Source organism: Lepidochelys olivacea, assembly GCF_965140295.1.
Source record: "Lepidochelys olivacea isolate rLepOli2 genome assembly, chromosome: 8".
NCBI lineage: Eukaryota > Metazoa > Chordata > Testudines > Cheloniidae > Lepidochelys > Lepidochelys olivacea.
In genome coordinates, this window is record NC_140418.1 from 48,600,072 (window position 1) to 48,714,031 (window position 113,960).

The 113,960-nt window shown below is 46.9% G+C and overlaps 3 protein-coding genes across 3 annotated transcripts; 1 reads left to right on the plus strand and 2 right to left on the minus strand.

Moving 5' to 3' along the window:
• Window positions 1–1,157: 1,157 nt before the first annotated feature.
• On the minus strand, window positions 1,158–76,929 carry ADCY10 (adenylate cyclase 10; the record flags this gene model as incomplete). The annotated part of the gene is made up of 33 exons (XM_084637987.1): window positions 1,158–1,473; window positions 6,215–6,403; window positions 9,168–9,363; window positions 10,034–10,151; window positions 13,495–13,610; window positions 14,841–14,937; window positions 15,021–15,225; window positions 16,004–16,160; window positions 18,797–18,975; window positions 19,368–19,475; window positions 21,300–21,531; window positions 26,346–26,403; window positions 27,714–27,794; window positions 29,687–30,043; window positions 31,283–31,564; window positions 34,903–35,028; window positions 36,839–36,975; window positions 41,693–41,976; window positions 42,725–42,811; window positions 44,263–44,455; window positions 46,263–46,416; window positions 47,947–48,002; window positions 50,579–50,768; window positions 50,951–51,027; window positions 52,986–53,107; window positions 53,466–53,657; window positions 54,829–54,917; window positions 55,961–56,057; window positions 62,414–62,619; window positions 67,451–67,594; window positions 69,216–69,254; window positions 72,231–72,335; window positions 76,785–76,929. The coding sequence occupies 33 exons, from the start codon at window positions 76,927–76,929 to the stop codon at window positions 1,285–1,287; spliced, it is 5,007 nt and encodes a 1,668-aa protein (XP_084494113.1). The 3' UTR covers window positions 1,158–1,284.
• Window positions 76,930–89,867: 12,938 nt separating this feature from the next.
• LRRC52 (leucine rich repeat containing 52) lies at window positions 89,868–94,596 on the plus strand (the record flags this gene model as incomplete). Its single annotated transcript, XM_084637988.1, has 2 exons — window positions 89,868–90,492; window positions 94,334–94,596. The coding sequence occupies 2 exons, from the start codon at window positions 89,868–89,870 to the stop codon at window positions 94,594–94,596; spliced, it is 888 nt and encodes a 295-aa protein (XP_084494114.1).
• Window positions 94,597–107,691: 13,095 nt separating this feature from the next.
• Window positions 107,692–110,007, minus strand: LOC311525683 (uncharacterized protein; the record flags this gene model as incomplete). Its single annotated transcript, XM_084637989.1, has 2 exons — window positions 108,822–110,007; window positions 107,692–108,233 (listed from the first exon to the last, which is right to left on the minus strand). The coding sequence occupies exons 1-2, from the start codon at window positions 109,225–109,227 to the stop codon at window positions 107,692–107,694; spliced, it is 948 nt and encodes a 315-aa protein (XP_084494115.1). The 5' UTR covers window positions 109,228–110,007.
• Window positions 110,008–113,960: the final 3,953 nt, after the last annotated feature.

The window sequence follows — 113,960 nt, forward strand, 5'->3', positions numbered from 1 at the left end:
CTTGTGTCACTTTGGGCATTTGGGGGGCAGTTTTGATAATTTCTGTGCATTTTTGGTCCTCTTTTGGGGAATTTGGGAGCATTTTTGAGGGGAAGTTGTTTTCACTGCTTTTTGGTAGTTTGGAGGAAAGTTTTATTTTCTCACCAGTTATTTGGTACATTTAGTGTCTAAAAATTGCAAAACTCTGGCACCACAAATGCCCAATTGAAGTCAAGGGGCTCATTCAGGTGCATGAAGTTAAGGACATCCTTAAATGTTTTCAGGGTGGGGGCCAAAGAGAGGAAGGAGAGAGAGGGGAATATTTTGCTGTTGTGGTGACTGACACGTGCAGGGTTATTATTACTCTGGTTATTTACCTCTCATCGTCATTGCTTGGTAACGGCAGCACTTACTGAAACTCCTCAGGAGCTAGAGGATGCAGTGTTGGAGAGTTTGTATATCACCTGTGTCAGAACAGAGTTGAATGCACACTGTCCAGGATCCATTCCTCACTTTAAAATGTTTTCTCCCTCCCAGTGTGCAGACACAGATTTCTATCAGACTCCAGATTTTCAGAACTTTGATAAACATTTTTTTTTCCTGTTTTTCAATGCTTTCATCGGGTTGAACTTTTGGAACTTCAGATTTCAGTGATAATTTTTCCACCAACTCTATTTCTCAGAACACCCCAAACAAGAAGTTTTGAATGCCTTCGGCTTCTCATCTCCCGTGTCTGTTTCCTTTCAAAAGTTAAGATGGAGGCAGCAGTCCAGCTGAAGCAAAGCTGAAGGCCACGCGGATTAGCACCCTCATACACAGGATCTCTCTTACCACAAGGCATCGCACAACAGACTTCATGCCTTTTAATAAAATACAGAAACTAGCCATGAACAGCACCAGCTGGGGATGCCTAAAACATCTGTGATAGGTGGAGAGTTGTAGTGACTTTGTTGAAGAAAGTGCATTTTAGTCGTGAATGTTTAAAAAAAATTAAATTAGACTTTCCTTTTTCAGAATAGCATGAGACTCTGTTCCAGATTATAAAGGAATAAATTACTATAATAAAAGAGCTATTGCAGAGTTTAATTAACGGTGAGTAAAAATGGTCTAAGCAAGCCACAGTGAGACATTAGAACCTATATTTACCAAAGGAAGAGATGAACAAATACAGAGGGCTTTGCAGAGAGCAGGCGTTGTTATGTGCAGCATAGGAATATCATAAATGCTTACAAATTTGGGGAGTGCTGGCTAGAAAGGCTTACAAAGTGCTCCAGTTGGGTAGGTCATTTCAGAACTACATGCAGCTCAGACATTGGGGATCTCAGGTTCTGGGAAAGGATTATTAATATCCAACACTGGCACCCGCAGCAAGTACTTGGTTTTATGGATCTCTGGAAAGTCTCTCTCTGTCATTCCTATTTCCCACTTGGGAAAATCTGGCGCGGCCTTCAGCCATAAGTCTTCCATGGGGTCTTTTCCAGTGAACCACCACTCCTAGGAAGAACAAAAGAGAAATGAGAGGCCAGAATGAGACTGGTTTCAGAGTAACAGCCGTGTTAGTCTGTATTCGCAAAAAGAAAAGGAGTACTTGTGGCACCTTAGAGAGAAAGCTTATGCTCAAATAAATTGGTTAGTCTCTAAGGTGCCACAAGTACTCCTTTTCTTTTTGCAGAATGAGACTGGATCTTCAGAGACAGCATTTCCGAGATGGTCAGGAAGGGGAGAAGTCTGACAAGAGCCTCCCTATTCTTGCTGTCGATCACTATCTATCCCACACTGCCCCACAGGCAAACCAGGGAACAAACGGATTACAAAAGTTGCAATTTGATCCTGGGTTCCCAGCTGGCTTCGGGGAAGGAAGTAATCTGCACCACGCCTAAACCAGGCACAGATCTCTTCCCCCTCCATGCTGGCTCAGCACTGCTGGCTGGCATGTTGGATTCCCTGCCTGTATGTAGGAAGGGAAGTAGCACCCCATTGAAACTACTCAGCTCCCCATGCTGTGACCCATGATACAGATAACCCATACAGGAGTGTTGAGGCCCCTTAAGCCCCATTACTTACACCCTTTTAGGGTGTAAAGTGAATGGTTTTCATTTGATGATTTACTCGTGCTTCATGCTACAGAGGCGCTATACTGGAAGTGTAAATATCGTCGTGATTTATCTTTCTTACAAAAGACTTTATTAGCAATAAAGCAGGCCAGCTGCCTTTACAATGACACCAGAACAGAACCGTCAAACCACAGAACTGTCCTCCGAGATGGTAAAAATGCATCTTGACAGGGGAATTGTTCTCTCAGTTTGCCACCAGGGTGGAATTTCTCAGGCTAGGCTGGCAGAGCCTGTGGTTGGAAAGGCTGATTCCAAACTCCAGTCTTCCGCATTTTGTATGGCAGAGTACTGTAAACAAGGAGCCGGAGAAGGATCTTACTCAGGTGGTTAGAACTCTACCTGTGTCCATTTGGATCTGGAAAAAGTTCTCAGACATCCGTATTTCAAATCCCCTCTCTTCCTGGTGCATGTCCTTCTGATGAAAGTAGTTGACCATGATTTATTTGTCATCCTAGCTGTAGACTTCCCATACTTCTTTTTTCCCTTCTCCTCCAGCTGTGATTGGACTAAACATATTTCTGGCCAATGTCTTTTTAAAAGGCCAATAGCAGGTGCTTCCGGGCTCCAAAGCTGTCAGCCTGCCTATAAGTATTATTATTTATTATTTGTATTGCCTCATTGTGCTAGGTGCTAGACAAACAGAACAAAAAAACATACCTGCCCCAAGGAGCTAACAATCTAAGACAAGAGTCAATGGGTGGATACAGACAGATAGGGGAGCACAAGGAAACAGTGAGATAATATTGGTCAACATGGTAGTCTGTGGTCTCAGAGCACTTGGCATCATGGCAAAGGAGAGTTTTAACTCCAGCACCCACAATGACCTTTGTTGCCTTGGTTCAGAACAGAACTGTGCAGCTGGGGCCATGGTAGAAGGCCCTGTTAAGACAAACCAACTAGTTTTGAGTTTGCATCCATAGTAAGCTATTATACCTTTCTTAGCCTAATACTTTCAAGGGATGAGACAAATGTATCCATTTTGCTTAACTTCTAAATTCCAAACTATACATCCCAGCCATTTGCTCCAATCAGCTCCCTGGGCAGGAGAACAAAATCGGCTCTGCGAAGAAACACACAAACTACATTAGAGCACTGGCTTTGAGATATTTTCTGACATTACCTCACAAGAGTGGGTTAAAATTAGAGCAGGTACTAAATACGATCAATGGAAAACTCTTCCAGTAAGAATGCTTGCCACTGTTATATGTCCATTGCGCCTGTGGTTGCCTTCACTTGTTCCATATCCCGTACATTCAGAGTGTACCATGAAAACGTATTTTAGCGTCCACTGATTTTCATGCATTGCAGGCATGCTACCATCTGGCAGTATGTTCCAATTATACCAGCCTCTTTGCAGGTGCTTCAGGGCACATGGCCCGGCAGATATGTTGTCATGTAGGTGTCTGGGCCAGACTGCACTAGATCTTTAGTAATGCTCCTGTTTTTAAGTCTTTCTGCATTGCTGCTTGTGGGCCTTTTACATTTTTCTCTGCTTGTCTGACATCTCAGAACAGACATCTGCTGTTCATCAGGGACTGGGCATTTCTGTCCCTACTTGGAACAGTTGGCCAGGCAACAGGAAGGGGTGGGGTCAAGAAAGGGAAATTGTGGTGGGGACGTGATGTGCTGGGACTGACTGACCATGCGATGGAGGTGTAGAAAGGAAGGAGGGAAAGAGTGGCTTGTGCAGGGCTCTTACAAACACACACTCAGGAGAACCTGGGAATGCATTCCCTTCCCAACCCAAATCAGACCCCATCTGTACATTTTCACAACTAAAAAGTAGCTTACCAGATCTGAATGGCATTTCTCCTGCTCTCCAGGGTTGAACCTGCAGCTGTCTCAGGAAGCACCTCATCAGATTCCTCTTCCCCCTGGCACTCAGATGCCTTCTCCTCTATCACTCTCACAATGCAGTCTCCAGGACAGGGAATGTCCATCTCTGCCTGATGCTGGGAAATGCCATCATACCATACACCTTCCCTAGATGCTGTGGTCATGCAGTACCACAGCCTCTGGCCCTGTCCATAAGGCAGTCAGCATGCTGATGTCAGTGCTGGCCAGCTGGCAGCCTGGTCGGATGATCCAACGAGGCAGTGTAGAGATCAGATCGCAAATCAATCAGCAGAAGAAGCCTGCCTCTGTGGAAGCACTGTGCAGATAGGGGCCATCCATGTGTCCTGCACTGTTTGTACAGGTAGGTGGGTGCTGGCCAGGCTGTCTCCTGGGCAGTGGAATGCAGACAAGTGACCAGACAGGCCACCTCTGCAGTATGGGATTGCACTGGGAGGTCCATTTGCACTCTTTGGGCTAACACAACATTACCCTCTTCTCACAATGACACTGAAAACGACTGAGGCTCAATCAAGGTGGACCTCAAAAAACCTGTGACAGCACGGTCTGTAGCGTAACAGAAACCCAAGTGTGTGTGTAGATGTGGAGCATGTTACAGCCATGCTAGGGAGAACATGCTATGTTAACCATGACAAGTTTGACTAAGCCATGATGGGCAGGCAGGCGTAGACAGAAGAACGGACAACAAGAAAAGGAGATTTAATTTTGCAAATATGAAGTTTGCACTAGAGAGAAAACCACTGGCCCCTAAAAATGATGCTCCTATAGATCTTCCATCAAAATTTACTCCAGTCAAGGAGCCAAAGCACAAGTTCCAGGAGGCACAGAGCAGGAAGCAATGTTATTTTGGAATGGTTGGACTTGTACTAGAAATGGTCCTAAACCTGTTAAATGTTTTGAATGGGAATTTATGCTTCTTAAACCGTAGTCCTGAAAACCAGTCCAGTGACGTCAAGGTAAGTGCTGTGCACAAAATACTGAGTGAGACACTTGGGTTGAAATCTCAGGCTGAATCTCAATCCCCAGCTTGGCAAATGTGGGCTTGTCTACACTTAACGGGCGCTTGACGCACGGCGATCGATACATCGGTGGTCATTTTTGCAGCTCAAGACCCACTAAATCTACTGCAGATCGCTCTCCTGTCAACTCCTATACTCCACCAGATTGAGAAGAGTGCGGGGAGTTGACAGGAGAGGGTCTCCCAATAAACATCGCGTAGTGTGGACCCCGCGGTAAATAGATCTAAGCTACATCGACTTGAGTTATGCTATTCATTTAACTCAACTTACATAGCTTAGATTGACTTTTCCCTGTAGTGTAGACAAGGAGTACTGCAGAATAACCCTGGCAAGACTTGGGGGCTTATTTGTTGGGTTTTGTAAATAGTCACCACTGCAAGGTAAGCAGTAGCACAGTTAATAGAGTCCTTGAGAGATTCTATTCCATTCTGTTGGAGAAGAGTCCTGATGATGTGGGTGGGTGTGGATGTACACAGCAGGGTGAAGGATCAGGTGCTGTGCACGCTCCTCCCCCAAGCCTTGTCCCCGAATATCATGCCAGCCCCAGGCTGTCTGAGAATATACCACAAATGTTAGCAGAAGTTAGCAGTTAGGTGGGCTTGGGGTGTATGTCACAGTGGTGGGGCAGTTCCCCGCCCCTGTCAGGAAGGAGTTAAAGAGCTCCTCTGGCACAACCAGCCTCAAGCCAGCGCAGCTGTAAGGCTTGTCCAGCCTAGGTATGGGGGTGGGGGCCTTAAAAAGGAGGATCCCAACTCAGTTTGGGACAGCACTCTGAAGGAGCAGGACTGCAGTGCACTCCCAGAAGCAGGGGTTGCTGACAGGGGAAACAGCTGGAGAGCCTTGCCCGCCCAGGCCCTCACAGAAAGGAGAAGGGCAGGTACTTTTGTCTTTTTTTGCTTTCTTTTTCTTTGGCTTCCCAAACTTTTTGTTTGGGCTACTTTAATTCCCCCCACCCCTGGGCAAGGGGGCAGAGGCCTTGAACAGCACTGGACTCTGCCACAGGAACAGTGCCCACCCTCTCCCCCAAGGGGTGCTAGGGAGGTATAGCCTACTGCAGGCACCCACCAGCTCCATCCAGGATTTTGATCATTTGCCTTCACAACCTCTCCCTTGACTTTCTCTATATTGCAGCCATTGACCTGCAGCCAGCTCCACTTTCTTCTAGGGAATCCTAAATCCCTTCCCAGAGACGAGCTCATCTGGTGCTCAAAGGAAAAAGCTTTCACATTACCAGTTCTCGGGACTTACATTGCTGATCTCCAGCCAGGATTTCTCCAGGAGGTTTCCATATATGTCACAGAGTTTGAATGCTTTGGATAGGTAGATTTGGCTCTGTTCTTCATTGCCCAACACCAGGAAGGTATAGGCTTTCAGGTGGTAAACCCTAGGGTAATAGATAGGGCTCGTGGAGCATCGAGAGAGAACCTGGTCCAAGTCCTAACAAGAGAACAATTGAGATTCATGTCAGGATGACATCCCAGAGCTTTGAGATCCCTTTGCAGGAATACAGTATGCCTGAGGAGAAGAGCCAGCTAGAAAGAAACAGGAAACCTGCAGAGAGATAAAAAGTAGCAGGGGGTGAGATAAAATCCAAGAGGATTCAGACTGTATGAACTTGTCTTGATCATGCACTTAGGCAGCACGCACTAACTTGGCTATGCACTAGTCTCTTATCCAGCCTACAGGACAATTCCTCTTTGGGAACTGTGTACTCTGTGTGGCCGATTTCTCTTCTACCTCCTGTCCAGAGGCCACTCTGAGGGGATCCTAAAGATATGTTTCTTGAAAGCGAGTGGAATGGGGACAAGGGGTCATCTGTCACAGTCTTAATAGCATCTTCTTCCACATCCTCACAACATCAGAATAATCTGTCATGGTTCTCTCACCCCACAAAGTACTGGCCCTGGAAGTTGAAGGGCTATAATAATGAAATACTGCTGTTTGATCAAGGGTTGCCCCCACTTTCTGAGACCTTCCACTGGCTTCCTGCCTCTTATTGCATCAAATTCAAGTTTCTCTGTCTCCCCTACAAAGCTCTACAATGTAGACATAAACCTAGCTGCACAGTACAAAAATGTCAATGCCTTCTCCCCTCCTCCGTCGCACAGCTGGACACATACAAATATAGAACATCACTTTTGACCAGTTTCCATGTTCCATGCCAAAAATAGAAGTGTGTATGTGTGATTTTCCCTCCTCTCCATTGTAGTGTATTATGGGGAAAAAAGAGTTTTTGCAATTCTTACCATCAATTTTTGGATGAATCAACTGGAAAGAAGCAAAATTAAGATCAACCTCCCCCTCCACTTGTGATAGACTTTGCATTAGTTATTGCTCATGCTAAGCTATAGTGCAACACCGAAGGGATTTCAAAACCAAACCACCACCTGAACAGCCGTTAAAACCACAGGGGCCCGAATAGGGAACTAGGCAATTCAAGGGAGGAGACCAAGGCTAGTAGAGCTGAGTAGATACACAGGACTGGAATGCTGCAGGTGTCAGGACCCTGGTATTGAATCCAAGTCCATTGGATTCCTCAATGGTACCCCCAGCCTCCATGCCATGGCAGCTTGCTGAGCCACTACCCATGACCGGCAGTCTTAGTGCTAAAGGCCTACGACCCCACAGCAGGTAGGCTCCTGATTGGCTGGACTGACAGCATTCTCATTGGGCACCTGGACTATATAAAGACCCCGACAGGCAGAGGAATCTGTCTGAGCAGCAGGCCATTGTCTGCTGGCTGGTGCTTGGACCACCTTGCTGCCCTGCTGTTTTGCCTGACCTTGCCTTGCTGCCCTACTGTCTCACCTGACTCTGCCTTGCCTGACTGCATCTACCCTATCTTCCCAACCCACACCCTTGGATTGGATCTCCTGGCTACAGACCCCCTGCGAGAACTCTCACCATTGCCCGGGACTGCCTGTAATACCAATTGTCTTCCCAGTTACCAGACTACCCACATACCACGAGGCCATGACTCTGGACTGCCCCTAGTCTGTGTTAGGATATAGATATTCAGGCCTGTCTGTAAAGGCCTATACTCTAAGAATTTAGGTGTATTCTTATCACTTGGCTAGTTAGGGGTATAAAAGAAAGAATCAAAATCACTGTCTGCTGGTGTAAGGTCCTTCTCTTACTGTGACAGTCTGAGGCCCTGTGCTTAGGCTAAGCTCTTTGGCTAAGCAGCAGAGGCAGCCATAAGCTGGGAACCGACCGGTCACATCCTCACATTCCAAACTAGTCACACTGAAATAAGGTGCTATTGGGCTGTTAGGAATACAATCCTGTCCTGATAGTGCCTATCACCTCCAGAGAAAGGCAAACGCTTAGAAAATGTAAAAGGAAACTTAGTTTGATAGCATCCTGTCTAGCAAGAACTCACTTATCAATAGCTGGGATGTGAAATCCTCACTTTTGTATTGTTTTGTCATTATAGTTCCCACTTTGCTTTGTTTGTCTGCATAATCTCTGTCCGGTTCTGTGAGTGTTCCTGCCTGCTGTATAATTAATTTTGCTGGGTGTAAACTAATTAAGGTGGTGGGATATAATTGGTTACATAATCATATTACAATACGTTAGGATTGGTTAGTTAAATTTCAGGAAAACGATTGGTTAAGGTATAGCAAAGCAGGACTCAAGTTTTACTATATAGTCTGCAGTCAATCAGGAAGTGAGTGGGTGGGGGCGTGGGGAGGGGAAATGGGAACAGGGAATGGAGGTGGGGAAATTGGAATCATGTTTTGCTAAGGGCAGGAATGGGAACAAGGACACAAGTGTAAGGCTCTGTGGTGTCAGAGCTGGGAAGGAGGATACTAAGGAAGGAAACTGGAATCATGCTTGCTGGAAGTTCACCCCAACAAACATCGAATTGTTTGTACCTTTGGACTTTGGGTATTGGTGCTCTCTGTTCATGCAAGAAGGACCAGGGAAGGAAGTGGGTGAAGGAATAAGCCCCCTAACAGTCTGCTTCCCGTCCTGACCTACCATAATGCCCAGTGGCAGAAAGGGAGGTGTCGGGAAACTTGACAGATGGCTGCTCTCAATGGGCCTGATTCAAAGCTTGTTGAAACCTGGAAAGATTCCTACTGACATCATGGGCTTTGGATCAGGTCCTCCATGCCCAGGAGATATCAGGCCTCCAGTTGCAGAGGTATTGCATTTTACAGTCTTTCCACACAATGTGAACTTCTCCCGCTCTCACCTTTAGCGTCTTAGTACGAGTGTCCCGGACACTTTCAGGCTTTTCCTCAATGTGTTTCCGTAGCACAAGGACCTCACACTCCAAGAATCTACAGAACCCACTGATAGCAAAGAATGAGGCGCTAGTTCTCCTCAGCAACCTTCTGGCCTTTTCAAAAGGCTCCTTGAAGTTTCCCCACTGATGAAGTCTGGCAAACCTAGATCACCAAGCAAGAGATCCACATAAGATTTGCTGTAGGGGATTAGACTATTGGACTGGCCAATGGCACCAATCTAGAGGAAGATGGAAAACTCACGCTGCATCTAGCCACCTGCACAGTGTTATACAATGGGGAGAGGAATTCTTCCTAATGCATGCAGCAAAGCATGAGATATGATTACCACCAACTTAGATTGTACTTTGGGGGCAGTGACTGTCTCGTTCTGTGTTTGTACAGCGCCGAGCACAGCAGGGTCCTGGTTCATGACTAGGGCCCCTAGTCACAATGATATTGATTATAATAATTTAGTGCAAAATAAAGATGTTTTTACTGAACCTAAAATTATCCATCCAAGGTATGTGACATGATGACCAAAACTTTTCAGCCACCCACCCCACTCCCCCAGATAATGTGGCCTTAAGGTTCATCAATACCCCATTCAGTCCTCTAGTAGAACTGGCCCAATTCTGCCACCCTTACTCACATTGAGAAGTACCTGATCAGCCAAGCAGTTACTCTGATTTCAGCAGGACTCATGGACTAAGGAGCTATTCAACATGAGTACAGATGGCGGAATCCAGCCCAAAGTTTCCAAGTTCCAATATGGCTAGATAAAGACTAAACTAGTAACACAGCAAAGTAATTTTGAGGAGACTTCGTATATTACCAAATGGCCAGGGATGAATACAGCCCCAGCATGATGCTGTTCTGAGACATAAGGATGCAGTTTTTTTCATTGCGCTGTATGAATTCCAGGCACTCTTTAAATGACTTAAATGAAAATCCTGTAAAAGACATTTGCATTAGAGAAGCCGTTTCCCCTTCTGGTGGGAGTGTACTTCCCTATTCTAAAACTTCAACAGGTACAAAGATAGTCAAGAGGGATGTTGGAAGTAGCTGAATCACCTGGCAGAAAAAAATTCTCAGATCTCAATGGAAATCGAAAAGAAAAGCTGCAAGATTTGGGGTTTTAACTGAGCTCCTTAGGGCTGTCATAGGCTCTGTATCAGTGGTCTCTAGTGCAAGGGGAGAAACCCCGTACTGGCCAAAAAAAATGAAAGCATCAATAATCTTTCACCCAAGCATGCAGTCCGCTTTTAAACTGCCCATGTTTCTGTAACACCGAGACCCAGGTCATCAGCAGCTGGGATTGAACCTGGGACCTCTGGAGCTTAGTGCATGACCCTCTACTGCATAAGCTAAAAGCCAACTGGCTATTAGCTAAGGCTGTAGAGCAGACACATAATCTCTCTCTGAGGGTCTTGGTGCCACTAGATCGGACTGAACACCACACCCAGTAGATGTGTGGGTTATATACTTCCCCTAGGTGATGGGGCATGTCCTGAGCTTCAGAGACTTCCCAGTTGAAATCCCAGACAAGCCCCCACTTGTAACACTGACAGACCCCAGTCATCATTGAACCTGGGACCTCGGGAGCTTAGTGCATGAGCCTCTACTGCATGAGCTAAAAGCCAACAGGCTGTTAGCTAAGGCTGTAGAGCAGACTCATAACCTCTCTCTAAGTGGACTCACAACCTCTCTCTAAGTGGCCATTAGATGGGACAGAACACCACACTCAGGAGGTGTGTGGATTACATTTGTTCTCCACAATGGATGCAATGCAGAGATGGGCAAAGCAATTCCTATGTTGTGGAGCAGCAGCAGTCCTTCCATAAGGAAAGTTGCCACTTGGGTCCCATTATCCATCCCTCTCTTTCTAAAAGGTGTTTTTGAAAGAGGTTCTCCTTAAACTACAGAGCAGAAAAAGAGTTTCAAAATTCTTCCAACTTTTTTGCCACTTTTGTAAGGGATAAAAAACAAACAACCACAACCAAAAACCCAAAGAGAATTGGCTTCAGCAGATCACTGCCTTTGATCACGACTATAAGGTGGGTAGAAAGTTGGCTAGATTGTCGGGCTCAACGGGTAGTGATCAATGGCTCCATGTCTAGTTGGCAGCCGGTGTCAAGTGGAGTGCCCCAGGGATCGGTCCTGGGGCCGGTTTTGTTCAATATCTTCATAAATGATCTGGAGGATGATGTGGATTGCACTCTCAGCAAATTTGCGGATGATACTAAACTGGGAGGAGTGGTAGATACGCTGGAGGGCAGAGATAAGATACAGAGGGACCTAGACAAATTGGAGGATTGGGCCAAAAGAAATCTGATGAGGTTCAATAAGGATAAGTGCAGGGTCCTGCACTTAGGACGGAAGAACCCAATGCACAGCTACAGACTAGGGACCGAATGGCTAGGCAGCAGTTCTGCGGAAAAGGACCTAGGGGTGACAGTGGACGAGAAGCTGGATATGAGTCAGCAGTGTGCCCTTGTTGCCAAGAAGGCCAATGGCATTTTGGGATGTATAAGTAGGGGCATAGTGAGCAGATCGAGGGACGTGATCGTCCCCCTCTATTCAACATTGGTGAGGCCTCATCTGGAGTACTGTGTCCAGTTTTGGGCCCCACACTACAAGAAGGATGTGGATAAATTGGAAAGAGTCCAGCGGAGGGCAACAAAAATGATTAGGGATCTGGAACACATGACTTATGAGGAGAGGCTGAGGGAACTGGGATTGTTTAGTCTGTAGAAGAGAAGAATGAGGGGGGATTTGATAGCTGCTTTCAACTACCTGAGAGGTGGTTCCAGAGAGGATGGTTCTCGACTATTCTCAGTGGTAGAAGAGGACAGGACAAGGAGTAATGGTCTCAAGTTGCAGTGTGGGAGGTTTAGGTTGGATATTAGGAAAAACTTTTTCACTAGGAGGGTGGTGAAACACTGGAATGCGTTACCTAGGGAGGTGGTAGAATCTCCTTCCTTAGAAGTTTTTAAGGTCAGGCTTGACAAAGCCCTGGCTGGGATGATTTAATTGGGGATTGGTCCTGCTTTTGAGAAGGGGGTTGGACTAGATGACCTCCTGAGGTCCCTTCCAACCCTGATATTCTATGATTCTATGACTGTGAGAGTAACCTCGCCTACAATAAGTTATTGAACACGTTTAACAGATACTCCAAGGAACAGACATTCCTACACTGACTAGCTTGGTGTAGCATGTAAAAGGACTGCTGGAGCCCTAGACTTTCACTGCAAGGAAACTCTCTAGCCCTTTCCCTTGAAGAAGCAGAGCTCACAGCATAGATCAGTAGGGAGGCTAGACTTGTCAAAGAAAAAGGTTTCCCACCACCAATCAAAGGCTCACAAGGGAGTTCTCCCCTCTTGCAGACCTCAGAAACCCACTGTAAGGTGGTGTGAAGTGACCACCTGATCTCCCAGCCAAGCCCCCTGTTCTCACCCCATCCCCCACTTTGTGGGCTTTCTGAAGTGTGTACGAAGGGAGCTGTGGTCCTGGAGACCTTAGGTCTATGATTCAATGTTTTATCGGCCTAATTAAGTCAGTTAGGGAAGTGATTTTTTTAATGAGATAGCTGTGCCAGCCAAAGCCCTAGCACATAGCAGCTATACCGGGGGAAAGGGCTTTTGCCAGTACAGTTTATGTCTTTCACCAAATCGGTATAAGATGTACCATCCAAAGGATTTTTTTGCTGGTATAATTGCATCTCCATTAGCAGGGTTTTGCCAATTCAGCCACATTGAATAAATTTGTCTGCTCAGATAAATTTGTTAGTCTCTAAAGTGCCACAAGTACTCCTTTTCTTTTTGCGGATACAGACTAACATGGCTGCTACTCTGAAAACTGATAGTTATACTGGCAAAGGTTTTAAGTGTACACAAGGCTTTAGCTGTGCGGAGTGCCAGGGGCTAAAAGGAGCAGGGTGATTGGGGTAGAGATCAGGGGAATTCCTCCATGCCGGCTGAGTGAAGTCTGCAAAACCCCAGTTAGCCTTAGGAGGTTTGTTGGCCAACTTTACAACCTCCCACACTTGTATGAGAATATCCCAAAAGCTTCAACGTTCACACAGATATCAACATCCCCTCATCGGAGCTACCACCCCTTTTCTGTTAAACCTTTTAGCTCTCTTCTTTAAAAGCATGTCAATTGCAGTGTAACCACAAACGAGATGCCAGAATGGCGCCACCATTTTTTGGCAGTGTTGACATGGCGACTGTCCCTGTCCAGGAGTGTCTTTGCAAAGCACGCCATTATCTGTTGTCCTCATCACACAGTACTTACCAGCATAAAGCAAGAGTTCTAAACAGTAAGAAAAGAAATAAGCCATCCCAATGATTCTCTCCTCCTTAACGACCAACTCCTCCATCCAACTCAGCACTCGCACACAATCTTGGTACCTAGACACCATGGAGAATTATTGCATGACTCATTTTATTCTGGGGTGTTTCTCCACTATCCCTTCATTTCCTTTCCTCTTTCCATGTCTCATTCTCTATGCTCCCATCCATCATTCCACTCATGTATCTATCCTATTTTTCTCTCCAAGGATCTTCAGCAAACAAGCTTATGGAGAAGGGCTTCAAGGATGCCTGACAAGATAGCGAGTGGATAGAGATATTCCACTGTGGTCCTTCCCAGGTGCACGAAGTATCCCTATGTGCATATAAGTGTCTGCAAGGTCCACTGTGACTAGCTAGTTGCCTTTCCAGCTGGTCATTGACAAGGAAAAGCACCAGGAACGGTGCATATAGAAGCCAGGTGGCCAACCTATCACCGCAGACAAACATGCCCCAGCAGAAGGAACAGTTGTGAGAACAAGTGTGTTCAGGAAGCCATTGTGGCTCAGAGAGAGTCGTTATAGAGGGATGTCTAATAAGAAGCAGACCAGTCTTCTAATCTGCTGGGGGTGGGAGGAAATAAGGGTGCCACATGACTCCAGTTGACACTTCTGAGCTATGTGACAGAGGTACCTGTATCCCAAGTATGGGGATCCAAACTGCCTCCTCGTGAGGAAGAAATTCACTTCAGAAGAAAAGTACCAGCCATCCAAAGCAAAAAGCCAAACTTAGCCTGTCCATACTTCCTTACTTCCTGGCTCTATAGACCAGGGAGTTCCTTGGTCCCAGATCTTTCTGTCAAGGGCACATTGTTCTCATCAATAGTAATTCACATTAAGAGCTGTTAGATATTGCTCAGTATTATCCCTCCATCTCCTCCTTGGTCAGCCGTGAGGCCGGACACCATAAATAGGGCCCTGTGTAAATCACATTTTCGTGGAGGGCATGGAAAATGCCCCCAAACTGTGGTCTTTGACATATTTTTCCTTACAGTTAACTACATTTACTTGTCAAATTCATTCCTTGCAAACTGTTGGGAATTTTCTAAAAAAAAAAAAAGGTGATTTATACAGGGCCTTAAACATAAGGATGCCCTTCCTAGAGACACTAACTTATGTGGTCTGTCTTCTGTCATTGTAACCACATGCCCTGCCCACTGAAGTCATTGGGAATTCTTTACTTTTACTATACTTGGGTCGCCATCGACCTCCCACAGTACCCTATTAGATTTCTTCTCTACACACCATTCTCCTTAGCCCATCCATATGGGAACATAAATTTGCATCATACCTGATGCTCAGAAAGAGAGCTTTGAAGAGCATGCAGAGAACCAGATAGTCTAGCTTGGGTTTCTTCAGACGCACACACATTTCATGGGCTCGATAGCCTGTGGAGAAAACAAATGTATTAAGTGTCTCTCCCTTAATACTGACACCTTCTCTTCACAGTATATGATGAAAGCATACTTACCTAATTGAATAGATAGGGGCAGGTTACCCAAGCAGAGCTTCATATAGGCCAATGACTGTGCTAATTTAACTGTTGTTAATAGCCCTCCTCCAATAACCTGGAGGTGAGAGCTACGCTGGATGGCCATCAGCTCATATTTCATCCATTCATCTTGGTAACCCATCATCTGGCAGCAGAGTGAGAATTCCGTATAGGACGAAATGATCTAAAATGTTCCAAACAAGAAAAAACAAGAGCCTGAAACTGTTGACTGAATCGTTATCTTGTGTAGGTTCAAAAGGGACACATGGATAAACCAGAAGCCCCCAAATTTCTTTGTTCCTTTTTCTCTTACAACATTGACCATTAAAAAAAATTAGGATTATTAATACTAACATTTATTATGCTCATGTCTAAAGGCTCCATTCAGGATCCTGCCCCCCGTGCTAGGTGCTAAGGCACAGAATATAAACTAGTGTACATAAAATTAGCAATAGCTTAAAAATCAAAACCAAGCTGAACTGTTACAATAAAAAAATTAAACTGAACCTCAGATCAACTCTTTTGGGAGGTTTAAAAAAGCTTGGTGAACTGTAATTGTTTGTCATTTCACCACATCTCTGCCTCCCTAGTTCTTACCAGAGACAGAAGTGCTGCAACATTACAAGGAAGACCATGGGCATGTTTTACCAGCCAAGACAGAAAGGAGCAAGCATGCCGGAAATCTGACAAGAAATCTGGTTTTCCATGAGATTTCCAGCCCCAGAGGCTTAGACAGTGTGAATGAGGTTCAGAAAAACATCAGAACATTGGGATGATTATCCAAAGCAAAGCTTTTACAGGTCAACCCATTGCTCGTTGAAATCAGACATCTGCTCCATAACAGCCAGGATGCCCCAATTGCAGGGTGTGTCCTGTCATCACAGTTACTTCCAATGCTGCTAGTTACTTCCTCTTCTTTGGGGGCAGGAGGAGAGGGTTCCCAGCGGCAAGGGTGGACCCACCTGGCTCTCATCCTCCGATTCCTCTGCTGAGTTCACCTTCATGAGCGCTGCCAGACGACAGAACTTCTTGCTGTTTGTAGCAGTGTCCAGGCTGAAGAGTTGCCACAATAAGGAAAGGCAGTGGCCCTGCTGGTACAGGAAAGCTAATTTCTTCTCCCTGTCACACAAGAGACATCTTTAGCCAGAGCAGATCACAGCAGCACAAAGATCTCACTATTGCTACTAATTAAACAGAGAGCCGGGGTGGTAGGAGGAAGAGGCGGGATCCTGAACTGGACTTTTCCTCCTCCTCCTAGGAGAGGAGACATGGAGGATTCCAGGAGCAGGAAAGGGGAAAGGAGGAAGTAGCAATTGGATGATGGGGTATCAATTGGGGGAGGGTCAGTCAGCGGAAGGATGGCATTGTGGGGGAAGTGGATGTAGAAGCAGGGAGGTTGGGGGTAACTGTGGGCATTGGGAAGGAAGGGGAACTCTGCTCCCCAACTTTGGCTGGCTGCAGAAGGGAGCAGCACAGAGGAACCTGAGGCTGCTTTATGCAGCAATACTGAGAACCCTCCCCCTTCCCTGGCCACTACAGATCAGCTGTTAGGTTCCAGCCAGTGGGGATTAGCCATTGTAGCCCTGTGCCAGCAGGGGTTGCTCTGTCAGCAGAGGGGAGCAGGAGGGGCTTGGCTAGGGCATGAGGCAGCACCATTGGCTGGGGCAGAGGCTTCTCCCCCACCATCCTGCAAGCATGGGGAGGTACAGTTATGGGGAGGATCAGAGGGGACAGCTGTGATGGAGATATGGGGAAAGCCATGCTGTCAACTCTCATGATAGTTGGCATTTTTCTTAAAGCCCCAGCTCCTGGAGTCATGGGATCACAGGAGAACCTTGGCTGCCATTTATTATTTCAAAAGAACAAGGTTCATGTTGTGAAGAAAAGCTTGAGAGACTGGTGATCTTGGGGGAAGGGAAGAGAAGCCAGAAGAGCTGAGGGGGAGAGAAACTGACTGGGATGGGAGGCTGTTTGGGGCAGAGAGAACGAGGAGTCTGGGGCAAGAGGGAGAGAAGGAGTGAGTGTGGGGAAAGCAAGAGGGGAGACTGGGAACTGATGGAGGAGAATCTTGACAGGCGGTGCAGCACTGCTGGCTCAGGGGGGAGCTGTTGGGGAGTCTGGATGGATTTCACATGGAGAGAAGTCTGGAGAGGGAAGGAGGGTGGAAGCTCAGCTCACCATCTGGAGACTGCTACAGTGTAGGCTGGGAGCCTGCCACTGGGGACACTGTAGCGGGAGGCCAAAGTAGGTGTTGGGTGTTTTGTTGAGGGGTATTGGATGAAAGGCAGTTGTGCTGGGACATTTTGGTGATCCAGGGAGGAGGGTGGCTTCATGGCAGGGAATGACTGTCCATCTCCCCAACCAGTGAGGGCAAGAGGTGAATGTAATGTGGGTGAGGGGGAGTTGTGGCAGCCGGAAGGGGGTTCCAGCAGAGATGGGGAAGAAGGTGAGCAGAGGAGGAGGGTGGCAGCAGCAGGGGGATACGGTGAGGTACGTTGGGGATTCCTAGGGGAGAGGTGAGACAGCCTGACTCTCCCCTGGTGCCTCAACCCAAACTCTGTCATCTCACCCCTCAGGGCCTCACCTACCCCTCCTAGAATCCAGCCTTTTCCTGCTCACTTTTCCCCCCACTCCTAAAATCCCCCTGCTGGACCATCTGTCACTTCTACCTGTCCTCATTACCTCACCTTCACCCCCAAGCACCCCATCTTCTGACTCCCCTTCTCCCCTCCTGCCTTAACCTTTCACCTCTGCCACTTCCTCCTTTCTACTGCCTTAACCCTCACCAGCCGGTACCCCGGGCTGCCTCACTGATCTCTGCCCCCAACCCCTCCCCTTCTGTTCCACCACTGCCTCCCCTCCACTGGGGCTCCCTTATCTCCCCCTGCTTCCCTCTCCACAGCACGTCCCCCATTAAGCACCCCACTCTGATATCTCCCCTTCCTGTGGTACCTCCATCCCCTCATGCTGATACCCCCACTGCCTCACCTCTCTCTCTCTGCTTGAATCCCCAACAATACTATCCCGCATGGCCCAAAGGGTCTCTCCATAACACCAGATGCTTTTCCTTGCTTCCTCTGCCCCCATTGGCCCCAAAGCCCATGGCTCCCAACAGAGCTTCTCCTAATCTCAGGTGCCCTTTCACCTAGGACATCCCTGAACCACTAAGATGATGACTTCTTGCTCCACAACCTAAAAGAATGCTCGTAAACACATTACACAGCCATGCAGTAGAATACGTTCTGTTAAAGCACTGACACTGTTCAGGTAGATTATTTATAGTGCAAATAAAAACCTTACAAACTTGTTTACATATGTTGCACCCATTTTTAATCACAAACAGGTAAATTGAAGCACTGTTCCCAGACTGAAATATGAGCATTCCCATGACGAGACTGGTTAGCGAGGAGAGGCCAACATTTGGAAATAATGCCTTTAGCAGTAGCAGGGAGTACAAATATATTCTCAAAAGCACATGCATTTCTTTGCAATCGATTCCTGTTTTCCAAAATAAATGCCTTGCTTTAAGATACTGTACCATTGGGAATGCACATATCTGTAATTCCCCCTTCACTAGAGTATGTAAACACCACTATTTAAAGCCCCCACTCTTCATGTGCTTAATTTGAAGCATGCAAGTTACATGCTTCCAATTAAGCATGTGCTTAAGTGTTTGCAGGATTGAGGTCTAAATGACAACCAGGGACTAAGGTAAAATCCACCCAACTTGGTTTTACTCCAGTTCTACTTCCTACCCTTTACTGCGTCTATACAAGAATTGCTGCTTCTTCTGGTGAGACGCGTGCTTTGACACTTCCACCAGAGTCTTAAAAAAGACTCCAATCAAGGTAAACGGGAATCTTCTTTTTAATAAAATCAAAGCCTTCCTGATAAATTTCTTTGCCAAATTCATTTGGCCCATGTTATAACAGACCTGCAGAGAGGAAGGGAGAGTGAGACAAAGACCGTTTGTAACATTATCAGCCAGCTGCACGTTCCAAAATGGTCGGGCTCTCAGCTGCCATTTTCTAGCATGACATCAATGCTGGAGCCAAGGGCGGAGGTGGGGAGTAGAGAGTAGGTTGGGTTAAACCTCATTGAAACTGTTGTGACCTCCACCCCTCTTTTAAGATAGCTGTGAGAGACAACTCAGTGGCCCCACCTAAAGCAAAGGGGGCATGCAAGCCCATCCAGTAGTTTGGACTTTTAGTTTTGGATGAGGTTGTACGGACATAGGAGGGAGACACAGAAAACCTCCAATCATCTTCCAGGATGGCCCCGACCAGATACATAAGGAGGTTCCTCAATATCTTGCTGTCTCTTTACCTCACCCTTCAGGCTGTAGAAGGTAGCTTCCTCAAACTGGTTAATTACAGTGGCTCTGAAGTCCACCGATTTGATCAGATTCTCTGCTGTATTCAAATTGCAAAAGGCCTAAAGCAAAGCAAACCACAGAGAAGGGTGGGTGACCATCTGTGCCGCACACTTTCTCCAACCCCACCACCCGCTGAAGAGAGAAGGCTGGATTCTCCCATCTGCTACGGCCACTGCAAGCAGCCGGAGATGGCCAATGGAGAATCCCCTCTGCGCAGGGGGAGGCAGCTCTGTGTCCCCTGCCCCCCTTCTCCCATGCCCTGTGGCAGGGGAAGGAGGGAGTGTCCTGAGGGCAAGGTGGGAGCAGAATGGGGTCATGGCAAAGCTTTACACCTGATCTTCCACTAGTGGAAGCCTAAGCTAGAGCTGCCCTTGTGCAGCTATCTCACGCCAGGGCAACATGGCACTGAATCATGGAGCTGCAGCTGTGCACCCTGTCTCTTTGCCACCCTAGCTGTGCTCACTCAGGGGTGAATCAAGCCACAAAGCAAAGGGAGCTCTCTTCACCCTGTCTAGGACAGCAACATTGCTTTCTTTCCCCTGGGAGTAACCCAGGAGCTGCTGGAGCTGCCTGTAGAGCTGGGACATAATGCCCATGGGTTTCTTTGGCTGAATGTATAGAGGAAATGTAGTAGTGAAGGACTGATGGCACTGAGTCCCAGTCACCCTTCAACCCCCCCACCCTCCTCCACACACACAGCCCTGCCAATGCACCTTACTCCTGACCTGCGTGCCACCTCCTCCAGGCTATTCCAGTCGAGGGCCCCTTCCACAGCTCAGTAACATACTCCAATCCTGACTAGAAGCACCCCATCTCTCCCATGAGCTCTCCATGGTAGAGATTGCTAACTCATATGATGAGTTTTGTCATATGACTAAATGTCACCCAGAGACTACGATGGGCTTCCCAAAATCATGTCCCTAATGATCTCCTTATCCTGCCACCCCCCACCCCCATGCCCCCAGCCTCTTAAGGACTGAGGCTAGTGCCCTAAACCACCACGCCTTTGAACATTCCTCACCCCACTCTCGCCACTATAGTCACTATACTGGGGGGATGGGTGAAACCGCCTTGAGGTCAATGGGTGTTAGAGCCGGCCTTCACTCCAGACAAATGTATAAGGCACTCAGCTCTTTTCTGGAACAGACAGCTAAAGCAATAGGAGCCTCCCCCCAAAACACAGGCCACAGGCAAAGCTGGAGCAGGAGTTGATCCATGTGACCTAAGAGGTTTCCTGGGAGTCTGATAACAAACACAGGGCTGGGGATTGACTGGATTGCACAGGCGTGTGTGGGTGTGAGAAATACCACAGAAAGACCCAGAGAAGTCAGAAGAAAGCCAAGGACAGCCACAGAAGGACTTGTAGCATGACCCAGAGAAAAAGGTGAGAGAGAGAGCATTTGGGCACAGTGCTGTCTGGAAAGAAGCTTGGATCTGTGAGCAATTAACTGTCTCCAGCTGTTTGAGTCCTACAGTGTTCAGGGAAACAGAACTTTATGTACATTCCTTGTAAATAAAGAGGATTGCATCAATGACATGCCTGACTCAGTTTCTCCTTCTAATAGAAACAACCCACAGGATCCCAAATTTTGACTAAAAGCTCAGGTCAAAAGGGGTAATAATATTAAACCGGATGTATGCTTGTAATCTCCCATGTGCTATGTCTGTGACATTAAAATCCTGCGCCACAGCTCAGGGTCTCTAACAAAGTAGGAAGGAGAGACAAGGAAAATGTAGGGCCTAACACCACCATTCTGAAAGAATCAAAGAACATGTGTTCCTAGATGAAATCTGGGACAGCCTGTTAATATGGAGAGAAGTAAGAGGGAAACCAAGGGAGAGGACATGAACTCGCATGGGATCAAGGGAGCAAAGCAGCTCACCATGTAGTTGTTTGACAGATGTAAGTAAGCTGCTGCACACTCCAACAAGTAATACAAGGCTCTGGCGTATTCGCCCATCGCCATGCAGTGCCGGGCCAGGGGCACAAAGACAGACTCCACGATCTCTTCACATTTGCAGGATCCCAAGCGCCTGATCTTCTCCTGGTCCCTGTCGGAATGCTGAATGATCTCGTCCAGCCTCTCCAGAAACTCCTTCTCTATCTCTTCAGCTCTGGCCGGAGACAAGATGGCAGAGAAGGGGCAGGATTCCCCTGTCACAAGGCTTTCTTGTGTGTCCGCGTGCGCAGGGTTCGGTAGAATTCACAGTTCTAATTCCCTGGTGCTGTTTTTATGTTGTTCTCGTGACCCAGGGAATGGTGCTCTCTGTCCCTAAACTCCTAGCCCCTCCTGGGCCTTTACGGCACAATTCTAGAGGAAGACTATGGTATTCCTTTATGCAGGGCAAGTTTAAGGCAATCTGCAGCTCTTGGCACACCCCCACATGAGGTCTTGTGGCCACTAGAGGGTGGACATGTGGCAATTCTCTCCCACCACCATCTCCAACAGGCACAGCAGAGCCCCCCTTCTCCCTGGGCCATGCCCTCTCTGCTGTGGGGTGGGCTCAAGCAGCTTCCTCCCTAGCTACAGTGGCTGCTGCTCCCCTTCAGACTCAGGCAGACATCACATCCCTGCATCAGTTACTCTCTCTTCTGTTTTTTCAAGTTATTTTTTGCAAGGGCTGGAAACAGACTTCTTAAAAATGAAAGCTGAGATGCAGACATCATTGCAGGATTCCTGGAGGGAGCCCAGGCCCACAGCACAAGCCTGTGATGTTAGCCAGCCCTGGCACCCTGTGCTTTTGGCCAGGATGCAGGCAGCCCTTTCTCTGCCTTGCTTGAGAAGACAGAACTCCATCGCCTCTGACAGCACCAGCACCTAATCCCTCCTAAAAAGAACAACCAAAACCATTTCAGCTTGGAAATCTTCCTGTTTCTTAACATGCCAGAGAGAAAGCGGAGCACAAAAGTTGGCTAAAATGTACCTGACTGAACAGTGGCTCTACAAAAGAACTTTGTAAGCAGGCCTGAGTACCTTACCTTGGATAGAAAAGAAATGTGACCTAAAAGCTTGCTTAATCTGTATCTCCTGCCCTTGGCTCATGTGCAGCAGGACTGTGAACCACAGATGGCCCAGACAGTATGGAGCTTTCATGACTATCTGTCTTTCCCGAGCAGGATCTTGAAAATGTGAATTGAGTGTAAACAGATGGAGAGATGCCTGCCTGAGTCTGCAGAGAGCCTGAAACAATCATTCTGAGAGTGTGTTCTACCGTATCCACCTCAAACAGGGCTCCATCGACTCTGCTCTTCATGGCTGTGCAAGTTGCCATTTTTCCAGGATGCCACAGAAACCACCATTTCTGCCATGGAATTCACTGTTTTGCTGCATTCAGGCACTCACCGTTTTATCTTCCTGACCTACCAGGACCTGTCTGCAGCTACCTCTTGCTCTGTAGATTTCCCCACAACAGAGAGTTATTTCAGTGCACGCTCCCTGCACTGTTCCATGGAGCCAGGGACTGGGGAAAGTGCCAACTCCATGGAACAGCACAGGCTGGTGAGCTAAGCAGGCTGGAGAATGGTACAACAGCCAACGTCTGAGAAGATGAGCCACTAAGCCAGCTCCCAGCTTCCCACTTCCCTGGCATCCATGGGGGAAGAGGGCTCTGAGCCAGGCTGGGGCAGGAGCTAAGGTTTGGGGTGTGGAGCAAGGCCACCCAGAGGGTGTAATGAAAAATCCATTCTTGGACTGTTGAAAATAAACAAATTCTACTGCAAGAATGTTTAGCTATGAGCCACAGGGGGATAGGAAGGAGAGCGAGTGGGAATGAAAGGCATTTCTCAGAGAGAGAGAGAGAAAGAGAGAGAGAGAGTAAATTAATGCTGCTGTAGAATGTAGGATTCCCATTTTGCCATGGAATACATGGGGCCCTGACAGTAGGGATGTTCCATTCTAAGAGAATCCCTCACACCCTCCAAACTCCCAGTCTCCGTGGGTATCTCGCAACCCATCAAATAATGTCTTCCCCCACAGGTAGCAGCCAAACCCATATATTCCACTCACAACCTCTGGAGCCCCTAGGAATCTATTTCTTTGTAAAGTGGTCTGGTGAATGAAGACCTTGCTCCCGTACTTAAGATTTTCCTCTGGCAACATCTTGTGTTTCTTTAGTGCCTTTAGAGTCTCTGGAAAGAAAATCAACCATGGGGTTCAATGCAACATCATATGTCCTGGAATAAGAGCCGCTTTTTACCATTCTCTAGCACTAAGATAATGAGATGAAATTCCATAACATAGGGAATGTCTTCACTGCAGACTTAGCGTGTGACATACCAGGCCAGGAAACTCCAAAGGCCACAGTTAATGGGAAGAATCCCACCCACCCAAAAATCCTCCAAAAGCTGACGGCTTAAAGAGGAGAAACACCCACTACTCCCAAAAATGTTCTTTATGGTCCAGATCTTCAGCTGGAGTAAATCAGCACAGCTCCATTGATGTCAGCACAGCTACACCCACTTACACCAGTATATGATCTAACCCAGTGGTTTTCAACCTATTTACCATTGTGGGCCGCATATGTGGCCCACAACGTGTTATGTGGGCTGCATCCAATACTACCTCTATGACCCTGAGGATGTCACATGGGCCGCAGCTCTGTGCTGACTGGGCCACAAGCAGCCCGTGGGCAGCAGGTTGAGAACCACTGGGTGGGGGTTTTTGCCCAAACCTGTTAGTCCATAGTGCACTTCATCAAACTGTTAAAGGTTCTTTTCAGTGCAGCATTTTAGGCTTTGGCTACACTAGCACTTTTGTTGGCAAAACTTTTGTTGGTCAGGGTGTGTGTGAAAAAACACACCCTGACTGACATAAGTTTCACCAACAAAGCGCCAGTGTGGACATGGCTACGTCAGTGGGAAAGCGTCTCCTGCCGACATAGTTACCGCTGCTTCTTGGGGGTGGTTTAAATATGCAGACGGGAGAGCTCTCTCCCGCCGGCATAGAGCGGCTACACATGAGACCTTACAGATTGCCGCTATATGGTCCATAGTGTAGACATAGCCTTAGTTAGTCAGAAGGAAGGAGGAGAAATTCAGTTCCCTCTAGCCACCTTTTTTGTTTGTTGCTTTCTTTTAAACAATATTTTTCATTCCTGAATTTTTCAGGCTAATATATGATGCTGAGGAGCCAAATTCTGTTCTCTGTTACAAAGATGCAACCCCCATTGAAATCAGTGGAAGTCCAATATCTAATAAATCTGTGATTTGAGCTAGACAAGCACAGTTCTGTTTGAGTTAGAAGCTGTTACAGTCAAGCATGGATTTGGTCTTCAATTTCTCATTGCTGCACTGACTGAGTCTAAAAAGAACCCCTGGCTGATCTGTTACATTCCAGGAAGATAAGCTTGAATTTACCTTTCTCAGTGTCTTGTGGAAGTAATAACTCTAACTTCTTGGAGACAGTAGAAGTAGTGATGTCTGAAATTCAGAGAACAAGGGAGAAGGCATATCTAAGGGTGCCTGCCACACACATCCTTTGTTCAAGACAAATGGTTCTGGTACATGCTGCCTACATACAGAAGAATCTTTACCGGCATTGGGGATCTGGAAAATTTCAGGAGATGGTTGTCTGGACACAGAGATCCTAGTCAAGGGTGCACCTGCTCAACATGAAAAAGAATCAAAGAATAAAGTTCCTCTGAAAAGCCATCTTAGAGTCATCACCTGCCTCTGCTTATTGGAAAGAGAGTGTGATGAGCTTTCATCGCAACCCCGCCTGCAGTCTGCAGATGAGAAAGCGAGTGCTGCATCTATGAAAGTGACTACCATCCCAATAGACTTGCCATTGGGCATTAGCCATTTTCTGTTGTACTCTTTTGTACATGATGACTTGAACACTCCATTCATTTCTTTCTGCAAAAGGACCACAACCAGCTAGTATGACTGTCTTTTGTATGTCATGTCAAACTCAGATACTGACCATTCATGGTCATGAAAGATTTCATAGCACTTTTCTCAAAAGTTAGAGATGGCAACCTTGTTGTCCTGGCCTAATCTATTTGTGGAAATGTACATTTGGCTCCATAAACACCTTTCGAAGTGTCATTTGAAATAGTTATTCCTTCCCTCCTACTCCTTAAAACACCCTGTTGGGTAATGTTGCTGACACAGAGTAGTTGCAGTACTCCACCCCAGAGATGGCTGTATTTCATTGGTGGGTGAGTAATCCATGTTTAAATAAACTGTAAAACATGATGCCATTGAAAGACACTGTATAAATACTGTAGGAAGTTTGATTGTATTTTCAGTTCTCTGTTTGGCCCTGTTTTATTCCCACAATAAGCGTAATGCCCCTACTCCATTTGTTACATTCTTAGACCTGGTGTGATGAACAGCTCAGTGGTGTAGGGGAGAATATATAGAGAGAGAGAGGTTTAATTATTATCACAAAACACTACCACACACGGTACCTCTAATCCACCTAACTCATTTCATTACGAACTAAATGCCCAGTTCTTTCGCAGAGTCTGTGCAAGCTGTACATTCTCATACATTAACATACTAGGTCAAATTCACTTCAGTCCAACTCCACTGAAGTAGGCTTACTCTTCTCTTTAATTATTTTGCAATAGGTTTGTGACATATTGCACATATTTTCCTACTCATACTGTGAACAGCAGCGTTCTTTAGAGAGAGCCAATGTTTCAACATTCAGACTGTCTGAACAGAAGCAGGCAGAAAGGAATGACCCAAATTGGAACTTGATCAGAACACCTGGGCTTGGATCCTTCTTGTTGCCTCACTTGCTGTAGGATCTTACAGAGCTCAATTTTACATTTCATCTGAACAGTGGGAAGTCTTCAGCCGGGCAACACTCCCTAGCACCATGGTAGGGCACTAGGTCAGTACTGACTCAGGGGACTAGGCCTCAAAGGTATTTAGGCACCGAGCTTCCATTGAAATCAATGGGAGTTAGATGCGTAAATACCTTTGAGGAGCTGGGCCATAGTCAATTGCTCCCTGTGATGGGGCTTTCTCCCCATCACCTGCAAGGCAAGGGAAAGAACCCCAATTAGGGATAGCTCAGTGGTTTGAGCATTGGCCTGCTAAACCCAGGGTTGTCAGTTCAATCCTTGAGGGGGCCATTTAGGGATCTGGGGCAAAAATTGGGGATTGGCCCTGCTTTGAGCAGGGGGTTGGACTAGATGATCTCCTGAGGTCCCTTCCAACCCTGATATTCTATGATTCTATGATTTAGTCATATTCCACACTTAAGGAGTGATTAACTAATTGCCTCCTGGCCAGAGGAAATGGAGCAAGGCATTTTAAATAGACAGAGGGTGCTCAGGTGGGGACAGACTACAGAGCACACAGGTTTCTGATGGAGCAAAGCCTTGGAAGCGGATTTAACAGACAGGAAACACCAGAGGAAGAACTCTAAAGGAGCGAGTTAGGCCCCTGCAGGAGAAGCCCTGAGGGAGGGCCAGCCAGGGAACTACAGTGGACCCTGGGGCTGCAAAAGAGGTATTAGTTTGGTGATCTGATTGGACTTTCATTTGGACTTCATGTTATCCCTGAAAGGGGTTTAAATTTCCATGTGCCTTGGCCTTATGGCCATGCCACAGCACACCCAGAAGGGGCAAAGAGGAAGCCTGAGAAAGGCCACTGAAGGGCAGAAAATGAGCCCAGTAGGTGAGGCCAGAGACAAGGACCCTGTGCAAGGCAGCATGAGGGGTGCCCACAAAGTGAGGATGTGCTACTAGTACTACGCTGCCCCTGAATCCTTCTCCGCTCTCCATATCAGTGGTTCCCAAACTTGTTCCGCTGCTTGTGCAGGGAAAACCCTTGGTGGGCCGGGACGGTTTGTTTACCTGCCACGTCCTCAGGTTCAGCCAATCGCGGCTCCCAGTGGCTGCAGTTTGATGCTCCAGGCCAATGGGAGCTGCTGGAAGAGGCAGCCAGTATGTTCCTCGGCCCACACCGCTTCCAGCAGCTTCCATTGGCCTGGAGCAGCGAACCACAGCCATTGGGAGCCATGATGGGCCAAACCTGCAGACGCGGCAGGAAAACAAACCGGCCCAGCCAGGCCCAGCCGGGGCTTTCCCTGCACAAGCGGTGGAACAAGTTTGGGAACCACTGCTCCATACCAATTCTTTACCTACCTCTTTTGTTTTCTTTTTTGTGCTCTCTCTCTCTCATACCTTCACCCAAATTATTTCACTCAATCTCTCTCCCTTATCAGCCACAATCCCTTTTCATCCCTCTTTCTCTCCACAGCTCCCTGGGTTTTAGCGTGGTGGTCTCGCCTCGCTCCCTCCAGGTTACTGTGAATTCTGTATCCGATGGGGCATTTTACCTTCACTTGTCCTCTGGACACTTTCAGGGGAGCATATAGTGGCTAGGGAAGCCTCAGCTGTCACAGCTTTTCGCTCCATCCCTGCCAAATCGGAGGGAGAAACAGACGTTAATAAAGAGCTGTAGAACAACTCCTCATCGCTATCCGCATGGTAGTGGCCAGCAGAAGCCAGTGGGCCATTGTGCTAGGTGCTATATTGACTCAGAATACAAAGATGGTCCCTCTCCAAAAGCACTTACCCTCTGTCTTTTAAATGTTTAGATTGTAAGTTCTGTCCTCAGTTAGACCCACTCAACCCCACCGACTGCCCATGGGTAGGGCCCTACCAAATTCACAGCCGTGAACAACGCCTCACGGACCGTGAAATCTGGTCTCCCGCATGAAATCTGGTCTTCTGTATAGTATAGGGTAAAAGTACACAAATTTTACAGGGGAGACCAACATTTCTTAAACTAGGCGTCCCAACCCAAAAGAGGGCTGTGGGGGGGGGTCACAGTATTGCCACCCTTACTTCTGCCTTGCCTTCAGAGCTGGGTGGTCGGAGAGCAGCAGCTGCTGGCCAGGTACCCAGCTCTGAAGGCAGTGTCCCACCAGCACCAGCGCAGAAGTAAGGGTGGCAATACTGCGACCCCCCCGCTAGAATAACCTTGTGACTCCTACACAACCCCCTTTTGGGTCAGGACCCTTGCAGTTACAACACCATGAAATTTCAGATTTAAATATCTGAAATCATGAAATTAATGATTTTTAAAATCTCATGACCATAAAATTGACCAAAATGGACCGTGAATTTGGTAGGGCCCTACTGGTAGGAGTTACACAGCCAAGGCCCGCTGTGCTCTGTGAAACAACTGTTATTTATTATTTGATTGGCATAGTGCACAGGAGACCCAGTCACAGATCAGGACCCCACTGTGCTAGGGGCTGTACAAGCACAGAACAAAAGGTCCCTGCCTCAAAGAGCTTGCAGTGGACCAAATCCTGCAGCAGACCAAATCCTGCACCAGAACTCCTAAATTCTACCAACAGGATGAATTCCTTGGAAAATTCTATGGCTGCTGAAACAGAGTCCACAGGGCCCTGATTAAGATGAATGGGACACGTCACACCTCTCACAGCCATTTTTCCTCAAAGCCATTGTTTCAGGCTCTCTGCAGACTCAGGCAGGTGATACTGCATCTGTTTCCATTTTCTCCACCATCATAAAGCCTATAAACACATCTGTTCCAACAGAAGAGCTCAGATTATGAAGAACAGTTCTGGGGCAAGGACACAGTTCCCCAGCAAACCCTGCAGCCATGGAAGTGTGGAGTACTCTAGGCCCTGTGTCTAGGTGTAGCTGAAGGCCGAATTTGGCCCAGCCCAGGTATCCCCTTCACATATCATCAGCCCAGCTAACATAGCCTCCTTCCCTGCACACAATCCTTCCATTCCACACCTATGCCTGCTTCCCACTACTCCTTCACAGCCCCATGCTGCCCCCACCACAGCCCTGGACTTTCCCCTACCCTTCAGCTCCTGACACCAGACCTAAAGGCTGAGCAGAAATGTGAGGGGGCATGGAAAGGTTACAGCATATGTGGGGCTTGAGGAGTAGAGTGGGGATATAGGGGAAAATAAGGGGATTGGGAGGGCATGGAAAGGGGGCCAGGATGCCTCTCCACATTTCCCCTAGGGCGGGAGGGGATATGGAGCAAACAGGACTACTGGAGGTGAAGGAGAAGGGAGAGAGGGACTTGGCAAAGGTGTCTGGTGCATCCCACCAGCTAGGAGCAGAAGAAGCCCAGAGGTACACTTAGTCACACCCTCCAGGCCCCAGGTCTCAGAGAACACTGAGGCTCAATACATGCCCGTGCAGATGCGTTGAGGACTGTGCATTGTCTGCATAGCCCTAGTCTCTGCAGCAGTGAGCAAAGCCCTCCCAGCAGCACGGTCCCTTGGGGAGCCCAGTAGAAACCGGGGCTTCCATTTACCTTCAAATGAGGGTGCCTGAAGATTTTTCAGGGTTGTATTAATGATCAGTGAGGCTGCTTCACTGAATGGGTATTCCTTGTGCTGCTCAGAAATGTCTTCCTGAGACTCAGTGTTCACCAAAATCATCTCCACGGTGTGGCGGTGAAATGAAATGAAGTCCCCTTCTCCGCAGCGTCTGCATTTGTGAGCCTGCCCTTCTAGATAGCTCACGCACTTGAGATGTAAGGCTTTCTTCTGGCTCTTCAGCCAGACCTCATAGGCCGCTTCCTGCAGCAGCGGTGTGCAGAACGCCATGATGCTGCATTGCATCACCAGCTGCTCTTGCTTGATTCGGTTATAAACAGAAGAGCGGATATCTGAAAGACAACGTGGATTTATCCATAAACTCTCAGCTAGGCCAGCTCTCATGCAGGGCTCTGTTTCTGCTGCAGCCACTGATGGAACTGTCCACGCTGAAGGTGTAACACTGTCCTGGGGAGTGGGTGGTAGGGATTAAACCCAGAACCATCAGATCTGAAAGCATGAGACATTACTGCCTGAGTTAAAAATTGCAGTCCTTAGCCACGGATGTAGTAGGCTTCTCAACCTCCACATTCGGGCCAGAGTTCCACACTACATGGATTATCACCACTTGGTTATACACCAGCAGACTCCGAAATAACCTCATCCACTTTAATTCACTCCTGTTGCTATTGTTGGTGCCAGACTTGCACTGAAATAACAAAAGATAGATATATGGTGATTTCTGTGCCAATCTGTGTGTAGACAAGCCCTTAGACACCATAGGGAGAGTTTGGTGGAATCTAGGTGAGGTAGGAGGAGAACAGAACAAAATAAATTCAGGGGTAAGACATATTAGCTCATACCAGCCCATTTTGACAGTACGTTAGGGGGTTTGGAATGACTATAATTTAGTGCTTTAAAGTATATGCTGCCACATCATGGTTATTATTATTTGTATTAAAATAACTCAACAGAGATCTCAACTGAGCTGAGGGTTACATTGTCCTGGGCACTGTATAAATGCATAATAAAAGATCATCCCTGCACCAATGAGTTTATAATCTACATACGAATCAGACAAAGTTGGGGATGGGAAACTGAAACACAGAGCCAGAAGTAGAGCTTAGGTTTCCTGTGTGTGTCAGGTCAGTTTCCTATCCCCTGCACCCAACTGTCTCTCTCTAGGTACCGCAGGAGTGACTTGAATGCATTTACAATAGCATTCCTAATGCTGCAACAGCTGAGTTTTTTGTATAGAATATTCCTTTATTTTTTTAAAGAAAAAAGGCATTGATGATTACCCTGAAACAGATGCTTCTCAGGAGTTTATTTCAAAGCGTGATGCGAGATTCTGTTGTGTAGGCTGTGACTGTCAGTAAATACATTTAAGATGCAAGCAAGTACTAAAGCTACAGGCAAAAAAAATCTAATGATCTGTACATTCCCTCCCTACTAGAAATAACCCTGCACTTTATGCATGTTAACAAGATGGATTCACACAGCACTCTGGAAAGATCACCAAGAACACAGACAAGGAGCAGTGGGATTTCAGCACACTCTGGTGCCCCCAGTCCCTGGCCAGCTCCACGTACCTGACTCTTGTCCAGTTGATCTGACCATCCCTTGGCAAACAAGTAACTCTATGGAGGGCATATCCTGTGATTGTGCATTCTGGGAGTCCTTTCTTTTATTAAAACACTTGAAGATGTGGGAATCCACCAGGGTTGCAAGCGTCTGGTTCATCTTCCTCTTGGTCCATTCAGGAAGGATGTGGAGCAGCAGCTCAGTCGTGAAAGTCAGCCCGATGATAGCCGCACACTTCACTACCATCTGCTCCGAAGGGCTCATGTTGTCTAACTCAGCCAGTGCAATGCCTACCGAAAACAAGTCATCCAGTAAATCATCACTTCTCCATGCTGGGTGCTCCTGAGACACCAAGACAGTAAGATTACAGTGGTTAGCTTTAGCGTTGGGGGTGAGAGGAGGATGGATGTCCTATCTGGATCCTGTCCTTTTTACCCTACAAATGAACTGACCTGAGTAAAGTCTGCTGCAGTATCCACGGTATACATCCGATGAAGTGAGCTGTAGCTCACGAAAGCTCATGCTCAAATAAATTGGTTAGTCTCTAAGGTGCCACAAGTACTCCTTTTCTTTTTGCGAATACAGACTAACACGGCTGTTACTCTGAAACCTGACCTGAGAAAGCCAACACCTCAATTATCTCATCTGGAAGCTGCCTTCACCAGCAACTACTGATAATGGCCAGTCATGGGGAATTCACCCACTGGATTTTTGACCATGACTTGATCCAGGATCCACCATAACTGCTCAGTAGCTTGAGTTGTAGAATTTATTAGGAGGGCTGTGTTTATATTAATTCTTAATAGTTTGTCGTTTAAATGAGTTTTAAAGCGGCTTCCCAGAACAGCATCAGGACTCTGCTGCGCCGAGCTAGAGTGCCGACTACTGGACTGGAAGCTTGGCATGACTCCAAGAGCAGACCAGCGTATTCAGGGATTAGACTGGGGCAAAAGGAGGGGAGAACCTTTTACAATACAAACGCCAGAAGAATGCCTGTTCAGCAGACTGTAGTAAGGCTGAGTAAGTGAGTGAGTGGCCTCCCTCCAAGCTGGAGAGCGAGGGACCACTACACTCCCCCTGGTGGGCAGAGCTAAATCTGCCATTCCCTCCCTCACCGGAAGTCCTGGGGCGGGACAGAAAGTATAAAAGGAGAACCCCAGAGCTCATTTGTGACTAGCAGGGCCGTCCTTATGCATAGAAGACTGCATAGGGCACCTGAAAATTTGGGGCACCACTGAGTCTTAGTGTCCACCCTCCTGCCTCTTCCTATCCCTGTTCTGACCCTTCCTGCAGGCTCCCACAGCTAGGTGCTGCAGCCTGGTGACTCTTACTCTGGAGGGGATCTAATAACTTAAAAGTGAAAAAGCCTGCCATCCCTGTTAGCACAACATTGAAACTGTTAAAGAGACATTCAAGTGCTAATGAAGCCATTTAACTGACATTTGCCAACCCCAAGGTATATACTGTCAGTTTCTGAATTTACTGATAAAAACAGTTGTGCATTACTGTAATATTTACTCAGAACATGTTAGTCTACAGGACCCTAGTTTAAAATTTTCTTTAAAAATATTTCATTCGTGAATTAGTGAAGATTATAAAATCACATCTCTAAAAATTCCTTGCATACATTTTTAGATGCACAATCATCTTTAGCCTTAAATGCTTGGATCTTCAGACATAGTTTTTTAAATAAATCCTTCAGAAGACCACCCTTATCTAAAATACACATTTTAATTTTAATTACTATAGTAAACAAAACTTGCTTCCAAAGTCTTCCTGTCCTTTCTGTCCATCCCCTTCTCCCTTCAAAGCCCAACCACCTTCCCACCCCTGTTGAAGAGAGCCCTTAAAGGGACAACACACCTTTCCTTTCAGATAGCTGGACAAAGAGTTTCCCTTTCTTTACTTCTGACTATATGATTAATTAGTTTTAAGAGAACTCTCCAGCAAAATCAGTACCTAGTAAGATATAAAAACCTTTGTTACGCCTAAAATCTTTGGAAACATATTTTTTAAAGTGGTAAAATTTCATAAACACGTCTATTGTTATGGAGATCACACAAAGTAAATTAGTGTTCCCTTTTTCTAAAAGCAATGAACATTATTATGAACACACTAAACCTCTGTGACTAATTAATTTAAAATAATGTCTTTGTTTCAGTGAGTTAAATATGTAGTAATCTGGAAGTATTACTTTATGAAGGCTTAAGAGTACATTTAAAATATTATCAGTATTTCTAAGCTGATTTTAAGAAAATGTAGAACAGAGAAGAGCTGCATCATGTATTCCATAATATTTGATATTGTATTCAGCAAGCCAGCTGACTCACCCTTACTACAAAGTTTTTGCAAATAAATCTCTGACAAACTTTAGGGCATATCAAAAAACCTGTGACGGACATTTTTTATTCCCAAGTTTAGTGCTTTTAATTAGGTACCGTCTGCATGTCCAGTCTTCACCATCTGGCATGCAGTGGAAAACATGCCCCATTTTCTTTAGAAAGAAATTGCAGAAGAGTGGTTTTTTCAAATGTGATTTGCTTCATTTGGTTTCAGAGATTTGGCTGGAAGGGGGTGAGCAGGATGGGGGAGGGAAGAGAGGAGGGAGACAGTGGGGAGAGGGCGGGGTCTGGGTGGAGTGGGGTGGGGCCTGGGGCGGAGCAGGGGTGGAGTGTGGGTGGGGCCACAGGCGGAAGAGGTGGGCTGGGGAGCTAGCCTCCCCAGGCGGCCGCTTCACCCACAGCCAATGACAGCAGGTAAGAGCAGACTGGCTCCTGCACACCGAGCGCACACTGCAGTCTCCTTAGGCAGGGGTTGTATTCGCAGAGCTGAATGCCCCGGCGCTGCACATTCTGCATGAGAGAGAGGGTACGGGGGTCTCTAGGGGGAACTGTGACTCTCAGCCGCTGTGAGGTGGGCCGTGGGGCTCGGTAGCCTTTGCTGCCTCGTCCATTCCCCCCCGCCTTTCCCCCCCAGGCAATGAGCCTGGGCTGCCGTCGGGCATAGGGGTACCAGTTTAATAATACTGCATAGGGCCCCATAAATCCTAAGGACGGCCCTGCAGACTAGGCCCTGAGTGGAGTTGTGCCCTGCGGTCGGAGGAGACAGACGAGAATCCCCAAAGACTCCCCACCACTGTTAGGGCCCTGGGCTAGGACCCGGTGGAGTAGGGTGAGCATAGGTCTCCCTATCCGCTGCTGCCAACCCCACCCCTGGGATGGCAATCTACCCACCTTAGGCCAGATGGTGTGCACTTGCCTGCTTTTGCTCTGCCCCAGTCAGGAGGCTGTAAGCCATAGACTGCCTGTGCTCTGCCCCCCACCCTCACCACCACCACCCCCCGAGGGCCAGAGCTTCCCCATAGACTATTGATTACTACCTGCCTGTAGTGAGGCAGAGTGGCCTCCATCCCCACTTGAAAGTGAGGGACCACAACACAGACTTCTTGCCTAATTGGAAGGTCTGGCCTATTCTGCAAAGCTCAGACTCGTCCTTCTCCGCTTTGCTCCAAAGTTCAGACCTGCGCTGTCTGCCGCATTCAAGCTCCCAGGCCCTCTTTAACTGCTGCCCTTAAGGAACAGAATCATTGTGTCCCCACTGGCTGGAGACATCAGGATCAGACCCTTACCTTTTAACGTAGGGGGCAGCATAATATTTTGCAACTTAACGTTCTGGCGAATGGTGCAAATGTACAAGTCATTGTCTAAGCTGGAAAGTGATTCTGTTTTGGAGGGGATGACCTTGATTGCATTGGCTGCATGGAGAGAAAGAGGAGAAAAAACAATTACAAGAACTCACATTTTAATTTGTTTGCTTTTTAAATATAACCAAAGCAAAACAATACTTGGCAAGATCTGATGGGAACAGCCTTTTAGCCATTTTGGTGTGAGAGTAAACTCTATCACCCCGCATGCAAAATGGGTTCCGTTGCATTTCTACTTAATCACAACGTTCCGAGGCCGGCTCTTCTGGGGGCCAAAGCTTTCGTGTTTGGTCCCTGCCCAAAGGGATCGCCTAGATTTTCCAGATTTATCAGATCAATGGCCCATCCAGGCCAGTATCCCAGCCCCACCAGCTGCTTAGAAGAAAGCCGTTAACACTTCTTCCCTTATGGAAATTTGGCACTAATATGTGGGGAAGTACCATCCTAATCCCAGGACGTAAATGGCTGGTTTATGGCCTGAAGAAGCTGGGCTGCTATTTTTCTCTTCCCACTTATTTATTTAGGAAGTTTTAAAAGGCTTACAAAATCATTGTCATGGAATTATCATCATTTTGTTTTTGATATTTACAACAGCTTTTATTTAAAGAAACATTATTCAGCAATATAATCATCAGATCTCTCTAACAGGGTGTGTTACCTTTTCACTACACAAGACGTTTTGTTTCTGGTGATTGTATTATTCTGATTACCCATTTATCAAGCCAGGCATGTCCATCAAATGTTAATAATAAAAAACATGGACAGATGTGCTGGGTTTGGTTTGGTTTTGAGGCAAATGTACTTTGTCTGAATATTGAACAACATATCTAAGAATCTATCCCCTACATTTCTCATATCTTAGCTAGTATAACTGCAAGTGATACTATTCCCATAAATATCAAAATCTTTTCGAAGATATTTGTCTCCATATTATCTTATATCAATTAGTCCACAGATTAACTGTGTGCTGAGTAGGAAAGTGTTTCCTTTAATGTTTTAAATATGTTGCTTTTTCATTTCACTGGATGGCAGCATAGTCTATTGTGGGAAACTATAACTATTCACTATTAGAGGGGTAGTACATAGCTGAAACCTTTTAAGGTTGCTAACAAATTGCATTATAACCCTCTTTTTCTGTGATTTATAGCTTTGTTAGGCATTAAGCTTTGGGACTGAAATTTTCCATGCTTGGTCTCTGCCTCAGATTGGTTTTTTTTTTTGAAAAGTTAAGATTTAAAATGGTTCCGCAGTTTTTTAATGTTAAAAAAAATGCATATTTCCCCCCTCCCCCAACACACACCTCCTTTTTGAGCAGCTTTAGTGTCCCAAAGATTTGGAGCTGGAATAGAAATTTGTCAGGGACAAATAGCATCCAAGGGTTTTAACTCAGTCCCATGCTTTAACCAGTCAACCTTACTCCCCTCCTGGAGCCAGGAATAGAACCCTGCCACCCAGCATTCTACTGCTGCCTAGCAAAGTGCTGCTCAATGTACACCTCTTACCCTCTGCTGCCTCCCCGACCCTAGTCTCTCCTCCTTTCCTAGCCTGCCCAGCTACCCTTTCCATTCCCCTCAGCATTGCCCCTTGCACGCTCCTTCCTTCCTGAATTCCAGCAACCAGTGCCAGGCTGACAAATGTTCCCAGAAAAGATGAGAACTGCCTGGGAGGGTGATACACTCTCCTGCGAACAGTATACAGTGGGCTGTGGCATTTAAGAACGTAAGAACGGCCATGCTGGGTAAGACCAAAGGTCCATCTAGTCCAGTATCCTGTCTTCCGACAGTGGCCATTGCCAGGTGCTTCAAAGGGAATGAACAGAGCAGATAATCAAGTGATGATGAATTAATGACAAGTAGCTTACTGAAAAGGATCTCCCACTCATCATCTACTTCCTCCTCCTCCTCCCACAGATGGAAGATGAGCATGTTGTTTAAATGGAGGTTCCGCAGCAGCTCCTCGCAGTAAAATGGGATGCCATGGCTTCTCTGTATCAAGAACCTAAAGAGAGGCAAAACTATCACTACCCATTAAAATAAAGGATTGCGATGCTCCTCAGGCGATGATGGGAATGGTAGCTACATAGACGCCATGGTGACAGGTGCCTTCACAACACCTAAGGTTGCAGTTGAAATGGACAAGGCTGCACCAAGTGTCCTGTATGCCTGCTATGTGGTAGATTGCAGGGCTGCTACAAGTACAGAGTGTAAACCGTACTGAAGATACAGAGTGTGTCGTGGGGTGAATGGGCATCAGGGCAGGGGGTCAGGCTCTTAGGAAAGCATCTCAATGTTCAAATGACAGTCAGGTGTAAATCAGCACTTAACGTAGCTATGGCCGTTTACAACAGCTGAGGATCTGGCCCCATGTTCTTTTTTAAATGTTACTAACAGCAACTAGATTACTAAAACTGGACCCATCCATGTCAAGCCTAAATATTCTCTGCTAACTCCTCACATCGGTGGCACCACCTTCCTGCAGAGTTCCAACCTGTCACAGCCAGCCTCTTCCTCAGACGCCTTCTTCCTTTCTCCCATAAAGCCCCATCAGTCACAGGAAAAGCTCCCTGGCAAAGTCCATCTAGTCCCCACCTTTTCCTTCTTCAAATCCCTCCTTAAAAGTCACTTCTGCCTTTATGCCTGCAAGACACTGCCAGCTCACATTGGCTAGGCCATCTGCGAGCCATAAGCACTGTTCATTTTGCTAAAATGTACTTGTTTGACTCTCACCCTTCCCATTCCCACACAACCATGCTCTTTGGCTACGTGTTGTAACATACAGTCTCAGTGTTTTTAGGGCAGGGACACTGGAGCCCTCATCCTGACTGGCACCCTTAGGCGTTACCATAATATAAATAAATGCCAAGATTTTCAAAAATGGGAGCTTAAAGTGAGGATCTTAAATCCACATTTGGGCACTTACATAAATTGCCTGATTTTTTCAAAAGTGCACCCAGCAGCTCCCATTGACTTCAACCATGCAACTTTAATTGTGTATATACACACTGATTCAATCTTTAATTAATTATTGTCCCCCACTCCCCCATGGGACTCCTTGCTTCAGTCAATGCACACAAGGGAATCTAGGATCCTATGGTTACACCAGTGTGGGGAGTCCTTGGAGTAATTTTAAGGGTTCCTTCTACATATCCAAACCAGGAGGAGGGTAAGGAGATTCGCTTAAGCACATACAGCAGTTAGGCATCTAACTTCCGGTTGCTCTTTTGAAAATCTCTCCATTTTATACCAGGCTTTTTGTTTGCAATGTTATAAACTGGTTTGGCCAATATCCATTGACCTGGTTGCTATGACATTTGCTGTCTCTCAGCCACTTGAACTGCAAAGATTCAACATGTCAGTAAAGCTTCCTATGGCACAATATCCCCCAAGTCCGCTCATTACCTGATGTTTCATCGATTCACAGATTCTGAGGTCAGAAGAAACCACTGTGATCAGCTAGTCGCACTGCCAGTGTAACACAGGACATAGAATTTCCCTGAAATAATTCCTGTTGGAACTAGAGCATCTCTTTTAGAAAAAAACATCCAGTGTTTTCGTACCATGCTTAGCTTTAGTATCTTAGAAAATATGGAAACAGTACTGGCATGCCCATCTGCATTACAGTAGTAAAATGGAAAAAACAATGATAACATTTTAAAATGCACTGTGCAGGGTTTTTTTAGTTGATTGCTTTTAGCTGAAGGCAGGTATCAAATAAGGCTTAATGCATTTTTTAGCCTTGCAATTTGAATAGGTGAAAGGGCAACCTGGAGATAGACATTAGCTAAGTCTATTTATAAAGCTGGAGATGGAAGCCTAGTACAGACTGGGTTTTACTTAAGCAAAAAGGGAACAGCTGATACAACCCTGAGGACTCTCGGCAGGTCACAAATGGGTATAGCAATAGGCAAAAAGAGTCTAAAACTGGAATGAGTTGCCCAAATTTGAGGTACTGGCAGCTGTGTTCAGCTGGCTGGAATAATGAAGACAGATGGGTGGGTAAGTCACCACCTGCCCCCTGTGGGACATGTTGAGAAGAGGTTGTAGGAGCCACTGGCACTAGATGGCTGGGGGGTTACTCCAGAAAGCCTATGCTTTACTGTGAGGATTTTACCTTTGTTTGTGGGCTCTGGGAATTACACTGAGGACATCCAGGCTTCACCCAGACTGGTGAGGACTTTGGGCCCCATCACGGGACCACTGGATCCCAGACTGCCTAGGGGATGGGAGACTGAAGATTTCTGTTGGTTTCTTCTCTCACCTGTCCCCGCTGCCTGATTCTGTGCTCCTCCTCAGCTACCATCCAACCAACTCTGAGGCCGACTGAACCACATTGCACCATCATGACAGGCCAAGACACCGTCTCAAGCTCTGCAAGCCAGACATGCCACCGCTGAACCTATCTGGAGCTGCCCTGCCTGCACTGATTCTTGGGACAACCCCAGACAAAAAACCGCATTTCCCCAGCCTTTGCTGCCACACCTTCCCTCCCCTCCTGTGCCAACCCCTTTGCCTAAAGAGCTGGAATAATCTCTGACCATGTTGACCTGAAATCCAGCAGCAAACGTAGCCTTTCTTTCCCTTCCCCAAAGGGGTGGACCCTTTAATATCACCAAAAATTCTGACCACCTTCTCAAGGACTCTAATAAACACTCCAGTCAGACTAGTCCCAATGCAGAGCCACTATCCTGTCACAGCTCAGAGAGCTCAGATTGTATTTTCCCTCTTTGCATTGAGTGACTGTGATATTATTGACATGAACTGTGACCATATAGATCATTGTTGCAACCAAGGTCCTATAGTTGCACCAAATCTTGTACAAAGGAAGTCGAGTAAAATGTCTATAGAAAGATTGTAATTTGCTGGTTATGATTATGCTGTCTGTATGTGTGCATCATTTTTGTATTTGAAGTTATGAATATTGGCTATGTACTTGTATCTCAATGTGTCTGATACTAAGTAGCCTCAGTGAAGCATTTGGTCAGCTTCTTGAGAAAGGACTATTCTCAGTAAGTGCCCAATCAAGAGACACTTAACTGACAATGGACTTTGGGAGACGCCAATCCATATCTGAGCTTTCCTGAGAACATTCAAACTAACATGTAAACAATGGTGTCAGCCTGCAAAAAGCTGAATAATTCATGGGCATGTGACTTTCCCAGGTGGTTACAAACTCCATCTTGTAGCTGTGACTTTGCACAGAAGAACAAAGGGGTTTCCGCCCACAAGAGAGGGAATATAAAAGGCCCCAGAAGCCCCTCTATTTTGTCTTCAGCTGGCTCAAGAGATGGCCTCTCCACCCCAAAGAGATGCCTGAAAGAAACTGGGACAAAGGCCTGTAACTATGGGGGTGTAAGTGATTGCTGGACCCAGGCCATAAACCACAATGTTGGTCTGAAAAGGATTGGGTCCAGACTAGGAAGGAGTCTAGTCTGTGAAAGAAGTTTATTGGGACATCTCTGAGAGTGAGATTTACCTGTATTCAGTTTCCTACTGTATTAGGCTTAGACTTGCTTGTTTTGTTTTATTTTGCTTGGTAACTTACTTTGTTCCACTTGTCATTATGTGGAACCACTTAAATCCTACTTTTTATACTTAATAAAACCACTTTTGCTTATTAATTAACCCAGAGTAAGTAATTAATACCTGGGGGAGCAAACAGCTGTGCATATTTCTTTATCAGTGTTATAGAGGGCAGACAATTTATGAGTTTACCCTGTATAAGCTTTATACAGAGTAAAACAGATTCATTTCGGGGTTGGATCCCATTGGGATCTGGGTTTCTGGGTGCTGGAGACAGGAGCATTTGCTAAGCCGTTTTCAGTTAAATCTGCAGCTTTGGGGGCATGGGTCAGACCCTGGGTCTGTGTTGCAGCAGATTAGCATATCTGGCTCAACAAGGCAGGGTTCTGAAGGTCAAAACTAGCAGAGAAAAGGGCTCAGAGGTAGTCTCAGCACATCAGGTGACAGTCGCAAGGGGGTCTCTGTGACCAAACCCATCACAGGAAGTAGCTGAAGGAATTTTGACAGGGCGGTTTCTGTACTAAGATGCACTCACACCTGACTGATGAATGGTGGGGCAGGAAACAAAGGTCAAGTTAACATCTTAGCCTTCTGTGCTCACCACTCTTCACCCAAACAGAGGGGATGGATGGTATCAGCTTAACTCCCTGCCTAGGGACCAAACTGATTGAGAGATCCCCTGAGCAACTGCCCTGAGATGTACTTGCAAGCCAGAACATTAGAAGGCAGTGACAAGCCAAGAACTCAATGTTAATAACAATAATACCTGGACTTTCTATGGTGCTTTTGTCAGTAGATCTCAAAGTACTTCACAAAGGAGTCAGTATAATCATCCTCATTTTACAGATGGGGAAACTGAGGCACAGAAAAATGACATGACCTGCCCAGGGTCACCCAGTAAGCCAGTGATAGAGCCAGGAATAAACCTCAGGCCTGCTGAGTCCCAATCCACTGCTCTAGTCACTAGGCTACAGTGAATCTTTGCCAAGCCACTAGAACAGCATACAGTTAGGGCCCACCATGTTTTACTAGGTGCTAGGCTATTGGGCTGTTTTGACCCTGCTTTCATGGACCCTACAGAGTCAGTCACTTGGCCATGAGCTATGTGGTTTCTCCTTTTCGGACCTGCTCCCCTCTGTTTTGTGGGAAAAGGTTGGTTTGCAGCTAAGAGCACAGAGCAGGTGCCTATCACTTACGTTTCTAGCTCCCGGGGGATGCTGACCACCCCAAGGTCCTGGCAGGCTTTTTGCAGGATCACAGAGGGCTTTAGCTCCTGCAGCTGAACGTAGATGGTTTTTGCATTGTTAATGATGCTTGCAGCAGAGACACAAGGCAGCCGTGCTTGGCAGCTGAAAGGAGCTAGAGACATGACCATAAACACTGGGATGCTGGAGAGCAAGTTGTCCAGAAATTCCCATGAGGCAGGATCAATGAAGTGGGCTTCATCAATGACAAAAATGAGAATGTCTTTCTCCACTGCCTAAAAAGGCAAAGAATCGCCTGAATAAGGTGTTGCTTCAGTTACGTATATCTTGCCTTCAGGCCAGGGCCCGGCGTGTCATACCCACAGCCCCGTGACTGCTACTCCAACCTATGGAGTGGAAGAGCAGCTGCAGCTCCTTTGTGTTGGTTAAATAAGATACTGGGGTCTGCATACACATGGATCCATGGCCCCTCCCATGGCCTGACCCCCGACTGCCTCTAACATGACTTTCTGTGCTGACTAGGGAGGAGACAAGGTCCAGAGCTTTCCTCCCAGCCAGCTCACCCCACCTCATTCATGCACCTGTAAGAGGGCTGTGTCCACGCACACCAGGGGCAATATCACCCAAGATGATTACACTCTTTTGGAAAAGGGGGTTATTTATGTTTTTCCACTCTGGGGGTGTAGTCAGTGCATTTTGGGAGGAGATCCACGCTTTGGGACAAAGCGTGAGCCAGTTTCATGGAGAATCCATCCCATAATCTGAATTTGAGAAGGGCCAGAAAGTGCACTCGGTGCTACAGAAAGACACAGTTCCTGCACTCTAACTGTAGGCATCACACAGTGAGCACAGATGACAGGAATTAGGATTGAGGCGTGATACAGAGGATAAGGACATAAGGAAAATGGCTGGGGTACACCATATTCCCAGCCTGCTAGCCAACTGCTCATTAGCAGAATCTGCAAGTCCAGTGCAGTCTGGGGAATCATTTCTCTCTGTTTCACAATGAAGAGAGTGGTTCACCTTCTGTAGTATTTTCACAAGAAATAGTTCCATCTCCTTTGTCCTTGTTTCATTGTCCATTTTGGAAACCTCGGCAGAGGTGGGAAACTAGTCAGAAAAAAATGAGAACAGTGAGCAGAAGAGGCAGCGTTCCTGTTCATAATATACACATTCATGGGAAAAGCCGTGATTGAAATGTCCAGCCTAGTGAGACACACACGTTCATCTCAGTGTCTATCCTTTTCACACAGGGATTGCATCATCTGGGCATGCATATGTGACTATACCAGGCCTGCTTCTAGATCCTCCATCTAAGTCCAGCTAAACAATTAAACTACCATCTGACAGCTCTTTGGTGACCTGTGTGAAATAAACTGTTGGTCTTAGTCCTGCTCTGGGTAGGAGGGTGCCTAAAGCAGAGGAACTATGGGGGAAATCCTGGCCCCACTGAAGTCAATGGGCATTGACTTCCCTTGTGATTCAGTTCACTCTGGTTGACTGACAGTGGACAGGCTAAGAACTGGAGGGGCTGTGATCGCTGAACTGCCCTCTCACCTAGAGAGGTGGTCCTTTCAGAGCAGAGGTGGGAAGTTGTGTGTTTACAGAAGGCTCACTCCGCCATTGTGGGAATTCTGTGGATAAGGAAAAGGGTTTCGTTCTCCAGGGCTGCCGAGCCTGCACCTTTCACCCAGCTTCCATTTTTGAAGCCTCACCCTCCATGACACCTTTTTCCCCTTACGCCTCTTTTGAAATGATGTTTCCGTGCTGTGCAGTGACAGGCAGCAAAACCAAATCACTGAAGTGTGGAAAACAAGAAATGACCCCCCCCCCCCGTTTACTTTTATGGCAACTAGTGCAGATATCAGAGCGAATCTTTCCCTCCACATTCAACTTTTCTCCACTCCTGTTCCCCTTGAAAAGTCAAATGTAACTTCTCATTGGAGGGGTCCTCTTACCATAACTGACTAGCATCCACCCATTCCCTTAACTACTCTGTAAATCCCCTAAGCCCCCATCTGACCCCCCAACTCCCCAGGTGCTGCTTTCTAAGTCTTTCCTGGAATGAGTAAGAGCTTTTTCTTGCCACCTCACAAGTCTGGGTGGAATTGCTTCCCTTCCTCCTGTGTAGTTGCAGATGGTAGACATTCTGTGAATATCCTTTAGAAAGTATAGGAACAAAGTCCAGTGTGTGTGCACAAGCTAGGATTCAGGCTCACCAAACAGGTCAGCCTCATGACTGCAAGAAGGCCAATCCCAGAATAAGAGTGAGGAAGTGGGACAGGTGAAGTGGATGGCATCAGATCGACAGCATGATGCCACTAACTCTTCCATGCAGATTTAGGAACAAACATTTCTTCAGCCACACCCAGCACCCTATTTATCCCAATTATAATGACTGTGTTGAATTTCATGAGTATTCACACCTTTGATTCAGTGTGCAATTTCAGGGCAAGAACAAAAAATGCTGAGATGCCGAATTGGTGTGAAGCAAGGTAAATAACAGAACCCAGTTCCACAGACAAGCTTTTCCCCCAGAAGGTGAGGGCTTTCTCCATTACCTTAACAAGAAAGATGTTATTCAGGAGGCAATAGTAGGTCTGTTCTACCACACCTCGGAGTTTGCCTTGGAGGATGTGCTGTCTTGCATCGTAAGATTTACAGGCATCAATCCCCAGAAACATGGCCATGAGTGTCCGGATGGCAAAAAAATTCTGCTGCACATTTACCTTTGTCAGCTCCATAGCAACAACCCTGCACGGTTAAAATGAAGAGAAATTATAAGGAAGTTCTAATGGGGAGTAAGGAAGAGCCAGCACATTCTGAGAAAGAATTACAGAAACACAAACCTACCGCTTACCACATGGACATCTAGACACACAGAAAAAGCTTCCAAATGAAGGAGAAATAATGGAACCAGCATTCTTCAGCCCTTTCTGATCGACCTCCAAGACAACTACAAGACATTTCAGCACCTGATTTTCCTTATGGATAAATGGCTGAGGATCAGCAGTGGATTTGAGCAATGTCTCCTGGTCTCTGTTTCCTCCATGGCTGGTGCAAAGCAATCTAACCGCAGAGCTCAGCCTCTCCGTTTTTCGCTTTTGTTTGAGGGACACAAAAGATTAACAGCCCTGAACTGATCTCCAACCACCTTTCCCAACCACACCCCTTTGAGTTTCTGACAGAGTCCAGACTGATCAGCCTGTTTATTGTCTTCTGGAGAGCACACCCTTGTCAAAAGCACCTGGCTGCTTTCAGTTCAGTTCCAGGCATCCCCTTGGACTCTAAAGTCATCCTGCATTGAAAGACATGCAACCATACATACCCATGAGCATCCATCCCATTAGAGCTGCTCTCATTGCCACATCACATGCATCCAAAAATGTCTTCTCTCAGTGAGGGGCCATCTCCTAGCCCCTCACTAATGACATTTTTAAAGTCTGTCCATTTCTCTTGGGGGGGAAAAACCCAGCACACGCATGAGCTTTCGTCCACAGTTTAAAAGTTGGATTAGCCCATGAAAAGCTAGTAACGCTGTGTCCAGGTAGACAGAAAACATGGGCCAGAGTTGATCAACACCTTTTGAATTTTGAAATTTCAACATTTTTAATGTTGACATTTGAAAAGTAAAAAGGACTTTTTTTGTTAATATTGACAATTTTCATGGAAATCTTTCCCTAGCTTTCAACCAAGCACTAAGCTGTTCAAAATATTTCAAATTTTTTGAATTTTTAAATTAAAGGGGGGGAAAATGAGAGGAGAATTAATAAAACAAATTAGCAGAATGCCCCCCAATTTATTTTTTAGCAGCTCTATTGGATACACTGTCTTGCTAGACATGTTTCCTCTTTAGCATCAAATAGCACTGAAATATGAATCCGACTTGATCTGGGTCATGACAGCCTCAACCAAGGAGTCTCTCATAGGATGGATGGGAGAAATAGCCAGCAGTGTCTCTTTCTGATGCGTATTCATGCCCTGCTAGTTTTGAGATTCCCAGAAATCAACTTTCCATATGCTGTCAGAAAACAGATGGACGGCTATGCCTTCTGATTCACGGGGGGTGGCTGGGTCAACAAATCAACTGGACAAGAAGCCACAGTTAATCAAAGAGCTGGTGAGGTTAATCCTTTGAACCACAAAAGGACCCATCCAACCACAAGTGAATCTCTCAGATTGCCTCATTTATTAAATGAAGAATTAGAGCAGTAGACAGACATTGATAGGTACAATTGGACCAATGGTTGTTTCACCTCCCCTGTGACTGTGCTGGCTATTCCTGTATGTGAAATAATAGCTGTACTAAAGGAGGAAGTTACTAAAAGCTCCTCTTCCCCATGCAGGGCTCATTTAAGCCATTAGAGGTCAGTTTGCAGCCAATTAGACACCGTCTCAGTCTGTGCCAGCCTCACAAAGCCTCCTACCATTGGCATTATTGCAATCTCTGTGGGAATGTTGCAGCTCAGGATCACCATGCAGGGGCAGAGGTGTGTGGGGCACAGGGGTCAGGTGTATCAAAGTGGGCCAGGTGTATCAAAGTGAAGTTAAAGGCACTTACCTGTGGCCAGCCTTCTGGCCTAAGTAGGCAATTTCAGCAAGTAACTGGCTTTTTCCATAGCCCATAAGGCCTTCATACATTATGATACGGCCTTCCGTAGACCCCACAAATCCTTTCAATAAAGTGTCATAGATTTCAAGCTCTTTTTCCCGACCTAAGAAACATTGAGTGACTGTAAGAAAGCAAAGACCAATGCACTTCCCTTTCCCTCTTTGCTTAGCAGTGGCAGCATGTCTCCATCCATATTGAAAATGCATCCATAAGTCACTGGTTCATTTCCACCTCTGCTGCAGGCCTTATCCATCCCTTTCTCCCCACTCATTTTGATAATTGCAGCTTCCCTCTGTAGCGTAGTCCCAAACCCGACTGTCCAGATTCCAGCGGCTTGCTGCTACCGTCCCCCGCAAACACACAAAGAAGTGTGACTACATTATCCCTATCCTCACACAACCCCTTGTTCATTCCAATACCCGGGGTCACTCTTCAGATTTATTGCCAGCCTCCCTTACAGACCCTGAGCTACATTCACTGGAGCTGGCACAGGGAAGCGTAATTTACATCTCTCCTTACCAGCCTGCCAACTAGGAGATTCACCTCCAGGGAGGGCAGGTAGTAGTTGAGTGCATCAGCTCCTACAGGGAACAGGATTAAAACTTAGAGACGAGGTGGGGCTCACCCAGTATTGGGGTGCTGGGATCTAGCATTTTGCTTTAACCCCATTTGTCAGTAAAGTGAAAAGCCCTTAAAATGAAAACAACAAGGAGTCTGGTGGCACCTTAAAGACTAACAGATTTATTTGAGCATAAGCTTTCCTGGGCAAAAACCACGATGCAGCTGAAGAAGTGGGGGTTTTACCCACGAAAGCTTACGCTCAAATAAATCTGTTAGTCTTTAAGGTGCCACCGGACTCCTTGTTGTTTTTGTGGGTACAGACTAACATGGCTACCCCCGATCCTTAAAATGAAGTGGGCAGTTAACACCTCTGCTCGAAAACTTGTTTCTTCCACTAACAGGAACTAGTCCAATAAAAGCTATTCCCTCACCCACCTTGTCTATCCTGGGACCAACACAGCTACAACAACATGGCAAGCATGTATTCCATACTCTTGTCTGACCATGGACAGGTCCTGCACTCCTTAGCACCATATAAGGCCTGCAAGATCAGGCACCACAACTTCAGCGTAAAGGCCCCGTATCTTTAAGAGCATCCTGAGCACATCTCACAGCTTTACATTTCTGAATGATCCCAATGGTCAATTACTTAATATTCTCAAGTAAAAAGAAAAGGAGTACTTGTGGCACCTTAGAGACTAACCAATTCATTTGAGCATAAGCTTTCATGAGCTACAGCTCACTTCATCGGATGCATACTGTGGAAAGTACAGAAGACTTTTTTTCTGTACTTTCCACAGTATGCATCCAATGAAGTGAGCTGTAGCTCACGAAAGCTTATGCTCAAATGAATTGGTTAGTCTCTAAGGTGCCACAAGTACTCCTTTTCTTTTTGCAAATACAGACTAAGATGGCTGTTACTCTGAAACCTATCCTCCAGTAGTGGCTCCCCCTCAGACATTTCCCCCCACATCCATCTCTTCCCTGGGCATCATCTTCCCAGCAGCAACAACTGCTCCACAGGTTCCTAATGACAAACCAACTGGAATTCTGAAGAGCTCTGTCCACCTACCCAGTAAGGGGTAATACTCAGACCTCTCCTTGGTGAGATACGCTTTGCCAATCATTCTGCAAGGAGTAAGAGAAAGGAAAGCTGCAGTTAAAGAGCGAAAATACTCCTGGTCAGAATCTACATGAGTGGGGGCGCAGCTGGGCTGCCCACTCTCTCTGAATCCAAGCCCTGCTTCCAAGAAGGGTTTCATTATTCTTAAGCCTCCTGCACCCAGAAGCTCAAGTTGAGATGGGGTGAAGTAGTGTCATGGGGTTTCCCTTCGGAAGAGCGCTAAAGGAACATCAATAATTAAGGAGCCTAATGAGCCTGGTGTAATGGGAGAGTGGATTAAAATCCATCGGAGAGCTAAGAAGGAAACGAGGCACAGCAGCCTACAATTCCTCTGGTAAAGAGCAATACAATGCCCACCAGTCTGGTTTCCTGAGGCTCCTCAAGGATCTGAAGGTAACAAACAATTTTGTACTGCAAATGGGCGAGAGATGAGAGACAAGTAGGAATAGACAGAGTCAATGAAGCTTGCAGGGGAAAAGATAAGGAAAGCAAAAAAAAAAAAAAGCAGAATGAGTTAATACTAGGCAAAGGCTGTAAGGAGAATAAGGAGGCTGTAAGGAGAATCTATAAACATGTCATGGGAAAAAGAAAGTAAAGCCATTAATAAGGAAGAATGTTGATGTAATCGGTGATTACTCTGAACTACTGCGCTGCTTTTTAAAATCTCTCTTTAGCAAGCTATACATTAACAACAGCCCGGCTCCTGCAAATTGCTTCCCACATACGGACTCCCACTGATTTTAATGGGGCTCCTTCCACAGAGAGGAACTTGTAAGAATGTAGCCTTGGATTTGGACAATGAGAGCAAGGCAGTTCTTATATAAACAGCTGTTGATGAAAGGAGGTATCAGGATATATGAAAAAACAAAACACATGCAAACTTGGTCTCTGAACTCAATAATTAGCTAGCTACACCACAGTTGCTATGAACTTGGATTTTTCTGTACTGCACCTTTAAATTTCTGCCAGCACAGCTGATGCAGCATGTTCCCAAGAAGGGACCCAAACTGTGCTCCCTCATGGAGACTTTACATTCGTTCTTTCTTAGTCTGTTGTGCCCCTTAATCTGAACTGAAAGTCATTCGGACTGAGACTACAGGGCTGTTCTAGGTGTATGGAGAAACACTGCATGCTTCTACATTTCCATGGTGCAGTTCTCTGTCTCCAAGTAGCTGGAGCTGATGAGGGAGTGGGAGAGAGATGCAAATGAGACACTATAGTTACCCATTCTCTCAAACATGAGGCTTGATTGAAGGTATGCCAGTTGAAGCTATTTTTACACTAAGCTATTTGCTGTCCAAGCAGCTGTTTGTCTCCTTGACTAAGTTGCCTTGAGTCTATCTTGTGTGGGGGGAAGTACAGGACTTTGGAGATGAAATTTCCTAAGACAGCTGTGAGATGATGCCCTGGATTTTGGCAAGGATGATGCACATTGTGGCTTTGAACAGACAGGATAGCACTCACACCCCTTTGTGCTGATCAAAGGTAATTTGCCCTTTCATCACCCCCACCCCACCGTGGTAAAATGGGGGTGTGACTCTGGAAGCCCCTCAATGCCAACTAGCAGAGGGCACCCCTACTGTAACTCACATCAGGTCTGACATACGCATTACCCCAACACACTGTTGTCATGATATATATCTCAAAGATGTCATGAAAGGTATTGTATATAACCTGGTGACATGCTGGTTCCAAAAATCACTGTGTGATGTATGTACAGGTTGGGTACAAAGTGTTATAGATGTGTGCTGGAAATATATTCATGAAAAGTGTTTGGGAAGTAGAGCGTAAAACCGAGTCTGTCCTAGGCAAAGGCATGCATATTTACCTGTCTTACCTGGGTTACCAGCAGAGGACAATGGAAGTATATTTACATATAAGGAAAATAAAGACATCAAGCTAAACAAGCGGGGGAGAAGACTGTGGACTTTGAGTAATATAAGGGGAACAAAAAGACCTTTTAGTTCTCTATCACTGAGGGGACAGTGGAGTCCAGCACCTTTTGACCTATGAAAGCTGGATTCTCTTGGCCGGAGAGGCAAGAGCTGATGGAAACATGATGTGAGAAACTGCTTAGGCAAAGACTGCAACTTGCTCAGATTGAGTTTTCATCATTAGAAAGTGTGTTTTGTTTTGTTTGTGACCTTGCCTGTCTCTTTTCCCCTTGCTTAGTGTCACTTAAATCCAAGGGCTTTGTGCCTTTGTCCAAGGGCTTTTTCTTGTTTTATTACAAAACCGTCTCAGTTCTGTGTATTAAAGTGAAGTGTGAGGCCTCAGCTAACCTCACAGGCTGGTGTGTGCTCTGTCTCTTTGGAGGCAGTGAGCGTAACATGAGGGACTGGATGCTGCAGGGAGACATCTCTGGGGAACTCGCAGCTGGGGCTTACTGATTGTTACCAGCAAGCCAAGGTTTAGACTGGCAGAGTCTTGAGGAGTTTGCTGGCAAGGCAGACAGGCTGCTGTGTCAGGGACCTGCCACAGAGCTTAGCAGTACCAAAGTTCTTGCTCTTGCTAAGGCAGAGTGGTAACAGTGGCTCACAGTTCTGAGTGTTCTGAGCTTGACATCACAGGGGGCACTTACGTTTTCTCACTGATGCCAAGATAATGATAAACCACACCGGGATTCACAACTCCTTTCATCTCAGTCTGGGGGAGCTCTTCGAAGAAGTAATGAGGCAGCCTGGAGTTGGCGTAGGTCACTGCATCACAGGACACTAACCCTGGATAATACATCATCATCCGGGCAGCAAGATTCACCTTCTGGCCAATGACTGTGTTGTGGAGAGAGCAAGAAAATGGGCACTGAAAATTTAACTGAGTTCCCACCCACCGTCCTGTGGACAGCTCCATGCATACATACCCCTCCACCAGCAAAAATATGCAGCCTACACACACACTCCATGGGTACCCAGGGGATACCAAACATGCACACGACCAGAGAAACAGACTGTACCTGTGTATTCATGCCTTACACGATGGCCAACTACTCCACAGAACACTGGCCCGCTGGTTACTCCGATGGAAACTAGCCTAGCAAGCAATGAGAGCAACATGGAGTCGGCAATCCCAAATGTCCAGTCCCTCTTGCCGCATCTGCTCACGCACCCTCTCCCCACCCGCACTCCTGTAGTGCTAATTTGTATTGACTATCCCCACATCAGCCAGCTAGGTCTCCGAACAGCCTGTGTGCAGCTCTGTGTGTGCGCAAAAGGGATGGAGAAGGATGCAAGGAGGTTCCCTCACGCACATCCCCATGTAATGACAGTTCTTGTGCTTCCCAGAGTGCAGAGTACTATGAGCTACCATCGCTGTTGGAACTAGCCTCCCCAGAGAGATAGACCACAGCCCCACCTGCTTGCCGCCCCAGCTAGCAGAGCTGACCCCAGGCCAAAGGGAGCCCCTGTCCATCCTTTGCAAGGGTGCCACGGAGGCCGCATTCCTTAGGCAACTCCACAGCACAATGCCTCTTTGACCTCCCCATGGGTTGTGAGTCCCTGTTCTCCCTGTAATGTAAAGCCACAATTGAGCCCTCATTTCCTGGTGTGAAGCTGGAGGTGAAGCCCTGCCTGAAAGTTCAAGGAAGTATTCACATTTTCTCAACACATTTATCTGCCCACAGTAGAAATCCTGCATCCTTAAAATGCTTCCATGGGTGAGGGAGTGGTGAGATGGGTGTAGAGTTTCAGCCCTCCCTCCTTGCATCATCCAGCTGTCCAGTCGGTTATACCACACCCATCACTATGGTATGTGTGTGCTTCCCATATTTATAATGGGTGCACACAGCAGAAAACTGCTTAACTTTAATTGTCACTGGACACTGATCTCGCATGCCTGGAATTTAATTCTCTCACATGTGACTGGTTGAATTTCCCTGGCTCTTTATGGTTGGCATGCCCCTTAAAGGGAGTGGCTACTGAGCAAAGCACACACCCCTATTGGCTATCACGCACTGTTCCCAGCTGAATATAAATGCTGCCCTCTGAGTGTGCCGGTCTGAATTCTCCCTGCTGGAGAGTCAGGAGCTGGAGGGACGTCAGAAAAGGAGAGTCAGGTTACACAAAGACTCAAAGAGATCAGTGCCAGTGGTGTGAAAAGGGCGTGGGGTTTGGTCTGGTCTTGTCATTTATAGACACAAAAGGGGACAAAGGCTCTGGTCCCACAAACATGCAGGAATTTAATTTGAAGCCTCAGTGAAATCAGCAGTGCTTGCATGCCAAGGCACAGGCCTCAAAAATTCAGCAGCCAGACCAGAGCGTGCTGGAAGGTAGGAGGGGGTGAAGTGCTCTCTCCAAGCACTGCTGGAGTCCTGCCAGCGGACGGGCCTCGGGGTCCCCTTCAGTCGGGAGCTCCTCCACCAAATGCAGTCAAGAAGGGCTTGATGGGACCTTTGGAGGCCAGTGGGGTGGGGGGTGACAGTCAGTAGGGGTTTGGCTCATGCTCTGTCCTGTTACCAATGCTCTCAAGGAGCAAAATGCCTTTAGAGCTCAAAAATTTGCCATTCTCACACAAATGGAGCTGAGAATCCTGCACAGCTGGTGTCGGGTTAGTGAAAGACACATTGCTCTCTCTTTTCTGCAGGGCCTGAACTTGGGGATTGGAGTTTCTTGGGCTGTTGTGGGATGGGTCAGTGAAGGTGGTTGGCTTTGCAGTTCGCTCTTAAGGCTGCTGAGGTTCACGGTCATCCTGAGCAGGTTCCAGATTCATGGCAGTCGTTATAAAAGTTCCATCACCTGCACCCACCAGTACCACCCCTGCGGTTGCGGTTCTATTGCTCCAGTAGCATGTAGCTGTCTTAGGAGGTCAGGGTCACGTAGCGTCAGGGGGAGCCCAGGTAAACTGGGCTAATCCCAAATTTTGTCTCCCAGCTGTCATGTCACTGCCTTCTGCCCACTAGGGGGGCCTTCCTGTTGGGATGAGGGAGTTTAGATGGCAAACAAGCCCAATAGCACCCCTGTAGACAACGTGGAGAACTTCACCTTCCTGCTTACTTTATTTTCATGAGCTTCTCAGAACAGAAGTTGAAGATTTTAAATGCACTGTCCAAGGCGTGGGTGCTCTCGTCAGCCTGCTTATCCCCAGGAAGCCCGAACACACACAGGAACGTGCAGCCCTGCCAGGGAGGGGAAAGAAAACACCAGAGGGGGGAGGGTTTTTTCCAAAGAGCAAATCAGTAACAATGTCTGTAGCAAACAGTTCCACTGTGCTCCAGCTCTCCCACCCACCCTGTTAGAGTTGTGCTGTCACACACCACCCCCAAAATGCTCTGGGAGGCCCCACCACCACCCCAGACTCAGTCTCTTCAGCACTGAGCTTCTTATCATTCCTCCTGATGGCTGCCCTCCACCTCCCTTCTCTATCCCTAATGACAACACCACTGTCCTTCCTGCCTCCTACTAGTCCTGCACTCTCAAGGGAATGTTTGCCAGCTCTGGCTGCCTGGCTGGCATGGCCTTGAAGCTCTGACTCACTTTGTCAAACATAAAGACTTTGTTGATTTTGCCACTGAAGACGTGGATGGTGTCTGAGATCTTCATGCTGGCATTGTGAATAGCCTGGCACAGATGCAAGGTATTGGCGCTTTCATCAAACTGCAGGTTTACAAAGACAATTGTGACTGGCCGAAGCTCAGATAAATATTCCAGAGGTTGGTTGTCATCAATCTGAAAAAGAGCCGGATGTACTCAACAGTCCGTACTCCTGGTGAGCGGGAAGCATTCGCTACTCCATATACCCCTCCTCCAGCTGGGCTGACTCTACTCTCAGATACAGGTGCTAACTTCATGAGGGCAAAAATGTTAGATCAGCTATTGCCATAGGAAGGAGTGGGCCCCCATCAATGGGAAGCACTCTCCAGGCTCAGGAAGATGATCCTTTCAGCACAGGACTGGGAAATGAGGCTAGGCACCAAGGGGACAAAGGGGGAGATAGCTGAGCAGAGCCTGTCAATGTGACTTTGCTACAACCCAGGTCTCCCCATAAACTTTAAAATTTTAAACGGAACAAAGAAAAAACTTTTTCATACACCTTACAATTAGCCTGTGGAACACATTGCCTGCAGTCAAGAACTCAGCAGATTTCAAAAAATGATGACAACGTCCAATGTTACAATAGTAAGGATTTTTTTAAATAAAACCCAAGAGTTTTGGAAGGGATCTAAACCCTCATGTCTCAGGTCATAAGCCAAGGGAGCGGGGAGGAGAAAACTTTCCATGTGAACAAGTTGATCCACAACTACACACTGCAAGGTTTCTTGTATTTTCCTCTGTATCATAGAATCATAGAATATTAGGATTGGAAGAGACCTCAGGAGGCCATGTTGTCCAATCCCCTGCTCAAAGCAGGACCAACACCAACTAAATCATCCCAGCCAGGGCTTTGTCAAGCTGGGCCTTAAAAACCTCTAAGGATGGAGATTCCACCACCTCCTTAGGTAACCCATTCCAGTGCTTCACCACTCTCCTAGTGAAATAGTGTTTTCTAATATCCAACCTAGACCTCCCCCACTGCAGCGTGAGACCATTGCTTCTTGTTCTGTCATCTGCCACCACTGAGAACAGCCTAGATCCATCCTCTTTGGAACCCCCTTTCAGCTAGTTGAAGGCTGCTATCAAATCCCCCCCTCACTCTACTCTTCTGCAGACTAAATAACCCCAGTTCCCTCAGCTTCTCCTTGTAAATCATGTGCCCCAGCTCCCTAATCATTTTTGTTGCCCTTCGCTGGACTCTTCCCAACTAGACATCGAGCATCAGCAGAACCTCAGAAAAATTCTAGCTGTGTAAAGCACAGACCATCACGCCAAAAAACAAAATTCTATGAAGTTACTGCACTACCTTCTTCAGAATGTTTCTCATCACAAACTTCCGGAGGGACTTCTCCAGCTTATCATTAGGAGACAATGTGGAGGTTTCTCTGAGGATACCTAGGGGAGGAAATTTAGTGCTTTAAATAGAAGAAGGAAGACTTGTGGTTAAAGCGTAAGGTTTTATTCCTGGCTTTGCTCAAGGGCAGACTTTTGCCAGTGAGGACTGGACAGTGCCTGGATGGGGCTGGAGATTCTTGTCTAACCTATTTCACTTACAATCTTGAAAATGCAAATCACAGTTGCATAGGTGCTGAATTTCTAATCTGCCGGGGGGTGCTCCCCCCGGCTCCCTGCAGGCCCCGCCCCCACTTCACCCCTTCCCCCAAGGCCCCAGCCTTGCCCTGCTTCTTCCCACTCCTGCTCTGCCCCACCCCGCCTCTTCCCTGCCCCTTCCTGCTCCTTCCCTGCCTAGTTCTGCCCCTCCCCCGAGCACACTACACCCTTTCTCCTCCTCCCTCTCCCCCAGCACCTCCTGACACAGCGAAACAGCTGATCCGTGGTAGGCGCTGGGAGGGAGGGGGAGGCGCTGATCAGTGAGGCCCACAAGTGGGCAGAAGGCACTGGGGGGAGTGGGAGGTTCTGGTAAGTGGGCTGTTGGTCAGTGCGCAGTACCCACCATTTTTCCCCATGGGTGCTCCAGCCCTGGTGCACCCACGGAGTTGGCACCTATGCACAGTTGGGGTTTTTTATTAGAAAATTCCTTGTGTGCTTATATCAGCACCACTGAAAGCTTGCTCGCCCAGAAAGACTGTAGGCACTGAGCAGGGGTCCCTATAGTATCTCTTCTTGCCAGCCAGGGGCCTCCATAGAGCTGACCCAGAAGGTAGGGAGTGGGTCTCTTCTCCTCCACAGTCAGTGTACCCCTTGCTGGTGTCCACACAGGTTGAAGCCAGCAGGGGGGAGAGGGAGTTGAAATTCAGCTGGCTGCCTCGGGATTTTAGTGGCAGGTAATGGAGGAGTACACAGGAACTCAAAGGGGTACAGGGCAGGGGCCCACATGTGCAGTCCATTCACCCTCTCACATTTACACTGACGGAAAACAGGAATTTCTGCCTGCTGTCTCCCTGGGGTTCAGCGCAGTAGAAGGAAGAGGGACTCACTGTTACTTTCACCAGTGGGGTAGTTCTGTAGGTATTCAGTACATTTCCAGAAGAACTCGTCAAACTCAGTCTCAGAGATGTTCTTTATGTATCTAGCCTGAAGGCAGACAGAATTAAAGGCATCTGTCCGCTTCCCCAAGCCTAGTGTAGAATTATTCAATAAAATGCACTCCCATCCTTCACTGTCACCTCCATCATCAACCTCCCTGTCAACTGGATGGAGGACACAGCAGTAATCAGCAAAGAGTTTTTGGCTGGAGCAAAACAAATGACTACGCTCCCAACAAATGCAGCAAAGTGATTCTGCAGCCTCCAAAGCTGGCTGCAGAGCCTTCCAGTTCCACAGTCTTTCTCCTGCTGGGTATCTGTCCAAGCCACCAATCCTGCAAAGGCTTACATACGTGCTTAACTTTAAGCACCTGATTGGCCCCAATGATTTCAACGGGTTCACTCCTATGCAGGTGCAGGAATGAAGCCCAGTTTCTTCTCATGACGTCTGTCGCTGAACTATCTCAGTGCCTCCAGAAAGATACTAACTAAAATCACAATAGGCCCACAGTCTGATTCTCCTCCCCAGCCTCACAGCTGCTCTCCAAGAACCAGTGCAAGGCGTAAGAGGGGGATGCTCAAAATAACTGGTGGGCTGCAGGTAGCAATGCTCCCACTTCCACTCCTTGGCAGGTTGGTCGTATTTTCAGAGTTCAAAGTGGGGACACCGGCGTTGGTGAGGGGGATGGGTCAGGGGAACTGTGTGTTATCCTGTCAGGATGAGTACTTGGGGCCTTTTACAGGAAAAGGTAAGGAAAGTGAGAACAGTATTTACCCCTCTGTGACCCCTTTCTTGTTCTGTCCTAGCTCTAATGTCTCCCATTCCAACCTAGCTGTACCCTACCACACCCCGACCGCCCCCTCCACAGTCACTGATCCACCTACACCCTCAGTCACAAACCAACTCCATCAACCTTCCCCCCAAACTCTTCCCTCAGCTCCCCACCTGCTGAGAAACACGCCTCACAAACACACCTTTTCACCCAGGCTGAGATCCTCCCTCTTCCTAACAGTCCTCCACAGCTCAGGCCCACACCCTCAGCTCTGAGCCCTGGCCACCAGATAGCCCCAGGCTCAGAATGCCCTCACACACTCCTCCAGCTCTAGTGAATCCATTCCCAGGCTCCAAAATCTTCCCCCTCCTACCTGACACCCACCACCACCAATCTCAGATGCCCCCCAGGTCGGAACCCTGCCCCCTGCTGAGAAAGCTCTGGTATTCACTGCTCTGCACCTCCTCCCTCTGCCATTTGCATCCCTTCTCTTGCAGAGTCTCTTGCAGGGGCTGGAGGCTGCAGGGAGCATGGATAAAGAGCCCCAAATTCTGGCTTTGTGGCTCTGTCCTCTGCAGTACAACACCTACACTACCCAGGTCTGAGATCACTGGTGGGGCTTGTTGGATCATATTAAAGAAGTTCTGTATTAAAATCACAAATGAGTTTGATTCCCCAGAGTTTAAATTCCAGGGTATTACTAATTAAGAGATCTCTTGGTTTTTGGTACTGTTTCTCTCCCTCTGTGTGTGGAACTTGCAAGCAGCTAATTGCGTTAGTACATTCTAAGACAGAGTCTGTTCTCAAAGCAATTCACACAGAGAGAGACTCAAAGCAATACTCTAACAACAGAAACAGCACCCAGAGACTCCCCGCCCTTTTGTTGTATTAACAATTGTGATTAAAATAGAGCTAGAGGATGTATGTGGATGGATGCTTGGTGTGGATAATAACTGAATGATCAGGGAGGTGCCAGCCTAAGAATCCAATGTCCATCGGCTGAAGAAGGCGTCAAGTGGAAATAACCAGAGGACACCGCCCGCCCCCCCCCCCCCCCCCGAGAGCAGACTGGAATCCACCCAACAGCCTCAAGAATGGAAGAACCAAAGAACAAGATAACATTTAGCAGCACGGAGCCCTCAGGAATGTGCTATCTGCTGATTGATTCAGCAACAGCACGATGAAGCAATTCCCACAGACTGGCATAGGAAGAAATTCCTATGAAAATAGACTCTAAAAAGTGAGAACTTTGGGGGGTCTGATTCTGCAAACCAACTTCTAGGAGCATCAGATGAGCATCTGACAAGGCCCTGCTCCCTCCTCATGTCCAGGCCACCTGGCCTGTGGCTTGGCATGAGCAACCCTAAGGCTGGTAACTATGATAACAACCGTGCAGAACCTCTGTGTGTGTGTGTGTGTTTGTATGAATGAATAAATATGAGATTGAATGGAATGTTATAACTATAACTAACTGCTTACTATGATTCTTTCTGTATTCACAATAAATGTGGTATTTTGCCTTTTCCCCTTTAATAAGATCCTGCTGGTTTTTATTTTATTGGTATAACATTTTGGTGGAGAATTGCGAAAGGGGGAATATTGGTAAAAAACCTCAGTTATTGTAAATATTGGTGTGCACACCGCCAGCTCTATTGAGCTAGGCATTTCTATTAGATTAAACCAGACCTGCTGGCCTCCGGGAAGGTAGCAGGGGACCTGCTGGCCTCTGAGAAAGTAGCAGGGAAAACAGATTAAACCAGACCTGCTGGCCTCCGGGAAGGTAGTAGGGGACCTGCTGGCCTCCGAGAAGGTAGCAGGGAAAACAGATTAAACCAGACCTGCTGGCCTCCAGGAAGGTAGTAGGGGACCTGCTGGCCTCCGAGAAGGTAGCAGGGAAGAACAGGTTAACCGGACCTGCTGGCCTCCGGGAAGGTAGCAGGGAGAAATAGGTTAACCGGACCTGCTGGCCTCCAGGAAGGTAGTAGGGGACCTGCTGGCCTCCGAGAAGGTAGCAGGGAAGAACAGGTTAACCGGACCTGCTGGCCTCCGGGAAGGTAGCAGGGAGAAATAGGTTAACCGGACCTGCTGGCCTCCAGGAAGGTAGCAGGGGACCTGCTGGCCTCCGAGAAGGTAGTAGTGGGAAATAGGTTTAACCGGATCTGCTGGCCTCCGGGAAGGTAGCAGGGGACCTGCTGGCCTCTGAGAAGGTAGCAGGGAAGAACAGGTTAACCGGACCTGCTGGCCTCCGAGAAGGTAGCAGGAAGAAATAGGTTAACCGGACCTGCTGGCCTCCAGGAAGGTAGCAGGGGACCTGCTGGCCTCCGAGAAGGTAGCAGGGAGAAATAGGTTAACCGGACCTGCTGGCGTCCGGGAAGGTAGCAGGGGACCTGCTGGCCTCCGAGAAGGTAGCAGGGGAAAAACGCATAGATTAAGCTATGATTTCAGAATCTAGGCTGTGTCACTTTCTAAGTAATACCAGCAGTGACAAAGAGATTGAAATATCCATGTTAAGATGTTTAAAAGAAAACAGGGTAAGCCAGTACCAGAGGGAGGAATGGAGTCAGAAGGAACTCCAACCTCACCTTTTATTAAAAAAATTATACCTTTTAAACAAATCCTTCAAAAATTTGGGCACAGTCCTTGGACTAAACAACCCTAGCTGATATCTGCACTATTTCGGACCTGGAGGATAGATTGGCTCAGTATATCCTCATATACAAACCTTCTAGTGCTGCCAAAAGAGATGCAGCAGCAATTTGGTTGTTGTGGGAGGCATGTAAGGATTCTTCCCTCTGCTTGTCTTCATGAAAGGAGGAAAAGGCACAAATGGAAAAGGGAGCCACAATAAGTTGGGTTTTCTTTTTTTAGATTGCTGTGTGTTTTGGAAGCAGAAGTTTAAAAAGTGACCAAAACTCTGGTGAAAGTTGATTGTGTCCCTTTTAAGATAGTCTCAGGAAGTGTCTGCGAAAATGCAAATTATCTACATGATAAAGGAAGGAAAGAACTAGCAGCACAAAGGAGCTGCAGATAAAGGACACACCTGGTCAGCAAACAAATTGTCTAAATAAAAGGCATGGGATAACAAGATAATTTTAATAGTGTATATGATTTTTGGAAAAACCCTTTAAGGTCGTATGGTAATGATGCTTCACAGTTATTACTTGTAAATAAAACTTAAAGCTTAACACAGCAGGAAAAACATTGTAAACTTGGTCTGCTGTATAAGAAGGAAAACTCAGGGATTTAATGACTAAACAGTGGGATAATTTCCCCATAACCCTTAAAAGATAAAAGCCATTGAAACCTGGCCTGCCTATAGAACAATAACAGGAAAATGTGGGGGCAATTCCTCTGTTTTGCCTGCAATCAGCAAGGGTATTTGTAAAAGAAATATTTTAAGCAATAATCTGCCACCCCAAAAGGGGTAGAAACATGTTCTTTTTGTCTTTCAGAAAATCAGGAAAAGCTGATGCCAGCTGAAGAGCAACCCAATACCATGAATCTACTGTCACAATAGAAATTGTGTTTTGTGTTCTATGTTTTGTCTTCTGTTTTGTCTTGTTGCTAACACTATTGTGTGTTTAAAAAAAAAAATACTAAACACCTGCAGGTAATTAAAAATAAATTAAGCTGTCCCAGCTACAGGACAGCCTGATACAAAAACAAGTACATGCCAATATAGACTTGGTCCAAATTGGTCTGGGTAACCTAAAAGGCCGATGGAAACTTTGGTAATGGCTTAATACTATCACATGGCTTATGCATAAGAAAAAAATTTAGAAATAGGAAACTACACAGCCATAGCTATGGGATGCACTGAAATGCAGATACTTGCACTAGCTACTTTGGAACACAAAATGTTCTGGGTCATATTGGGAAATATTAAGGGTTTGAGGCATTTGTTAAAACAAAGAAAGAGATCATTGTTTGACACTTATCAATATGAATGGATGCAATACATTTCCAGTATTGTAAAACCAGACTTGTTAATGGGAGAAATTGTTGTCAAAATTGCACACCAACAGTCCCTGGAGGCAAAGGTATTGAAGGTTAACCCACTCCCCATATTACACATGGGATCCTTCTGGCTACCCTGCACCTCAAGCCAGTGGGCTGGGGAGGGAGGGAAGCTATTGGACACTAAAGGTTGTACCGAATGGACTCCTCAAAAGTGGGTGTGCCTCACCTTGCCTCTTGCCCCAGAACCTTGTAGTAAAGATACATCACTAGGATCATGTCTGTGGCATGAATTGGAATCACAAACTCAAATTGCCTCACAGTACCTTCTCTTGAATAGGCTACATAGAAAGTGACACTGACTATTATAAATCTTAGCATCAAAAGGGGGATTATGTTGGATCATATAAAAGAAGTTCTGTATTAAAATCACAAATGAGTTTGATTCCCCACAGTTTAAATTCCAGGGTATTACTAATTAAGAGATCTCTTGGTTTTTGGTACTGTTTCTCTCCCTCTATGTGTTAAACTTGCAAGCTGCTAATTGCGTTAGTACATTGTAAGACAGAGTCTGTTCTCAAAGCAATTCACACAGAGAGAGACTCAAAGCAATACTCTGCAACAACAGAAACAACACCCAGAGACTCCCCGCCCTTTTGTTGTATTAACAATTGTGATTAAAATAGAGATAGAGGATGTATGTGGATGGATGCTTGGTGTGGATAATAACTGAATGATCAGGGAGGTGCCAGCCTAAGAATCCAATGTCCATCGGCTGAAGAAGGCGTCAAGTGGAAATAACCAGAGGACACCGCCCGCCCCCCCCCCCCCGAGAGCAGACTGGAATCCACCCAACAGCCTCAAGAATGGAAGAACCAAAGAACAAGATAACATTTAGCAGCACGGAGCCCTCAGGAATGTGCTATCTGCTGATTGATTCAGCAACAGCACGATGAAGCAATTCCCACAGACTGGCATAGGAAGAAATTCCTATGAAAATAGACTCTAAAAAGTGAGAACTTTGGGGGGTCTGATTCTGCAAACCAACTTCTAGGAGCATCAGATGAGCATCTGACAAGGCCCTGCTCCCTCCTCATGTCCAGGCCACCTGGCCTGTGGCTTGGCATGAGCAACCCTAAGGCTGGTAACTATGATAACAACCGTGCAGAACCTCTGTGTGTGTGTGTGTGTTTGTATGAATGAATAAATATGAGATTGAATGGAATGTTATAACTATAACTAACTGCTTACTATGATTCTTTCTGTATTCACAATAAATGTGGTATTTTGCCTTTTCCCCTTTAATAAGATCCTGCTGGTTTTTATTTTATTGGTATAACAGGCTTACCCCCCTTATTCCCTAATGACCAGCCACTCCTGGCAAGAGGAAGCCAAAATTAAGCCCATGTTTCCAGGGAACAAGATATTTCCCACATTCTACTATGCCTTCTTACTTCATCACCACTTTCAACTTTCGCATCACCATCCCTCTCGCCCCGCTCTGACCAGCTGGTCCATTGGATAGAGGCCCAATAACAAATATACACACAAGCATACATGTGAGATTGCATCCAGCAGAAGACAATAAGGCACGTAAACATACCCCAACCTAGATAACAAGGCAATATGAACTCCACTGGTTATGAACCATTGTTGCACACTCCACATTGCCCACCTTAACAGCTCTTTGATCTTTAATTCTTTCTATTTCTATCATGCTCCTGTTACAGAGTTCCCAGCAGTTCGGCGATAGAATAACCTCGCTTGCTTTTGCTAGGTTTTGGGCCAACCGAACTTCATCCACTGCTCGGCCAATTACCAGAAAATATTGGTGCTTATTGTCTCCCACAACAACTTTGGAGATGTGACCTGCAGATAGCCCTGAGAAGAGAAACAGGATTGTTATGGAGCGCATATTTACTTTACCATTTGTAATATATGTATCTCATTTATCTTGGAAGCGGATTTTGGAGGCCAACCTATTTCTTTTGAGGTGGGAGGTTTGGATCAGTTCTTGACAATATGTGATATTTATTCTAGGAATCTGAGGATTTCTAGAACAACACTCTCCAATGAATTAAACAGCACGTCAGTTAATAAATAATAATAATAATGCACACATAATTATAAGGGTCACACAGTAGCATCTGTTATAAGGCTGCAAATCGGTTTCCGTTATAACAATCTGTTTATAGCTGAAGAAGAAAGCAGTGTGTTATAATAACATTTAACATTCCTGTGGTGGGAAGAACACCTCAACAGCCCAACACTGTGGCATTTAATTTCAGAAAGGGGAACTATGCGAAAATGAGGAGGTTATTTAAACAGAAATTAAAAGGTACAGTGACTAGAGTGAAATCCCTGCAAGCTGCATGGACACTTTTCAAAGACACCATAATAGAGGCTCAACTTAAATGTATACCCCAAATTAAAAAACACAGTAAAAGAAGTAAAAAAGAGCCACCGTGGCTTAACAACCATGTAAAAGAAGAAGTGAGAGATAAAAAGGCATCTTTTAAAAAGTGGAAGTCAAATCCTAGTGAGGTAAATAGAAAGGAGCACAAACACTGCCAAATTAAGTGTAAAAATGTAATAAGAAAAGCCAAAAAGGAGTTTGAAGAACAGCTAGCCAAAAACTCAAAAGGTAATACCAAAATGTTTTTTAAGTACATCAGAAGCAGGAAGCCTGCTAAACAACCAGTGGGGCCCCTGGACGATCAAGATACAAAAGGAGCACTTAAAGTCATTGCAGAGAAACTAAATGAATTCTTTGCTTCAGTCTTCACAGCTGAGGATGTTAGGGAGATTCCCAGACCTGAGCCATCTTTTGTAGGTGACAAATCTGAGGAATTGTCACAGATTGAAGTGTCACTACAGGAGGTTTTGGAATTAATTGAGAAATTTAGCAGTAACAAGTCACCGGGACCAGATGGCATTTACCCAAGAGTTCTGAAAGAACTCAAATGTGAAATTGTGGAACTATTAACTATGGCTTGTAACCTGTCCTTTAAATCAGCTACTGTACCCAACGACTGGAAGATAAGTAATGTAATGCCAATATTTAAAAAGGGCTCTGGAGGTGATCCTGGCAATTACAGACCGGTAAGTCTAACGTCAGTATCGGGCAAATTAGTTGAAACAATAGTAAAGAATAAAATTGTCAGACACATAGAAGAACATAAATTGTTGGGCAAAAGTCAACATGGTTTCTGTAAAGGAAAATCATTTCGTACTAATCTATTAGAGTTCTTTGAAAGGGTCAACAAACATGTGGACAAGGGGGATCCAGTGGACATAGTGTACTTAGATTTCCAGAAAGTCTTTGACAAGGTCCCTCACCAAAGGCTCTTATGTAAATTAAGTTGTCATGTGATAAGAGGGAAGATCCTTTCATGGATTGAGAACTGGTTAAAAGACAGGGAACAAAGGGTAGGAATAAATGGTAACTTTTCAGAATGGAGAGGGGTAACTAGTGTTGTTCCCCAAGGGTCAGTCCTAGGACCGATCCTATTCAACTTATTCATAAATGATCTGGAGAAAGGGGTAAACAGTGAGGTGGCAAAGTTGGCAGATGATACTAAACTGCTCAAGATAAAAGAAAAGGAATACTTGTGGCACCTTAGAGACTAACGAATTTATTTGAGTATAAGCTTTCGTGAGCTACAGCTCACTTCATCGGATGCATAAAAGTGGAAAATGCAGTGAGGATGTTTTTATACACACAGACCCTGATAAAATGGGTGTTTATCACTTCAAAAGGTTTTCTCCCCCCACCCCACTCTCCTGCTGGTAATAACTTACCTAAAGTGATCACTCTCCTTACAATGTGTACATCATACACATCACACATTGTAAGGAGAGTGATCACCTGGAGCTTGGTACTTAGCATGTAGCACAGGGGTGGGCAAACTTTTTGGCCGTAGGGCCATATCAGGCTGCAAAACTGTATGGAGGGCTGGGTGGGGAAAGCTGTGCCCCCCAAACAACCTGGCCCCCGCCCCCATTCGCCCCTCCCACTTCCCACCTCCTGACTGTCCCCCTCAGAACCCCCGACCCATCCCACCTCCCCTGCTCCTTGTCCCCTAACTGCCCCCTCCTGGGACCCCCCCGCCCCAAACCCCGCCCCAGGATCCCACCCCCTATCCAATCTCCCCTGCTCCCTATCCCCTGACTTCCCCCACCTATCCACACCCCTGCCCCCTGACAGGCCCCCTGGGACTCCCATGCCCTATACAACCCTCGCTGTTCCCCGACCCTTGACCACCCCAGAACCTCCACCCCATCCAACCACCCTCTCCCCGACTTCCCCCTGGGACCTCCCAGCCCTAACCTCCCCCTTCTCCCTGTCCCCTGACTGCCCCCCGGGACCCACTACCCAACCCTGTCACCGCTGCACACACTGCTGCCACTCCCTTACCATGCCGCTCAGAGCAGCAGGAGCTTGCAGCCCCACTGCCCGCGCAGCGGCATGGTTGTGTGGGAGGAGGAGCAGCGGGGAAGGGGTTGGGGGCAAGCCTCCTGGGCCAGGAGCTCAGGGGCTGGGCAGGATGGTCCCACAGGCCGGATGTGGCCTGCGGGCCATAGTTTGCCCACCTCTGATGTAGGAAGTGCCCACTGAGGAATACATTCATGAACAAGTTTGAGAAACATTGGCTGGATAGCAATAAAGTGATATGCAATTCAATAATCCCTTCTGAACCTGCTCAGTGCAGCATCTACTAAGACTTTGAGTAGAACTCAGTAAAAAGCACTCTCTCATTTGGGATATCACTGCACATTCTGTCTGTGCGGTCTAACCAGGAGGCCAGCAAGCAGAAGGGTTTTGCTCTCAGTCTGCTGCTGCTGGGAGTTTGCATGAAGGGAGCTTGTAAATGTCTGCTTGAAAACACAAACAGAAAAAACATCCAGATGCAATCTAAAACTCCCCAGCTTAATATAAGGAAATGGCAAAAGAGCAAGTTCCTGAAGATCCCAAACTTAAGTGGCTTTACATTCTGTTGCCCAAACAGACAGTTGTGTGAACAGAGGTACTGTGAAGGCACTTCCCACAACCCTAATGGCCAGCAACTTCCTGTTGGTTTCCATGGATGTGAAATACTCAGAAGTAGAGCTGGTAAAAAAAAGGGGGTACTCTTTCCACTGACAATTTCAATACAAACAAAAAAGAAATAATTTTTGTCTAAATTTTCCATAAAAATTTTTGATTTTCAGCAGAAATTCAAATGCTGAAATACTTTGGCTGAAAACAAAACAAAAAAATTGACTTGGAAATACTCCCACTTTATTTATGGGAGTTGTAGTTCTGATGCCTCAATCTCCCATTATCCTTTATATGTTGGGCTCTCTAGTTTGACTACATCACCCAGGATGCTTCTTAATGTCCCCTCTTAGTGAGGGGAATTGGTTAATAATCAGAGTCTTTGTTTGTGGTGTACAATGGGAGATGTAATCCAGCTGGGGAGGACATTAGATGACCAAAATACAATTCCCATGAGCACTGTTCCCTCTAAGCTATGCACATGTGTGTGTGCACACAGATCCTAAACCCCATGCACATGGTGAAACACCGCACACACAAAAATTTGCATAGAAGCACAACAATTTGCACAGAAGAAATTTTTTGCGCACATGGCCTGTCAAAAATTAGAGGGAACATTGCCCATGAGACACTGTGGCAGGATTTCTAAATCAAAATATTTCAGTTTTCAGCTGTTTGGGGGTTTTTCGATGGAAAATTGAAATATTTCATGGAAAACAGACACTCTTCATAACAAAAATTGTTTAGTAGAAAACCCAATTTTCCATTGAAAAACAGTTTTGAAGGAATTTTGTCCACGAGTGCTAGTCAGAAGCTCCTCAGAGACAGTCATAACTCTGTAAAAATAAACTAGGTACAGTTAGCACCAATGAAAGGTGCCAGACTGGCAACAATAAATAAACTGAAGCTGTTTATTCACATAATAGATGCAGAATGGCCAGCTGTAGGACCAACTACCCCAAACTGCCTCCCTAAGGTACTTCAGCAGTTTGATCCTCAAGGCCCATTCAATCCCTTGGCTTCTCCGATGAAACTGTTTCTGAATGTAAGGATGGTTTATGTGTCACAGATACCTGTCTGCTAGGAACTCAAACGAGACCTGCAATGCATTTCACATGAGCCACTAGGCAATCAGATAGGAATAAGTCTCGGTCACCACTTCCACAGGCTGAATTTGAACCAGCAACTTAGAGATGAAATGCTCTTTATTCCAGTCCCCAAAAGACGCTTCTCTCTGACCAGAAATACATTTTCCCTACCACAGCAGCAGCCTTCCCATGCAGCTGCTGAAAAGGATGCAACTGATCAAAGCACCAAGCAATTCATGTCTTCTACAGATTCCTGGCCCTCTAGAAATGGAACAAGATTTGGGCATGGTGTTTCTCAGAGACGTATCTCGGGAGCACGAGAAGTGAGTGGGGGCTCATGTGACTCAGGAAGCAGAACTGCCTACTGGTTAGGGCAGGCAACTGGGAGTGAGGAGTCCTGAACGCTCATCCCATCTCCACCACCAACTCACTGTGTGACCTGAGACAAGATATTTCATCTCCATTTGCCTCTGTTCCCTCCCCTGCACAATGGGGTGAATGCTTCCTATTCACTTTTGTAAAGTGCTTTGAGAATGTGCTCTCTAGTTACTGCAAAGTATTGTTATTCCACTAGTAGCCATGGTACCTATCTTCACTCGGAGCTCCAGACCCACTTCAGTCTCACGAACCCCATACTCTTCCTGGATCCTCAGGCTACATTTCAGCGCCAGGGTAATGATATCGCTCAGCTGGCTTCGTTGCACTTGCCACAGTGCTAGCAGTGCGTCCCCTGGGGAAGGCAGTGTGACAGAGACTTATGGGACACATGCTCTTCTTGTTTCGAAAGTGCTGACAAAGCCACAGCAGATCCACCTGTACCAGCCCAGCACTCTGACCCACAGAAAGATTGCTCACTAACCACCCCAAACTCCTTAGCAGCTGCTGGCTGTGAACAGACCAACCCCTCTATGCTTCTAGCACAGGGGTAGGCAACCTATGGCACACATGCCAAAGGCGGCACGCAAGCTGATTTTCAGTGGCATTCACACTGCCCGGGTCCTGGCCACTGGTCCCAGGGGCTCCGCTGCCAGCCTGGGGTACCGTCCGCTGGCCCCTTGCCTGCCGGGGTTCTGCTGGCCCCGCTCAGCCCGCTGCTAGCCCCGGGTCCCAGCCACTGGTCCCAGGGGCTCCGCTGCTGGCCTGGGGTACCGGCCACCAGCCCACTGCCAGCTGGGGTTTTGTCCACTGGCCCCCTCGGCCCACTGCTGGACTCAGGTCCCGACCACCGGTCCGGGGGGCTCTGCTGCTGGCCTGGGGTTCTGTCCATCGGCCCCGCTCAGCCCGCTGCCAGCCCCAGGTCCCGACCACCAGTCTGGGGGGCTCAGCTGCCAACCTGGGGTCCCAGCCACCGGCCCGTGGCTCTGCTGCCACCCTCAGCTGTGGCCCTCTGGCCCCAGGCTGGGGCAGTGAGGGGTGTAGACTGGGCCAAGAGAGGGCGCAGCTCAGCATGGATCGCATGGATTATTATTACTAGCACGTGAAACCTTAAATTAGAGTGAATAAATGAAGACTCAGCACACCACTTCTGAAAGGTTGCCGACCCCTGTTCTAGCAGCTGTCGGTTGTGACTACCTCTTCCCACCCAGTAATCCCTGCAGCTGCTTTTTACAAGTGAACTCTCCTTCCTGGTGATCCCTTATAGACACTGACTGCAAGTGTTCCTTCCCCGTCAGTGACCCCATGCAGTGGCTTGCTGCATGTTCCCCTCCCCTCTCCCACACACACAAACCTGTGTCCGCTGGCTCAGGTACACATAAGGCATTGCACCTCCTATTGTCCTTGGGCAACTGCTAGCACAGTCATTCAGGCCCAGATCCCCAAAGGTATTTAGTATCAGAGGGGTAGCCATGTTAGTGTGTATCCACAAAAACAACGAGGAGTCCGGTGGCACCTTAAAGACTAACAGATTTATTTGGGCATAAGCTTTCAGGATAAAAAAACCCCTTCTTCAGATGCATGGACTGAAGAAGTGTATCCATGCACCTGAAGAAGTGGGGTTTTTTGCCCACAAAAGCTTATGCCCAAATAAAGGTATTTACGTGCCTAACTCCCATCTGATCTCAGTTCTAAAGGAAGTGCCAGCCAGGGTTTCTCAATCAGACACAGAGGAAGGGGAATCGGGGTTGTTTCTAACTGAAAGATATAGTGTAAATTCTTGCTTCTTCCAAATCATGGATCAATCCTGTGGGAATAGGAGCCAGAGGGATGGGTACAATAGAACAAGGAAAGGGAGTCGGCTAGTATGAGTGCCTTCACTGTCCAGAGCCTCACAAGTTAAATGACAACGGGAAAATAGGCCGCTCTACCCCACCCCAGTGCTTCCTCCTTAGATATCACAAGCTAATAAATACCTGCAAAGTTCAAGATATCGCCTCCGTAAATCAGCACCTCTGCAGCAAGAGAAAAGGCAAGAGAAGTTACACACAGCTCTTGTCAAAGAAAATCACGGAACAAATTGTTCTGTCGATCGGGGGAGGGGTGTGTGTGTGTGTTCGTGCGTGTCATAAATATAAAGGGAAGGGTAAATATCTTACAGGGTAATCAGATTCAAAACATAGAGAATCCCTCTAGGCAAAACCTTAAGTTACAAAAAGACACAAAAACAGGAATCTACATTTCATTCAGCACAGCTTATTTTATCAGCCATTTAAACAAAACAGAAGCTAATGCATATCTAGCTATATTACTTACTAAGTTCTAAGACTCCATTCCTTTTCTGTTCCAGGCAAAAGCATCACACAGACAGAGAGAACCTTTGTTTCTCCCCCCTCCAGCTTTGAAAGTATCTTGTCTCCTCATTGGTCATTTTGGTCAGGTGCCAACGAGGTTATCCTAACTTCTTAACTCTTTACAGGTGAAAGGGTTTTTCCTCTGGCCAGGAGGGATTTTAAAGGTGTTTACCCTTCCCTTTATATTTATGACAGGAGAAAAAAAGGTTCTCTCTATCTGTGTGATGCTTTTGCCGAGAACAAAAAAGGAATGGAGACTTTGAACTTAGTAAGTAATCTAGCTAGATATGCATTAGATTCTGTTTTGTTTAAAGAAAAGGAGTACTTGTGGCACCTTAGAGACTAACCAATTTATTAGAGCATAAGCTTTCGTGAGCTACAGCTCACTTCCTCAGATGTCTGAGGAAGTGAGCTGTAGCTCACGAAAGCTTATGCTCTAATAAATTGGTTAGTCTCTAAGGTGCCACAAGTACTCCTTTTCTTTTTGCGAATACAGACTAACACGGCTGTTACTCTGAAACCTGTTTTGTTTAAATGGCTGATAAAATAAACTGTGCTGAATGGACTGTAGATTCCTGTTTTTGTGTCTTTTTGTAACTTAAGGTTTTGCCTAGAAGGATTCTCTATGTTTTGAATCTGATTACCCTGTAAGGTATTTACACATCACCATCCTGATTTTACAGAGGTGATTCTTTTACTTTTTCTTCCATTAAAATTCTTCTGTTAAGAACCTGATTGCTTTTTCATTGTTCTTAAGATCCAAGGGTTTGAGTCTGTGTTCACCTATGCAAATTGGTGAGGATTTTTATTAAGCCTTCCCCAGGAAAGGGGGTGTAGGGTTTGGGGAGGATTTTGGGGAGAAAGACGTTTCCAAGCGGGCTCTTTCCCTGTTATATATTTGTTAGACGTTTGGTGGTGGCAATAAAGTCCAAGGGCAAAAGGTAAAATAGTTTGTACCTTGGGGAAGTTTTAATCTAAGCTGGTAAAAATAAGCTTACGGGGTTTTCATGCAGGTCCCCACATCTGTACCCTAGAGTTCAGAGTGGGGAAGAAACCTTGACAGTGCGTGTGTATGTGGGCGCACACACATTGAGAGGGCATATTTTGCAGAGTAGGTGTGACTGAGTGAGCAAGATGGTGTATGCTTGAGCATTTAATCACAACAAAGCTCCCAGCTGCTGAGGGCTCAGAGCAAAAATCAGGGAGTTAAACTCCATCCCAAAAGCCACCATAAGGAGGCAGAGCACAGTGTTCTCTATGGCAACTAGAAATATTCCCTCCCAGACCCACCTCTTCTCCCAACCCTTCAAATCCCCTACTGCTCAGTTTTCAAAATGTCACATCCAACAGGGAGGGCCCTGGGGACAGCTTCAGAAGCACTGCTCAATGGGAAGTTTTGAAGCAAGTTCTCAAAAGCAATGTGACAGCGAGAGATAAGGAAGGACGATCCAGGGGTTAGGAAGCTAAGCCAGAGACTCTTGGTTCCCTGCTCCATTATAGACTACAGGTGTGACCTTGAGCAAATCAGCTGGCCTCTCCATGCCTGGGTTCCTTATCCATAACATGAATAATGGCACTCCCCTACCTCACTTCCTCACAGGGGTGTTGGAAGCCACATAAGAGCCTAAGATAGACAAGGAAGGGCCACACTGTGCTCTCAGGCTGTTGAGGCACTTTCTAGATTCTGAGAGGGAATTAGTAACTTTTGTCAGAGCTCAGCTCCCCAAATCATTAGCATGCTGATGTCACAGGGGCATCTTACTCCTTGGCCACATAAACAACAAGACATTGCTCTTCCAGTGAAATGGGGTGGAGATCAGTGTTCCCTCTAATTTTTCCCACCCATGTGTGGAATGAATTTTGTTATGTGCACCAATATGGAGGTGATGTGTGACACACAACAAAATTCATATGGTGGGGGTGGGGTCGGGGCAGAGGGGTCAGGAGTCTTGGAGGGGGTCAGAGCTGGGGCAGAGGGTTGGGGTGCAGGGGGTGAGGGCTCCAGCTGGGGGTACAGGCTCTGGGGTGGAGCCAGGATGAAGGGTTTGGGGTGTGGGAGGGGGCTCCGGGGCTACCGCGGGGAGAGAGGAGTCCCCCCCAGCACTTTCTCCCCGCAGCAGCACCTGGGCTGGGGGGGAGAGGGGCCTCTCCTCGCCACTGCAGCTCTGGGGCTGGAGCCGCAGGATAAGTGCCCCTCCCCCAGCAGGTCCAGGCCGGAGACGCAGCAGGTTGGGGCCAGGAGCGGGGCGCCCCTCCCTTAGCCGCGGCAGGTCCCCTGGCGGGTTCCCTGAGCACCAGCATGGCTCTAAGAAGGCTGCCATGTGGCCGCACAGCTTACAGGGAACTTAGGTGGAGGCATATACCAGGGTAGAGCCACAGGAATAATGGACCCTTCAAAGCAGGACACATTGTGCCACTGAGGAGCAGCAATGACTGGTTCCCAAGGCAGCTCCATCCAGCCCTCCTAATCTTGGGAGATTTTCAAGGCTCCCTAAGTGACAGAGAAGATCCAAACCTCCAAGTAAAGAAGGGCCCACGCTGCTTAACAGAACACCTTTCTGATGGGCATTTCTTAAGTTCCCCAGACCTGAGCCAAAGAAGTGCTCTCAGCAAGGGATCGTGCCACCTGGTACTTACGTTCTACAATATCTCCTACGTAATGATTGAGGGTCTGCGTTAGCTGGTCAGCACCACGGTCCAGACTGGTGTCCATGCTAAACTTCTCTGTCAGTGCAGTAAAACCTGTAACACAAACGGCAGTCAGGCAGCCACTGTAGGAGGCAAGAAATGGCAGAAGATCTCAGCGACTGCAGTCAGACATGCTTTGTGTTACCTTAAATGTGCTGGATACATAAGAAAAAAAGTTTAACAAAACTTATTTTCCATTTAAAACTGATTTATTAAGCAAAGGAAGTATTATCTGTAGTTAGTGAATTGAACTGGAGTTTCTAGGTCACCACAACCTTCAAGATTTTAGAATAAGTTGATCTCATCCTCTTACACCTTGTTTTTGTTTGCAATTGGAAAAGGAAAACAAGCATTCCCTCTTTTGCAACTTCCAACTGGTTTCTTGATTTTGAATGAACTAGTCATTGAACTGAACTAGCGGAGTAAACTGAAATGAAGAAAATATTCTCTCTGCACCACAACAAGAGGCTACTTCTGCCAAAAACTGGTTTAGCACATCAGCTAACTCTGGTTCCAGGTGCTTAGCCAGTGACTTCCACCGGTTCATTTGAAATGAAATTTGACTTTCATTAAAACTTGGCAACAAACGTGTACTGCTATGTATTATTTTTGTATGTGATTTAAATGATTTTAATAGGCTATAAGTTTAGGCCTTAACATAAGTTGTTAATTTCAAGTTTAATTTTAAATAGGGTTGTTTTTTCTTAAAATAAATCTATATTTAAATAAAAAAATCTTTTATATTTTTTAATTAATTTTTCTCCACCCTGCATGCAACATTCCCTGATTTCAAGTCCCTAGTTCTTTCAGATTTCAGAGTAGCAGCCGTGTTAGTCTGTATCCGCAAAAAGAAAAGGAGTACTTGTGGCATCTTAGAGACTAACAAATTTATTTGAGCATAAGCTTTCGTGAGCTACAGCTCACTTCATCGGATGCATATAGTGGAAAATATAGTGGGGAAATTTATATACACAGAGAACATGAAACAATGGGTGTTACCATACAGATTGTAACAAGAGTGATCAGGTAAGGTGAGCTATTACCAGCAGGAAAGTGGGGGTGGGAGGAACCTTTTGTAGTGATAATCAAGGTGGGCCATTTCCAGCAGTTGACAAGAATGTCTGAGGAACAGTAGGCAGGGGAAATAAATATGAGGAAATAGTTTTACTTTGTGTAATGACACATCCATTCCCAGTCTCTATTCAAGCCTAAGTTAATTGTATCCAGTTTGCAAGTTAATTCCAATTCAGCAGTCTCTCGTTGGAGTCTATTATTGAAGTTTTTTTGTTGAAGAACTGCAACTTTTAGGTCTGTAATCGAGTGACCAAAGAGATTGAAGTGTTCTCCGACTGGTTTCTGAATGTTATAATTCTTGACATTTGATTTGTGTCCATTTATTCTTTTACGTAGAGACTGTCCAGTTTGACCAATGTACATGGCAGAGGGGCACTGCTGGCACATGATGGCATATATCACATTGGTAGATATGCAGGTGAACGAGCCTCTCATAGTGTGGCTGATGTGATTAGGCCCTATGATGGTGTCCCCTGAATAGATATGTGGACGCAGTTGGCAACAGGCTTTGTTGCAAGGATAGGTTCCTGGGCTAGTGTTTTTGTTATGTGGTGTGTGGTTGCTGGTGACTATTTGCTTCAGGTTGGGGGGCTGTCTGTAAGCAAGGACTGGCCTGTCTCCCAAGATCTGTGAGAGTGGTGGGTCGTCCTTCAGGATAGGTTGTAGATCCTTGATGATGCGTTGGAGAGGTTTTAGTTGGGGGCTGAAGGTGATGGCTAGTGGCGTTCTGTTATTTTCTTTGTTAGGCCTGTCCTGTAGTAGGTAACTTCTGGGTACTCTTCTGGCTCTGTCAATCTGTTTCTTCACTTCAGCAGATGGGTATTGTAGTTGTAAGAATGCTTGATAGAGATCTTGTAGGTGTTTGTCTCTGTCTGAGGGGTTGGAGCAAATGCGGTTGTATCGTAGAGCTTGGCTGTAGACAATGGATCGTGTGGTGTGGTCTGGATGAAAGCTGGAGGCATGTAGGCAGGCATAGCGGTCAGTAGGTTTCCGGTATAGGGTGGTGTTTATGTGACCATCGCTTATTAGTACTGTAGTGTCCAGGAAGTGGATCTCTTGTGTGGACTGGTCCAGGCTGAGGTTGATGGTGGGATAGAAATTGTTGAAATCATGGTGGAATTCCTCAAGGGTTTCTTTTCCATGAGTGCAGATGATGAAGATGTCATCAATGTAGCGCAAGTAGAGTAGGGGCATTAGGGGACGAGAGCTGAGGAAGCGTTGTTCTAAGTCAGCCGTAAAAATGTTGGCATACTGTGGGGCCATGCGGGTACCCATAGCAGTGCCGCTGATTTGAAGGTATACATTGTCCCCAAATGTGAAATAGTTATGGGTGAGGACAAAGTCACAAAGTTCAGCCACCAGGTTTGCCGTGACATTATCGGGGATACTGTTCCTGACGGCCTGTAGTCCATCTTTGTGTGTAATGTTGGTGTAGAGGGCTTCTACATCCATAGTGGCCAGATGGTGTTTTCAGGAAGATCACCGATGGATTGTAGTTTCCTCAGGAAGTCAGTGGTGTCTCGAAGATAGCTGGAAGTGCTGGTAGCGTAGGGCCTGAGGGGGGAGTCCACATAGCCAGACAATCCTGCTGTCAGGGTGCCAATGCCTGAGATTATAGGGCATCCAGGATTTCCAGGTTTATGGATCTCGGGTTGCAGATAGAATACCCCTGGTCGGGATTCCAGAGGTGTGTCTGTGAGGATTTGTTCTTGTGCTTTTTCAGGGAGTTTCTTGAGCAGATGGTGTAGTTTCTTTTGGTAACCCTTAGTGGGATCAGAGGGTAATGGCTTGTAGAATGTGGTGTTGGAGAGCTGCCTAGGAGCCTCTTGTTCATATTCTGACCTATTCACGATGACGACAGCACCTCCTTTGTCAGCCTTTTTGATTATGATGTCAGAGTTCTTTCAGTTCACTTTGTTCCTATGCTGGAACTCTCCCTGCTTTCTAGTTCTGATCCTTCCCCCACTCCATTTGACCCTGTTTGCCATGAGATCATGCTGACTCTTCTGAGAGAGGTGGCAGAGATCCAGGAGAACATGCTAAAAAGCTTTAAGTTCTTTCTCGGTAGTGATGGAAAATTGCCTGTCTCCCACCAGACCTTTCACTTGCAGAGTGTCACAAGGATCAATTCTCTCTCCAGTCCTATTCAATACCTACAAGCTAGTCAGACAACAGGGACTCAAATGCCAGCAATATGCAGATGATACACAGCTCTGCTTCTCCTTCCGCATATACATATGACTATACCCCTACCACCAAGATGACCCAGTGCTTAGAGGAGATCAGTTCATGGATAGAGAACACCTGATTAAAGCTGAACCTGAGCAAGACAGAGGAGATGCCAGTGGGTAGAGACGTTTGCAATCACAGCGCAGTCTCCTTTGGTTGAAGGTACACATCCATCATTGGTCAATTCAATCTGTAGTTTAGGAATGCTTGCTGATGATACACTCTCACACAGTTGCATCCACAAGTAACTTTCTCTACAACATCCACTTGACTAGGAGAGGCTCATCGTAGAGGATGAAGACCTGGTCTCTGTTATATATATTTCCTCACCTCCCAGCTGGGCTACTAAAATGCAACATACCTGGGCATAAAGCCTTCACGCCTTAGAAAACTGAGAATGCGGCAGCACATCTCCACAGCAACACAAACTATCACAACCACATCAAACCTATCCTCCCACATAATATAAAGTCAAGTTCAAGGTCCCAGTCCTTATCTTCCAGGTACTCTTTGACCTGGGCCCATCATATCTAAAAAATTGCACAAAGTTCCAGGATAGGGACAGCAGTCGACAACTCTGCCCTGAGCTGCTGCTGTAGCATCCTCTGCTACTCCTGTCCCAAACTCTTCTGAGCCTAAAGACAGCCAATTCTGCAAAACCGTCCAAAGTGCTGTAATAAAGATGAAAGTCCCTAAGCCATTTCAGCTGTGACTTCAGCTAGATTTGGGCCCAAGCCTCCCATTACTACAGACAATATCTCTTTTAAACCTTCCATGTACTAAGGCTGGGCTTTTCGGAAAGGCCTAATAAAGGAGTTAAGGCTTGTCTGCACAGTGAGTTACTGCACAATAAACCAGGGTGTGACTCTACAGCATACCAGTTTGCCACCCAGTCATTCATTGTATGGACACTGCTAAGTCGTAGACACAGCTTAGCATGCTGCTGCTTGAGAGCACAGTACATCAAGCCACACTCTGGAACTTTTCACTCTGCTGTAGCACTGTCCACACACCAAGTTAGTACATGGTACGCTGGCATCCTATTGATTCACACTCTGTCTTGCTGCACAATAACTTCCCATGTAAACAAGCCTTTATGCACATTAATCCCATTGATTTTCAATGGAAGTTGGGCACCTAACTTCCTTGGGCCCTTCTGAAAATCCCACCTGAAATGTCTGCAAAAATCTCTCTACCCACCTGAAATGTCTGCAAAAAGCAATACTCCATCAAAACTCTCAATGAAAGGCACCTCCTGGGAGAAATCGCCATATACGATGAGATCGGGGACATGAGCTGCTACTTTCCCAATTATAGAGCTGTCACTAGACTTTCTTTGCTCCATGTTGGCCATGAATACAACCTGCTGCCCAGGGCCCTGGAACACTGATGGATAATTCAATATATGATCCTCCCACGCCGGGAAGGAGGTGACTCCCACTAGCCTGCCATATCCATGATCACTCTTCTGATGATCAGACAGCAGCACCATAAAGGACAGGTCACAATTCACTGACGGAAGGGTTTCAGCCAGTAACATTCTCTGTGTATCACAGTCTATGTAGCAACAGTTGCTAGGTGAGACAAGCTTCCTTCATTAATGTATTTTAAACCCATTTACACAGAAATGGTACAGAAACCCCACACAAGTCTGGGCTGTTGTGACTCTTGGGCCTACAAGAGGCTCTCCTCTTGTAAACTCAAATGTAAAAAGTATGTAAAAGTTCTTAAGATGTTACAATAACCATGAAAAATAGGTAAAGTTGTTTACAACCCTGAATGTTGTAACAAGTCCAAAAGAACCAGACAAAGAAGCCAGATTAGTCTTGTGGCGGTTCAATGACAAGACAAGAACACAGCTTTTAGCAAGCAAGCGGCTGGTCTGCTAACAGGCTTCTGCCTGTCAGCTTTCCACCTTCCCCTTTATTCTTTCTCTCCCCCCGCACATTACATTCTCCAACAGATAAAAGGAATACACTGGCTTTGTTTAACATTCTTATTTACCAGCTTCTATCTACCGCATTCCTTGCTCTCGGGCCTTGAGCCCAGTCCTGGGAGGCTTCCCACGGTTCATGTCATCTGGGCGAGATTCCAAGGTTGATGCCCTTGAAAGGAGCTGTGTGTGCACAGGTCCAGCACAACACTCCGGGTGTGCCCTGAATGTTGCCAAGCACATAAACCTTGTATGAATCCTACATAGTCTAAACCAAAAAAGGCCATGTTGACATAATCCAAGAACAGTTGAAATTATGACTGGTAAAAACAGAAGACGTGGAACCAGAAGTTAATAGCCCAAAACTGGTGTGATGGATATGAGGCCTAACTGGTGAGAGGGATGAACTATGACTCCTACTTCTCCCTTTTTGGTTTCCTTAAAAAGAAACAGTGAAAAAAAAGACACGATCAGTTCTGTTCAGATCAATTCAGAGCTCTCCCTCTCATCTCAACACCTTGCATCCCAGCTCATCCCCCGATCTGCCAGCACTGCAACTCATCCCAGCTCACCTTGATTCACCGGAAGGACTTTCTTCCTGGGAGGAATCCTGGCCGGCCTTAATCTTGTTCAAGGAACTTTGTTTTCACCTGTGAGTGCTGAAAGTCATCACATGATCATGACATCCAATCCTCAGCCCATCAGTGGGGATATCCAATTGCCAGTACTGCAGAGGCATATGTAAGAGCCTGTATTGTTTTCCGTCCCCTTGTGTTATTTTCTGCCTCCCCCACTTCTTTCCTATCTCTCATTCTCTTGGCTGTTTTTCAAATTCTGAAATCAACTATGGTGTATTCATCCAAGCCTGCCTTGTCTAAGAAGAAAAGATCCAACCAGATGAGGTCCCTGACCAAATCGTAAACCAGGATTCAAGCTGCAGGTGTCATAGTTGACTTGCCAACCAAAAGCACCCACTCATAACTAACCAGCAGTCCAGTGTTTCAGAAACATCAACAAAAGCCATATTTCACCCATCTTTTCTATCCTCTCTCTTCTCTACGTTGTGTCTGTTAGTTAAGAACAGGATAAGTAAATGCCCTCTACACATCAAAACTGAGAGTAAAATTAACCCTTTCCTTTTAATCAAAGAACAGTTGTTCTGAAAATATGAGTCTGCTATTTGCCTCCAAAAGAAGGGCTTTCAAGGTTTTGCCTAAGCTTGTTTTGCATAATCATTCAATCATAGTTTGACTATAAATGCCTGTTTTGATTTCTTGTTCTTTCTTGTTTTTAATCAATAAACTTTTAATTTAAATTAATGCTTTTGGGTGTTTGCCAAGTTACCGAGTAAAATCAAGCCTTCTGTTTAAAATAACCTCAAACCTACCTATCCCTGTTTGAAGTTGGACAGTGAAAGAGTTTATAAACACCTTTAAGTCTTTGAGCTTTTGAGATCAATATCCGTAGAACAAGGCCCAGTCCATCCTGCCCTGTAACACCTGAACCAAGTGTCAGGCTTCATGGGAGGAACTAAAAAGGGAGAACCCAACACAGCTGTTTCCTGGCTGGGAAAGAGAGCAAGTCTGAGGCTTTCATGGTGTGAGAGATTGGTTGGAGCCAGAAACTGGGGAAGATGGCTGCCTACCAAGGGAAGGGAAGAGTTTATGCTTCTTTGTGTTTATTTTGGACTTTGGGCACCCCGATAAGGTGGAACTGTTACATGACCTAGCTGAAGAGCTAAGTCACTTCAATCCAGAAGATGTTTGAGACTGGGTGGAGCAATGGAGGACCAGGAGGAAAACAAGGCAGAGCCATGGCCACACAGTGCCATGCCATGAGGGGATGTAGCAGGAGAGCACGTGGGCCACAGGTGGCTAATGCCATGAGACTCCACTGGTCTTCCCTTTCAAACTCTGGGCTTCCTATGCTTCCCCACTCAATAGTTGAGTAGAAATAAGGAGGCTATATTACCTCTGTATTTGGCACTGGTGTGACTGCTCCTGGAATAATATGTCCAGTTCTGATGGCCACAATTCAAGAAGGATGTTGAGAAATTGGAGAGGATACATTGGAGACTGTTCAGAGAAGAGTTATTAAATTGATTTATGGATTGGAAAACATGCATTCCAGTGAGAGGCACAAGGAGCTCAATCAGTTTAGTTTAGCTTTCTCTTTGTTAAGGGGTGACTTGATCACAATCTCTAAGTACCTACGTGGAGAAGAGAAATTTGATAATGGGCTCATCAGTCTAACAGAGAGAGGTGGAACAAGATCCAATGGCTAGAAGCTGAACCTAGTCAAATTCAGACTGGAAAAAAGGTGCAAATTTTGAACAGTGAGGGTAATTAATCACTGGAACAATTTACCAAAGGTTGTGGTGGATTCTCCGTCACTGGCAATTTTAAAATCAAGATTGGTGGTTTTCTAAGAGCTATGTTTAGTCCAAACAGGAATTAATTCAGGGGAGTTCTCTGGCCTGTGTAATACAGGAGGTCAGATTAGATTGTCACAATGATCCCTCCTACCCTTTTAATAGTCCTTATATTTCCTCCAGCTCCCTCAGATGATATCTCTCTAAGTGCTCTCTCCATTGCAATACCCCAATTTCCCCAGACTGCAGCCCCTGCAGAGAAGCTACCCAATTGCTGCCCTATTGTTCCCTGTCCCCTTCCAATAGAGACAAGGGAACAAATGGGAGTCGGGGAGCTGACTAACCTCTGTAAAACCCCTCCACACAGTGTCCTGTTGCCTTTTCCATTGTGACCCAGTCAGATGTGCTATTCCCCCTAGAGAACTTCTCATAATGACCATCACCAGGGCTACCCCTGTACATAAAGACCTGCTGCTCTAGAGATACCTCATTTGCTGTCCACCCTTATAGAGAATACTCAGGCTGTTACCACTCTGACCCGTAAGGGCCTCTCACACACCTTCTACTCAAGAGATCTTGCTCAGAAGGATCCCTCAACAAACCACACACACACACAGCAATGACCCTCACCTTCTATTTCATGCAGATCCCACCCAGTCACATGCTAACCCTGCAGAGATTCCCACATGGCAACCACTGTTCCACTGACAGCTCCTAGACACTTAACAGATCTCTGGGTTATCCAGCAGTGCAAGTATGGTGGTATGGTACGTTATGCCATACCAGCAAGATATTTATAGCTGGCACAGTGTAACAGAAAGACACAGGAGGAGCCGGCGGTTCCATGCCGGCAGCTCCTCTGGCACGGCTGTACTTCCCCCTGCCCTTCCACAGAGCTGCATCTCCTCCGTCTGTATGGCAGTCTTGACGGAGGGCAGGGCTGGGGACGGTACAGCCACCCAAGGAGCTGCCAGGGTTCTGCTCCTTTTCCCGCTGCCCCTCCCAGGGGGGAAAACTATCTAATAATTATCAACATAGACGACACACACAAACTAGGTTAAAAAGAACATGATTAAGGTTGCAAAGTCAAGCACTCAAAAATTATGAAATGGCAGAATTAAGAGGTCAGTCTTAAGGCAATAAGGGTAATATTTTCAAAAGTACTTAGGTCCCATTAACTTTCAGTAAGGCTCTTAAGTGACTTAGGTGTTTTCAAGATAGGACTGGACTAAGGCTTCTAAGTCACTTAATTTTCCCTGATTGAAAATGCATGTGAAAGCCTCCTTTGCATGGTCTACGTATTCAAGGAAGGAAAACAAAATATACCCACACACACAAATTTCCACTGTACATATTATAGAAATGCAAAGAAACACTCCTAAGCACTGTATACAGGCTCTTAAAAGTGTAAAATGCACACAGCCAAAGTCCTAAAGAAGAAGGCCTTCATCCTAAATAACACACAATACAATGTAATTGTTTGAGTAAGGGTTTGCAGAATCAGACCCTCTGTAAGAAAAGAACAAAGAAAGGGAGCTTGGAGGCTGGTGTTACTACAAAGCAGAGTTGCGTTGAGTAACTCAACTATGCATTCTGTAAGCCCCTGAGGGTAGAAAGATTCCTTTGTCATTGGTCTGTAAATGCTATACACACCTATGGACTGTGTAAAGAACTCATATTCATAGCAATAACATTGTCGAAGGGACACAATGCACTGAGCCTTTTACAGGAGTGTAAGAAATCATATGCATTATTATAGGCACCAATACAAAAGAGGATTACACCAGATGACTGGCTGCATCGGTCTCAAATGCAACAGCAGTGGGAAACCGGGGGCTTTGGTGATTTGTGTTTAATACTAGACATATATTTCTTGGATGGGGAGAATGGTTAATCCCCATATTCAAATGATAGATTTCTCGTGAGTGTTGAAGACATTCTGGTGGGGGAAGGGAGGAGAAGTAGCAGCCCTTGCTAGAACAGGGTGGGATTTTCCCAACAGCATCATCCTGCTGCCAGAGAGGGGTGAATGAGGAGTTGAAAGAAAAGGCAGAAGCCCTATATGTCAACTAAGGCAGCTCTTATTCTCTTCTCTGTCGGGCTTTGCTGCCTTCTAGCAACACTTTGTGTGTGAAATAAACAAGAGGTTTTGTGTTTCCCTGGTGGGACTAGTGTGAGAAGTGCAGTTAAACTTTAATGCTGTGGGTGAACATAACCAGGCCGATTGCCTTGGACCAAGAACACCTCTCTCCTAGCTGGGAGGGAAATAAGAAGCAACCTGTTCATGTGAGCCACTGCCATAGATACAGATGAGATGGGTCAGATAAGATGGATGTTCCATGCATCCAAGCCCATCCCACCAATGAAGGAGGACTAGAGGGCAGCTGCAAGGGAAAGTAGGAGAAATACAGTATCAGGTGCATAACAATTAATAATATACAGTCAAGGGGTGACTGGAATGTTACATGTGTCTTTGTTGGATCATATTAAAGAAGTTCTGTATTAAAATCACAAATGAGTTTGATTCCCCATAGTTTAAATTCCAGGGTATTACTAATTAAGAGGTCTCTTGGTTTTTGGTACTGTTTCTCTCCCTCTATGTGTTAAACTTGCAAGCTGCTAATTGCGTTAGTACATTCTAAGACAGAGTCTGTTCTCAAAGCAATTCTTTGTAATAACAACTACTCACACACAGAGAGACTCAAAACAATACTCTGTAACAACAGAAACAGCACCCAGAGACTCCCTGCCCTTTTGTTGTATTCATCTTGCTTTGTTAACAATTGTGATTAAAATAAAGATAGAGGATGTATGTGGATGGATGCTTGGTGCGGATAATAACTGAATGATCAGGGAGGTGCCAGCCTAAGAATCAGTGTCCATCGGCTGAAGAAGGCATCAAGTGGAAATAACCAGAGGACCCCGCCCCCCCGAGGGCAGACTGGAATCCACTCAACAGCCTCAAGAATGGGAGAACCAAAGAACAAGATAACATCTAGCAGCTCGGAGCCGTCAGGAATGTGCTATCTGCTGATTGATTCAGCAACAGCACGATGAAGCAATTCCCACAGACTGGCCTAGGAATAAATTCCTATAAAAATAGACTCTAGAAAGTGAGAATTTTGGGGGGTCTGATTCTGCAAACCAACTTCCAGGAGCATCAGATGAGCATCTGACAAGGCCCCGCTCTCTCCTCATGTCCAGGCCACCTGGCCTGTGGCTTGGCATGAGCAACTCTAAGGCTGGTAACTATGATAACAACCTTGCAGAACCTGTGTGTGTGTGTGTGTGTGTGTGTGTGTGTGTGTGTGTGTGTGTGTGTGTGTGTGTGTGTGTGAATAAATATGAGATTGAATGGAATGTTATAACTATAACTAACTGCTTACTATGATTCTTTCTGTATTCACAATAAATGTGGTATTTTGCCTTTTCCTCTTCAATAAGATCCTGCTGGTTTTTAATTTATTGGTACAACATCTTGATTTACCATTAAGACAATAGTGACGTGAGAATTCACCTCTCATATTTAAGTAGCAATTTTTCCATCCATGTTTTCAATGTCAAGTGTAAAAGCTTAAGAGTGCAATGTATTAAAAACAATAGCAACCCAATACGCTTAGTAACAGAGAGAGAGTTTACATAAACAAGCAACAGCATTCTTTCTTTAAAATGCAAAACCTTTTACATTTGGTATGTGTCTAACTGGAATCTTTACAGTACAGTCTTTAGCATTACTTCTTCCATCACAATCATAGAATTATAGAATCATAGAATATCAGAGTTGGAAGGGACCTCAGGAGGTCATCTAGTCCAACCCCCTGCTCAAATGTTAGATGGGGTAGGATCTGAGTTACTACAGAAAATTCTTTCCTGGGTATCTGGCTGGTGAATCTTGCCCATATGCTCAGGGTTTAGCTGATCGCCATATTTGGGGTCGGGAAGGAATTTTCCTCCAGGGCAGATTGGAAGAGGCCCTGGAGGTTTTTCACCTTCCTCTGTAGCATGGGGCATTTGCTGGAGGATTCTCTGCTCCTTGAAGTCTTTAAACGACGATTTGAGGACTTCAATAGCTCAGACATAGGTGAGAGGTTTTTCGCAGGAGTGGGTGGTTGAGATTCTGTGGCCTGCGTTGTGCAGGAGGTCAGACTAGATGATCATAATGGTCCCTTCTGACCTTAATATCTATGAATCTATGAATCAAAGCAGGACCAATCCCCAACTAAATCATCCCAGCCAGGGCTTTGTCAAGCCTGACCTTAAAAACCTCAAAGGAAGGAGATTCCACCACCTCCCTAGGTAATGCATTCCAGTGCTTCACCACCCTCCTAGTGAAAAAGTTTTTCCTAATATCCAACCTAAACCTCCCCCAGGAGGTTTCATCAAGAGAAGGTGCCCTTTACAGGAAGAGAAATAAATGGTCAATCTCGCCTAGTAATCTAGTCAGAGTTTTGACACACTGCATTTGTTCTCTCACCTGAAATTATTGACAAACTGCCCCTAAGTACATTACAGCCACAGCTAGAACCCTGCTGTTCTCCCATAGTACCGAAGAATAGGTGTATGGGTCATTCCTATCTTTTTTCCTGTTTCTGTCAATGGCTAAGCAGCATCATTCTGTCCCCCTTAGTTCCCACTAGGATCTTTACGTTGTATAATTTCAAAGAAAATGTAATTTTCTGGCACAAAAACCTGGAAGTCTCCAACATTAGGGCTTTGACCTTAGTCTCTTAGAAGTTTTGTTTGAAAGTTCAGAATTACTGTGATGGGGTCCTCGCACCACAGAGGCGCCTCCTACCGGCCTTCACAGGGAATAACTCTGCCAGCCAGTGTGCCCTCTTCAGGTGGTGCCCTATTATCATCTTCTCCACCTGCAGACTGGCCTCAGTCCAAGTACCGCAATGTCCTCTTCATGACTCAACCCTCCAGCTGACTCAACATCTGTATTTCCCCCTTCAAGCCAATCCCCAGTGGCAAATGGCAGAGATCCAGGCCTGCCCACTACTCCGTGTCCCGACCCAGGGATCCTATAGATAACAGCCTCCTGCTGCATCTCCTTAACTTCCTTCAATGCTACTTCAATTCCCTGGGCCACTTCCCCACACTCTGGTCCTTCTTCGCTCTTACCTCAGGGCATTCAGCCAGCAAGTCCCAACAGCCAGCCAGGAGCTCCCTCTTGATCCCCCTTCCCTGCCAGCAACTGTTCTGTCTCCAACGCTACCCTTGCTGCAGCCTGTTAAAAACACAGTCCTCCCTCCTTGGGGTCCCCACAGCAACGGAAACTGACTCTGCCCCTACAGAGTCTTTTGTACTAGCCTGCTAGGCCCTGATTGGCCGCTCTGTGCAGCCTCCCTCCAATTGGCTGTTTCCTGTGCAGCCTTCCTAGGCTACGTGGAGGACTCTCCTCCCCTGCTCCTTTCTGGGATGTTGTATGGCAGGCCCCTGAGACCCCCATTAACCCCTTCCATGCCAGTGTGGGGTGAACACCCCATCACAGTTATCTTTTCATTCTGCTCCCTTTTGCTGAAAGAAGTCACGGTTATCTTATCTTCACCTACACAATATGATCCCATTCGTATCTTATTTCTGAATGTTGAGAATTATTTTTCTTTATAAACAAGAATAATGGGGTGGCTGTTATGTTCCCAGCATACATATAGAAGTTAGATAAAAACCTAAATACTCTTGCTGGAAGGCTGTAATGTAACATGACTTTATTTTTTACAATTCAGCACAATAACACACAAGACCCAAAAACAGGGAGAGACAAAGCAGGCTGCTCCCTGAGGCAGAGAAGCACCACTCAACCCGCCTTGCTTTGAGCTGGTTCTTTCCACAAAGACTCTGCTTGCATGCTTTCACACAGAGCCTCCGAGCAAGGTTGCCAACCTCAAAGCTTGAGTTTTTGCCAATCACATGTCAAAAGTACTTAAAATCACTTAGGTTGGCACCATTGCATTCTTCCACACCTCTCCCCTCCCCAGTAATACTCTCCCCAACCCCAAAAGTCCCCCCTCAAGGTGAGTCTGGGGTGTACACACAAAGGCTGCAGAATCCCTGTTTCCTTCCCTCCTTCCCTCCTTCCCTCCTTCCCCCCCTCACCCCACGCTACCCTCTCCCTGCTGCCTGCCTGGCTCTTTGTTTCCTGCCACAGACTGACAGGAGAGTAGCTCCCACCACCTCTGCTGGCTCCTCACTGAAAGCAAACAAGCATCAGGGAAGCAGCTGTGGGTAAGCCACTCCCCATCCCCCACACAACTCCACCCACTAAGACTGCCCACACGCATCACACCCCATTGGTTGTGCGAGTGCACTGCCTTGTAGGCCCTCACAGGCTTGCAGGTGCACCGCCCTTAGCGCCCACTCAGATTCTTCCCATCAGTTGCCCACCCCAGATTACTTCAAACAAAATACCCCACTTCAAAGTTATGGTTTATTAATACTCCCTTTACAGAGCACAAACCACTTCTTTAGTGTGTTGCGTTCACACCCACTGTGGGGCTGTGTAAGACTCCTGACAGATTTCCTCCCACTGTTCAGGAGGTCCCAGCCCTCCTCCTGGCCTGCCACGAAATGTCTGTACCGACCGCAGGAGGGTTTGTGGTTCCAGGATCGGACTCCTGAGTCATCTCAGGACCCATATGTAAATCTGTGGTAGAGATCATCCTCAAAATCGAGGGATCACCAATCATCATCAATCAGTCATATTACTGTGTGTGTGTAAACCACCAATGCACAACAACCACCTTAGTGGATCTAAATATTAACAAATCAAGTAAAGTAGTTTATTAATGAATGGAAGGCCATTTCTAAAAAAATTGTTAAGGATTCAATATTGCGCCATTGAAATCAACGGGAGCAGAATCAGGCCCCACAATATAGCCCTACAGTTGATTTTCATTTTAACTCTAGAAAATGAAAAAAAATAAAGGAAAAAGAAATTAGTCTGAGTATTAGTGATGCAAATACCCAGAGGTAAACACCGCTGTGTGTATTTTCCAGTATTACCTCCTTTGTAAAGCACTTTGAGAGCTACTGATTAAAAGCTCTATAGAAGTGATCATGAAATGAGAGAGTTTCATGATTTAAAAGAAAGGAAGGAGTGAGAGCAGCAGAATAAAGACAATGGACTTCAAAAAAGCAGACTTTAACAAACTCAGAGAATTGGTAGGTGTGGTCCCATGGGAAGGGTATCTAAGGGGGAAAGGGAGTTCAGGAGAGGTGCCAGTTTTGAAAAGAGATAATACTGTATTAAAGATACAACAGCTAACTATCCTGATGCAAAAAAAAGATGGGAAGAACAGGAAGAGACCAATATGGCTGCACCAGAAGCTCTGTAATGCCTGGAAATCAAAAAGGAATTGTATAAAAAGTGGAAACAAGGACAAATTACTATGGATGATTTCAAAAGAATAGCGCATGCATGTAGGGAGAAAATCAGAATGGCTAAAGCACAAATGAGTTACAACTAACAAAGGACATAAAAGGCAATAAGAGGTTCTATAAATACATTAGAAGTAAAAGAAAAGCAAAGGACAGTGTAGGCCCATTACTTAATGGGGAAAGAGAGCAAATAATGGACGACACAGAGACAGCAGAATTATTTAATGCCTTTTCTGCTTTCCACATTTACTAAAAAGATTTATTACCAGATGCTTACCACAATTACTATTGACAATAAGGGGGAAGTAATGCAGATCAGAATAGGGAAATAACAGGTTAAAACAGTGGTTCTCAAACTTTTGTACTGGTGACCCCTTTCACATAGCAAGCCTCTGAGTGCAACCCCCCCTTATAAATTAAAAACATTTTTTATATATTTAACACCATTATAAATGCTGGAGCAAAGCAGGGTTTAAGGTGGAGGCTGACAGCTCGCAACCCCCCATGTAATAACCTCACAACCCCCTGAGGGATCCCGCCCACCAGTTTGAGAACCCCTGGGTTAAAGAATATTTAGGTAAGTTAGATGTATTCAAATTGGCAGAGCCTGATGAAATCACCCTACATAAGGAACTAGCTCAAGCAAACTCTGAACCATTAGCAATTCTCTTTAAGAACCACACAGAGCATGGTGAGGTCTCAGGGGACTGGAGGAACTCAAACACACTACCTATATTTAACAAGAAAAGGGAGACCCAGAGATTAAAGAGCAGTTAACCTAACTTCAGTAACTAAAAAGATACTGGAACAAATTATTAACCAATCAGTTTGTAGGCACCTACAGGATAATAAGGTGTAGCCAACATGAATTTGTCAAGAACAAATCGTGCCAAAACATTGTAATTTCCTTCTTTGACAAGGTAACTGGCCTAGTGGATGGTGGGGAGGGACGGCTGATTTGATATATCTGGACTTTCACATGGCTTTTGACACAGTCCCATATGACGTTTTCATAAACAAACTAAGGAAATATGGTCTGGATAAAATTACTGTAAGATGGGTGCACAACTGGTTGGAAAGCCATACTCCAAGAGTACTTATCCATGATTCCCATCAAAGTGAGAAGACATATCAAGTGGGGTCTTGCAGGGGTCAAGTGGGGTCTCGAGCTGGGAGACGTTGCAAGTACTTTGGAGAACAGGGTTAGAATTCAAAATGACCTGGACAAATTGGAGAATTGGTCTGAGGGTTTCTATAAAGAGGATGGTGATCAATTGTTCTTCATGTCCACCAAGAGTAGGACAAGAAGTAATTGGCTTAGTTTGCAGCAAGGGAGATTTAGGTTAGATATTAGAGAAAACTTTCTAACTCTGTGGATTGTTAAGCACTGGAACAGGTTACCAAGGGAGGTTGTGGAATCCCCATCATTGGAGGTTTTTGAGAGGAGGTGAGACAACACCTGTCCAGGATGGGCTAGTTATACTTAATCCTGCCTCAGTGTGGGAGGATAGACTAGATGACCTCTTGAGATCCCTTCCAGCCCTACATTTCTGTCAAAGTAAGGAATAATAAATAATAATAATAATTAATAATAATTCGGGTATTTTCTAATTTTTGAGGTCTTGACTTTGCAACCTTAATAACGTTTTAAATGTACTTTGTGTGTGTAATTTAACATATATATTGCAGTGGCTCCTAAAGGCCACAACCAGGTTGGTCCCCACTGCCGTTGGCACTGTGCAAACACATAAGTGACAGTTCCGGCCACAAAGAGCTTTCAGGCCAAAAGACACTGTAGATCTTCTCAATAAAAAGGCTGGTGTGCAGAGGACCATCAAGGGAAGGTTCTATAACACAAATGAAGCTAAAAGGTCTAAGCAGTTTAAAAATTTTACCTTGAGTTTAAGTGCATGTGAAAGTCTCTTTTGTGTGATCTATGTATCCAAGGAAAGGAAACAAAACCAAGACACACACACACACGAGCATTGTAGATATAGATACAAGCCTATTTGTTCTATCAAGCAGAACTATATATCTACCAGAGCAAATGAACACCCCCATTATATCACCATTACATAAATACACACTTGTATACACAGGCACTGCACTCACATGGACCTCGTTGCATCAAGCATTACACTCTTTCAGTACAGCCACACACACAGAGCTTTGTGCCCGCGTGAGACACAGACAGGCACATTTGTATATACACACACACAGATCTGCACTGCTGGCCAGGTTAGAATTCTCTCTCTGAAGCCAGGCTGCCTTAGCAAGCTCTGATGTCACAAAGGTGTCAACTGGCAACCAACGTGACTCGTAGATGTTCCCATTTGCAAGCAGCTCTTCTTTACTTTCAAGCACAAAGAGGGTGAGCTCTCTCTCTAAGCAGCCAAGTAGGCAAACCAGGGAGCTGCATGAGTGAGGGATACAGAGAGCTTCCAAACAGCCTCACAGCTCAACTCCTCTTCAGTCTTACTGGAATGAGAAAACTGCTTGCACAGGGCTGGTTCTTTGTAGCTCTGCAGGGCCTCTGCCCCAGCATTCTCTGAAGGGCTGAAGCAGTGTGGAGGAGCTACAGTAGATAAGGAGCCGTATCATGTCCCCTCCTAATGGCCACAAATCCCTGTGGCTGGTGCTTCTTTTTGGAATGGGAATGAAGGCAAAGAGCCTGAACTGTCCAGAAAAGTGTACCTGTGAATACCTGGAAGTGAACTGCACAGGGCAGCAGCTGCAAGATTTCCCCACGACCATTCCACTGGACACAAGGCAGCTGATTCTGGCTACCAACAACATCTCCTACCTGCCATCAGTGGAGCTGAACTTCCTAAGTGACTTGGTCTATCTGGACTGCAGGGAGAATGCCATTAGTGAAGATCTGGATTTTGCCTTTATCAGTCTCAACAAGCTCATCTACCTAGACCTCAGCTTCAACAACCTCACCCGGGTCACCTTCACCACTTTCTCTCAGCTCAGTAGCCTGGTGGTGTTGAAGATCTCGAACAACCCAAATCTGGTGGAGATTGAGAAGGATTCCTTTGCCAACAACACCTGGCTGAGGCACCTGGATGTGAGCCGGACTGGCTTGACGTTCCTGGATACTAGCATTGTCAAGGATCTGCCCAATCTGAAGTCCCTGGGTCTAAGTGAAAACCTCTGGAACTGTAACTGCTCCTTCTTGGACTTCACCCTCTGGATGAAAGAGAGTGGCGTTCGCTTCCCAGGTGAGGACTTTGTGTGCCAGCCCAGGCACCCCAAGATTTGGCTGGAACTAAGCAGATGGTTCTGCTTTCTGTATCAGAATGTCACTGTTACTCTTTCACATTATGGGCCAGATTCGCAGTTGGTGTAAAGTAGCACAGGTCCATTGAAGTCAACTGAACTGTGCCAATTTACCTTAGCCATGGATTGGGCCCTCTGACCATAACAATACACACACCATCAAATACATACAAGAGCACCCATTAATGCCTAGCTCATAGACTTTAAGGCCAGAAGGGACCATCATGATCATCTAGTCTGATGTCCTACACATTGCAGGCCACAGAACCTCACCCACCCATTCCTGTAATAGACCCCTAACTTCTGGCTGAGTTACTGAAGTCCTCAATTCATGATTGAAAGACTTCAAGTTACAGAGAATCCACTATTTACCCTAGTTTAAACCAACAGTGACCCATGCTGCAGAGGAAGGCAAAAAAAAACCCAGGGTCTCTGCCAATCTGACCTGGGGGGAAATTTCTTCCTGACCCCAAATATGGCAATCAGTTAGACCCTGAGCACATGGTCAAGAGCCACTAACCAGACAGCTGGGAAAGAATTCTCTGTAGTAGCTCAGAACCATCCCCATCTAGTGTCCCATCTCTGGCCGGTGGGGATATTTGCTACTAGCAGTCACAGATGGGCCATGCCATTGTAGGCAGTCTCATCCTACCATGTGCTCCATAAACTTATCAAGCTCAGTCTTTAAGCCAGGTAGGTTTTTTGCCCCCGCTGCTCCCCTTAGAAGGCTGTTCCAGAACTTCACTCCTCTGATGGTTAGAACCTTCATTTAATTTCAAGCCTAAACTTGTTGATGGTCAGTTTATATCCTTTTGTTATTCTGTCTACATTAACCCTTAATTTAAATAACTCCTCTCCCCTCTGGTATTTATCCATCTATGTATTTATAGAGAGCGATTATATCTCCCCTCAGCTGCATACAAACAATGCGCATGAACACGCACACACACACAAGCAACCACAAAATGCTAAACTAACAATCAAGAACGGTCTTTAAGTGATAAGAAACAAGGAGATTGCTAGACCTTTAAAATTCCTGCTCTCGCCTCAGCTGGTGCCACTGTAGTCTGTGATCAGTTCAAAGTGCCATGTGTCTGTCCTGCTGTATTACCCACAGGCAGCTCTGAGGCAAGCTCTGGATGGGGAAAGCCACTCCTCTGAACTTCCGGATGTTTCTAGAGTTCCATTCTGTTGTGTAGTTTTTTGCTAGTGGTGTTAAATTTCTGTGTTTCTAATGGTAGATTCAAAAAACCCCTCTTAAGTGAAAATGCAAGAGGTACCATTATTCCAGCCCTGGGGCCTCACACACCATTCCCAGCCCACCTCGATTCTGACCTCTAGTACGCTGCTTTTCCGACCCAGGGCTCCCCAAAGTTCTGCCAATGCATCCCCACCCTAACCTGTAAATCGTCCTGATGTTCCATTTCTGGGTGTCTCTCCTTGAACATAGACAGTCATTTGGGCTAACTATATGGCAATTTTGTTCTGTGCACCACAGGTGAAAATTTCATTGAGGCCACGGCTTCACTCTATTTTCATAGCCTGCCTATATTTTTGTTACATAAGCAATACAGGCAATTACCTTTTCCCTAAGAGTAAGAGCTGTTCTGCCAGAGCAGTGGTAAACCACTTCTCTAATCACACTGACTATCACAGCACTTTTATCTCAGTCGTTTTTGCCCTGAATGCAGATACATTTTGTACAGCACTCAGTATTAAGGGCGTGATACAGAGCCCATACTGAACTCAGTGGGAGTCCTTTTATTAACTGCAGCAAGCTTTGGATCAGGCCCTACATTGAGGGGGATTGACAGAGTGTAAAATAGGACAAGTGTGATCGTACTCAGGAAAAAGAAAAGGAGGACTTGTGGCACCTTAGAGACTAACAAATTTATTTGAGCATCAGCTTTCGTGAGCTACAGCTCACTTCATCGGATGCTGTAGCTCACGAAAGCTTATGCTCAAATAAATTTGTTAGTCTCTAAGGTGCCACAAGTCCTCCTTTTCTTTTTGTGGATACAAACTAACATGGCCGCTACTCTGAAACGTACTAAGGAAAGTATCTCTTGTGTATGAGCTATTGTGGGGCTCCCATACGTTCTCTCTCATTCTCAAGGATGCCAGAGCAAATTGACTCAATTTACAACATGAAGTCCTGGATCAGGAAAGCACATGAGCATCTGCTTAAATCCCTTTGACTCCAGTGATACTTAAGCACACTCTTAAGTGCTGTTCTGAATAGTGATGCTTTCCTAAATTGGGACCTGAAAAATGATTTTTTTCTTAAGTCACCTGAAATGCCTAAATCCAGCTGTTGTTTTTTTTTTTCTACCTCAGATTATGTAACTGGATTGTAGCTGTTGCTTATGCACAGGGTAGAAGAGTCTCCATTTCACTTTCCCAGAGTCGTTTTGGTCCCAAGAGTAAGAGCATGTTTGAAATGTATGCTGGCTTTTCCCAACTCCAAATGTACACAAGCCCCAGTCTTTAAAGAATTACACACAGCACAGTGCTGAGAGGGGATTCTGACAATGGTAATTGTTTAAGGATTGGCCGAGCAAGACCCTCTGTAAAATCAAAGAAAGGAAGATTGGAGGCTGATGTTATTCAGGGCAGAGTTAAGGTTATTTGAGTACCTGCTTTGGGGCAGGAAGCTCTTTTGTTTGCCTGTAAGTGCTACACATGCCTATGGAGCTGTGTAAAGAACTAATCATAGTAATAACATTGTAGATAGGAGAAAGTGCACCGGAAACTTATACAGGAGTGTAAGAAACCATGTGTATTGATTACAGGCACCAAAACAAAAGAGGGTTACAGCAGATGACTGGGTGCACCAGTCTTGAAGCCCCATGCAACAGCTGTGGGAAACTGGGGGCTTTGGTTATTTGTGTTTAATAATAAATGTGTTTTTCTTGCGCGAGGTCAATCTCCATATTCACATCACAGATTTCATGTGCATGTTGGAGACATTCACATGGTGGGGCAGAGGGAGAAGGAGCAGCTTCTGTTAGGACTGAGGGGGAGAAGAGGGATTTTCCCTATTAGCATCACAGCTGCTAATCATGGGTACCAGAGAGGGATGAATAAAGAGTTGACAGAAAGGGCAGAAGGCCTGTTTGTCAGCTCTCATTCTCTTCCCTGTCAGGCTTTGCTACCTTCCAGCAACACTTTGTGTGTGAAACAGGCAGGAGGTTTTATGTTTCCCTGGGACTAGGGTGAGAACTGCAGTTAAACTTTAATGCTGCAGGTAAACATATCCAGGCCGAGTGCCTTTGACCAAGAGCACCTCTCTTTCCAGCTGGGAGGGAAATAAGAAGCTCCCTACTCATGTGAGCCACTGCCATAGATACAGATGAGATGGGACAGATAAGATGCATGTTCTATGCATCCAAACCCATCCCACCAGCGAAGGGGGACTCGAGGGAAGCTGCAGCTGATGGGCAATTCAGGCAGCCCAGCTGTACTGCAAAACAATGCCCTAGCCAGGCCTGTTAAAAGCTTCTGATGCCTCATAAGGGAACAGAGCACCAACGTTTTATGCAGAGCTGTGTTTGGATCCACATGCAGAACTGAAGTTGCCCCAAGTTTGGGGCTGTTCAGGCTCATCCTGAATGTTATTCAGATACAGAGATAAAACCACACTGATTTTACCCTCCCCAGCATCCTTTATTACTAGGGACATTTGCGTGAAGATAAGTTATTTTTCTACGTTGCCTCCAGACTCCTATTTACTGTTGCTAAAGGCACACACAAGAGAGGATTTCTTCTGTGTTTCCCCTACAGATCCTGAGAACATCACCTGCTACAGCCCCGCAGCTCTATATGGCTGGTCAATGCCTGAGGTGGGGTCGAAGCTCCACTACACATGTCTTCTCCATTTATACGATACGGACTATGCCTTCCTGGGTCTGATTGGCTTCTGTATATTCTCTGCCGGCACTGTGGCAGCCTGGTTGGCTGGGATGTGTGTAGTGCTATACGAATTCCACACAACAAAGGGGGGGAATGATGACGACGAAGATGAAGACGAAGAAGCCACTATCTAGAACTAGCCTCTGAAGTCCTGGTGAATAACTATGCTGGGATGCCACAGAGACTTATACTAGACGTCCCTTTCTCTTGGTCCCCCTGGGCTTTCCCTCTATCTCCCTTTCCAGATGAGATTCTTGTGACCCAAAATATAACTGCAGGAATCCTTTTGCTGTAGTTTAACCCTCTTTTGGGGAATTTCTTCCTTCCTCCTTCTTTTCTCCAAAATTTCTTTCTCCGCCTGGGCTTGGGCCATTGACAAACTAATTGATGCTTGCCAAAAGTATGGTAAGTGCTCATCTATCAACCAGCCAGATAATTAGTACTTGTTATTTATGGAGTGCTCCAAAATAGCTAAGAACCTTACTGAATATGTAGGAAGCCATGAGCAAAGACATTCAAAAATAGGGGCCTAAAGTCAGGCTCCAAAATTCATATTTAGGCTCTTGAACTACGTGTCCTGATTTTCAAAAATGTTGAGCATTCAGTTGCACCAATGGAGATCACTGGAAGTTGCTGGGAGCTAAATGCTTTTGAAAATCAGGTTATTTATTTAGGAGCCTAAATAGGGATTGAGGAACCCAACTTTAGGCTCCTATTATTGAAAATTTTGGCCATGGCTCCTGTCCCAGAGAGCTTGCAATCTAAGTATGATTTGTAAAAGATATACAAGTTAGTCCCCAAAAGATACTGGAGATGAAGCAGCCAAGTGTTACAGAAAGATCATCATAGAGTGACCTCTAGCTGATATATATGTTTAACATCTCCTTAATATTGCACGCAGGAAGAGACAATTACCTGCTGAGAGCAGCTCAGCTTAGCTCTTACTGGCTGAAACTAATAGCATGTCTCCTAGAATCTTACTTGAAAGATTAATGTAGATTGGTTTGGACATGAGCTGCTGAATAACAAACTGCCTGAAGGACAATAAATATATGATAATGATAAACGGCACTGTACTGAGTTGGGGAAGTCCAGTAGGGTGCCGCAGTGATCTGTTTGGTCTGCACTTCCTTAACAGCTTCATGAAAGATACTAATTTAGGAGGAGCTGAAAATAACTATAAAGACAGAACTAACTCAAAGAGACCCAGAGTGACTAAAAATGTAGATAGAAAATAATAATAGTTATAATAAAAAGATTAGTCTTGTGAAAATGAAACTAACACATATGGGGAGTATTATTCTTTGGATTGCAGTAGCACTTAAGGTGTCCAATCAGGGCCCCATTGGGTTAGGTGCTGTGTACGTATATAATTACGCAGTCCCCATCTCAAAGAGTTTACAATGAAAGGGCTAGATTCCACAGTATGCATCCGATGAAGTGAGCTGTAGCTCACGAAAGCTCATGCTCAAATAAATTGGTTAGTCTCTAAGGTGCCACAAGTACTCCTTTTCTTTTTAGGGCTAGATTATGAATCCCTCATCCCTAGTGTGCAGTTACTCAAATAAGTATTGCCATTGACTTCAGGGGGACTACTTGTGTGAGTAATTGGTCACCAATATGAATAGTAGGTTTACAGTCTGGCCTACACTGATCTGAAATCTAGATATTCAACAGGGGAGAGAAATCTAGAAAACAGAAATGTTGCTAGGATACTACAAATTAGACCTGAGTTTGCATTGAGAGTGGCTTATTTGAGTTTAGTTTAAACTGATTCCTAATTGACTTAAGCGAAACTGAAATAAGCCTTGTTTAAACCAAAATCTGAGTGTCCACGAAGGCTTTTGCACTGGTTTAACTAAACTAGTTTAAAATGATGCCTTACATTAAACCAATTCAGTTTTCTCATGTAAACAAGACCAAAGAGCCATATTGGTGTGATATTCCTCCCATTCAGACAAATGTTGCTTAGAAATCAAAGGTGCCCTACTTAATTGTGAAGAATCCCTGTAGACTTCACAAGGCCTGATAAATACAGTTTGGAAAATCAACCTTTTGCAGGCATCTCCTTAGCTACTGGGAACAAAGGCCCTGATCCCACAAGCACTTCAACCATTCCAGCAAAGTTAAGCCTGTGCTTAACTTTAAGCATTTGAGTAGTCCTAAGTCATTGTTAAAGTTAAGCACAGGCAGAAGTGTTTTGCTGGATCAGTGCTTTAAAGAAGAAGGCTTGAATCCCCACTCCACCTCAGCTTTCCCACCAGCATATTTCCCTTCATATTCAAGGATGAGGTGAGGAGCTGCTGGTGCAAGAGGCAGAAGAGTTATCTCTGCCAGGTTTCCCTTTGCAGAGAGTGCCTCTGGTTTCCATTGCTTGTGGCCTTAGAGGATAGGAGAATCCAGCCCCAAAACTCTAAATATTGTACCAGATGCTATATTAAAGCTGGAATTTTTTCATATTGTATGGGAATGTTCAAAACTATTAGTTACATGTGACAGTATAGTCAGAAATTATAGGCATTGTGATACAAATCACCTCAGAGTTATGTATACAGAACATGACAGATGTAAAATGTATAGAAATAAGATCCTTAGTATCACAAGCACTGTTGATTGCCAAAAGAATCATCATCTTACAGTGAACAAGGAAAGCAACTCCACGTGTGAAACTCTGGCCTCTTGATCTGATTCAAGCAGCATCTGTTGAGGAAAAAGGACAAAAATGAGAAAATTTTAGCAAGCATGGTCAAAATTCACACATTGTCTCACAGCAATTATGCTATGACCTGCACATAGATTGTAAAACTGACTCATGAGCCTATGGCTGGAATTAACACTCAATGATCTTAAATATAATTTCATAGAGGATACGCCACAGTGTACTAAGAAAGCACTATACAGTATATATATATACTGTAACAGAATGAGCTGCTTCAAAGGGGCCATAAGATGATCCTCTTCCTCATGCTGAATAATTACAGCGCGAGTACTCACACTAAATTCAGTGGAACTACTTGCAGAAGAAGATACAACTCAACATGAGTAAAGGTATCACAATCTGGCCCATAAGGTTAAACAGAAAATAGTCAGATAGTCTTAGATACTGTTAAAATTTTACTGTTCAGTTGATGTCTCCTATCTTAAAAATGAAAAGAGAAATTTAAACATATATCACAGACAAAGACAACTTATTAGGACTCACATACTCATTAGGGACCATATGTCAGTGTCATTCTACACTGCGAAAGAAACTCAGCTTAAACTGGTTTAAAGAATACACGACACCTAAAAAATGACAAATAAAATTATACTTTCTATAAATGTTCATGAAAATATAACAGGTCTGGGTTTCAATTTTCAAAAATGACTAGTGATTTTAGATACCGCAATTTTTGGGTGCCCAATCTGAGACACCTTTAAAGGGCCTGATTTTCAGACAGGGATAAGTACCTGCCTTTTGAACATCAGCCTGTTCAGGGTATCTCAAGCTGGGGCTGGACACTCAAAAATGAAGAAATTAGAAACCACTAGTCACTGGTTTCTTTAGCCACTTGTGATGGTTTTGTACAGTCATACTAGATTTCTGGTTGAAGGTCAAAGGGTATGTCTACACTACGAAATTAGGTCGAATTTATAGAAGTCGGTTTTTTAGAAATCGGTTTTATATATTCGAGTGTGTGTGTCCCCACAGAAAATGCTCTAAGTGCATTAAGTGCACTAACTCGGCAGAGCGCTTCCACAGTACCGAGGCAAGCGTCGACTTCCAGAGCGTTGCACTGTGGGTAGCTATCCCACAGTTCCCGCAGTCTCCGCTGCCCATTGGAATTCTGGGTTGAGATCCCAATGCCTGATGGGGCTAAAACATTGTCGCGGCTGGTTCTGGGTACATATCGTCAGGCCCCCGTTCCCTCCCTCCCCCCGTGAAAGCAAGGGCAGACAATCATTTCGCGCCTTTTTTCCTGAGTTACCTGTGCAGACGCCATACCACGGCAAGCATGGAGCCTGCTCAGGTAACCGTCACCCTATGTCTCCTGGGTGCTGGCAGACGCGGTACGGCATTGCTACACAGTAGCAGCAACCCCTTGCCTTGTGGCAGCAGATGGTACAGTACGACTGGTAGCCGTCATCGTCATGTCTGAGGTGCTCCTGGTCGCCTCTGTGAGGTCGATCAGGAGCGCCTGGGCAGACATGGGCGCAGGGACTAAATTTGGAGTGACTTGAGCAGGTCATTCTCTTTAGTCCTGCAGTCAGTCCTATTGAACCGTCTTATGGTGAGCGGGCAGGCGATACGGACTGCTAGCAGTCGTACTGTACCATCTTCTGCCGAGCAGCCATGAGATGTGGATGGCATGCAGTCCTTCTGCACCGTCTGCTGCCAGCCAAAGATGTAAAAGATAGATGGAGTGGATCAAAACAAGAAATAGACCAGATTTGTTTTGTACTCATTTGCTTCCCCCCCTCCCCTGTCTAGGGGACTCATTCTTCTAGATCACACTGCAGTCACTTACAGAGAAGGTGCAGCGAGGTAAATCTAGCCATGTATCAATCAGAGGCCAGGCTAACCTTCTTGTTCCAATAAGGACAATAACTTAGGTGCACCATTTCTTATTGGAACCCTCCGTGAAGTCCTGCCTGAAATACTCCTTGATGTAAAGCCACCCCCTTTGTTGATTGGCTCCCTGAAGCCAACCCTGTAAGCGCCCCTCCCAGCGTCAGAGCAATGGCAAACAATCGGGCATCTGAGAGTGCTGTATAGAGCAGTCACAATGGAGCACTCTGATGGGGCTAAAACATTGTCGCGGGTGGTTCTGGGTACGTGTCGTCAGGCCCCTGTTCCCTCCCTCCCTCCGTGAAAGCAAGGGCAGACAATCATTTCGCGCCTTTTTTCCTGAGTTACCTGTGCAGACGCCATACCACAGCAAGCATGGAGCCAGCTCAGGTAACCATCACCCTATGTCTCCTGGGTGCTGGCAGATGCGGTACGGCTTTGCTGCACAGTAGCAGCAACCCATTGCCTTCTGGCAGCAGACGGTGCAATACGATTGGTAGTCGTCCTCGTCGTCTCCGAGGTGCTCCTGGCCACGTCGGCTGGGAGTGCCTGGGCAGACATGGGCGCAGGGACTAAATTTGGAGTGACTTGACCAGGTCATTCTCTTTAGTCCTGCAGTCAGTCCTATTGAACCGTCTTATGGTGAGCGGGCAGGCGATACGGACTGCTAGCAGTCGTACTGTACCATCTTCTGCCGAGCAGCCATGAGATGTGGATGGCATGCAGTCCTTCTGCACCGTCTGCTGCCAACCAAAGATGTAAAAGATAGATGGAGTGGGTCAGAACAAGAAATAGACCAGATTTGTTTTGTACTCATGTGACGATGTGACTCAGCAGGGAGGGGGGAGTGTTGACCTGGGAATGTGTCCTGGGGATGGGAGACCTGAGAGCCTGTCACCTGAGCCAGGAGGGGGAGGGGGAGGTGACACCTCTGCCCAGGAATGTGAACAGAGGCTGCAGCAGGGAACCTGCTGGGTGGGTTTAGTTTCAGTTTGGGGCTGGGTGGAGGAACACAGGGAACCCCAGGGCTGGAGGAACACAGGGAACCCCAGGGCTGGGGTCTAAGCTCCCTGCTCCCCCAGAAGGACGTGATTGAGGGGTCTTGGTTGTACCCACAAGCTCTGTTTGGGACTGTTCCTGTTGTCCAATAAACCTTCTGTTTTACTGGCTGGCTGAGAGTCTCAGTGGATCCCAGGAAGAGGGGTGCAGGGCCTGGACTCCCCCACACTCCGTGACAACTGGTGGCAGCGGTGGGATCTACTGCACCCCGTGAACGGCGCTTCCTGCAGTAAGTGACTGGGGAGCAGTAAAACGAAGGGGAATTGACGGGGACCAGGCGTGCTGAAGATTCAGAGAGAGACGGTTTCGGGGGGCGGTTAACCCCTGGGAATGTGTGACCAGAGAGAAAGACTTTTGCAGTAACAGGGTCCCCCAGGGGATTGCGGCGAGCGGTCCCAGGGGCGGAGGAGTCTGCAGCTCGACCCTGGCAAAGAGTCGGTGACCTCAAGAAGGACTGGCACACGAGGGGCTTTTCCTGGAAACCGTGGGAAGCTGCCCGGCCTGCGAGTGGCCAGCAGGGAGATGTACGCTAAACGCCTGAAGAGCGACCTGGTGGAGCTGTGCAGGCAGAGGGGGCTGCGCATCGGGAGGTCCACCAAGGAACAGCTGATTGCCCAGCTGGAGGAGAGGGATCGCTTGGATGACCCGATCCCTGTCCCTGAGGGAAGCTGCCCGGGGGACGCAGCGTGGGCCCTGGGGCCTGACCGGGCTGGGAGGGGTCAGACTGCTGCTGAGGACATCCCGAGACCCTTCCTACCTATGTCCGGGGGAGGGGTTGGGGGAAGCCCAGCGAATACCGAGGGCACCCTGACCCCGGCACCCAGCAGGGGATCCTCCCGGCGGAGCTCCCCATCCCTGGAGCGGAGGCGGCTGGAATGGGAGAGGGAGATGAAAATGAGGGAGCTGGAGGATCATGAAAAACAACGTCAACATGAGGAGAAACAACGTCAACATGAGCAGGAGGAGAAGGAGAAACAACGTCAACATGAGCAGGAGGAGAAGGAGAGGGAGCGTCAGGAGAAGGAGAAACAAAGACAGCATGAACTGGAGCTGGCCAGGCTGAGGAGCAGTGGGGCCCCGGCTGCGGCTGCGGTGAGTGCGGGGGGACCCAAGACTGCAAGGAACTTTGATAAGTGCTTCCTGGCCCAGCGGAAGGAGGGGGAGGACATAGATAGCTTCCTGACGGCCTTTGAGAATGCCTGTGAGCTGCACAGGGTTGACCCTGCAGACAGGCTCCAGTTTCTCACCCCCTTACTGGACCCCAAAGCCGTGGAAGTGTACAGCCGAATGACAGGGGCGGAGGCAGGGGACTATGAACTGTTCAAGCAGGCCCTGCTCCGTGAGTTTGGGCTGACCCCCGAGATGTACCGGAGAAGGTTCCGGAGTCAGCGTAAAACGCCTGAGGTCACCTACCTACAACTGGTCAACCGGATGCAGGGGTATGCCCGCAAGTGGACAGCTGGGGCCCGAGCTAAAGAGGACCTGCTGGACCTAATCGTACTGGAGCAGCTGTATGAACAGTGCCCTTCCGACCTGAGGCTGTGGTTGGTGGACAAAAAGCTCGAGAACCCCCAGCACGCAGGGCAGCTGGCCGACGAGTTTGTGAACAGTCGGTCAGGGGGTAGCCGGGAGGAGCCCCAAAAGAACAGGCCCCCCCCGATGCAGAGAGAGAGTCACCAGGGGGCCTCCCAGCGGGGAAATAGGGAGAACCCCCTCCCAAGGGGAACGCCTGGCGTCGGGCCCCTCCGACCTGCTCGAGGGGACCAACGTGACCTGAGCTGCTATCACTGTGGCCAGAGAGGCCACGTACGGTCCCAGTGCCCCGGGCTCAGGGACAGACTGAGCAGACCCAACCTACCCAGGGTTAACTGGGTAGGGACCCAGCTGGACGAGGGGCAGACGACCCAGGAAAGGGGGCCTACCAGTTTACCACCTGCCCCGGAGGGAAGAGTACCCCAGGCCAGCTCCACCGGAGGGCTGGAGGCTCTGGACTCAGGGTGCTCAGTTTACAGGGTGGGCGCGGGGCTGTCCCTCCGGAGAGAGTGCCTTGTTCCCCTGGAGGTGGATGGGAGGAAGGTCAATGGATACTGGGATACGGGCGCGGAGGTGACGCTGGCCCGGCCCGAGGTGGTGGCCCCAGATCGGGTAGTGCCCAACACCTATCTGACCCTGACAGGGGTGGGCGGGACCCCATTTAAGGTGCCCGTGGCAAGGGTACACCTGAAATGGGGGGCCAAGGAGGGCCCCAAGGATGTGGGGGTACACCACCATTTGCCCACTGAAGTTTTGATGGGGGGAGACCTAGAGGACTGGCCAAGCAAGCCCCAGGCCGCCCTGGTTGTGACGCGTAGCCAGAGCCGGCGAGGGGCACTGCGCCCTGACCTCGGGGAGGGTATCACACCGGAGGCGCAGGACCCTACCCTGGTGGGGAGGGAGGGCCGAGGGGCACGGCTTAGAGAGGCGGAGGCCTCAGACCTGGCCAGCGAGAGGGAACCGGGCCCCGTCCCTGCCCCAGCTGCTGAGTTCCAGGCCGAGTTGAGGAAAGATCCCTCCTTGCGGAAGCTCAGGGACCTGGCCGACCTCAGGGTGGTACGGACCATGAGGAGAGGCTGCCAGGAGAGGTTCCTGTGGGAGAAGGGGTTCCTGTACCGAGAATGGGCTCCCACAAGGGAAGTAGAGTCCTGTGGGATCAGGAGGCAGCTGGTGGTCCCCCAGAAGTATCGCCGCAAGCTCCTGTACCTGGCCCATGACATCCCCCTCGCAGGGCACCAGGGAATCCGGCGCACCCGGCAGAGGTTGCTACAGAACTTTTACTGGCCCGGGGTCTTTACCACGGTCCGGCAGTATTGCCGATCCTGTGACCCCTGTCAGAGGGTGGGGAAGGCCCGGGACAAGGGGAAAGCGGCTTTGAGACCTTTGCCCATCATAGAGGAGCCTTTCCAGAAGGTGGCCATGGACATCGTGGGGCCTCTCAGCAAGACGACCCGGTCGGGGAAGAAATACATTCTGGTGGTGGTAGATTTTGCCACCCGCTACCCCGAGGCAGTGCCCTTAGCTTCCATTGAAGCAGACACCGTGGCCGATGCGCTCCTGACCATTTTCAGCCGAGTGGGGTTCCCCAAGGAAGTCTTGACAGACCAAGGCTCCAACTTCATGTCGGCCCTGCTCCGGTGCTTGTGGGAGAAATGTGGGGTCCGGCACGACTGGGCCTCAGCGTATCACCCCCAGTCCAATGGGCTGGTGGAGAGGTTTAACGGGACGCTAAAGATGATGCTGAGAACCTTTATGAATCAGCACCCGCAGGACTGGGACAAGTACTTACCTCACCTGCTGTTCGCGTACAGGGAGGTGCCCCAGGAGTCTACCGGATTTTCGCCTTTTGAACTGTTATATGGAAGGAGGGTGAGGGGCCCCCTGGACCTGATGAGAGACGAGTCGGAGGGGAAGGCCGCTTCCGATGGAGAGTCAGTGGTGGAGTATGTCCTGATCTTCCGAGAGAGACTGGCTGAACTCATGGGCCTGGCCAGGGAGAATCTGGCCAGAGCCCAGAGGAAGCAGAAGGTCTGGTATGACCGCACGGCACGGGCCCGTGCCTACGCCACCGGGGATCAGGTGATGGTTCTCATCCCAGTGAGAAAGAACAAACTACAGGCCGCCTGGGAGGGCCCTTTCAAGGTCGTCAAGCAGCTCAATGAGGTAAACTATGTGGTGGAGCTGTCAAACCGGGCGCACCACCGCCGGGTGTACCATGTGAATATGATGAAGCCATATTATGCCAGGGGGAATGTGGTGTTGGCCGTGTGTGGACAGTGGGAAGAGCCGGGAGATGACCCTTTAGTAGATCTATTCCCTGGGACCAGAGCTGGTTTCCCCCTGGAAACAATTCCCCTCTCGGATCAGCTAACCCCTGCCCAGCAAGCTGAGGTCAGGGAGGTGCTGCATCCGTACCGACAGCTGTTTTCCAACCAGCCTGGACGCACTAATCTGACTGTCCACCGGGTGCAGACAGGGTCACACCCGCCGATAAGATGCTCCCCCTTCCGAGTCACAGGGAAAACTGCTCAGGACCTGGAAAGAGAGGTCCGGGACATGCTGGCTTTGGGGGTGATCCAGCCATCTGCCAGCCCTTGGGCCTCGCCAGTGGTGCTGGTCCCCAAAAAGGACGGGTCGGTCCGGTTCTGTGTGGACTATCGGAAGCTCAATGCCATCACTGTATCTGATGCCTACCCCATGCCCAGGCCGGACGAGCTCCTAGACAAGCTGGGAGGAGCTCGGTACCTCACCACCATGGACCTTACAAAGGGCTACTGGCAAGTGCCGCTGGATGCAGATGCCCGACTGAAATCGGCCTTTATCACCCCTCTGGGGCTCTATGAGTTCCTGACCCTGCCTTTCGGCCTCAAGGGAGCGCCGGCCACCTTCCAGCGCCTAGTGGACCAGCTCCTGAGGGGGATGGAGAGTTTTGCCGTGGCGTATATTGATGACATCTGTGTCTTTAGCCAGACCTGGGAGGACCACGTGTCCCAGGTTAGACAAGTGCTGGACCGACTCCAGGGGGCTGGGCTGACTGTAAAAGCGGAGAAGTGCAAGGTGGGGATGGCGGAAGTATCTTACCTGGGCCATCGGGTGGGGAGCGGCCGCCTAAAGCCGGAACCAGCCAAGGTGGAGGTGATCAGAGACTGGCCCGCTCCCCACACCAAAAAGCAGGTCCAAGCCTTTATTGGGATGGCAGGATACTACCGAAGATTTGTGCCCCACTTTAGCGCCATCGCCACCCCCATCACGGAGCTATGCAAGAAGGGGAAGCCAGACAAGGTGGTCTGGACCGAGCAGTGCCAGGAGGCTTTCCGGGCGCTGAAGGAGGCTCTGGTCAGTGGCCCAGTTCTGGCAAACCCAGACTTTGACAAGCCCTTTGTGGTGTTCACCGACGCCTCAGACACGGGACTGGGGGCGGTCTTAATGCAGGAGGATGAAAAGGGGGAGAGACACCCCATCGTGTACCTGAGCAAGAAGTTGCTACCCCGGGAGCAACACTACGCGGCCATCGAGAAGGAGTGCCTGGCCATGGTGTGGGCCCTCAAGAAACTAGAGCCCTATCTCTTCGGGCGACACTTCACTGTCTACACCGACCACTCTCCCCTGACCTGGCTGCACCAGATGAAAGGAGCCAACGCCAAGCTCCTGAGATGGAGCCTGCTCCTGCAGGATTACGACATGGACGTGGTCCACGTGAAGGGAAGTGCCAACCTGATAGCGGATGCGCTGTCCCAGAGAGGGGGCCCCGAACTTCCCCAGGTCACTGGTCAGCGTGACCCCGCTCAGTTCAGTCTCGAAGGGGGGAGAGATGTGACGATGTGACTCAGCAGGGAGGGGGGAGTGTTGACCTGGGAATGTGTCCTGGGGATGGGAGACCTGAGAGCCTGTCACCTGAGCCAGGAGGGGGAGGGGGAGGTGACACCTCTGCCCAGGAATGTGAACAGAGGCTGCAGCAGGGAACCTGCTGGGTGGGTTTAGTTTCAGTTTGGGGCTGGGTGGAGGAACACAGGGAACCCCAGGGCTGGGGTCTAAGCTCCCTGCTCCCCCAGAAGGACGTGATTGAGGGGTCTTGGTTGTACCCACAAGCTCTGTTTGGGACTGTTCCTGTTGTCCAATAAACCTTCTGTTTTACTGGCTGGCTGAGAGTCTCAGTGGATCCCAGGAAGAGGGGTGCAGGGCCTGGACTCCCCCACACTCCGTGACAACTCATTTGCCTCCTCCCCTGTCTAGATTACACTGCAGTCACTCACAGAGAAGGTGCAGCGAGGTAAATCTAGCCATGTATCAATCAGAGGCCAGGCTAACCTCCTTGTTCCAATAACAACGATAACTTAGGTGCACCATTTCTTATTGGAACCCTCCGTGCAGTCCTGCCTGAAATACTCCTTGATGTACAGGCACACCCTTTGTTGATTTTAGCTCCCTGAAGCCAACCCTGTAAGCCGTGTCGTCAGTCGCCCCTCTCTCCATCAGAGCAACGGCAGACAATCGTTCTGCGCCTTTTTTCTGTGCGGACGCCATACCAAGGCAAGCATGGAGGCCGCTCAGCTCACTTTGGCAATTAGGAGCACATTAACCACCACACGCATTATCCAGCAGTATATGCAGCACCAGAACATGGCAACGCGATACCGGGCGAGGAGGCGACGTCAGCGCGGTCACATGAGTGATCAGGACATGGACACAGATTTCTCTGAAAGCATGGGCCCTGACAATGCATGCATCATGGTGCTAATGGGGCAGGTTCATGCTGTGGAATGCCGATTCTGGGCTCAGGAAACAAGCACAGACTGTTGGGACCGCATAGTGTTGCAGGTCTGGGACGATTCCCAGTGGCTGCGAAACTTTCGCATGCGTAGGGGCACTTTCATGGAACTTTGTGACTTGCTTTCCCCTGCCCTGAAGCGCATGAATACCAAGATGAGAGCAGCCCTCACAGTTGAGAAGCAAGTGGCGATAGCCCTGTGGAAGCTTGCAACGCCAGACAGCTACCGGTCAGTTGGGAATCAATTTGGAGTGGGCAAATCTACTGTGGGGGCTGCTGTGATACAAGTAGCCCACGCAATCAAAGATCTGCTGATATCAAGGGTAGTGACCCTGGGAAATGTGCAGGTCATAGTGGATGGCTTTGCTGCAATGGGATTCCCTAACTGTGGTGGGGCTATAGACGGAACCCATATCCCTATCTTGGCACCGGAGCACCAAGCAGCCGAATACATAAACCGCAAGGGGTACTTTTCAATAGTGCTGCAAGCTCTGGTGGATCACAAGGGACGTTTCACCAACATCAACGTGGGATGGCCGGGAAAGGTGCATGATGTTCGCATCTTCAGGAACTCTGGTCTGTTTCAAAAGCTGCAGGAAGGGACTTTATTCCCAGACCAGAAAATAACTGTTGGGGATGTTGAAATGCCTATATGTATCCTTGGGGACCCAGCCTACCCCTTAATGCCATGGCTCATGAAGCCGTACACAGGCAGCCTGGACAGTAGTCAGTAGCTGTTCAACTACAGGCTGAGCAAGTGCAGAATGGTGGTAGAATGTGCATTTGGATGTTTAAAGGCACGCTGGCGCAGTTTACTGACTCGCTTAGACCTCAGCGAAACCAATATTCCCACTGTTATTACTGCTTGCTGTGTGCTCCACAATATCTGTGAGAGTAACGGGGAGACGTTTATGGCGGGGTGGGAGGTTGAGGCAAATCGCCTGGCTGCTGGTTACGCGCAGCCAGACACCAGGGCGGTTAGAAGAGCACAGGAGGGCGCGGTACGCATCAGAGAAGCTTTGAAAACCAGTTTCATGACTGGCCAGGCTACGGTGTGAAAGTTCTGTTTGTTTCTCCTTGATGAAACCCCCCGCCCCTTGGTTCACTCTACTTCCCTGTAAGCTAACCACCCTCCCCTCCTCCCTTTAATCATTGCTTGCAGAGGCAATAAAGTCATTGCTGCTTTACAGTCATGTATTCGTTATTCATTCATCACACAAATAGGGAGATGACTACCAAGGTATCCCAGGAGGGGTGGTGGAGGAGGGAAGGAAAATGCCACACAGCACTTTAAGCACAGCACTTTAAAAGTTGACAACTTTAAAATTTATTGAATGACAGCCTTCTTTTTTTTGGGCAATCCTCTGTGGTGGAGTGGCTGGTTGGCCGGAGGCCACCCCACCGCGTTCTTGGGCGTCTGGGTGTGGAGGCTATGGAACTTGGGGAGGAGGGCGGTTGGTTACAGAGGGGCAGCAGTGGCAGTCTGTGCTCCAGCTGCCTTTGCTGCAGCTCAACCATACACTGGAGCATACTGGTTTGGTCCTGCAGCAGCCTCAGCATTGAATCCTGCCTCCTCTCATCACGCTGCCGCCACATTTGAGCTTCAGCCCTGTCTTCAGCCCGCCACTTACTCTCTTCAGCCCGCCACTTACTCTCTTCAGCCCTCCACCTCTCCTCCCGGTCATTTTGTGCTTTCCTGCACTCTGCCATTATTTGCCTCCACGCATTCGTCTGTGCTCTGTCAGTGTGGGAGGACAGCATGAGCTCGGAGAACATTTCATCGCGAGTGCGTTTTTTTTTCTTTCTAAGCTTCACTAGCCTCTGGGAAGGAGAAGATCCTGTGATCATTGAAAAACATGCAGCTGGTGGAGAAAAAAAAAGGGACAGCGGTATTTAAAAAGACACATTTTATAAAACAGTGGCTACACTCTTTCAGGGTAAACCTTGCTGTTAACATTACATACATAGCACATGTGCTTTCGTTACAAAGTCGCATTTTGCCTCCTCCCACCGCGTGACTACCCCCTCAACCTTCCCCCCTCCCTGTGGCTAACAGCGGGGAACATTTCTGTTTAGCCACAGGCAAACAGCCCAGCAGGAATGGGCTCCTCTGAGTGTCCCCTGAAGAAAAGCACTCTATTTCAACCAGGTGACCATGAATTATATCTCACTCTCCTGAGGATAACACAGAGAGATAAAGAACGGATTTTGGTTGAATGCCAGCAAACATACACTGCAATGCTTTGTTCTACAGTGATTCCCGAGTACGTGTTACTGGCCTGGAGTGGTAAAGTGTCCTACCATGAAGGACGAAATAAGGCTGCCCTCCCCAGAAACCTTTTGCAAAGGCTTTAGGACTACATCTAGGAGAACCGCAAATGCCAGGGCAAAGTAATCCTTTCACATGCTTGCTTTTAAACCATGTATAGCATTTTAAAAGGTACACTCACCAGAGGTCCCTTCTCCGCCTGCTGGGTCCAGGAGGCAGCCTTGGGTGGGTTCGGGGGGTACTGGCTCCAGGTCTAGGGTGAGAAACAGTTCCTGGCTGTCGGGAAAACCGGTTTCTCCGCTTGCTTGCTGTGAGCTATCTACAACCTCCTTCTCATCATCATCTTCTTCGTCCCCAAAACCTACTTCCGTACTGCCTCCATCTCCATTGAAGGAGTCAAACAACACGGCTGGGGTAGTGGTGGCTGAACCCCCTAAAATGGCATGCAGCTCATCATAGAAGCGGCATGTTTGGGGCTCTGACCCAGAGCGGCTGTTCGCCTCTCTGGTTTTCTGGTAGGCTTGCCTCAGCTCCTTCAGTTTCACGCGGCACTGCTTCGGGTCCCTGTTATGGCCTCTGTCCTTCATGCCCTGGGAGATTTTCACAAAGGTTTTGGCATTTCAAAAACTGGAACGGAGTTCTGATAGCACGGATTCCTCTCCCCAAACAGCGATCAGATCCCGTACCTCCCATTCGGTCCATGCTGGAGCTTTTTTGCGATTCTGGGACTCCATCATGGTCACCTGTGCTGATGAGCTCTGCATGGTCACCTGCAGCTTGCCACGCTGGCCAAACAGGAAATGAGATTCAAAAGTTCGCGGTTCTTTTCCTGTCTACCTGGCCAGTGCATCTGAGTTGAGAGTGCTGTCCAGAGCGGTCAGAATGGAGCACTCTGGGATAGCTCCCGGAGGCCAATACCATCGAATTGTGTCCACAGTACCCCAAATTCGAGCCGGCAACGTCGATTTAAGCGCTAATCCACTTGTCAGGGGTGGAGTAAGGAAATCGATTTTAAGAGCCCTTTAAGTCGAAATAAAGGGCTTCATTGTGTGGACGGGTGCAGGTTTAAATCGATTTAACGCTGCTAAATTCGACCTAAAGTCCTAGTGTAGACCAGGGCAAAGACATTTCAAATGGCATCAGAGGACTCCACATTCCATTTTACCCAGCCATTTCCCCCCCTTAGGATTCTATCCAAATACTCCTCTGATGAACTTTTATCAAAATCTTGGCAACCATCTTATTATGATAGCTAAAAATGTAATCGGTCACATGCAGAAGAGGAAAAACACCTGCTATTGATTAAGGAACGTATATTCTTACCATGGTCAAATTAACTCTTAGCCCGACAGACAACTATATGGACTCTATAAGTGCATGACCTCCTCTGAGTATGTAGGAAAGAAGTCTCCCAATGCAGGAAGATTAAAGGCTATGTACAAAAATTTCAAAAGTTTGCAAAGTAAAATTTGGTAGTTTGCAGGTTTCATACACACAGCATCTTCATGCATTGAATAGAAATATTTCCTGTTCCTAAAGGCTGCAATGTTTCAGTTGGGAGCACTCCAGGAACTATGGGTTCTATGCATGGTTCCCAGCACCAACAGAAAGTGGGCTCTCCAGTAGAACTTCCCCATGATTGCTCTCCTGGGGAAGGTGATGTAATCAGATGCCCTGCTGACTGTGGCATTCAGGAAGTCCTCAAGGCAAACAGAGAAAGCAAATTGTGATATGTTGGACATGTCCACTATGGTCATTTGTATGAGAGGGAGGTTGCGCAGTTCCTCCTTTTTAAAAAAAATGCACGGTCAGAGGAATAGCAGAGACCCCGGAATGGAACAGGTTTCAGAGTAACAGCCGTGTTAGTCTGTATTCGCAAAAAGAAAAGGAGGACTTGTGGCACCTTAGAGACTAACCAATTTATTTGAGCGTAAGCTTTCGTGAGCTACAGCTCACTTCATCGGATGCATACTGTGGAAACTGCAGAAGACATTATATAGAGACTAACACGGCTGTTACTCTGAAACCTGTCATTATGCAAGGCACTGCATTTAGCCGTATGGAGTGGAAATCTATCAACTGCATGAAAAAACTTGTACAGATACAGACAGACATCATCTTCCTTTCCAAATGCAAACAGATGGACATCGTACCAAAAGGACTGAAGGTAAAAAATCCATTACACTCTACATACCACACAGACTATGCTGACAGCTTGTGCCACACGCTCTCAAAGAAACTGCGGAATCACCTGATCAACATCCTCTACAGCAAACAGGGAAAGATTAAGAATGAGCTCTCAAAAATGGATACTCTCATAAAAAACCAACCTTCCACACAAACTTCCTCGTGGCTGGAATTTACTAAAACTAGACAAGCCATTTACAACGCACACTTTGCTTCTCTACAAAAGAAAAAGGACACTAAACTTTCTAAACTACTACATGCTACAAGGGGCCACAGCAATGGTTCCCTCAACCCACCCAGCAATATTGTTAACCTGTCCAACTATACTCTCAGCCCAGCAGAAGCAGCTGTTCTATCTCGGGGCCTCTCCTTCTGCCCCTCCACCCCCACGAACATGATACAGTTCTGTGGTGACCTAGAATCCTATTTTCGACGTCTCCAACTCAAGGAATATTTCCAAAATACCTCTGAACAACATACTAATCCACAGAGGTCTCCCTACCAACACTACAGAAAGAGGGATTCTAGGTGGACTCCTCCTGAAGGTCGAAACAGCAGACTGGACTTCTGCATAGAGTGCTTCTGCCGACGTGCACGGGCTGAAATTGTGGAAAAGCAGCATCACTTGCCCCATAACCTCAGCCATGAAGAACACAATGCCAGCCACAGCCTCAGAAACAACTCTGACATCATAATCAAAAAGGCTGACAAAGGAGGTGCTGTTGTCATCATGAATAGGTCAGAATATGAACAAGAGGCTGCTCAGCAGCTTTCCAACACCACTTTCTACAAGCCATTACCCTATGAACCCACTGAGAGTTACCAAAAGCAACTACAGCATTTGCTCAAGAAACTTCCTGAAAAAGCACAAGATCAAATCCGCACAGACACACCCCTGGAACCCCGACCTGGGATATTCTATCTACTACCCAAGATCCATAAACCTGGAAATCCTGGGCGCCCCATCATCTCAGGCATTGGCACCCTGACAGCAGGATTGTCTGGCTATGTGGACTCCCCCCTCAGGCCTTATGCTACCAGCACTTCCAGCTATCTTCGAGACACCACTGACTTCCTGAGGAAACTACAATCCATCGGTGATCTTCCTGAAAACACCATCTGGCCACTATGGATGTAGAAGCCCTCTACACCAACATTCCACACAAAGATGGACTACAAGCCGTCAAGAACACTATCCCCAATAATCTCACGGCTAACCTGGTGGCTGAACTTTGTGACTTTGTCCTTACCCATAACTATTTTACATTTGGGGACAATGTATACCTTCAGATCAGCGGCACTGCTATGGGTACCCGCATGGCCCCACAGTATGCCAACATTTTTATGGCTGACTAAGAACGCTTCCTCAGCTCTCGTCCCCTAATGCCCCTACTCTACTTGCGCTATATTGATGACATCTTCGTCATGGACCCATGGAAAAGAAGCCCTTGAGGAATTCCACCATGATTTCAACAATTTCCATCCCACCATCAACCTCAGCCTGGTCCAGTCCACACAAGAGATCCACTTCCTGGACACTACAGTGCTAATAAACAATGGTCACATAAACAGCACCCTATACTGGAAACCTACTGACCGCTATTCCTACCTACATGCCTCCAGCTTTCACCCTGACCACACCACACGATCCATCGTCTACAGCCAAGCTCTGCAATACAACCGCATTTGCTCCAACCCCTCAGAAGAGACAAACACCTACAAGATCTCTATCAAGCATTCTTACAACTACAATACCCACCTGCGGAAGTGAAGAAACAGATTGATAGAGCCAGAAGAGTTCCCAGAAGTCACCTACTACAGGACAGGCCTAACAAAGAAAATAACAGAACGCCACTAGCCGTCACCTTCAGCCCCCAACTAAAACCCCTCCAACGCATTATTAAGGATCTACAACCTATCCTGAAGGATGACCCAACACTCTCACAAATCTTGGGAGACAGGCCAGTCCTTGCCTACAGACAGCCCCCCAACCTGAAGCAAATACTCACCAACAACCACATACCACACAACAGAACCACTAACCCAGGAACCTATCCTTGCAACAAAGCCCGTTGCCAACTGTGCCCACATATCTATTCAGGGGGCGCCATCACAGGGCCTAATAACATCAGCCACACTATGAGAGGCTCGTTCACCTGCACATCCACAATGTGATATATGCCATCATGTGCCAGCAATGCCCCTCTGCCATGTACATTGGTCAAACTGGACAGTCTCTACGGAAAAGAATAAATGGACACAAATCAGGTGTCAAGAATTATAACATACATAAACCAGTCGGAGAACACTTCAATCTCTCTGGTCACGCAATTACAGACATGAAGGTCGCTATCTTACAACAAAAAAACTTCAAATCCAGACTCCAGCGAGAAACTGCTGAATTGGAATTCATTTGCAAAATGGATACGATTAATTTAGGCTTAAATAGAGACTGGGAGTGGCTAAGTCATTATGCAAGGTAGCCTATTTCCCCTTGTTTTTTCCTCTCCCCCCCCCCCCCAGACGTTCTGGTTAAACTTGGATTTATGCTGGAAATGGCCCACCTTGATTATCATACACATTGTAAGGAGAGTGATCACTTTAGATAAGCTATTACCAGCAGGAGAGTGGGGTGGGAGGAGGTATTGTTTCATGGTCTCTGTGTATATAATGTCTTCTGCAGTTTCCACAGTATGCATCCGAAAGTATGCATCTGTAGCTCACGAAAGCTTATGCTCAATAAATTGGTTAGTCTCTAAGGTGCCACAAGTACTCCTTTTCTTTTTGCGGAATGGAACAGTAGAGGCTGCTGTAGGTCTGCCATGTGAAACTAGGCAGAGCTGTTTGTGACCCTCAACCCAGAAATGTGTAATGGCTCAAAGCAAGAAATCCCAACCCACTAAAATCCTTTAAATGGCATCCACAGTTCTTCGTGGCTGTCCCTTCACTGCATACCTGCTTTTCATCACCTAAACCCTGATTTCCCAGCTAGGGTTGCAGCTCCATAGTTCAGCTCAGCACCTAGAAAATTCTCCAGCAGGAGTACAGCACCTCTTAGATTGGCTACCAAGTGACAATAAACCCATTCCTTAGGCCCAGCCAGCAGGATTGCACAAAATTGTGTGAATGCCAT